We start from the raw sequence: 140,339 nt of genomic DNA, 5'->3' as shown, positions 1-140,339 counted from the left end.
CAAATTTTAATCCAAAGCTATTACTAAATATGGAATCCAAGCAAAGGGAAATAATTAGATGAGTTAGAAGTGTCTGTCACATAGTAAGGACTCAGTAAATCTTGGTTGTGAATGTTATTGTTAATAGCCAACCACACTGGGGCAGGGGGCGGGGTGGACCATGAATCTCCTAAATTTATGAAAATTTTTGTATGTGTACATATGTGCATTTTTCTGGGGGAGAGTCTATATCTTTTATTAAATTATCAAAGTGTTAGTGACCTACAGGAAAAGTCAAGAGCCATAAATTCTACATGAAATTCTACACAGAATCCTGAACATTTTGATGGAGCAAGTAAAATTTGAATTGGCTTGATATTCTCCCAGAGCTAAGGCTGTTATGCTATGTTGCAATTTATTTTAATCAAGTATAACCTCTTACATTATGAGTCACTTTTTAGGACTTTTTTCTCCCCATATTATCTTTCCTATATGATTTCTTAGCACTTTTGCCGATCTTATCATTTATTTCTCATTTAGTTCATTCAAAATCATCTCCCTTTGGAAACGACATTCTTTTTTTTTTAATTTATTTTATTTATTTTTATTTTTGGCTGTGTTGGGTCTTCGTTGCTGCGTGAGGGCTTTCTCTAGTTGTGGCAAGCGGGGGCTACTCATTGTTGTGGTGCGTGGGCTTCTCACTGCAGTGGCTTATCTTGTTGCAGAGCATGGGCTCTAGGTGCACGGGCTTCAGTAGTTGTGGCACGTGGGCTCAGTAGTTGTGGCACGTGGGCTCAGTAGTTGTGGCTCGTGGGTTCTAGAGTGCAGGCTCAGTAGCTGTGGCACACGGTCTTAGTTGCTCCGCGGCATGTGGGATCTTCCCGGACCAGGGCTCAAACCTGTGTTCCCTGCATTGGCAGGCGGATTCTTAACCACTGCCCCACCAGGGAAGTCCGGAAACGACATTCTTAACACTCAGGCTCTTCACCTGGAGTAATCAATGACAGGCAGTAGTACCTATTCTCTTTTGTGCATAGGGTACCACATTGGTAATAACAAACAATACTTTGTTAAGAAAAAAACATAGCCATACAGCTAAAACCTAGATTCCTGCTCTTCCTTAGATTATCTGTAAGGGGGTGGAGGTGGGGAGGATTACTTCAATTAGGGGGAAATCCTGTCTCCTTTTACATTTCCCTTTCTGTCAGAACACCCTTTAAAAGTTCCTTGAATTACAGCTTCTTTGAAGATATATCACAAATCTGTGTCTAAAAGGATCTAATTTGGAGGAAACCCAAATTTTCTTCTCTTCCCGTATCCATTCAACAAGAGTTATTGAGTGTCTTTTATATTATAGGTACTTTTCTAGGCACTGGAGTTACTAAAATGAATAAGGATTTAGAGTATAGTTGGGGAATGAGACCCATGAATTAAAAATTATAATGTAGTGTGCTTTAATAGAGTTATATACATAGTGATATGAGAGGACAGGGGAGGTAGCTCTACTCTGTTTCAGGGTATCAGGCATGGTTTTCAAGAAGGGATGACACTTGATGGGTGAGTAGGAGCTAAATGAGTAAACACAATAGGAAAGGGGCTTTTGCTTCAGAGATAACTGAGTTTATAAAGGCATTGAGGTATAAGAGGACTTGCTGAAATAAGAAAAAATAAAAGTTTGAGGAGGAAGAATGAGTACAGCTGTAGATAAGTACAGTGAGCCCTTCGTACCCATAGGTTCCACATCCATGAATTCAACCAACCTAGGATCAAAAATAATCAGAATAGGGCTCCCCTGGTGGCGCAGTGGTTGAGAGTCCGCCTGCCGACGCAGGGGACACGGGTTCGTGCCCCGGTCCGGGAAGATCCCACATGCCGCTGAGCGGCTGGGCCCGTGAGCCATGGCCGCTGAGCCTGCGCGTCCGGAGCCTGTGCTCCGCAGCGGGAGAGGCCACAACAGTGAGAGGCCCACGTACCACAAAAAAAAAATAAAATAAAAAAAAAAAATAATCAGAATAAAAAAATCCAGAAAGTTCTAAAAAGCAAAATTTGAATTTGCTGTGCTCTAGCAGCTATTTACATAGAACTTAAATTGTATTTACAACTATTTGTGTAGCATTTACATTGTATTAGGTATTATAAGTAATCTAGAGATGATTTAAATTATATGGGAGGACACAATATTGTAAATCAACTATACTCCAATAAAATTTTTTATTTTTTTCGGTACGCGGGCCTCATACTGCCGTGGCCTCTCCCGCTGCGGAGCACAGGCTCCGACGCGCAGGCCCAGCCGCTCCGCCGCACGCAGGACCCTCCCAGACCGGGGCACGAACCCGCGCCCCCTGCATCGGCAGGCGGACCCCCAACCACTGCGCCACCAGGGAAGCCCTAAAAAAATTTTTTTAATTAAAAAAATAAAGTATATGGGAGGATGTGTGTAGGTTACATGCAAATACCTCACCATTTTATATAAGGGACTTGAGCATTCGTGAATTTTGGTATCCATGGTTGGGAGGTGGGTTTTGGAATGGATCCCCCTGTGGATACCGAGGGAGGACTGTATGTAGGTAGCAGACAAAAAGAAGCAGAAGTTGAGGGACTGTCTTCCTGAGAGCACTCCTTTTCTTTGTGAAGAAGCAGGCAATGTCATCCGAAGTTAGGGAAAAGAACAGAAAAGAGCGCTTAAGGAGACTACTGAAAGTTTGGTAAAGGGGAGGTGAGGTTAACCATGCTCATATAGAAGAATTACTAGGCAGTATGGAGAGACCATCTGTGAGAAGCATTAACACAGCTGTTAAAACTTCTCTCTGACCATTTAGCGAACCCCGACTCTCCTTTCTTGTCTCCTCTTCATAGCAGTTTCTAACTGGTCTACCTGCTGTAGGGGCACCTATCTTTCTATTGCCCAATATTCTCCTTGGTATTTTTGTAACTTCTATGTCTTAAGCACAAAAAATATTTTTGAGCACCCACTGTGTGGCTGGTTGCTACAGAGCTGAATACAATGTCATGTGCCCTTAAGGAGCTTAGTGATAGGTAATAGGCGAGGAATTGAGGGGGAATAAATATGTAAATAATAATAGCACTAAAGGCAGGACATGAAAAATGCACTAAAGAAGCATAAATACAGTGTTTGCAAGTTCAGAGTTCACAGCCCAGCTGAGAATATCATCAGACCCTCAAGCAGCCCATCTATGTAGAACATAGGATTCTTTTAAGACCTTGAAGAACCACCTGTAATGGAGGGTAACCTGGAAGGTTTAGAGTTATTCCATTAAAAAGAGTGGCATTGATCTGTAAGCGTTATAGAGACAATTCATCTCTAGCTATTCCATCCAACTGAAAGGGCTTCATTGCTTTACTACCCTTTCAGCTGTCTGAGTAAAGCAACCTATCTTCTGACTTCTTAACTCCTGTCAGTCTCACCTGCCTGGATGCTACTCTCTTGATAGTGGTTCACTCCAAAACTAACTCTGTTCTTGTTCTCACGTTGGACCTGCTGAATCAATCAATCCTATCCAACCCCAGCCAGCTGGTCCTAACCTGTGAGCCATTTAATCAAGCAGCAGTTTATTTTTTATTTTTTTCAAGTGTTTGACTCCGCAAAACTCAGAAGGCACTAACGGACAGCCAACAAACCCATCCCCGTGGTGCCCTGAGTGAAGACAAGTCAGCTTAGATATATGATGGACTAAAATCCCACCACCTAAGACTCTAAGCAGTGAAATGAACAGCCAGCAAAAGGCAGCAGTTTGGGACTTCCCTGGAGGTCCAGTGGTTAAGACTCCGCACTCCCACACAGGAGGTGCGGTTTCGATCCCCAGTCAGGGAACTAAGATCCCATGTGCTGTGAGGAGTTGCCCAAATAAATAAAAAATAAAATAAAATAAAAGCAGCAGTTTATATTAGCAGACTCCTTTCCCAGAGAGCTTCATATCCCCATTAACCTACAATCTTTTTAGCCTCGTGTCAATCAGCCACATCGTCACTACACCAAGCCTCATGCTTACAGTAAACAGAATCCTGAACTTCATGGAGCAAGCAGAATTTGAATTGACTTGCAACTGAATTCTCCGAAAGCTGAGGCTATTATGCTATACCAAAATTTATTTTGATCAAGTGTAACCTGTTAGTTTAAGTTCAGTTCCATTTGTTGATGATTTTGAAGCCTAGATTTTCTTCTTCATCAAAGGAGATGATCTTGTGGTTTTCTCCTTCATTCTATTGATATGGTATATCACAATGATGATTTTCCTATGTTGAACCACTCTTGCATTCCTAGAATAAATACTACTTGGTCATGGTGTATAATCCTTTTGATATGTTGCTGGATTCGGTTTGCTAGTATTTTGCGGAGGCTTTTTGCACCTAGGCTTTTTTGAAGGGTGGGCTTACTATATTAGGTTTATTAAGAACCTTTCACTTCTTGCCAAGTGAGTGTTAGTCCCCTAGTGAGTATATCTCTCAAGAGTGTCAATATTTGTAACTACCTTGCAATTATAATATATTTTTGAATTGATAAAATCATAGTAAGAGCTTATCTTTTTTGTATCCTATTTTAGAAGAACAAACTTTAGACATCAGCAATAAAGATATTTCTGAGATTCTTCTCACCTTAAATTCATAACCAGTACAACACTGAAGGTTTCCAATGTACAGTTAATGAATAAGAAGGAGGTTCTCAATCTGCTGTCATTTATGTCATAGCATCATGAGGGAGGGTTGGATATTACTTATTCATTAGACTAGAATAGTGGTTGGCACACAGTAAGCCATTAATAAATACTTCTGATACATGAACGAATGAATAAATTCAATCTTTGTATTTTGTAAAGAAAAATTGCTTAACCCCAAGATTTATCCTAAAACAGTGAGTAGTGTTTTATTTGTTTTTTTATTTTTAAAAAATCAAACAAAACATGAACCATTTATCATAGGAATCTCAGAAGCCTGAACTGGATGGCAATGGGGTACATAGCAGCTCCAAACTCTAGCCCATTCCCTGGTTTATGAACAAGCCTCTGCTTGTTTAGAACGCAAACCTACTCTGTCCCCTGCCATACTCCACAGAAAAGTTGCCTTGTAATTGCAGGTAGTACTGTATATAGTCCATATGATGAAACCTGAAAAGGTGTTTTATTAATTCAGTTTTCAGGCAGACCCCAAAAAACCCATCGGGGGACACATTCTGGCTCATGCTTCAACAACAAGAATAAGCTTGCGAAAGGGAAGAGGAGAGCTGAGAATTGCCAAGATTTATGACAGGTAAATATTTCTTATCTTAATCAGATTCTTGCGCATATGATATTATATAGAATTGCCTCTCCTGAGAGGCTATAATTATTCCACTGGCAGACACTACATGTTTGAATTTCCTTCTCAAAAAGTATGCAATTCATTGAGAAGTCCCTACTATGTACTGGGTTCTAGGGATTTGGAGATCTTGTTGACAGATTGACTTGGTCTCTGACCTTCCCAATCTTACAGTGAAGCTAGAAAATGAAATGATTCCAATTGAAGTGAGGTAAATACAGGAAAAGTACAGCATGTGATAGGGATGTTCTTCTTTCTTTCTGCCAGTTTTTTTTTCAGGTTTCAGTTTAAACACTGCTTCCTCAAGGAACCTTTCCCTGACCCTTACATTCTAAGCTAATACTCTATATTACACCTTTTATTCTTTCACAGTACTTTACTTATTTAATTAACAGTTATAAGCTTAGATTTTACCAGCAACAAACCTAAAGCGATTTGAATTGGGGAGGCATTACCCACCCCTTCCTGAGCGTTGCTGCTGACCCTTCTCTGTGGACCTCCCCCATTTTTGCCCATCTGAGGGGTTGGCAGGGGAGGGTACCCCCACCTTCCCTGCAGCTGTTCCTCAGGATTCATGACTTTGACTGGGTCTAGAAAGGTTGAGCTGGAAGGGGTGGCCCCTGGTCACTTTCTGAGCACATGTCTCAGAGACCTGGGGCTGGTGGGAGTGCTGCTGGAGCTGGATTTCAACACATAGGGTGCTGCTGGGCCAGCTGGTAGGGTTGCTGGGCTCCAGGCCTCTAGCTCCAGCTCTTGCAGACCTAGGCCCCTCTCTGACCCGAGAAAGCTCCTCAGGCCCTTGAAGCTGATAAACCAAGAGAGTAAGGAAACATTCTTTAGAGTGAGAAAGCTAATGTTTCAGCCACTTAGAGATAAACTGCAAAACTAGAGCCTGGCATGGGGCTGGGGCTAAAGATTTTTCTCGAATTTTTCAAGATTTGCAAGTATGCAGCTTGGAAGGAGGCTGGTGGTTTTACTGTTAAAAAAGCAATAACGTGGCTTTTCCTGTAAGGCTTGCATAGTACTTCTTACCCCTCTCCTGTCTCCCCCTGCAAAGATGGTGCTGGAATGTTCTGGAAGGTCATGTCAACTTCAGCTTTCCTGTGGAAACTGAAGCCATTGGGGTTTTCTGTCCAAATTCAAAAGGAGTCATATGTGTGTGTGTGTGTGTGTGTGTGTGTGTGTGTGTATGCATATATGTAGATGTACATATATACACATACACTCATTTTATATACATGTATGTACATGCAAGTATTATAATATACATATATACGTATGCAAATATATGAATAAACTTTGACAACATAATTGATGTACATGGTAAAAAATAAATAAATAAAATCAAACAGTACAAAAAAAAGAGTTATAAGCTTAATAAGTTTTTACAGAGAAACCTATTACATATCAGCTGTTCTAGATTCTGGGGATAGAGCAGTGAACAAAACAAAAAGACAAGGCCCTGCCCTCATGGAGCTTACATTCCATTAGTAATGATTTATGTAACATATGTCATCCCCACTAGACAGTAAATACGCTGAGGACAGAAATACTATTCTCTTGCTTACCACTGTATTCTTAGTTCCTCGGACATAATAGATGTATTTGTGACTGACTGATTAGCCAATCCTGGCAACAAGGTAAAGATTTGTAATAACTCTTTACCCTGGGGAAGGAAAAATCAGCCAAAAAGGAACCAGATGAGCTCTGTATCTGGTTTTGACTATGAATCACAGTACTTACTATGTATTGTCATTGAAAAATATTAAATAATCAGTTCCCCCCTCTATCTGGTTTTTATTCAGACCATTTTGCTTTTCATCATCAGTCCCTGTAGAAGACTGTGATACACATATGCAAGTGCTATGCTTTGTAGAGCTTCAGCAATCTCTAGAAATTTGTTACAAATGTTCTTTGTTGAATTAAGTAGATAGTAGGATTGTTCCATAATTTTACTAAAATTTCTTGGTCTATATCTTGGACAGATTGCTGTGCTTAGAACTTTCTGAAACATTTTTCACTCTGAATTGTAATCATCTGATTACATGTACATCTCCCTCACTACAGGGACTGAGTCTGGTTCACTAATGTCCCCAGCACCTAGCATGGTCCTTGGCACATAGTAAGAGCTCAATAACTATTTGTTGAATTAATAAATGAATGAATTCCATCTACATGTTCAATCATTTGTATATTTAATCAAGTCCTCCAAACTTTTAGGAACAAATAACCTCTGCAGTTTTTACAGTCCTAAGAGAACACTAGGGTTCTGCAGTCTCAACAAAGGATAATTAAAATTATCGTAGAAGTTAGTCATGTCAACTTTTCATAAATCTGAATAAAAATAGCAAAACTAGATCAGAACTTAAAATGTGAAAACTTAATTTGCTGTGCATCTTGTACTGCCTTCTTTCTGGTCTCTAAAGATTTCTCACAAAGAATTCTCCTTGACTTTAGAAAAGATTTTTGGTAGAGAAGATCATGATGCTATAAATGATAGCTAACACTTACTGAGTGGCTACTATGTGCTAGGCCTGTGCCAAGTGCTTTATTTATTTACTTTTTCATTGTTTTTAAGGACAACCTTAAGAGATAGAGATTATTATCCCCATTTACACATGAGGAAACCAAGGCCCCAAGTAGTTAGGTAACCACTGCCCCTCTACAGTCTATTTTAAACACAGAAGCCAGAATGATCCTTTGTAACACCAAGTCAGAGCATATCTATCCTCTCTTTAAAACACTCCTATGGGGCTTCCCTGGTGGCGCAGTGGTTGAGAGTCCGCGTGCAGATGCAGGGGACACGGGTTCGTGCCCCGGTCCGGGAAGATCCCACATGCCGCAGAGCGGCTAGGCCCGTGAGCCATGGCCGCTGAGCCTGCGTGTCCGGAGCCTGTGCTCCGCAACGGGAGAGGCCATAACAGTGAGAGGCCCGCGTACCGCAAAACAAAACAAAACAAAACACTCCTATGACTCCCCATCTTAACTCAGAATAAAAGCCCATGTCTCTACACTGGTTTACAGAGCACTACATGAATGGCCCTATTCTTATTCCTCCTGTTTTCCCCCTTGCTCACCATGCTTCAACTTCAGTGGGCACCTTGATATTCCAGAAACATGCCAGTCACACTCCTCCCTTAGGGCCTCGCCTCTGTGATTATTGCTCTCCCTGCCTGGAATAAGCTTCCCCCACATAGCCCTCTCTCTGGCTCTCTCCCTCGGCTCCTTCAAGTCTTTGATCAAATGTTACCTTCTCAACAAAATGCCTATCTTGATCTCCCTATTTAAAATTGCAGCTAGCCTTGTCCCAGTTTCCATACTTCCAATCTCCCTTATCCAGCTCTATTTTTTTCTTTCCCTATAACACTTATTTTCTAACATATCACATATTTATTTATTTATTATGTCCATTATTTATTGTCTGTCTGTCCTTCCCCAAAATATAAGTTCCACAAGGCCAGAGATCTTTGTCTATTTTTTTCACATACGGATCTCAAGTGCCTACAACAGGGATATAGGAAGTGCTCAGTAAATTTTTTTTCTTTTTTCTTTTTTTTCAATTTTTGGCTGCATTGGGTCTTTGTTGCTGCACGCGGGCTTTATCTAGTTGTAGCAAGCAGGGGCTACTCTTCGTCGCGATGTGCATTGCAACGGCTTCATTGCGGTGGCTTCTCTTGTTGCAGAGCATGGGTTCTAGGCACACAAGCTTCAGTAGTTGCAGCACGTGGGCTCAGTATTTGTGGCACGCAGGTCCTAGAGTGCACGGGCTTCAGTAGTTGTGGCGTGCGGGCTCTAGAGCACAGCCTCAGTAGTTGGGGCGCACAGGCTTAGTTGCTCCTTGGCATGTGGGATCTTCCTGGACCAGGGTTCAAACACTCCCCTGCATTGGCAGGCAGAGTCTTAACCACTGCGCCACCAGGGAAGTCCCAGTAAATATTTTCTTAATGAGTAGGTGAATGGACTTGCCCCACATCACAAAACCAATAAGTAATGGAACCAGGATTAGAATCTATACTGTCTGAATCTAGGGTCTACACTTTTAACCACTACACTATTTCTTAGTTTATTAAGGATTATCTATTCAGGGTAGTAATAGCTAGTCTGCTATAGCTACTCCCATGGCTTCAACTACTACCTTATACAGACGTAAGAGAAAGACATTTCTTGTTAAAACAGAATTCCCCAAGAATTGAGCAGAAAAGGGTTCTCATAATTCCCAGGAATACAGGAGTGACTACAAAAGGGAACCTAGCCTTTTTCCTTGAATAGCCTATAGTTACTGCTTCTGTAAGTAACTATAACTGGCCCTCAAGTGTATATTTTCTCTCTTTAAAACTTTGAGTGAATAAAAACCCCATTTATTTTATTCTACTTAGCATATCTGAGATCAGTGAACATTAAAACTCTACTGAATTCAAAGGAAAATCAAATTTTAAACAATTACAAAAAATGAAAAGGCATACAAATGGTCAAGTTTCTAAAGTCATTGTTTTTTATTCTGTTTCAAAACCAAAACAAACAAACAAGCAAAAATCCCTGGTTCAACTTAGCAGATACTTTGCTTGGCTTCCCTCTTTCTCAACTCCTTGTCTTCCTGCCATTTTTAAGTGACTGACTATTTTCCATCAAAGTCAAAAAGTTATTTTCTAATTCCACTCACGCCTTCTTATTCTTCAACTCCAACTTCAGTCTAGCAAGACCTACTTTATCTATAGCTCATGTTCTATCCTCCAGGGAGATTCCTCTGCTCTTTCTTAAGGGAAGTAACCTTACCCATGGTGTGCTCAAAGTATACTAGCTAATCTGCACCCTCCAAACAAAACAAAACAACCAAACAAACAAAATGAAAAAACAAAAACCAATTTTGCTTGACAATATAGCCTACTGATTAAGATCATGAGCTTTGGAATCAAATACCTTAGTCTCTAATCCTGGCATCTTCAATTCCCAGCACTGTGACCTTGATCAAATTACTTCTCTGAACCTCAGTCTTCTCATCTATAAAATATGGATAATAATACATACCCAACAGAGTAATCGTAAAGTTTAAATGAAATAATAAAAGGGAGACTGACACATAATAGTAAATACTTAATAAATGGAAGCTATTAATATTACCGTACAGTCACCATAACCTGAATATAATAACAGCACAAAGTAGCAGTAGGCTCTTTCTCTCATGGTCAGTAATTTTCAAATTCCTATTTTTAGTCTAACATTTTATTCAAGTGTTAGATATTCATTTCCAACTACTTGCAGACCTCCTCTACATCAATGCCCCACAGGTATCTCAAGCTCAACATATCTAAACCTAACTTCTTATTCTTCCTCTCTTTCTTATACACAAAACAAGCTTCTCTATTCCTACCCTTTTGTTTGTGCTAGAAATGGAATACCCCCATTTCTGTCTCAAAGGCTTCTGTGAAGTCCTCTATTATCTATGAAATCTTTCCTGATCAACCTAGCCTGCATAACTTCTTTCCTTAGAGTTCTATAACATATACTGACTTTATGGAACTTAGCTTACTTTGCATATTTGTTATGTCATAGCTCACCTTTTAGGCTTCTTGAGAGTAAAGACTCTGTCTCATTTTTGTAAATTCTGTGGGGTCTAATACATGCTAAAGTATGATTTTCAAAGAGTTAAAAACATCACTTTCTGCAAATAAGCATAAAATGGACGTGTCAAAGATTTTATTCAACTCCTTAATTAATGAGGAAACCACTGATTCAAAGGATAATTTGAGGAACAGAGATTTATGTAGTTGGTCAAAGCAATGCTGAAATAAATTTGCTAATAGATACAAAACTGGTTAATATCCTACCAGGCAATAAATTGTAAAATTTGAAGCTGTCTTTTCTACTGGAGAGAAATCAATTGTTTCTCTACACAATGAAATTAATTTCCATTGCTGTAGACTGGCATCATAAGAATAATCTGCATTGTTATCAGTTTTCTACAAATTAATCTCTACTCCTATAGAGCTGTAGAATAAATTAAAAGGTAAAATTTAAAAGAGCATGAAATCATGACTCGTACAAGTATAAAATTTCAAAGATTTTATTTAACTCATTACCTCATGCAGGAACCAATAAGATTTTATAACCAGATCAAAGGAAAAATCAAATTACCACACATATGTAGTCAAACAAGTAATGCTGAAATGAATCACAAATTGATAAAAAATGGGTCAATATCCATAAGACAATAATCAATTGCATTCCTCCTCACACAATTTACATTTCTATGAACCAGGATAATTTGTATGACTCATAGTTTTCTACAGCTCATGGAGTTGTAAAACAGCTCAAAGACAATGAAAGCCACGGAGTCCTCATAGATTTGGATAACCTCGAAGGATGTGTTAGGCAACCTATTTTTTCGCTGAAGGTACTCAGTTATCTTTTAGTTCATTTCAAAGTCTTTCATGGTTTTTGCCTACATTAGTCTAGTCAATGGAAATGTGCACACCCATTTAAAAATTTTTATTGAGGTATTTGATTTACAATACCTGTGTCCCTTGCATTGGCAGGCAGATTCTTAACCACTGCGCCACTAGGGAAGTCCTATTTGTAGACTTTTTAATGATGGCCATTCTGACCAGTGTGAGTTAATACCTCATTGTAGTTTTGATTTGCATTTCTCTAATAATTAGCAATGATGAGCATCTTTTCATGTGCATATTGGCCATCTGTATGTCTTCTTTGAAGAAATGTCTATTTAGGTCTTCTGCCCATTTTTCGATTGGGTTGTTTTTTTGTTATTGAGTTGTATGAGGTACATACCCATTTAGAATCAGATAAGCCTCCAAGGGTCTGCTACATAATACCTGACAGTGCACTGTAAGAACACACAGTTATCCCTTTTTGCCTATTTCCAAGTGTGGGGTAGTTTTTCTTGATGTTTAGAACCTTACATATAGAAGTTGTTCAATAAATGTTTGTGATGGTTGATAATACTTGTAGGAAAATTCTGTAGTCCACATTTAGCTGTACCAACTCACATGTCTCTGGAGACTCAGACTAATAGGAATGTGATGCTGTGACATGAATATAGTATTTATAGAAATAGAGCTTTTTATAAACTTCTGTTCCTTTGTATTCTGTTAGCCCTGAGATGCCTGAAAATGAAGCCACCTTCGCAATAACTGCTGGAGGAATTGGGGATGCCAAGGAGTAGGTGGCGAATTGATGCAAATTGCTTCTTAGTGCTTATTAGGAGCTGAAGAAATGGAAAAGCAGTCTCAAATTTCAGATCTTGAAGAGTCTGTTTTTTTTCATGTGTTATTAAAGGAAAGTCAGCAAAAGAGAATTAAATCATATTTATCTTAAAGGTCTCTGATTTACAATAACTACACACTGTATGTCGGTTCAGGAATATAAATATGTACATGAATGAATAAACCTTTTGAAAAATAGTTTGGGAAGGGGTACCTCACTTTAGCTTCCCAAAGTGAGCCACTAAGCAGATGGCAAGTCTAAGAGCTCAGAAATGTCTCCTCCTCCTAACAGCTGCCCCCCAAACACTTACAGAAGTGAATACACTTACAAATGAGGGAGACATTTAAGGGAAGAATGTTTACAGGACACACAAAAGAGCTTTTTTATTTATGATATCAAACTATATATTCATATTTATAGCAACAGAAAAGAAACATTAAATTAAGCTAAATTTTAAATCATTTGACTTTTCGACAAGTTGAAATTACCTTTTAAAAATGTATTTCTGGGGCTTCCCTGGTGGCGCAGTGGTTGGGAGTCCGCCTGCTAATGCAGGGGACGCAAGTTCGTGCCCGGGTCTGGGAGAATCCCTGCATGCCGCGGAGCGGCTGGGCCCGTGAGCCATGGTCGCTGAGCCTGCGCGTCCGGAGCCTGTGCTCCGCGACGGGAGAGGCCACGGCAGTGACAGGCCCGCGTACCGCAAAAAAAAAAATTTTTTTAATTAAAAAATAAAATAAAAATATACTTCTGATACATACATATTTTACTGGGAAGATAAAAGGGAAGGTAATTAGGAACTTTATAATTTTGGGTGGTCAAGATAGCATGCCTTTTTGGGCCTCTCACTGCCGTGGCCTCTCCCTTTGCGAAGCACAGGCTCCGGACGCGCAGGCTCAGCGGCCATGGCTCACGGGCCCAGCCGCTCTGCGGCATGTGGGATCCTCCCGGACCAGGGCACAAACCCGCGTCCCCTGCATCGGCAGGCGGACTCTCAACCACTGCGCCACCAGGGAAGCGCAGCATGATTTTTATATTTTAAGTTTTGGGTAGAGAATTCAGACTCTACTTTAAAATATTAAAATTAATTTAAATGTAAAATTTCTGGATACTAATTTTATAAATGTATAAAAATATTGGTTTCTCTAATTAAAGGAAAATAAAATCTAGTTTTCAAAATGTATGTATGATAAAAATATTTATTAATTAAAACACTAATAATATAGTGACAATCTTTATAGGTCTCAGAAAGATTTAATATCTTATGTTGCATCCACTTGTATGAGAATTCAAGTATTAAAAGTACCATTTGTTACAAAAGGTATTTGACTATCCTTAAATCATTTACTCACCAATTGTATACTGAATGCTAAGTGCTAAAGAATCTACAAAAGAAGTATGGTTCCTGCCCTCAAAGAATGTGTATACTAGTTAAGAGAAAAGACTAATATTTACGAAAGGATGAGAGGACAAATGATTATAATTAATTTGGATTGTGTGATTCCAAAAATCAGAGAGGAAAGGTTAAGCTGTAGGACAGCATGTGCAAGTATAGAAGCTGGAATTTGGAAACAAAGAGACCAACCTGGCAAGCAGAAATTGTTCACAGTGTGGAGTTCTGGGAAATAAGAGCTTTTTAATTTTATAATTTTTAAAGCTCAGAAGCTGCTCCTCTGAATAAGCAGACGTTAAAGTCACTATGGAGCAGATTTTCTGTATTCTGCAAAGTCAGTTAAATGCCTTTTCTTAGTATGCAAATATAAATGCACACTTTTTCCTGGGGAAGGGAAGGTTTTGCTACTTGATAAAAACAGCATCTACTAGAGATTCCCTGGTATGCCAAGTCCTGGAGAAGGAATGGACTAATTTGTATAGAGCCCAGAGCTGTTTGATAGGAAAGGAAATAAAACTCCCAAGATTTGAATTTCAGAAAAATTTTCTAGGTTAAGCTGAGTACCCCCCTGACAAGGAGAATTTACCCATTGGTGTAGAGTTGGAAACCAGGGCTCAACACAGGGCCTACAGTTCTGTGGGGGAGGCTGGTTTCAATATGGCACGTGGCTAGGACTGGAAACCTCTCTGGATCCAGCCACTCTGATATGTCCTGCTTTGGAGAACAGTAGCTGAGCATGTGAATGTGAACTAAAAAGCTGTAAACTTGGGGCTCAACTTTGGGACAGCATAGTAGATTGTGCAGTGCCCACTGAACTTTTCTAGGTCAGGGTTCAATTTGCCACCAATGATCAAAGCATCAGGTCTTTCCAGTCCTCCCTCTCCATCTGACTGTACAAATAGCTTTGGCTTATTCCAAGCGGGAGAGAGAGACTCAAAAAAGAGATGTTATTGGTCAGGACTCTTTTAGTCACAAGCCACAGAAACTCAAACTAGCAAATGCAAGACATGAATTCATTGGCTCAAGAGAGTTTGAAAAGTCCAGAAGTAAAGCTGACTTTAGCCACAGCTGGAGCCAAGATCTCAAAGAGAATCATCAGGACTTTTCTCTCTGTCTCCATCTCCTGCTCGGCTCATTTCCATGCTGCTATTGTTCTTTGACACGCTTTCCCCACATAGTAAATAGCCAAGGTGCTGCTTGTATCCCAGCAAGTTAGAAAACACACTAGAAAAAGCATGCCTTTTTCTTCCACAGATTATTCATTCTGTGGAAATAAGCAAAAACCACCAAATGAGAACAGAGGCTATTTACTCAGAGTTTGCTACAGCAAGAGTCAGTGACCTTCATTTGCTTTTGGCAGAGACTCAAAGACAGGCAAAGGAATGGGAAAGCTTTATAGAGAAAAATAGGAAAGGCCTCAGGTATGCTCTGATTGGAGGTTGTTGGCATGGGAAGTTGGAGGATTAATTTGATAGAGATGCAGAAAATTGATAAAGGAAATCATACTGGCACCAGGGAGATAATTTAGGAACGGTTATGATAAATCAGTTGTGAAGTGATAAAGAATGTGACTAGGGGGACTTCTCTCGTGGCGCAGTGGTTAAGAATCCACCTGACAAGGCAGGGGACACGGGTTCGAGCCCTGGTCCGGGAAGATCCCACATGCCGCGGAGCAACTAAGCCCACGCGCCACAACTACTGAGCCTGCGCTCTAGAGCCTGCAAGCCACAACTACTAAAGCCCGCGTGCCTAGAGTCCATGCTCCGCAACAAGAGAAGTCACCGCAATGAGAAGCCCGCACTCCTTAATGAAGAGCAGCCCCCGCTGGCCGCAACTAGAGAAAGCCGGCGCACAGCAAAAACACCCAATGCAGCCAAAAATAAAATAAATAACTAAATAAACTTAAAAAAAAAAAAAGAATGGGACTGGGGTGATAGCAATGAAATGGACAGTTCAAAAAGGTATTTAAGATTTGGTGTGAGATTGAATATAAAAAGAGGAAGAGAAGGCAGAGTCACAGGTGACTTGACAAAGCTCTTTAACCTATGAGTGGAGATTATGTTTGTATCGTGAACACGAATGAAGAAGTGTAGAATAAAGATTAGGTATTTTACCTGGGAAGGTTAGCTTGTATTAGTTTGCTAGGGCTGCCATAATAAAGCACCACAAACTAGATGGCTTAAACAACAGAAATTATTGTCTCACAGTTCTGGAGGCCAGAAGTCCAAGATCAAGGTTGGTTCCTTCTGAGGGCTATGAGGAAGAATCTGTTCCATGCCCCTCCCCTAGCTTCTGGTGGTTTCCTGGTAATCTTCAGCATTCTCTGGCTTGTAGAAGAATCACCCTGATCTCTACCTTCATAGTCACATGGTTTTCTCCCTGTGCGCATGCCTTTGTGTCCAAATTTCCCCTTTTTATAAGGATACCAGTCATATTGGATTATAGGCCCACCCTACTCCAGTAAGACCTCAGCCTAACTAACTACATCTACAATGACCCTATTTCTAAGTAAGGTCACATTCTGATTAATTGGGAGTTAGAACTTCAACATATAAATTTTAAGGGGGACACAATTAAATAACAGTAAGAATCAGGTACAGTTAAGAGTCAGACACCAGAATGCACAAGATACCACTTGAACTCAATACCTGCTACAATCACAAACATGGAAGTCAAGATCTGGGGAAACCCAGTATCTATTCAGAAAATGAAGAGATTGAAATAGATGATCTCTTCCATCCTTTCTAACTTTCCTGTTCAATCATTCCTTAAAGAACAAAGAACAGGGGCTTCCCTGGTGGCACAGTGGATAAGACTCCACACTCCCAATGCAGGGGGCCCGGGTTCAATCCTTGCTCAGGGAACTAGATCCCACTTGCATGCCACAACTAAGAGTCCGAATGCCACAACTAAGGAGCCCTGGAGCCGTAACTAAGGAGCCCACCTGCCACAACTAAGGAGCCTGCCTACCACAACTAAGACCCAACTAAGACCCAGTGCAGCCAAATAAATAAATAAATAATTTTTTTTTTTTAAAAAAGAAAAGAACAGAGAACAAACAAGGACAGAAAGCCAGGAGATCAGAATAGGGTGGTCAAGCCAAAAATAGGGAATACAATAGACTAGACTCAGAGAAGGGATATCTTTCATGGAGAGGAGAGGGATTGGGACCTTAGACACCAAGTTACAGCCAGTCAAGTCTCCTTCACCTGACTCAGGGTTGTTGGATGTTTATCATTTTTTTTGGTTGCACAATTTCCATTTATCCATCATAATAACACCCTGGTTTTCTTTTAAAGAGTCACCTCTCCCCAGTTCATGTAGTCTATCCTGAGACACTGGATACTGAGCGACAGTCACAAGGATGAGAGCATGGGTTAGAGGCCACTAATACATGCAAGGACAGCAAGGGCTGTAGGGCCAGCAGCAGTGGCATTGACCTGAACAAGCTGTTCCTGCTGTTAGACTGCAGGTTTCTGACTCCTAAACTGCAGAGTTGCTTAGACTCCTGTCCATTCCTATGGTGGTTCTCCAGCCTCCTGCCAATTCAATGACTCCTAATGTCCTTCTGATAAATTTCTCTTTGCTTCAGTAGCCAGAGTTGGATTCTATTACTTGCAATCTAGAACTCCACCCAAGGTGACACCCAAATGCTGCTTCAGGGGACCAGAAAAAAGGAAGCCAGGAAGGGCTTACTTCACAGTCAGGTGGATGATTCCTTATTATTCGTATACTTTTCTATACCAGTCTTCAATATTTTATTTATTTTTTTATGTTTGTTTGTTTATTTATTTTTGGCCGCACTGGGTCTCTGCTGCTGCATGTGTACTTTCTCTACTTGCGGCGAGTGGGGGCTACTCTTCATTGCGGTGTGCAGCCTTCTCATTGTGGTGTCTTCTCGTTGCAGAGCATGGGCTATAGGGGTGCGGGCTTTAGTAGTTGTGGCGTGCGGGCTCAGTAGTTGTGGCTCACGGGCTCTAGAGTGCAGGCTCAGTAGTAGTTGTGGCGCACGGGCTTAGTTGCTCCTCTGCATGTGGGATTTTCCCAGACCAGGGCTCAAACCCATGTCCTCTGCATTGGCAGGAGGATTCTTAAGCACTGCGCCACCAGGGAAGTCCCTATCAGTCTTCAATATTTTAAAAGGAAAGTTGTTTAAGAGACTATTAGTCAGAATTTTTCTTGGCTGAACCCAAAATAATAGTGTCTTAAAATCGAGGTTTGTTTTTTCCTCATAGACAAGAAATCTGAAGCCAGGCAGTCCAGAGCTATTATAGTGGCTCTACTTTGTCATCAGGACTCCAGGCTTCTGTCTTTCTGCTTCCATCCTGCTCTTGGCTTCCATTCTCAAGGTCAGCTCATGGCCTAAGATGTTACTGGAACTATGGTCAGAGAAATCAAGTTGGGCGAATGAAGGTGAAAGGCAGAAGGGCAGAACAAAGTTCTTTCCAGCTGAGTCAGCTCCTATGAAGGCCCCCCCACCCAACACACACACACACACAAACACTTCTGCTTACAACTTATTGGCCTGAACTCAGTCATATGGCCATATCTATATAGAGAAAAGTAGTGAAATACTGTCTTTTGTTCTAGGCAGTGATATGCCCAGCTGAAATTCGTAGTTCTGTAATTAATGAGGAAAGGGAGATTGGCTGTTGGGTAAGCAACTAGCAGTTTCTACCACAAAATCTTCTTTTACTTTCTCAGCAATGACAAATTTCTTGAATGTCTATCACAGTAAGTCCCCTACATGTGAACCTTCAAAGATGCGAACGTGCATTCATATATCTAATCACGTTAGTTAGTTCATGTGTCTGGTGTACGTTGTCACATACGTGCATCCTCTACAAGTGGCTGTGCTTTTGTGTACTTTGTATAGAGTACAATAGTACAGTATCTTTATTCAAGCCCAGGATGTCTGGAAGCAAGTGTAAAAGCAGCGGTGACGTAGCTGGTACTGCTAAGAAGCGCCAGGAACTGGAGGCCCAGAGAAAGGATGAAGAGAGACAAGAGGAAGAAGAAGTAACTGCAGAACCAAAGAGATTCATGATGCAGGGAACAGCAAGGGGATTTTATTTGAGGAGGTTCTGTTAGTTTTTGAGGCACAGGATCTGAACATAGAATGGTACATGAAGGTTGCAGGAGTTGTTCAGAATACGATCCAGTGCTACCATGTCATCTATGATGAGAAAAAAAGAGCTACTACCCAGACATCACTGGATCATTTTTTCAAGAGGGTAGAAAGAACTGAATCCAGCAAAGAACCAGAACCTGCGCCATCAACGTCAGGCGTGAGTGAAATGGCAGCTTGCCCTCCATCTCCTATTGCTGACGATCCCTCAGCTCTACCATCTTTCACCTCCTCTCCCTCCTCCAGTCAGTAACTCTTCTTGCCTGTTCACTTGACGCCAGCCCCTGTATGCCAGCTGTTGTACTGTACTACTGTACTTTTCAAGGTACTGTACTATAAGATTAAAACTTTTCTTTATTTTTTGTGTTTGTTTGTTTTTAATGTATTATTTGTGTGAAAAGTATTATAAACCTATTACAGTGCAGTACTATATAGCTGATTGTGTTAGTTGGGTACCTAAGCTAACTTTGTTGGACTTATGAACAAGTTGGACCTATGAACACCCTCTCAGAACTGAACTCATTCGTATGTAGGGGACTTACTGTATATACTATGCAGAGCATTTCAGGAGTTTTGTACTTGTACCAGCAAAGTTGGTTGAGGAGTATATCAGTTAGAATGCCCTCAGCTGCAAGTAACAGAAAACCCAACTCAAAGCAACCTAAACAATGAGGAAATATGCCATCTCATATAATAAAAAGTCCAGGGACTTCCCTTGTGGTCCAGTGGTTAAGAATCAACCTTCCAATGCAGGGGATGTGAGTTCTATCCCTGGTAGGGGAACTAAGATCCCATATGCCACAGGGCAACTAAGCCTGTGCACTCTAGAGCCGGCACGCTACAACTAGAGAGAAGCCCGCGTGCCGTAACAGAGAGCCCACGCACCACAGTGAACGATTCCACACACCGCAACTAAGACCCAATGTGGCCAAAGTAAATAAATAAACAAAATTTTTTTAATTAAAAAAATAAAGTCCATAAGTCAACCAACTCCTTAGTTAATTCAGCAACTCTATAATATTATCAAGGGCCTGGGTTCTTTCTTTTCTCTCCACTTTCCCATCATCGTTGTGCTGGTTTGGGTCTCTAAAAGCTCCCCTTATGGTCAAAAGATGACTATAGCAGTTCTACTTTCACATCCTAACTTGATCACATCTAAAAGAAAGACAAGGCATTCTTTTAGGAGCAAGGAAACGGCTCACTCATACAGCTGCATTCAGTTCATTGGTTGACTGGAGGGTCTAAGATGGCCTCGCCCATATACCTAGGGTCTTGGTGGAGATAGTTGAAAAGGTGAGACTTCTCTCTGTCATCATTCAGTAGTCTAGCCTGAGCTTCTTTACGTGGCAGCTGGGTTCCAATAGGGCAAGTGCTTATCAAGCCTCTACTTGTATTATGCTTGTTAGTGTCTCACTGGCCAAAGCAAGTCACACAAGAAAGCCCAGAGTCTTTGTGGGATGGGACTACACCGGAGCTTGAATACCAGATGTGTTTTCTTGGAGGTCATCAGTATAACAGTTTTCTCCAAGGTACTGTGTTGCGCCCTTTGGGGTGGGGAGAGTTTGTGTTCAAGAGCTTACAATATGGTAAGGGACATGAGACACAAACTCTTGTAAAGTTAAATAGAAACACATGATTTAAATATTTAAATAACATTTTAAAGGCTATGTAAGTCTGAAGGCAGGCACAGTGAGGGGTTCAGCCTGCAAAAGCTAGTTGGATTTTTTTCCCAGGAGATTTCATATGGTGGTGAATGTTCCATGCCTCAGGGTCAGGCCTTCAACCTTCATCTTCAATATGTTAGTGCCCCAGTACTGGTTAATTTCTAGAGAGATGCCTCAGTCTGACTAAGCACGCAATCAGCCAGGGAGAGTATACCAGGATGCCAGTGACACTGAAGAATAGAATATAATGTCAAGCAGACCAGATGTGAAGATTGACCTGAACAACCAGCCCACTGCCTCAGTGAGCAAGTTCATGTGAAGCTAAAGGTGCATGATGAACACAGAATCAGAATAAGGCTGCTTGGATATAAAAGTTGAATTATTCATGGATTCTGGTGGCCCATCTTCATTCATTCATATGTGTATTCATTCATACGTGTATTTTAAATGTATTATGAAGTATTTAAGATAAAAAGGCATAAAAAGTAATACAATTAATATTCATAAAATAAAACATTATCAATATAATCAAAGACCCCTAAATATCCTATAGGATTGACTCTCTTTCCTCCCCCACAGAATTATTCACTTTTCTGAATTTGTTGTCAAATACCTTTATGCATTTTTTTATTCTTACCATATATATATATATATATATATATATATATATATATATATATATAGTAAGGGACATATATATATATATATGGTAAGGGATATACAGATATAGATATATATCCCTAAGTAATAAAACATATTGCCTTGCATTCAACCAATATTGAGACACCAGTTAGGTGCCAAGTACAACAGATATAGAAATGATTAATCAAGACGGTCCCTGAAACGTGGAGTTATGGGGAAAATCACCCAAATAACCACAAACATGGTTAAGTGCTGCAAAGCAAAAGTTCAGGAAGCTGTGAAAGTACCCACTGAGGGAGCCGCCTTTTCTGGGGTTAACCTGACCTGGTATGGGGCAGGTACGAAGGCCTGTCCGGCACCTTGGACATTCACATTGTCTTGATAGGCACCCTCTACCTTGGGTAGCTCTTGAATGGCTGCATTGCCAACCTCCCCTCTACTCCCTTTCCCAAGTAGTTTCACCCCTTCTTGGCAGAGAGCAAAAAGCCTGTGCTGAACATTACAGTCCCAATTCAATTCACAAGTACTACCAAGGGAGTCAGTTCCCTCATTTCCCAATCTGAGAACTGGTCTTTGCAGAGATTCCAATAGGTAGAGGAGGTAAAGCCATGTGAATCTGCTTACACTGACTTATTTACTCTGAGCAGGAGCCATTTTGAGGGGAAACAACAGGTCTGCATCAACCCCACAAATTCTCAAACATACGTGTCTAGAATTACATATGTATACAAAAGCAAAAGTCCCTTCTTTTGACTCCAGCCGATTTCCATCCAGTACCAATAGAAACACCTCCAGATCAGGTAGGGGTGTGTGTGTGTGTGTGTGTGTGTGTGTGTGTGTGTGTGTGTTAGGGCTTGGTGTCCTTGTTTGGCACAGTCCTTCATCAGAGATAACCCTAATGCTAGCTGGTTTTCCTCCAAGTGTGTGCAAACAATATTTTGCCTTTGTGATCAAAATTATGTAAATACCAGAGCTTCCCTTCTCATTATATAATATCTTAGAGATGCTAGTTGGTGTTTAACTAACCTATTGATGTTTTCACTGTCTTTGTCCTTATGTTCTAATTTTTGGTGCCAGTTTGCTTTTCTTCACACTATTAAGTCTACGTATTTCTAGAATACAATTGACTGTAACATAATTACATCCTTTGGGGTCACCTCTCCTCCTTTCCATTTTATTTCTTAGCAGGATGTTGCCAACTTTCCTCTCTGACTCTCAACTCAGCTCCATATCGGATCAACACGTCTATATCTGTCTGAGGAACACAGAGGAACCTATTAAAAAACATGAACACAGCTCTCTAACTCTTGCTCAGCTACTAAGGAGTTTGGTCTCTATTTTAGCATATACCTACTCCCTCCCCTCCAGCCTATGAGAACTGACTTCTGGGGCTGCCCAGTGTCCATTCTTCCATAACAAGGCACAAGATTTCCACTGAGGAACACCCTCGCTTCAGGGTGGTCTTGGTGGGATGTGAACCAGGTGTCAGTCTCCCCAGAGAAGCTGACACCATGTCCTATACAGTGGGGGCAGGCACTGGACCCTCTTCCAGGCTGAGTCCCCAGAGTCTCCAGCTAACCTGTATAGCTTCTACCAGAGGTCCCATGCCCTAGGGTTTGTATCCATGGCTTGTGCCCTTTCCAAACCAAGGAAATAAGTTCAGAGAGGCCCAGAGACCTACAGATGATGCACAGCCCCTGGGGAGCTCTGGGCACTCAATAAACCCTTTCCCTGGTCGCCCAATAGGGAGGGAGAGACAGCAGGACCTTTACTGCACACCCTCTGGGTCCTAAAACACAACCAGAGCAAATATCAGCCCTGCTCCTCCAGCGCTGTCTCCTGGGCCCTAAGGCTGTGGGTGAGTTTTAGTTAATGAGCTGGGCCAATTCCCTAATTCATACTAGGTAGTAGCTGACCCCTTCCTCCTGATGAGGACCACACCCCTCCTCCTTCCCCTGTATCTCTCTGCCTCCTTCTCAAGAAACGGCACTGTCAGGACTTCCCTGGTGGTCCAGTGGTTAAGACTCCGCACTCCCACTTCGGGGGCATGGGTTCGATCTCTGGTTGAGGAACTGGGATCCCGCATGCCATGTGGCAAAAAAAAAAAAAAAAACATGAATAAGCTCTTCAAGAGTTAAACATTTTATATGGTTCCTTTTTCTCTTTGAACTCTTATTTTCTTTCCAGAATTTTAACTTATATTTTTACATCAAATGTCTTATTCATCACTTAATTTTATTTCTCTGTGTATTAAAATTTCTTCTGGATTAAGTTATTGTAATTATTTGAACAAAATTAAGCAAAGCAATTTAAACATATTACAACTCTTAATAACTATTAAACAGAAAGTAAAATTTTTAATGGAAATGCATCTTTTAATAAGATAGAAAGAGACTAACGGGGGCATCCCTGGTGGCGCAGTGGTTAAGAATCCGCCTGCCAATGCAAGGGACGCGGGTTCGAGCCCTGGTTCTGGAAGATCCCACATGCCGCGGAGCAACTAAGCCCGTGCACCACAACTACTGAGCCTGCACTCTAGAGCCCACGAGCCACAACTACTGAGCCTGTGTGCCACAACTACTGAAGCCCGCGAGCCTAGAGCCCGTGCTCTCACTGCAATGAGAAGCCTGTGCATCACAACAAGGAGTAGCCCCCACTTGCCCCCACTCTCTGCAACCAGAGAAGAGCCGGTGTGCCACAACAAAGACCCAACGCAGCCGAAAAATAAATATAATAATTTTTTTTAAAAATAGAAAGAGACTAAGAAAAAGTAAATCCTGTATCCATAGAAAAATATTACTTTTGGCAATTTTTTTCTCCCTTTCTATAGCCATTAAGTGCTTAGAAACTTTGATCACATAATTTAGTAGGTGGGAATGGAAAGAGTTTTGTTATGGTAATATCCCTCAATTCTTTGATCTTCTTCCAAGTTATATGGCAAGAATCCAGTAATCTATCTTAAGAAGTTATTTTTAAGGATCTATCAGCTGAAAATTCCACGTGGTCGTCCTTCCATTTTGTTGAAAACCAAAACCAGAATTCTCCTGATTTGCAAAAGGATATGTTACCAAGTCATTAGAATCATTTACTTTTTTTACATCAATATTAGCATTTCTAATTGTCCTTCTATTTGTCGCCTCTGAGATTTTTACATCCATGACAAAGTCCATAGTAAGATTTTGAGTAGAAGAGAAATATTCTTTTCATTTGTAATGTGGGAGTGTGCAATTACGGACATATTTCTCAGTCATATCAATTTTAGAAAGGAATATATATGAAAGTTCAATCTGGAAATAGACTTCCTGTAAACTCTGTTCCATTGTGTCCCTTTTATATCATAGTTTGAAGGCAACTGCTTTAGGTGACCTTGTTGACTTAATGACCTCAAATATTCTCAACCTCTTGTATCTAAAGTACAATTGACCCTTGAACAACACAGGGGTTAGGGGTGTCCACGCAGTTGAAAAGAGGCCTATAATTTTACAGTTGCCCTTAAATCTGACGTTCCACATCCATGTATTCAACCAACCTCAGATCTTATAGTACTTATTTAGTGAAAGACATCGTGGTACAAGTGGACCTGGGCATTTCAAACCCCTGTTCTTCAAGAGTCAACTGTACAATAAGCCAAACTATCAAAGAACCAAGGTGGGTCATACCAAGATAGAAAGCAGAGGCATTGTATTTCACATGTGGGTAAGTTTAATGACTATGCAATCATAGAGTTGTGAACCACTCACAATAACTCCTTCAGGGCTTATACAGCCTAAATCATAGTAGGAATTTAATTGTTGGCCAATTCCTACAAAATTCATCCTTGACTCTTGTTTCTTTCATATCCCACTCATCAAGAAATCGTTGGCTAGATTTTCAATCAGACGATTTCTCCTTTACCCACTGCTATTAACCTCACCAAGCGCCATAATTTCTTGCCTGGATTACTGCACTAGCCTCTTAATTAATCTGCCTGCTTCTGTCCTAGCTCACTCTCAATTTATTCTCTAGACTGCAGTGATAGGGGTCCTTTTATTATGTCTCTGCTTAGAACCTTTTAGAGATTTCCATTTTACTGGAAGGAAAAGATAAAGTCCTTAAAGTGGCCTACAACTCCTTCAAACTCCTTCATAATCTAGCCCTCTCCTGTCTTTTCTCCTTGCTACTCCAGTTACATTCTGCCTCAGGGCCTTTGTACTTACTCTTTCCTCTGTGTTAGCAAGCCTAGCTCCCTCATTTTAGGTCTCTGCTCAAATGTCACTTGATCAGGAAGGTCTTCCTAGGACATCCTATGTAAAATACTATGTCACAAGTATACTCCCCTCCCCCACAGGCGCTACACTATCCCTTTTCTATGCTTTTAATTTTTATTTAAGTTAGCAACTGCCTGACATTTATTGTCTATCTCCCCACTAGAGTGTAAAATCCACAGGCGCAGGGACTCATTTGTTCATTGCTGTGCCGCAGTGCCTAGCACAGTGCTTGGACCATTAGGTCTTCAACACTTGTCCAATGAATCCATGATTGTCCATCTCGTCTATGGTCTAAGACATCTGCACGACCCGTCACGAAACTCCTTTCCTTATGCTACTTTTCTAATAACTTGGGAAGCACTCAGAACAGAGAAGGAGACATCACTCAGCCCCCACAATGAGGGACCTCAAATCTCCTCCCCCTTCACCCATCTGTAGAAATAAGAAAGACGTTCAGCCAGCTGCTCTGCAAGGGCCCTAGCAGCTGACAATTCTGCTATCTGGCCAAGCTTATGAGACTTTAAAGTGCAGCTAGAGAGAGAAGGAAGCAGCTAGGGAGAAGGAAGTCATCTTAGAAGGAATTGAGAGAGGAAGGCAGCCTAGCCTGGTTAAAAACATGTACTTATGCCTTCACCTTTTCAGGGTCTCAAGACCACCGCTTTTAAACGTTTTCGTCTCGGGAGGGCACTAGGGGCCTGTCACGGGCCTCCTGAGGCAGCGCCATTTAATGGCGGCCAAGGGGCCTCAGCGTCTACCTTAAGAAGGTCTCCACCCACATTTCGGTTCTTTGTTAGCTAAACGTGCTCAGCCGGGGACAGTGTAAATATTCTGTTCAGAAAATGCACTCCAGTGTGAACCAAGCGTAGCAGAGAGTGATCTAACTCAGCTGGGACGTCGGCGCCTGACCAACTCCCGTAAGAACCGACAAGGGACATCCATCATGGCCGCCGGCGACAGCACAGCGAGAGGCAACCGATAGGAAATGGCGCCGGGGCGCGCGGCCAGACCCGCAAGGCCCAGGGCGGCGGGGCCAGATGGCTGGTAGGACCATCTTGGGGAGCCAGCCAGGGACCCTGAAGACGCTTGTGGGCGTTTGGCACCTGGAGACCCTGAAACTTGACGCCTTCAATATGGAGGACAGTTATTGTTTCTGCAAGGCAACTTACACAAGCAGGCCAGTGTTCCGTCCCGTGTCGGAACCCGGCAAAATCCTCTATTCTCTAAACAGAATGCGTTACGCACACAGCGCATCTTCGCAATAGTGGGCCGGCTAACGACGCAAAGAATGTTACGTCGCTGTCCCCCTCCCCTCCCTACCCCTAGTTCTGGTTCAGGTGGTGCGAGAACTCTACGCCTGATCCGTACTTTGTTTTTTGGCTCCCGACCGCAAAGTGCGCCCGCCTCCGCAACTGCCGTAAAATGCTTCCAAGAATACCCGTAGTACTCTGCGAAGCCCGCGAGCTATTCCGCGACGCTGTTTACGTATCGTCTCCGGCGTACGTAGCGTTAAGCTGGAGCCGTCTCAGCATCGGCCGCCATTTTGTGCAGTCGCTGGGAAGGAAGGAGACGCCTAAACCGCGGCACTGCCGGGTTTGAGCGTAGCCAAACCTACCCACTGCTTCTGTAACCCCGATTCTCTGTGTTTTGCTCCCGTCTCCGACGAGAGAGGCGGCGACGGTGGCGTCTGCGACGGGAGACAGCGCGTCGGAGCGAGAAAGCGCCGCGCCTGCCGCCGCCCCAACAGCGGAGGCGCCGCCGCCATCGGTCGTCACTAGACCGGAGCCGCAGGCCCTCCCGAGCCCGGCCATCCGTGCCCCGCTCCCAGATCTCTATCCATTTGGGACCATGCGCGGAGGCGGCTTTGGGGACCGGGACCGGGATCGTGACCGTGGAGGGTAAGGGGGGAGGAGGAGAGGAAAGGCCTTGTGAGCCCGCGGGGCGGGGAGGAGGTTGCTTCCTGAGGAGACCGCAGTCTGCGGTCGAGCGGAAGACTTTAGAGCTGACTGCGAGCGTGGGAGCGACGCTCCTAACTGTGGGAGGCGAGGCGACCCGGGACGTAATACCGGTTTAGAGCGCGGGCCTCTGGGTGGGCCTGGGCCCCCGGGTCACTGGTGACCCGGCAGGGGGGGCGGCGGCTTGGCGACGCCCCAGCCCCTGCTTGCGGACGGTCGTCGTGGCGCGGCGCGGCCCGGCCTCAGCCCCGCGGGGAGCAGGAGGGGAGGCCTGGCCGCCGCCAACTCGGCCCGGGCCTCCTTCGTTTCCCGGCTTTCGAGCCCGGCCGATTTGAGCAAGTCATTTGATCTCTCCAGGCCTAGTGTTCATCCGTGAAACTCGGATGTTCTTGCTGAGAGAAGAGGATGAGGTCTCCGAGTTCAGCCTGGGAAAATCTTTTACGCGAAATGGCTTCCCTGTTCATGGAACTGGAAACCTGGCTTGAAACTAGAGACTAAGAGGCTGACTGGTAGTCTTTAAAATATTTAAAAATTACCTTTAGTCGTATTTTAAAATAATTCGATGGAAGCACATTGAAATGCAAAGCGATGGGATTACTTGCCCTCTAAATGGTCGTTTGGGGGGAGGGAGTTTTTGGTTTGGTCGTTATTACAGGGTTTTGGGTTTTTTTTTTAATGTTTCAGTCTTTTTTTTTTTTCCTTCTCTAATTGGACTGAAGCATTAACTTCTCGGCCTAGCTTGAAAATTTTTGATGTTGTAATGCCACGGTTATTGGGTTGGAAGTTAACAGGGTTAAACCTGGAGTCCTCCCAGATACTGAGATACAAGTCTTAATATGTCCCCCCCTACACCGTTAAAGGAAAAAGTTGCTTTAGAGATCCGTGTTGACTCATGCTGTTTACTTTTTTGTAATAAAAGTTTTATCTATGCATAAAAAGTTTATGTGACGCCACTTCTTAATATATATATGAGTGTGGGTGACATTGGGCAAGATCCTGAACCTTTGTGAGCCGATTTTCTCAGCTGAAGATGGGGATAGTAATTGCCTTTGCATTGTTCTCCAGAATTGAGATACTGTGTGTAATTGTCTCTCTGTAGTAGGCATTCTGTTAATGCTATTTTCTCAAACATTTTTGTCTTGTGGTTCAGATACACAAGTACCAGACCCTCTAGTCACAAGCTCTTCAATTATCTCTTAATTTACTAACTAAAAAGGATTGCTTTGACTTATACCTTGTTATGAAGGAAAATATTTGATTTTAGCGTTAAAGTCGGAGGGCTGTAAGTGGAAATGTTTGCTTAGTGTTTCACAGTATAGCTAAATTTAGAAGTGAATTTCAGTACAACCACTTAGGAAAAAGAACTTAATGTTACCTAGTAAAATGAAGATGACCCAGAATTCCTCTCTTAAGCTTTATACCCTAGACTCTTAGGCCTAGAGAAACCCTGTACACCTACCCCGGTATCCATGTTTATAACAGTGTTGTTCATGACAGTATTAGGAACAGCTCAAATGTCTGGATAAATTCATTAGCATAAACTAAAGTGCAATAAGACGGCAGTACAGCAGTGAAAAAGAAAAACTTGTATCAACATGGATGATTGGATGATTCACAAATATAATGTTAAGTAAAACAAGTTGTGCTAGAAGAATAACATATAAGGACACTAACAAATAGGACAAGACCAAAAAACAACGCAATGGTTAAAATTCGAGGTACTAGTTATGATGGGGATTGTAAACTTGAAATAGGCACATGGAGGCTACCAAGGTACTGATAATGGTGGGGTTTTTTTACCGTGGGTGTTTGGTTTAATATCTTACTGTATATATGCTTTAATAATAAAAGTTCATTATTTGAAAAGAGGAAAAAGTGAATTACTGATCCATTCTTAGTTTACCCCACCCATATTGACTCTTAAGTGTCAGATGACATTAAAAAAGACTTTAGAAATAATTCATTTCAAACAAAATGGCACTCTTTAATGTGGTCTGTGCCCTGATTCTACCTTTACTATGAAATTTCCTGTGTTATTTGAATTGCTGCTGTTTGTCCTGAACTGAACAGAGCTGAAATGGATTATTGTTTTGAAAGGGGAATGAGTGAGGTAGTGTACGTACACGGACAGTACAAATGTGCATTGTACATTTAAACTACCTTGATTTTGCATGTTAATGTACAAATCTTCAAAACTGGTATTTATTGCAAAGCCAAATTAAACTTAATACTCGGTAAAAACATTAAATGAGCAGCATGGTATGCAGGGGGTTAGGATATGTGCATCTTTAAATGGTGGCACAAATATACTCAAATTCTACAAGAGAAAAGGCTCTAAGTTCTGTTCTAGGTCGTTATTTTAAGGTCTGGGTAGCGCTGGAATGCAACAGCAGCAGCATTGAAATGGCATCTTCTAGGAATCACATAAATTTATATAATTAGGCAGCCAATCTCTGAAAACTGGTCTTGGGTCATTTTTATTCTTTGCAAGACTGACAATCTAATGACTTGGCTTTTTTATTTGTAGAGCACCTTATTTAAAATTATGTTAGTTGCTTCACTTGCAAGTGAGGGGGGAGGGGTCAACCCATGTAGTTTTAGGTCTGTTCAGTCTTAAGCCTGAGGGCATATTGAAGGTGTCATAGGTATTGATCAGCAGTAGTATAAATGGAATCAGCCAAGTTATGCCTTTTTTTTTTCTTTTTTTTTTGCGGTACGCGGGCCTCTCACTGCCGTGGCCTCTCCCGTTGCGGAGCACAGGCTCCAGACGCGCAGGCTCAGCGGCCGGCCGTGGCTCACGGGCCCAGCCGCTCCGCGGCAGTGGGATCTTCCCGGACCGGGGCACGAACCCGTGTCCCCTGCATCGGCAGGCGGACTCTCAACCACTGCGCCACCAGGGAAGCCCTGCCTGTTGATTATTAAGTGGAACCACTTGCAAGAGGATATGATTGACTTAGAGTGGAAAAAAATTAAATTCAGTGTATTTTCAGGAGTAAGGAAATGGGATAGAAAACATACTGTATATTATTTGTCCATCAGACAACGCCCTGCACCTTAATAGGTTGAAATACAGAAATGAAGACCATCTTAGTGTTGGGATTCTTCTCGGAAAAGTAGAATATGAAGTTCGGCTAATGGCCACATTTGTATTCCAGTTGAACTTGTATGTTGTGAAAGATAAAGCAAAAAGATTGATTTTTAAATAGAGATTTAAAGACCTTAAATAAGCCTTATTAATGGTTCTTTTAGCAAATTTATAGTTAATAGTACTATTTGCCTGTGAACAGAAAGGAGAAAGAAGATAAAGGTGGAGATAAAGTGGTAGGAAAGATTATAAATTTTTGCCCTGGCCATTCATTAGCATAAACTAAAGGTGAAGCCTAGCCGACCAGTCTTTTAGGGGTCCTAGTAGTTTTCCTTAGCAGATGAGCAGGCAAAAGGAGTGCTCATCACAGTATAAAGGGGTAAGGGGTTCAAGAAGCCGTTCCAAGTATGGAGCCACTTGAACTGTTTTTCTTCCTGTCCACAATTTTGCCCTAATTTAAATTTTTATGTCCTCACTTACCTACATTTCAGAATATTACATAAGAGTAGAGACGTCTATTGACTTTAATATCTCTAGCACCACTTAAAACAGTACCTGGTACATAGTTGGTACCCAGTAACTATTTGTTAAATGAATACAATTAGGCCAGCTTGTACTGAGTGTTTACTATGCCAGATACTGTTTTAAGCACTTTACAAGTAAATATTTTTTTGGAGGGGGCTGGTAGTATCTTAAGAGTCCCATCTTTTTTTTTTTTTTTTTTTTTTTTGCGGTACGTTGGCCTCTCACTGTTGTAGCCTCTCGCGTTGCGGAGCACAGGCTCCGGAGGCGCAGGCTCAGCGGCCGTGGCTCACGGGCCCAGCTGCTCCGCGACATGCGGGATCTTCCCGGACCGGGGCACGAACCCATGTCCCCTGCATCGGCAGGCGGACTCTCAACCACTGCGCCACCAGGGAAGCCCAAGAGTCCCATCTTTTTACGTGTTTTTGTGGCACCTAAGATATTTTGCTTTAAAAATACTAAACAGCTAAAAATGTTGGTGTTTCTAGGTTTGGAGCAAGAGGTGGTGGTGGCCTTCCCCCGAAGAAGTTTGGTAATCCTGGGGAGCGTTTACGTAAAAAGAAGTGGGATTTGAGTGAGCTCCCCAAGTTTGAGAAGAATTTTTATGTTGAACATCCAGAAGTGGCAAGGCTGACTCCGGTAAGTTTGGGGGGTTTTATTTATTTACTTTTTTTTCATATACAGTAATGAACCAGGTAGGTACGTTAGCCAGAGTATACTTATATACAGCCATTGCTGTTATATGTTTTTGTGTTTTGTTTTGTTTTTTGTTACATGTTTTAGTCTAGTGTGGTGGTACTTCCCTTGGTTCTTGTTAGGATTGCTGATAGAAGAGAAACCAGTAATACCTAATGTATTACTTGGTTCTCATTTGTTGGTTATATTTTCCAACCAATTTGTTATGTGATTTTAGCTGTATATGAGGTATCATGTCTTTTCATCTATGAAGTAAATTAAAAATTTAAAACATTGGCTTTTACTCGGGTTTGTATTTTTAACCTCATGATTATTTTGGACTTTACGCATGACATGGTAACTTGTTCAGAAGAAAGTGTAAGGAAAGAGCACTTGGTCCTAAGTTCCACATTTTCTCCCTCTTCCTACTTCTGGCCTTGGGCAGTTTACTAATCTTTCTGAGTAACTGTTTTCTCGTGGAAAATGGAACGGTTGCTAACCTGCCTCATTGACTCAGAGTTGGATGAAGCTGAACACATATGAAAGCACTATAAGAAGTGTTACACATATTTTCCAATGTAATTGTGGATTTGATGATAATTGTTCTGCTGTATTGGAACATAAAGTTTTGCATGTTTAGAATAACTTGTTTACTGATTTGTCTTACTTTGTTGTCTTACGTAGTATGAGGTTGATGAACTACGCCGAAAGAAAGAGATTACAGTGAGAGGAGGCGATGTTTGTCCTAAACCTGTGTTTGCCTTCCATCATGCTAACTTCCCACGTAAGTGTTTTTCGGTCCAGTATCTTAATTGTTAATTTAGCTTGAACAGTCAGTGTGGTCATAGGTTATTTAAAGGTTTTGACCCAGGCTCAGGATTTTGTTGAAAAGATAAGTAGAAACCTTTCACAAAGGTTTTTGGGGGTTTTTGTTTGTGTGTGTGTGTTTGTGGTTTTGGGTTTTTGTTTTGTTTTTATTATTTTTTTTGCGGTACGCGGCCTCTCACTGCAGTGGCCTCTCCCGTTGCGGAGCACAGGCTCTGGACGCGCAGGCTCAGCGGCCATGGCTCAGGGGCCCAGCCGCTCCACGGCATGGGGGATGTTCCCGGAGCGGGGCACAAACCTGCGTCCCCTGCATCGACAGGTGGACTCTCAACCACTGCGCCATCAGGGAAGCCTTGTTTTGTTTTATTTTTAATGCTCATGTGTTCTCTGCTTACAACTTTTTGGGTTTTTTGCTTTTTTCCCCCATCTTTCCCTGGGATTTTGCCTCTACTTTTTAGAAAACAGCAAAATGAAATTGCTTTCTAGCTGGTTAAAATTTGAATTAGATAAACAATAAGTGACTACCATGTACCATGGTAGTCATTACCATGTTAAATACTTCAGAGCAGTGGTTTTCAAGTTTTCGAGGGTAAGGGTAGATGGCTGTGGCAGTAGCCTTCTTGAGAAGTAGTAAGTAACAGGTCAAAGATTCAGTACTGAAGAAAAAAACAATACTTGGAGAGATGTAAAGCTGGGTAAATCCTCCCTTCAATGAGCTTAACAGTTTTTTAAATTTCTTTTGGCTGTGGGTCCTTAGTTTTACTTAAAGTAGTAATATCAATTTTCGTACAGAATACGTAATGGATGTGTTGATGGATCAGCACTTCACAGAACCAACTCCAATTCAGTGCCAGGGATTTCCCTTGGCTCTTAGTGGCCGGGATATGGTGGGCATTGCTCAGACTGGCTCTGGGAAGACATTGGCGGTATGTACCAGCAAGGGAAGATTTTTAATATTGTGGTAACTTATTTTGCTATTGTAAATACTCCATATGTTCTCAATTCTTGAAATTCTAATTCAGATAGGGATAATATTTCAGCTTTTTTAGCTATCTGAAATATGTGGAAGCATTTTGTGTTCAAATATACATTGCACATGTGTGTAACAGTTGTGAGTTCTGTTTTCCCTTTCCTAGTTACTTAGGCATTATCAATTACTGTGATAATTTAGAACAATTAATATAATGGCTTAGTTTTGGTATAACACTGTCCTTCTTTCCCCCCACCCCAGTATTTGCTGCCTGCTATTGTTCATATTAACCACCAGCCTTACTTGGAAAGAGGAGATGGCCCAATTGTAAGTGTGTTTCAGTTTGTTTACACTTCTAAGAATGACTACAACTTAATGATTATTGTGTTTCAGGCACTGTGCTTTACATATGTTCTCAGATTTCATTCTCAACCCTACCTTCTGTATCCGGAAGAGAGATTATGTCTATCTTACTGATAAATTTTAGACACAATGCAATTAAATGACTTGCCCAGGGTCATATAGGAATTAAATGGCTGAGCTTGAATTTGAACTACTCGTACTTTTACCAGTTATGCCCATTACCTTCATATAGAGGCATTTACTCTGCATTAAATTCAAGTGCAATTCTTAATTGCTCATTGATGCTATGAGGGATAAAAAAGTATGAAATGAGATCCTTGCCCTGTGGCTGAGTCGGGTTTCGGATGTGTATTCTCTATGGTTAAGTGATGCGTCTATAAATGTTTACAGAGCAGCATGATTTTCTTGTTTGATCATTTTCATTTATGCTATTTACTGTAAGATTTCAGTAGTGGTCTTCAAACATTTTGAATGTACATTCTTAACTTTTTTTTTTAATAGAGCTTGCACTCACTATATGTTTATGAATACATTATTATAGTATGTCTCAGTGTATTCACAACAAGAAATAATGCATTACCTTTCATTAACATAATATGTAATGTATTCCATATGGCTAATAGAGTTAGCTTTATTGTCATTAGTTAATGTCTAATGGATCAGTACACCGAGTGAGAGCCATTGTTAACAGTATATATGATACCTGTTTCAAAGTGTCTTAATTTTGTATTTTTTGGCCAACTTCTTGTCACGTTGTGTATAAGTCATCCTTGTTTTTGTCTAATGTGCCTGGCTAAGAGCTTAAACTTGATGTCAGAAAAGTGTCAGCTTTGCTCATTTCCTGTTCATCTGTTTCTTTTTTTTTTTCTTTAATTGGGATACAGTTGATTTACAATGCTGTGTTAGTTTCTGCTGTACAGCGAAGTGGAGTTCCCTGTGCTATACAGCAGGTTCTCATTAGTTATCTATTTCATACATATTAGTGTATATATGTCAATCCCAATCTCCCAGTTTGTTTCTAATATTTAATCCATGGTTTTGCAGGAATATTTTATAGCTACTTACTCATTTTGTGAGTTGTTTAGTTAAAACTAGGTAATACAGTCTGTAAATCTACTTACATAGCACACATAACGGTAATGAATCATGTGTCAAAAGTCAACCATCATACCACATGCCAAGTATTAGTTCTCATAATTTTTGCCACACTCCAGTGCACTGTCTTAGACCCCCTGCCTTCCCAACTCCTCACCCCATCACAAACTTGAAAGTACCAAATTAAACAATAGAGAATTAAATAACCTTTTTGTACTTTTCTTTTCCTCCTTAAACTTGAGATAGGTGTCTCAAGTGATTTGTTTGTTTGTTTGTTTTAGTGTCTAGTTCTGGCTCCTACCAGAGAGCTTGCCCAGCAGGTACAGCAGGTGGCTGATGACTATGGCAAATGTTCTAGATTGAAGAGCACTTGCATTTATGGAGGTGCTCCTAAAGGTCCCCAGATTCGAGACTTGGAGAGAGGTAATTTAAAAAATTAGTGTTTAAGAATTATTAGTTTCTCTCATTTTACCAATTTCTGTAAGTGAAATTGAAGAAGAAAACAGTGGATTCTGGTTGGTGGGGGGAGATGAGTATTTCAGCAGCTTAGCAATTCTCAAATATGGTTAAAATGCTATTTTAGGGAAGTTCAGTGTGACTAGACTTAAACTTTGTCGAGGTTCGGATGATTATACATAAATTTTTGTTACGTCATGCTTTTCCAGGCACTGTGTTAAAATCTAGTTAGTGCTCTGCAGCACTGGGTACAACCACCAGAGTTGGTGCTTCTTAGTTTGCTGAGGCTTGAACAGTGTGTAAAGAATTCTTAGTTGGATAGATCTTTGGATTTGTTTTACAGGTGTCGAGATCTGTATAGCTACTCCTGGCCGCCTGATAGATTTCCTGGAGTCAGGAAAGACAAATCTTCGCCGATGTACTTACCTTGTACTGGATGAGGCTGACAGAATGCTTGACATGGGCTTTGAACCCCAGATTCGTAAAATTGTTGACCAAATCAGGGTGTGTAAAGCTGATAATTCGTTGTCTTATACCCTTTGCCTGTAGTAGTTACTTAATCTAAAAGAAAGCCTTTCCATTCCTTTCCGGATAGCCTGATAGGCAGACATTAATGTGGAGTGCAACCTGGCCAAAAGAAGTAAGACAGCTTGCAGAGGATTTCCTTCGTGATTACACCCAGATCAACGTAGGCAATCTGGAGTTGAGTGCCAACCACAACATCCTCCAGATTGTGGATGTCTGCATGGAAAGTGAAAAAGACCACAAGTATGAAAGATTTCACTGTTTTGATGATGCTGATAAACCTTTCCTAATAATCCTCCAAAACTAAAGTGTTATAGACGCCAGTATTTTTTAGGCTTGAAAACATTAAAAGCATTGCTAGCTTTCCAACAATCCATTCTTTATATTATTCATCAGAGCTTGTGGTTAAAGGCAAGGATTCTGGATCCTTGGATTTGAATCCCAGTTCTGATAGTTACCAGCTATAGAGAAAGTAATTTGAAAAGAAAGTACTAAAGCTTTGGAGGGTTGATAATGCAAAGATAGCTTCTGCGTGATGTGTAGGGGGTCTTCTCTGGAAGACTGAATGGTTTGGTCTTGTTTTCAGGTTGATCCAACTCATGGAGGAAATAATGGCTGAAAAGGAAAATAAGACAATAATATTTGTAGAGACGAAAAGACGCTGTGATGACCTCACTCGAAGGATGCGCAGAGATGGGTGAGTGCAGCACTGAGGTAATTAATTTGCCTCAGATTTTATAGTTCAGTAGGAATTTCTAAATTGGTGTTGTGAATGTTGTATAATATTTCAGCAATGCCAAACATGTACTTTGCTCTTTTCTTCTGACAGTTGGCCAGCTATGTGTATCCATGGAGACAAGAGTCAACCAGAAAGAGATTGGGTACTTAATGGTGAGTTCAAAACTAAGCATTGTTCTTACACTCTGTTTCAGGGATTGGCACACTTTCTGTAAAGAGCCAGGTAGTAAATATTTTCGGCTTTGCAGACTGTATAGTGTTTTGTGTCACAACTGTTAAACTCTGCTGTTGTAGCACAAAAATGGCCATAGGCATTATGTAAAGAGATAGCCTGGCTGTGTTCCAGCAAAACTTTATTTGCAAAAATAGGCATTGTGCCAGATTTGACCCAAAGACCAGGGTTTGCCTAGCTCTGCTCTAGTTAATTGAATATTGGGGGCATTTTTGTCATCACCATACTTCAAGGTCATTAGTGCTGGCTCTTTACACCACTTTTTCACCACTTAGACCACCCTTTATCTAATGAGGTCTTGTCTTTATAGATATGTACACCAGCCTGAAAGCTCCCCACATCCCATACTTGTGGACTTTTAATAGAGGCTTCATCACGTTAACTCAGTCTCCCTCTCCTCTCCTCTCCTCTTCAGAGTGGGGCTCAAAGTTCCAAGCTTCTCTGATCATGGCTTGGTCTTTCTGGTGAACAGCATCCATCCAGGAGCTATTCTGGAGCCCATCAAGTGTCTTTTCACTAGAACAAAGATTCCTGTCTTGTTCTTGTTTAGGAACTCTTGTTCAGGGACCAGGGTCAAAGACTTAAGTATTAGAATAAAAGATTCTCCTAGCATCCCTGTTTTACAAGGGTTTTAGGAGCTCTGTGCCAGGAACTGAGGGCAGAGACCAGTATATATATTCTGTTATTTCACAGGGCAAAGTTAATGGTTTCTCCTTTCATTCCACATCTTTTTTTTTTTTTTGGCGGTACGCTGGCCTCTTACTGCTGTGGCCTCTCCCGTTGCGGAGCACAGGCTCCGGACGCGCAGGCTCAGCGGCCATGGCTTACGGGCCCAGCGGCTCCGCGGCACGTGGGATCCTCCCAGACCGGGGCACGAACCCATGTCCCCTGCATCGGCAGGCAGACTCTCAACCACTGTGCCACCAGGGAAGCCCCATTCCACATCTTTTAAACTTCCTCCCTTTTCATACCCCCTCCCCCACCCCCACTTTTGGTGTTGTTTTATTTGGGAGACAACTTTGCTATCATAATTTAAGGGAAGAAAATTTCCACCTCATGTTAATTCTGTTACACATTGCCACACCATTTTAATGGTATTTCATTAATAGAGGTAAAGTTTTTGATCTATTGCTCCTGTGCTAAAGGTGAGTATAATAAATATTTTCAAAATAATTACTATTATCTTTAAATTTAAAAGAGCTTGGTGTGTTCTTACACCATTACTTGAAGTTTTAATATGATAGGGTAAGAAGGCCAGATAGCTGGGAATGTTTATTTGGTCATTTTTTAAGATATATCACGGTGTAGCCTTAATTTTATAACTTGCTTTCATGGTACTATCCTTGTTTTGCAGAGTTCCGTTCTGGAAAGGCTCCCATTCTCATTGCCACAGATGTAGCCTCCCGTGGGCTAGGTTTGTATAGATAGGTGTCTCTGTCAATGGTATATGTATCTTTTGGTTAAAAGATTTGCTTGTCTTTTCACATTAGAGTTGCATATACGTGTGTTTAGATAAATATTTAAAAGAGAAGAATTACATACAAAGTACGTGATTCCCCTTCCCCCCATGATTTTTTTTAACCTTGGTGGGTTTTTTGTTTGTTTTGGGGGGTTTTTTTCCTTTTATTTTCAAAGTCTCTTCCTGCTCCTAACAAACAGGCTTTGGTCTGCAGCAAGGCCTAGGCATGACTGTTTAAACCGGTAGAGGGAGAGGAGACGTTCATTTGCACAGCTCAACTTCTTCCTGGTTTTATTCTATATTCTGGGTGAATAAAATGAGCCCAATTGAACCTAGCTATTAGAAGCTAGTTTCTTCAGTTATTTTTTTCCCCTTTACCAATCTATCTGCAGATGTCCAATTCCATAAGTGCCAATGTATTCTTGGGATTTAGTAAATCTATAGATATGATATCTTTCAGCAATTAAATCTGCATTGCCCAATTTAATTTACTGAAGTAAAACTATCATGAGCACTCAGTTATCCCCTCCTCCCACCCATACTCATATCATCGATGCGCTGTCTTCCGATTGAAGAACTTAATTTGAAGTTGATGTTCTGGAGTTTTCAACCCATTACGATTTAAGGTATTCAGAGATATTTTGTGGTACTTTAGCCCATTATTCTGAGAAAAACAGGTGTAACTCAAAACTTATTATATTTTTAAAAATGATAGAGTATTTCTGTCACAGAGATATTTTTAAATTATTGACAGATACTAATTTCTTGCCCAGGAAGGCGAGAAGCACCATATTCCCTTATGATATTCAACATAAAGAGAGCAAGTATTCAAACTGGAATACAAAAGTAATGAAGGCTTTTTAAACATTGCACTCATCATTCCCTCCTTCAGAGGTGGTGACTTGCAGCCATGACTGAAAAATTGTCTCTGCCCTCTGAGGTCATGTCTGGATCTGTGCGGTTAGAACTTGGACCTGTTGGGAGAAGAGGCTGAGGCCTGAAAGCAGTTTACATAAAAGCTTTCAGTGATGGTGGTTTTTAAACAGGCTTGCTATGTGCTGGTAGCTTCTTTGTGCATCTTGCCTAGACAATTTAAAATATTTGTTCCATGTCCCCCTGCATTTCTAAACCAAATCAATTGGCTGCCATTAGAATAACTTATAGACTCTTCGTCCCACCCCCACTCATCCAAGAGAGGGGAGAGGGAAGGTATCTGAGTCTGTTTCTTGTTACTCAGCATCAGTGCTTGTTTTGGGCCCCTTTGTTTGCTGCCTTGTAAAAAATCAAAAGGAAGGGGAAAACCCACCAAAATGGCAGAATGCTGACCAAGGTCCTACAAGATCCTGGAAAGTGAAGGCTTCTACCTCATTAGACAGGGGTGCAATTTTCAGCTGAGTCACCAGGCCTTTTTTCACTTCCTGTCGAGCGATGGCCTCTTAAATGTTCCCTTCAGGTAAGTTCTTCGATTCCCATAATTTTATAATAGTCATCCTCCGGAAACCACTGTTTATTCCCTTTCCAGTGGGATATTTTTTATTTTTCCTTTTTTTGTTTAAACTACACACTGTTAAACTAAAAGTATTGAATTGATTTTGTTTTGTTTTTTAACAGAAGCTTTGATAGCAGCTGCAGATCACTCAGTACATGGCCGAGGCAAATCTACATTGGCCCGAAGCAGCTCTAGATGAGCCTATTGACTAGTCTCAGCCCCTCCCAATTAGTGATTGGAGATTCAGGCCATGTCATAGGGCTTGTCAGACAAAAAGTTCTTACCCTGGGCAGCTGGCCAAAACATTAACTTTTTGATTTCTTACCCTGCAACAGCATCTTCCTCTAAAGACACCAAGGTAATATTGTGACAGTGCACAAATAACATCAGGGCAGGCTAGACTAGACTGGAGAGAAACAAATTCTGCGCTTGCTCTTATGTGCCCTCAGCCAGCTTTATCTGTGCACACGCAAGACACCTTTCTAGTATGAAGAACTTGCACTATGTCTGCCCACTATTGAACCCTTCCAGAAGTATTCCCAAGTGTTGATAGCTGAACTGTTGACTCCAGTCCCCAGTGCTTTCTGCTAGGAGAGCACACATCTGTGCATCCAGTGCAATAATTCAACCTGCTCTGCTGCCTGTGGTCATACACAGTGGGAGTGAGTAAGGAGCATTATCCTAGCCCTGAAGATGTGGTCATGGAGCATAATTCCCCATTCCCCCCGTCTCACATCCATCCTGGCCCTGTAAATTTTTGTTTTCCCTTTGTTACCTCAACGACCCTAGCCGGAGACTCACGCTGCCCCCTGTGATAAGTGCCTTCTCGTCTTTCTGGTGTGATTTCAGGACTTTAGGGGTCAGTAAAGACTGAGGAGCCTTTATTGTAATAAGAAACAGACATAATGCCCCTTTCTTCACAGGCCCTTTAACAACAGCTGAATTTTTTTTTTTTTTTAAATCATCTCCCCTTTCCCCCTGAAATTAATCCAGTCTGGGCAATAGATGCAGTCTGACCCTTTGGATGTAACTTACATTTTTTTTATTAATTATTTTTTTCTACAATCACCCCAATTATCCTTGGGGGAGGCGTTGGAGGACCTGAAATTTTTACCCGAACCCAGGTTCTCCGGCGCTTGGCAACCAAATGGGGCTACAGAGAAGCATCTAAGCCAGTTCACAGAGCGAGCGTGTGTGGGGACTTCTCACTGCCACGGACCCTTGATGCATGCTCCCCGCGCTCCAGTGGTCCCGTGTCAGAAGGCGGAGTTTTCGAAAGGAGGCCGCCAAAAATAAAAGGCAAAGAGACGGGATCGGCTGCAGCGGTTTCCCAAAGGAGGAGGGAGTGTGCATCGGTCTGGTAACAAACAGAGAATGTTTTTTAATTATTTATATCACAAAAATCTGTGTTTTATCTAGGATATTTTCTGAATATTCTTTGTAAAATGCAGATTTTTTCCACAAAACATTAGGATTCTTTGTTATATTCTTAAATTTGTTTGTTTAAGTAGGTAAAAATATACATTTAGCTGAAAGCATTACACTAACATTTACATACTTTAAGCTTTAGGAGGTTATTCAATCCAGTTCCCAGCAGTGGACAGAACATTAAACTTGTGTCTCAAGGTTTCATGGTTTTTCCCACACTCTTTGGCTGTTTAATTTTCCAGGTTACATAGACAATCTTTGATAATTGAAGCAAGGACTGAGTTGAAGTAACCTTGAGTTGAGAAAAAAACCTCATTTGGCAGAGCTGGGTTTGGTAGTACAGTGAAATTTTAGTGTAATGTGCTCTTGTGGTAATTGAAAGAGGAAAGGTAATTTGGATATTTCTGCAAAGGAAAATAAGTGTGTATTTAACTTTGGCTCTGATCAGTTTTGTTTTTTTTTTTAATATAAGCAAAAAATTTTTAATCTAAGTATCTTAAGTCTCCATGGAAATGTAGTAATAAAGTATATGAAGTTTTTGTTTTTGTTTTTGTTTTGTTTTCTTTTCATTTTGCTCTGTGACTGGTTTAAAGGTAAGTTTGTTATATTACTGGTAGATTTTGCCAGGCTTCTCCCAACAGAGTAGAAGTGATTTGGTCTTGTAGCTTAATGATGGTACCACTTTCTACATTCCAGTTTTGAAAAGGATGGAACTGGAATTTGGTACAACTCCTGTCAGTATATTGCTTAAGATACAGAAGAGGCAGGAGTTTGGATGGTTGAATGGGATTTCCTTAGGATTTTACAGCTGATAAAGATGCTGCTTCCTCTGCATGTCTCAAGCATCATTAATCCTCTTTTACTCTGTTGGGATGAGTCTTTTTTTGTTCCTGTTCAGAGTGGTTACTAACTTAATCTTCTCTCCTCTTGCTGTCATCTGCATTCGTGCTTCCCACCTGTTGTTGGCATGTCCTTTACCTTCTCTTTCCCTGCCACATCAACCTACACACTGACTCATCATTGGCTTTGAAGATGTGGAAGATGTCAAGTTTGTGATCAACTATGACTATCCAAACAGTTCAGAGGATTATGTGCACCGTATTGGCCGAACAGCCCGTAGCACCAACAAGGGCACCGCCTATACCTTCTTCACCCCAGGGAACCTAAAGCAGGCCAGAGAGTTGATCAAAGTGCTGGAAGAGGCTAATCAGGCTATCAATCCAAAACTGATGCAGCTGGTGGACCACAGAGGAGGCGGCGGAGGAGGGGGTAAGGGTAAGTCCTGGAGTTTTCCAGGTACTGCCAAGGTATCATTTTTGTGTGTTCATTGTGCCTTGTTTCTTTAAGCCAGTGAAGGTTAATGTATGTTGCTTAATAATTTTTCATAATCTCTTCTAAGTAAGACAATACGAAGTTTGGGAGCCTGTCATAGCCTTAGTAGCGTGTTAGGTTTTTGGTTTTCCATATGGAGAAATCAGTAATTTTATACCATTTCGTGGTAGTAGAGACAGGCATAGTTACTGGATCTGAATTGGACAGCTGCAAAATATAGTAGTATCTGGGTTTCCTGCCTACAAGTTTGATAGGTTTGATAGGATGTTTCCCCCCCACTTGCTGTATGTTGAAGCTTTACATCAGAATTCCCTTCGAGGTTTTTAAAATGCAGTTGTTGTTTTTTTTAAGTGGGTTTGGAATTGAACTAGAAACCTGAACTTTTCCCCTAAAACTTGTGAGATGATTCTGATGCAGTTAGGTGTGCGAAGCAACATTTGAGAACCAGTGTGCACTAGTAGAGGATCCCTTCGTGGTCGTATGAACTTAGCTGCATGCCTTTTTTTGTTTTTTAAACCGTCCTTACCATTTTTCTTACATTTTGAAGAGTCTGTTTCTTGGTAATCCTCAAAGAAAGGGCCTAAAAGGTGAGAAGTTGAATATCCTTTAATAATGTTTACCGTTCTTTTGAGTATAAAGTGCTTATTTGGAAGCTGGCCTAGCGCTTAATTAAAGATCAAGAAAGAATATTGAATACTTTTGTACTGAGTAGCATTTTTACATGGGGTTATGTTTGGATCATATATGTAGTATTGAAAATTCCTTGTGTCCTCATCAGGAGGTCGTTCTCGATACCGGACCACTTCTTCAGCCAACAATCCCAATCTGATGTATCAGGATGAGTGTGACCGGAGGCTTCGAGGGGTCAAAGATGGTGGCCGGAGAGACTCTGCAAGCTATCGGGATCGTGGTGAAACCGATAGAGCCGGTTATGCTAACGGTAGTGGCTATGGAAGTCCAAATTCTGCCTTTGGAGCACAAGCAGGCCAATACACCTATGGTCAAGGCACCTATGGGGCAGCTGCTTATGGCACAAGTGGTTACACAGCCCAAGAATATGGTGCTGGCACTTATGGGGCCAGTAGCACCACCTCAACTGGGAGAAGTTCACAGAGCTCTAGCCAGCAGTTTAGTGGGATGGGCCGGTCTGGGCAGCAGCCACAGCCACTGATGTCACAACAGTTTGCACAGCCTCCGGGAGCTACCAATATGATAGGTTACATGGGGCAGACTGCCTACCAGTACCCACCCCCTCCTCCTCCCCCTCCTCCTTCACGTAAATGAAGCCACTCAGGTGGTAGTGACTTGTGCAGACTTGACTACATTTAAAGGAACGCTATCTTTTCCTTTTTTTCTTCTTCCCTTTTTCTTTCTTTTTCTTTTTTAATTTTTTTTCCCAACCATTGTGATTTGTCTTTCATGCAGATTAGTTAGAATTCACTGCCAGGTTTTTTCTGCCTGCCAAAATGATCCAGTCTGTAATAACAGATTTTGTAAAAGTATATATATATGTATAGCCGACTGGAAGAGATTTTTCCCCCCAGCTTCTTGCATGTTGAGGATGTTTGAGCTATTTTTCATCTTTAAAAGAAGAAGTAAGGTGTTAGGCCCTTTTGTGGGAGCCCATTTTTTGTTGTCCTGAGTTACGGTCGGTGGGGGGGGAGGGTAGAGGGTTGAATTCTGCAGAAGAAGACGGCATCTGTGCTTTAAATTGCTCTCGTTACTGGAATAGAAAACCAAGAGGGAGTTCCCTGCACATTTTCTGTAATGCTTTTTAATGTTTTTTCAAGCTGGAACAGGGTTCCTCAGGCCTGATGAGTTTTTAAGACAGTGCTTTGCCATTGTCATTTTGGCTGATTGCTTGTTAAATGCATTTGACAGTTTTTTTAAAAATTCCTAATTGGCTTTGTCTCCCTTACACTCTGCCTTCCCCCTTCCCAATTACTGAAAAATAACCATTTTAATTGTCAGGTTAGAAATTAAATTGCTGAGTCTTGAGTTTTTTTAAGTGTATCCTTTAAATTAAAAATCCCAAATGTTTATTGTCATGGTTAAATGTAGCATCTCCGCATCTGGGTGGAAGCTGCCTATTTTTCTTCCCCATGTTACCAGGGACCATCTGTGAAATTCATTTTCCAACCAGACAGCTGCTGTGAGCAGAATGAACATAAATGCTCATTGGAAATTTATGAACCAGTTAAATATGCATTCACCTGCAGAGTGAGAACCACGTTTAATTATAAACAGTATAGTCCGTGGGCAGGTTTTCTTTTTAAACTCAGTATTTGTAGAGCTAGAGTAAAAGCAACCCTTTGCCAGCTACTCAGCCCTTTTGGCCAAGTTATCTTGAAGGGTCTTAGGGTTTATTAAGAACTCTTACTCTCTGCATACTCCCGTTCTCTGCAGTGCTTGTAACAGCTTTGGGTGCAGACTTTCCTCAGCATCCTTTTGCACTCAGCTTTTTACAGGTAGGTAGTGGACTAAAGTCCAAGTCCTTTTACTTTTCCTCCACCTGAAAGGTAGGTGAGATTGTCCCCTTCATAGTAATACCAACCGTTTTACTGAGACTTCATATAGCAGATGGGCCTGGAAAGAATTTTCTGCTCTTGTGTTCACTGTAACAGGACAGGGAGATCAGACAGCCTCAGAAATCTCTTCGTATCTAGTGTGGGACTTAATTTTTTAATACTGTTATTGATATTGTTCATTCACAGTGTAGTTAAAGGGGGGAGCCTCCACTGCATTCTTTGGCTTAGGCCTGAGATTGCTTGCTGGTTTGTAAGATCAAAATATCTAAATATTTGAGGTTTTTGTTTTCCTCTTAAAATTCTTCAGGGAGAGAGAAGGGATTGTTTCTGAGGGGTACTGAAAGTGTGGTTGAATGTGCGACATACAGGTAGGTTGTCAGCATAAGCTGAAATGTATGCATGTGAGAACTTTGATATCTCCCCCCACCCCCCCACTTTCTTCTTTCTTAACTTCTTTTTCTCTTCCTTATAGAAGTTGAGGCTGAGGGAGGACGGTAGGCACAGGAAAAACATGGCAACACCGCTCTGTGCTTTCAAACCAAAGTGTCCCCCCCCCCCAAAAAAAAAAGTTCGTCTAAGCACTGATTAGTCCATTATAGGCATTTTTTTTCTACACCAAAATTCTGATTTTTATTTTATTTTTTTTTAACACAAAGGTGCCACCACAGGGCGTGTCCTACTCTCTTGCAAGTCTTGAAAGCATCCCTTTGCGGGCAAGGTCTCTGGGCAAGCAAGCAGTATTTGGCCTGCTACTTGCTTTCCTTTTTCCACCGGGGATATTGTAATCATAAAGTCAAAATAACAGCATATCCCAAAATTCAAAAGCTATTGTGGCCTGAGCACAGCTGAAATCTAGTAGTTTTTCCTGTATAGCTCCAGAGTTAAGTCTTCTGCCTCTATGTCTGCCACTCATAATTCAGGTTCTGCCTTTGCTTCAGAATGTGAGCAGAAGAATCCTCATTTGATGCTAATTATTGTACTCACGATTGAAACTCATTTAGGGAAAGGATTTCTATATTAAGCTGTGGGGCTGCTTCTCCCCAGTCCCTCCCTAACAATTCATTGTGTGGACTTCTCTCACCTAAAAGGTTGGTGGCTTTTGCTTGGGATCAGTGCTCTCTATTTATGTCCTTGCTGGTTTCTGAACACATTCCTGTTGCGTTAAGACTTGAAAGATTTGTAGATGTATGATGTTCAGGCACAGGATGCTAAGAGCTTAAGAGCTTATGTTACTATTCTTAGTTTGTAAATTGTCCTTTTGATACCATCTTGTTTCTTTTGTAGGTATAAATAAAACACTTGACAATAAGGTGTGAGATTTTTATTGCTTAAAAAATTCTGACTACAGGCCAGTGACAGTCTCTTAAGAGTTTTTATTTGCTTCAAGACCATGTTGATTGACTAACACCTTAGCACCTAAAAATGTGAAAGGGGGGGTGGGATTAATTGTTCTTAGTGCGAAAATTTGGGAGCAACAAGACAGTACCTAGTAGGTAAAGCCTGGGGTATTCGTTTCCTCATAACATTTCCCACCTGTCATATCACCTCTGTATCTTGACTCCCTAAACTTGATGGTCTCCTACCTGGAAAGTGAAAATTAATCACAACAGTACACTCCTGATACTTAGGGCTGTCTTTGATCTTCATTTGGGGCTTTTGCCTTATACACAGCAGGGTATATTTCCGGATTGGGATTGGCTGTTCCTTAGCATGAGTCTCACACTAGGGCCTTAGAGAGCAACAGTTGACTTGATCCATTCATGGGTTAAACACCTAAGGTTTTTATGATGGTCCAGTTGACACTGTGAGGGTACCATACTTATGTAATTGGCCCAAGTTTTAATTACCTCTATAATTTAAGGGAGATACTGATGAGAAGGTCTTCTAGATAGAATGATCACGCTTTGCTGAATTCCACACTAAGCATTTTTCTGACTTCAGTTTTAACATTTGGTCTCAGTCATGTAAAAGTCACCAGGAGAACACTTCAAATAGTTTGCTTCGTGTCCATGTTAAGGTGTAGAACATCTCTGAGGACCTTCAAATTGGCATTGGAAGACTTAACTTCTTTCCTTTAAGGACTAGAAGAAAATGACTGAAATTAGTATCTATCGTGAAAGGACTCCTTTATAACTTTGTGCATAATCTTAGTATCTAATGCCTATTTCACAGTATGTATTCAGATGTTAAAGCCAAGGGGAAACATCTCTGCAGGTTTAACTACAGGTTCACTGACCCCATCTTGGACACTGATGCCACCACTCCCTCTTGGCAGGCCATGAATCTAGCAGTTGTCCTCAGTTTCTTTATTTCACATCTCACACCCAGTGCACTGACAGTTCCTATCAGCTCCACTCTCGAGAAATGTCCCTGTCTCTTTCCACTGATGACCACCTCCTGGCCAATTCCAGCTGCTCCAGAACATCTCCCTGCTTTGGCTGCTTTTTACCCTACACAGCAGCTGGTGGATTGGTTTTCACATGACCCCAGTTGTTGCCGTTTGTGGTTAGAATGCAATGTGAATGCCTTACCCTGACTTAACTGAGGCCCTAGGTGATTAATCTTGGTTGACCTGCCGTATCTAGGTTTACAGTTGACTGTACTAGCCTTTTTGTCCTTTATCATACCAAGCTGGTTCCTGCCTTGGGGCTTACACGTAAGCTGTTCTCTCTGGAATGTGTTTGTCCTATATTTTCCTAACCCAAGTATTTTGTCAAATGTTATCTCATAGCTGTCTTCCCTGTACACTGCATAGTACCTAAAATATCCTACTGGTCTGTATTTTTTCATGGCACAGAGTTTCCTGAAAACATTTGTCTTCCCATGTTAGAATGTAAGCACCATGAGGGGCACACAGACTTGCCTCTGTTCACTTCCATATCCCCTCGAACATTGAATGGATTGGTAGCTGAGACAGTGCCAGCAACACTGTTCTCGCAGCACCTACCTTTGGTCACATACAAGTAGAAGAAGTCACAGTAGAAGATGGTTTGTACTACCCCAGACACCACTGCAATTTGGTCATAGAAATTCTCAGTCTGGTACCGCCTGATCCAGTTAGCCAAGTAGAGGGCCCGGTATAGCCCAAGAAAGAACAGGTAATGAGTAGTAATGGTCTCAGCCTCTCCAGTCTTGCTGATCATGAAGAGCTGCGGCAGGATGGCCACTGATTCCAGGTAGATAGAGAAAGTCCAGAGGATCTGAGCCAAAGAGAGAAGTAGCCAGAGGAGGCTGGTCAAGAAGGGGCCATCTTTAGAATTTAGTTACTAAAATAATGTTTATTGGAGAGAATACAGTGAAGCAAAAGAGAATTTTTTTTAAGATGAACTAGTTCACCATTTATTCAGGTCTTATTTATTTGCCGCTCCGTGTGGCTTGCAGAACCTCAGTTCCCCAACCGGGGACTGAACCTGGGCCACGGCAGTGAAAGCCAGAATCCTAACCATTAGTCCACCAGGGAACTCCCAGAATCATGTTCTTGAAATTTTTAATTATTTTCATCAGTGTATCATTCCACCCCTTTCTTTGTACATAAAAAATATTTTTAAGAGATTCAAGCGTACTGCTTTTTTCACAAGCATGAACGTTGCTATAGAACATAATTTTTAATTGTTGAAGAATTCTGTCATACAAACTTGATTTAATTGAGGCTGTGGTTTCTCAAAATGGAATCGATGAACACCAGCATCAGAATCTCTTCAGATGCTTGTTGCCCCAAAGATTCTTGGGTCAGAGGCCAGACCGGAGCTGAAATCTGGGTCTGGACTGTGCTCTAATATCCACTAATCACCAGTTGGCCAGAGGGTCTTAGTCTTAAGTAGTGCTGTGATGCCTGCTTTGTTTATGAACACGACTATTTAGATGTGCCCATTTTCAAGAGGAGCACTGTCAATAGCTTATTGGCAATTTCTAAACTTATAACAACAATACAAGAGTAATGGCTATGGTTGTGGCAGAAAGGTAGCCCAGATGTTACCAAGGGTCCAGAGGTAAGGACTTTAGGGAGTGTGTTTACCTTTGGGAATTAGTACTCTGTCTGGGTCCCTTCCCTTACCTCCAGAGGAGTGAAACTGTAGTTTTCAAGGAAGGAGAGGCCAATGACTGGGACCAGAAGAAACTCCAGGCGGAATGTGTCATTCTCACTGTCAAATGTTTTCCGGAATTTCCCATAGATCATGTACACCGTGACATAGGCACAGAGGAGAAAAACCACCTAAAAAGGGAGAGAGACACATGGGAATCGATAAAGTCATTTCCCAACCTATTTGCTGGGCTTCAAAGCCACCCTGAGTTGGGACCTACCAAACCCAAGGGCTAGTGTTCTGCCTTAAGGTGGAAAAGGTGAAGTGTGCTTGCACATTTCTCTTGGGCCAATGAACCTAGAATCTGAAGCTAATGACCTTTTTGTTAAGTAACTCCATGCTTCTAACTGGAACTGATAGTGCTACCATGAAGACAAAGGTGCCCAGGCGTCCTCTCACTGTGGAATGTTAGGCCAAAAAAACCAGAATTGGTCTTTGTCGGGGGACTTAGTGGCATTCCATGGCTATTTATTTATCTTAAATTTATTTATTTTTGGCTGCATTGGGTCTTTGTTGCTGCGCGCGGGCTTTCTCTAATTGTGGCGAGTGGGGGCTTACTCCTCGTTGCGGTGCGCGGGCCTCTAATTGCAGTGGCTTCTCTTGTTGCGGAGCACAGGCTCTAGGTGTGCGGGCTTCAGGAGTTGTGGCTCGAGGGCTCTAGAGCGCAGGCTCAGTAGTTGTGGTGCACGGGCTTAGTTGCTCCGCGGCATGTGGGATCTTCCCGGACCAGGGCTCGAACCCGTGTCCCCTGCACTGGCAGGCGGATTCTTAACCGCTGCGCCACCAGGGAAGCCCCCAGGGCTCTTCTAAAGCCTCAACTTCCTGGATCTGCATCAGTGACTTGAGAGCATTCTTCCACAAAGACTTGAATCAGTTGACCATCAATCCTTCAGAAAAGTGCTCTTTTTCTAACTACAGTAGCTGTCCTCCAGCATATAATGGTTTTATGATCTGGCCTCTAACGTAGGCCAGAGGCTCTCAAACTTGAATGTGCATCAAAATCATGTAGATGGCTGTCCCTTCCCCTGCCCCCAGAGTTTCTGATTTAGTAGGTTTGAGCGAGCCTGAGAATTTTGCGTTTCTAGCAAGTTCGTATGTGATACTGCTCTGCTGGTCCAGGACACTAGCCTAGAAAACTAATGTTTGCACTTCAAAACTCAGGTTATTTCCTCAAAGTCTTTTCTCACCAGAACGAGGCACACATGCTCTGTGTCACCATACCCCCATATAAAAATACTCATTGCTGCTTGTGAGCACATGTTCTGTAAATGTCTGTGTACCAGTCTGTCTCCCCTAGGAGAGGAGATTCCATAAGCGGGTCCATGCCCTGTCCACCTCTGAATCTAACTCAGGGCCCAGCACAAAACAAATGCTGGAATGAGTGAATGAATCAATGAAATGGAGATCACTTCTTCATTTCACAAATTCGGAAACTGGCCTCTTTGAGGATCCGAGACCTCATTCAGCCATGGCAAGGGCTGGGTTTACAATCCCTGCCAGGACTGCCCAAGTCAGACCCTTGGGCAGAGAAATAAACTAAGCAGGTGGTGTTTGCTACTTCTGTGTTGGATTTAAGGAGACAGCGATTTCAGGACCTCAGACTGTAGTTCACACTGAGTTCAACAGTGCACAAGTAACAGCATCCTCCATTCCACCAATCCCAGGAACAATATGCCCAGAATCCCAAAGGGACATCCCTGATATAGAGAAAGAGAACTCACTTTCAGTTAAATATCTTCTGGGTGCTAGGTACATTACACAGATTATCTCATGTCATCTTCACAATAGCCCTGCAAGATAGGTAGGATTCCTCCCATGTAGCCTTTTTTCCTTAAAAACAGGACTCCTATTAGACAATGTGCCCAACTAAAAACTAATTTCCCAGCCTCCTTTGCACATAAGGATGGTCAGTGACATGTAGATGGAAGTCACTGGAAAGCTCTTTAAAAAGGGCTTACCCGGCTGACAGGCACCCTATTGCTCTTTCTCCCCTTCCTCCTCCTTCCCGTCCTGAATGTGATGTGATAGTAGGAGCTCTAGCACCTATTTTGTGACTCTGAGGCAAACCTGAGGATAGATATCACATTCAGGACTAGCTATATCATTTGCAGGGCTTCTTGTTAAAAAATAAGTATTTCAAAATGGCAACAGCAAAGCATTAAACCAAGCATGGGGCCCTTCTGAGCAACTGCACAGGTAACAAGCTCAAGTGCTGGTTACACTAAAGCTGGCAGAGCAGAAAGTTAAAAGGCGATGCCATCCCGGCCCTAGACTACGCACTTCCAGATTTTGTGTTATGAATGAGATAAAAATAAATCCTTACCTTATTAAAATAACTCAAGTCTCTGTTACCAGCATCCAAACCGTTACATCCCACTTTACTGACTCTGAAACCTGGGCTCCGTCCACTAAACTGTGTTGGATGGTTGGTTAAAATCTCAGAAAATGTCTCATCCCAACCAAACCTCACAGCTATGGCCCAGGGCTGAGAGATGCCGTTTCTCCGTCTATAAAACAGGACCAAGCTTCAAAGCAACAGCTTCCCATGGCAAAACCAAATCCAAACTGTTCACCTGGATCATCTGCCCTCACCCAGCCCTCTATCGGCACCCCTACCACCAGCAGGTAGCCCTCGCCTGCTGAGCTCCCAGCGTGCCTGCCTTCTGTCTGTCCTTTGAATACACCAAGCTTGTTCCTGTCTTGGGGGTCTTTGCATCAGCTATTCCATCTGCTTAGAATGCTCCTCCTCTGAGCTTAATCCTTGTGTCACTCAGATCTCAGCTTACACGTCACCACCAGGGAAGCCCCGATTTTTTGCTTATTTTTTAACCATTATAATAGCTAACCTTGATTGAGTTTTTAATATATGACAGCTATTGTGTATTTACATTTATTACCTCGTTTAACTTTCACAACAAAATCCTCTGAGGTAAGTACACCTATTCTTCATTTTGTAGAGGAGGAAACCAAGGTGCACAGAGGCCAGAAAACTTGCCCAAGCCCAGGTCCCACAGCTGCTAACAGCAAAGCCAGGATTCAAATGCAGGTCTGCCTGGCTCCACAGCCTGAGTCCCCAAGTATACTGTCTCACCGTCTGGGGGTTGCTTGGCAGCCCCCCACCATGGCTGCCCATCCCCCTTACCTTCATTACTGTGTTGTAGATGGAGATAAAGTTGGTGAACAGGTCCAGGTACCTGGTGGTGAAGACGAGAGCGAAAAGGATCTGGCTCTTCCCGGAGATACCTGTAGCCGGATGGGGACAGGAGACAATAAGAACACAGACGGCCAGGCTCACACACGCTCGAGAAGCCCAGAGCCTGAGCTGGAAAGGCCTCCAGAGTGTCCACTTCATAATGACACCCTGTCCAGGACACTGTCACCCTCAGAGGGCCAGGAAACACCCCTTCCCATTGGGTCACTTGAGTCTTTTACTCTCATTAGGCTGCAATCTGTCACCCAGTCTCCAAATCAAGACATGAACACCACGTTCCCAGGGCCCCTGTGCGTGCCTGCCTTGGTTCCTGCTCTGGGGAGGGCGTGGGGATGGGGGGAGTCAGGCTTGCAGGGGGTAAGTGTCAAGGCTCCTCTTTGCTCTACCCCCAGGGTTCCACTGACAATTCCCAGGGCTCCATCTTTTGGAGAACAACTCACCGACTCTACAAGGTGCTGATTCACCAGGGAGACCACAGCAGGTGGAGGAAGGCACAGGGCCAAGGGAACATTCTATTTTATTTTTCCAAATTTTAAAGATTAAAAAAGCTTTTTTTCTAGTTATAAAAGTTATGACTATTTTTACTCATTGTAAAACAAAAACCATAGAGATGTAATTTAAAAAGCAACAATCACCTGAATCCCAAAGTCTGAGTGTGCGATCTTCCAGATCTTTGTTGGCGCACAGATACACACAACACGTATGTGCACACATATGACGCATTTGGACGCATCAAGTTGACAAAACTGGGTTTGTACTTTCCATGCTATTTCCTCATCTGCTTTGGTCTCTTTAAACTTTTTATTTTGAAACAATTTTAGATTTACAGAAGAGTTGTAAAGACAGTACAGAGAGTCCTACCCTTCACCCAGCTTCCCCTAATGGTAACACCGTGCACAATCACGGAACATTTGCCAAAACTAAGAAACTGACATTGGTATAGCACTATTGACTGAACTCCAGACTTTTCACGTTTTCCCACTGATGCCCTGTTTCTGTTCCAGGATCTAATCCAGGAATCGAGGCTACATTTAGCCATCATGCTCCTTAGTCAACTTTTGCCCACTTTTGATACATCGTGGAGGCGGTTCCTGGGTAAAAGCAAGCAGCTGCCCTGCCTCCCATTTCTCTTGCCCCATTAAGCCCACAGCAGTCTGGATACTTCACCAAACCACTCCCATGGTCCCCGATGCCCACGTTACTGCATCCAAACGTCAACTCTATCTCACCCACCCAACTCCTCAAGAGCACTCCGTCTATCCCAACCACACCTTTCTCCAGGTTTCTGTGGCTGTCCACGCTGCCGGCTTCTCACCGCCTCTGGCCACTCCTGTCCTCCTCAACACCTAATCCTCAGAGGGCTACCTCTCTTCTCCCTCTGTCCCTTTGCCATCCCATCCGACACACAAGGGACCCTCTGGCTCCAGACTCTCCTTGGATCTCTGACCTATATATTCCTGCCTGACTAAATCCACCATCTCCCCTTGAACCCGCTCCTTCTCCTGTCTTCTGTCCTTCTTCTGCTACCATCATCCCCTTTGTGCTCAAGGTAGAAAACCAAGAGCCATCCTTGAGCCTCTCTCACCTTTGTCCCCTCACCCCTGGATTTTATTCTAACTATGATGGATCTACTGGGGAGTTTGACACCAAGAAGTGACATTACCGGATTCAGGGTTTGATTCCTTTGTACGCCTGATCTGTGCCTTTTCTAATTATTCCTCTGGTGAGGGACATTTTGGGGAGAGGGGACAATCCTAACGACTGAGGATGAACACCACTGAAGCCCCTAATATCCTGGAGAGGGCTGGGTCCACCTGCCAGCTTTCCTACCAGCATGGCAACCCTGAGCCTCAACTGTAAAATGGGGCAGGACTGACGTGAGGAATAGATAGGATTCAGTGAGGACCCGAGTGCCTCCCTGGGGGTCTGGCAGTGGGGCTGGCTGTGGGTGAAGGAGCCCCCTGGGGGAGGGGGTCGGAGTCCAGGAGGCAATACTGATCAGCTCGGAGCTATGCCTTTCGTGATGCCATATCCCTGAGCCCTCACTGAGGTCTGGCCAGGGGGGTCCTCAGCCCCATTCAGGAGGGTCCAGGCGGCTCTAGCGGGGGATGCTTGGCTACCCCCTCACTCGGCCTTTCCCCACTCCTCCCCTCTTTCCATCCCCAGCCTGCCAGGCCCCTGGGCTTCACTCACATTTTCTTAGCTCTTTGGGAGCCCTGGAGGTCTTGAGCACAATGTTTTTTTCACACTGTTTTGAAAGCAGTGAATAATTTCCACCAAAGCAAGCTGCACATGGAGACCCCAGGACACAGAGGAGAACAGGAGCCAGTACCTGGCCAGAGTCCCTCAGGGGACCCACTGGCCAGGTACAGACCTCCTGCCATTTGACAGATGGGAAAACTGAGGCCCAAGGTTACACAGTGAGTCCGTGGCAGAGCAAGAATGAAGCTCCAGTCTCCTGCCTTCGGGGCTGGGTCACAGGGGTGTCACACCAGGCCCTGCTCCTCGGGGCTGACGGGCTGGCATCCAGGAACCTCACCCCCTCCGTTCTCAACCAGGCCTGTGCTGATTCCTCTCCGCACACACACAGGCCCCACTGCTCACCCGCCCTTTCCTTTTCCAATAGCACTTCGCTTCCCTGACAAACCGTATCATTTACTTGGTTGCTACCACTGTAGCTGGTTGGCAGTCTCCCACTGATAGATTCAGCTCCACCAGGCCAGGATCTCTGCCTGTTGCCCGGTTATATCCCAGGTGCCCGGTACAATGCCTGGCAGAGTGGGATGGGGAACAGAGCCCCCTCCTGGTCACGGCTGCCCACCCCATCCAGGGCCCTCCAGTGGCAGGGACAGGTTCAACCTAGATTCTTCCTCTCACTGGAGCCCCTCTCAGGGCTCCTGACCCACTTCCCCTGAGTGGGAACCTGAGGGCCCGTGAGTGCCCATTTCCCTGGAGACCCCAAACCCGAATGGCCTCCAGGTCTGGAATCACTCCCTCTGCAATGACCCTCACACCGGCACCCACCTCTCCCCCCCACCAAGCCCCCTGGGCCAGCAGCCTCCACGACGCTCTCTGCTTCCTCTCTCAGCCTCCCCACACAGCTTCCAGGGTCCCCTCCGAGCCCCTCCCCTGCTCCCCAACTTTCCTTGGCTCCCAGTCCCAACTCCCTACTTGACAGACAAGGCCCTTTCACATATGACCACCCACCCCCCTGGACTCATCTCCCTCCCAGACCACCCCGAAATTGGGCTGCTCACCATTCCTGGGACATGCCCTGCCCTCTGTGACACAACACACCCTTCCTGGGTGACACCCTGCCTGTCTTCCAGGACCCAGCACAGAGCTGCTCCCTCCATGAAGCCTCAGGGGTCCACTCTGCCTCCTTGGCACCCACAAGGAGCCTGGGCACGTCTCTGTATCCCCTCACCCCAGTGCCAAGCACAGGGCAGGCGCCTCCAGGACACCAGTGGACAGAGACGGCTGCAGGCAGCTCAGCAGCCTCTTAATACACGGGGTCTGTTTGGCCACCACCAGTCCAGCCCTGAAACTTCTCCAAACCCCTAGCAGGGCGGTCAGACTGCTGGGCAAAAGGGGGACCCCCTCCCGCCCTCCCTGGGCTTCTGCTCATGGGCGGCTCCATGCCCACCTGGGCCTGGCTGGTGCCCCTCCTGCCACATCATAGCCGCCTGAGGCACAGGCTGGGGAGGAAAGAGGGCCCAACTTGGGGGGAGGGGGGAAGTCCGGGAGGGGGAGGGGAGAGTGGTGGGGGCAGGAAAAGAGAAGACCTTGAGGGTCTGGAGCCGCTTCCTGTGTGTGCACCTCCTTCTCCCCCGCGCCCCGGTCCCCACCCTGGGTGGGGGCAGAAAGAACAATGGGCCCCAAGGGATGCTGCTCCTGGGCAGCAAAGAGAGTGTCACCTCCTGCTTATTCCCCCTCCTCTTCCAACTAGCAGCGGCAATGCCAAGCAGGGGAGAGAGGGGGTCGGTCAATGGAGGCGCAAGCCCGTCTTCCCTCCGTAACTTCCGCGGGTCCCTTTTCTGTGATATGGTACAATTTTAAGTTTTCTTTGGAAGCTGAGCTACGCAAAAACAGTTTCAAGCACCCCCAAGCCGAAGTGCCCACCCTCAACAGACATTCAGGAGGCTCCCCGTAAGCCCTGCAGCAGGGGCGTGCGGCTGGCCCTCCGCCCCCGGGGCCCCACCTCCCGCCCGGAGCGCCCCTCACCCGTGCAGCACTTGGAGCGCCAGATCTTCCCCAGTAGCAAGATCATGGCCAGGAGGTGGCTCAGGTCGCCCAGGATACGAAACACGTTCATGGTCCGGCCCGCTCTCAGCCAACTCCTGGGAAACTTTCTGGCGGGCGAGGCGGCTGCCACGTCCCCGGCCCCGGCCTCTGGGTCCCGCGCCCCTGCCCGCGCCCCCGAGCTCCGCGCTCCCGTCCGGGCGCAGCCGCTCCGCCAGCGCGCTCTTGGCGAGGCGGTGACGTGGCCGAGCCTGCCGCCGTGCCAGGGAGCCAGGAAGCGCCGCCGCCCGAGATCCCGAGATCCCGCCTCCCGGCCCAGCCCAGCGCCGCGGCTCCCGGGGCGGGGCGGCTCCGCGGGCTGGGGGGCTTCCGGCCTGGGCCAGCCTCCCGCGGCCTGGGCCCGCCACCCGCCGCCGGGGCCGCTGTGCGTCTGCGAGGTGCCTGCCACGTCCCGCCCGCCCCACCCCCCATACCCGGAGAAGGGTCCGCCGGGAGTCCGGGACTCTGCCTCCTCTGCTCGGAACCCGGGGTCCTACCGCACGTGCTGGGGTGAAGTGGTGTCCCGCGTGCCACTGCTTGGCATGAGCTCAGCAGGTTGGAAGCCCCCCATAAACGGTGACCCACTGCTACTGTCATCATCAGCCTGGGGTTGGAACTCCTCCGGTGGGAAGAAGAGCTGGAGCTGGGTTCCCCACCCTCTCACCTGTTAATTTGAAGAGCCGCCTTGTCCTGACCTGACCTGTTGGACAATGGTAACCAAAGACTCTCTGGCTGGAAGTCAGGCTGACCTTGGTTCCAGCCTGGGTGCTGAGAGACTTCCTCTCTCTTGGCCTCAGTTTTTTCATCTGTAAAACGGGATCACTGTGAGCATGGAAGAGGTCAGGTCTCTCAGGGAGAACCAGGGTCCTCCCTAGTGTCTCCCTCTTCTTGGTGTGACAAAATGTTAAACAGGAGCACAGGCCAGAAGAGACTCCAGAGGGCTGGGGAACGTTGGCCAGCAAGTTGGGAGGGGTGAAGGGTGAAGGACCAACTGTGGGCAGGAGGCCTGTCAGGGCTGCCTGACCTGAGCAGGTCAGACACCCTCTCTGGGCCTTGGTCTCTGCATCTGTAGTAGTGGATCGCATGTGTTAAGGGCCCTTATCACCGCCGCCCTTTTGACCCCTGTAGCCCCTTCTCCCACTCAGGACCTTCATCTCTCCCTAAATTACTGGCTTCCTTTCTGTGGCCCCCCTCCCCATCACAGACAGCCAGAGAGGCTTTGCCATGATGAAGTCTGTCACTCCTCTACTTGTGACCCTTCCATGGCCCCCTCACCATGACTCCCAGGGCAAGGCAGTCTTTTGAGACTCAAAATGTGGTCCAAGGACCAGCAGCGTCTGTATTGCCTGCTGGGAATGCGGAATCTCGGGCCCTACCCCAGACCAACTGAATCAGAATCTGCAGTTAAGTTTAAGATCCCTGAGTGATTTGTGTGCACATGAAAGTGTGAGAAGCACTGATCTAAGCAAAACTAAGAGGGAGGTACTGTTATTATCCCCATTCTACCCTGGGGAAACTGAGGTACAGAGAGCTTAGTAATTTGCTTAAGGTCACACAGAAACTAAATAGTGGAGCCTGGATTCCACCACACAGTCTGACTTCAGGGTTCATGCAATTAAATCATGACATTACACTGTGGGTTGTCATGGGAGGTGATGAGCTCCCTGTCATATGAGGCAGGTGAGCAGGGGGGTGGGTGCCATTTGTCACGGATGCTGCAGCGGGGACTCCTGCCCTGGCTGGGATAGCCATCAAGTATTGGGCATCTACCGGGTGCCAAGCGTGAGTCAGGCACGTTAGACAGGTTCTCGCCATTCAGCCTCAACAGTCACCCTCAGAAGCAGGCTTTAAATCTCACTTTGCAGGAGAAGCCTATCGAGGCCCAGGGAAGTGAGATGCGTGGTCACAGTTCTTCTGGGAGGAAGAGCCAGGCACTCATCCCAGGGTTGTGACAGGTTCTGAATGGGCCGCTATGTTCCCTGCTCACCCCCCACCCCAGCCCTGCCCAGATACCTCCCCTCCAGTCAGTGCCCAGAGAAGGCGGTGGCTATTTAAATCCCTCAGGTGTGGCTACAGTTCTCTCTGCCCAACCAGCTGGCATCTCTTTCTCAGCGCCCACCTCCTCCCCAAGCCAGGGAAAAGCACGTGCATTTGCCATTTGGTAAAACATCTGTCCTCTTGAGAAGCAGCCCTAACTGCCAGCAGGGGATGGAACAAGGCTAGAATCCTCTTCCCTCTATTTCTCCAGGGGGACCACAGGGGAACTGGCCCAGGCCAGGGGAGGTCTGAGGAGTGACCCCCACGGTGGTGGAGGGGGAAGAACTCAAGATCTTGTCCTGGGCCTGCCACGGTGGCCTTGAGCCTGCCTTGTCTCCTCCTTGGGCCTCAGCTTTCCCATCTGTTCATGGGGATAATGAAGAGAGAAGTATTGCTGACTTGTTATTCGGTCCTCCTTACATCTAGTCTTCGCAGTCTCCCTATGAAACCGATACTCCTATGTCTCAGGACAGAAAACTCATCACCCCAATTTTGCAGATAAGGAATCTGAGGCTCAAACTTGTCTCTTGCTCCCACAGGTCACATAGACCTCCTCTCCCCAAGGTTCTACCACTCTGTCCTTAGTAATGAGCCCCGCCTTTTTCACACCTACTCCATCTTCAAGGTGGAGCGTTTTTCAAAGCTCACAACGAAGAGCGGGGGAAAATCCCCACTCATTTCATTCCCCTGGCTCTAGCGCAGGCCGGCACGCTGGCCACCTGCACTGTCGGACCTATCTTTCCCGGACGCTGGGTGGTTCCCGGCAAGTCCCTCACTACTCAGCCTCACTTTCCTGACACTCGAAATTTGTCTGCTGTAGGAATGCAATTGAGGGGAGGCCAAGGGGGAAGTTTCCTTCCGTTCAAAGGGCAAGGATTCTTTTTCCCTCATTAAGAAAGCAAACTGTATGTTCAAAGTCAGATTTATGGGAGAGTGAACGGGACAGTTGCTCAATTATAGGAAGAAAAAAGGTATGTGTAGTCTTTTTTTCCTACCTGGTCCTAGCCCTTTGTTATATTTCACTGCTCTTTTGAATATCCTGCTAACTGCCTCAAGTTCTGTGGGGAAGGAAAGTGTGGATATAAAGGGAAAATCACGATCCTGAGGACACCCCACCACTTAATCAGCTGCTTCTGGCCGGGCAGGGCCCTGGAAGGAGGTGGGAGCTATTGGCCCGGGCTCCCGGGACTCCCTTCGGGTTCCTGGGGGCCGCTATGGCTTTCTCTGGTCTCGGCAGCAAGTGGACGCTCCCCCCGTGGGAGGAATGAACTCTTCCCAGGAAGCCCCGAGCCCGAGGTCCAGCGCCCGCCCCACCCCGCCCCCGCAAGAGGTGTGGACGAGTCTATTCCCTAATAGAATGGGGGTGGGCTGAGGGCAACCTTCCTGTGGTTCCGCCTCAGGTGTTCTGGAAGCTTCCCCCTCCCCACTCCTGCTCAATACGTTTTGGGTGACACACGGCAGGGCCTAGTATGCGCCCCATTTTTACCCGGCGGGAAACCAAGGTTCCACAACCTCTCTTCCACTTTCAGTCCCAAGCACATTTATTGAAGAGCAGCTGTGTGCCAGGCGCCTTGCAGGTTGATTGTAGGTGCAGACTTAAGGAGCCCTTGGGGCACCGTGGGAGGCGGGTGCCTGTGCATGCATTGGATATGGCGCAGAGGAGAGAGTAATTACCCTGGGCTAGGGGGAGTCATGAGGGAGAACTGCAGTTAGGAAGGCTTCAGAGGATGCCAGAGCCGGGCATTGAAGGATGAGTAGGAGCCTGTCTCAAGGACAGAGCCTGGGGGAAGAGAACAGAGTCCCAAGTAGAAGGAACTACATGCGCAAAGGCGCAGAGATATGTATGATACCACTCCCTGGTCGGAGTCTCCCAGTGCTGCGCAGCCAAAACAAGAAAGGAAAAAAAAAAAATAGGAGAGGGGAGAAGGATGAACGTCAAGGTTAGAGAGACCTTTGTTCGAGGCTCAAGCTCCACCACGTACGAGCTGTCCGAATTCGCGCAATTTATTTAACCTCTCCAAGTCATAGTGTTCTCATCGGTAACTTGAGGGTAAACCAAGTACTGACTTCAGAGGGTAGCTATCAGGGTCCAAGTTAGGTTTCTAAAGCGCTTTGCAAGGAGTGAACCACGCAACAAATGCCAGTCCCTTGCTCCCCTTTACAGGACACTGAGGCCCAACGAGGCAAAGCAGAGCCGGGCAAAAACACGGAAATTCCGTGTCCTCAGAAGACAATCACTCCCTCGCCGGTTTATTCCAGGAGAAGCGCAAAAGAGACAATTTTTTGTAACCTCTCGGTCCGAGGAAGCCTTCTTGGGCGCTGCAAGTGTTCTGTATCTGGATCCGAGTGGTGATTACATGAGTTTTATACCTACGTAAAAACTCACTGAGCTGTACTCTTAAGGTGTATTACTGTTTGTTAGTTACACCTCAATTAAAAGAAAAAGAAACCAACCCTGTCCGCGATGCCCTGGCGACACATCGCCACTGGCGACAGCTGTCTTTCAGAGACTCCAAAGGCCAATCTCCCAGCGTCCGGCGCAGGCTCAGCGCCCTGCGCGGAGAATCGCGCACCTCGCGCAAGGGCCGGGGCGAGGTTACCAAGGCAACCGCGAGCCGCTAGCCGAGTCTCCGGAATGACGAGGCGCCACCGAAGACCCGGAGCCCGGATTGCTGAACCGGAGCCACGGAGCGAAGCTGGAGCGAGAGGGCGGCTGGCCAAGTGCGGAGGGGAGCGACTCCGCGCCCTTTGTCCTTGCGCTGGCATCCCGAGGGCATCTGGGAAACTCCACTCCCAGCCCTGACTGTGTCCATAAACTGCTGTTTGAATACACCCCTAGGGATTCACTCTCGGCTTTCCAGGTGGGGAGATGGAGGGCTTGGCTACTCCCCAGTACCATAGGGCAAATCAGGGGCAAAGCCGAGCTCTGCACCCTGGTGGCCTGCTTTCCAGCTTGTGTCTCGTCGTCAAGTGGGAGGCACATAGGGCTGTGTGCTGGCATCTCCTTGGGGTCTGGTTCCAGCTCTGCTAGTGCTCTGTGGTCTTCAAGTCCCCTCTCCTGTCTGGGTCTCAGGGATGGCGACAATACCACCAATATCTCAGAGTAGTTGTTACCGAGTATGTGAAACAACGAGTGTAAAAGTGGCTTATAAACTGTAAAGGGCTTTGCCCGTGTCAGGGACCACCACCATCGCTAACCTAATGCCTTCTGGTCCTCATCATAACCCCAGCCCCAAATGCATCCTTGGTGACAACAAGCTGCACAGGGAACCTGGGGCTCCGAACTCTCCATGCCGGGAGGTTTCCAGTCGGTAGGTGAGAGTTCCCTGCCCCCATTTTCTGCTTCCTAAGGAATGGGCTCAGGGCAGATCTCCCACAGGCACCAGGGACCCTTTGGTCCCCAGACCACCCAGTTAGAGGCGTTCACAGAGACCACCCTCCACCCACCCTCCTAATTTTCCACCCCCTGGCTGGATCATAGAAGGTCCCAGAACACATTCCCTGGACAGAGCCCAGGACACACTACTCAGTGCCCTTTGAATGCCACATGCTGGGCATGTTTGGACAGTTATGTCTTCATGTGCTGTGAGGCTATATATACATTGGTGTCTGTGTGTGTGTGTGTGTGTGTGTACACATGTGCCCGGCATGCATATGTTGGGGGTGTGTGTGTACTTGGGATGTGTATCTGAGTGTGTGTATGTAAATGTGTATATTTACGGCTGTGTGGTATGTGCTTGCAGGTGTGTGTTGTGTATTTGTGGCATATGTGTTTGCCCATGCATCTATTTGTGTCTTTGATGCTGTATATGCATATTTAGGTGGACATTTGTGAGTTTGTACTTGTGGTGTGCACAAGTGGGTGTGTAAAACTGTGAGGTCTGTGATTGTGCATGAGTGGGAGTGTGCTGGGGGTCCTGGGTGCAGGAACTCTTTTCTCTCCCGTCTCCCCTCATCTGGCTGACCTTCCCCTAGCTAAGGACTGTGGCCTCGGCCACAGACATGCTTCAGCTCACTCTTGCCCCCTCTGCAGACCTGTGGCTGCCCAGGTCTTTAGCCTGCCTGGGTCTTTGGCCAGTGTGGGCACCAGGGGCAAGGGTGGGTGGGTGAACCTGAGGCCAGGGCTCGTGTGCCACCCCCTCTCCGCCTGGCCTCTTCCCCTCCCCACAGCAGGAGCAGCAGCGGGAAAGGTTGGCGGAGGGGGGCTATTTTGGGAGCGTCTCCTTAGCAACAGCTGCCACGGCCGTCTGTGGCGGTTTTTCTATAGGTGCTAAAATATTCCACCCTGGTGACTACTGAGTGCTGGGGGGTGGGCGAGGGTGGGAGCGGAGGGCGGGAGAGACCCCTAGAGTCCTCTGTGCCCAGGGCCCAGCTTGCTAGGATGGGTCCTCTGGACCCCCAATTCCCCTTTCCCCACCTCCGGTCCTCACCCCTCAGGGCTGCTAGGACTTTAGAGCTCTGAGGCAGGCCAGCTGTGTCCTGGTGTGATTTCTAATCTAAGCAGCTGAGCTGTCTCAGTTTGCCCCATCTGTAGAATGGGCTTGTCTGACTTTAAGGAGCTCTCTGGGCCAGTAACCTCTGGACCCTGTGGCTCTGGCATTTTGTTTTGTTTTTTAATTTTAATTTTTTTAACATCTTTATTGGAGTATGATTGCTTTACAATGGTGTGTTAGTTTCTGCCGTATAACAAAGTGAATCAGCTATATGTACACATATAACCCCGTATCCCCTCCCTCTTGCATCTCCCTCCCACCCTCCCTATCCCACCCCCCTAGGTGGTCACAAAGCACCGAGCTGATCTCCCTGTGCTATGTGGCTGCTTCCCACTAGCTGTTTTACATTTGGTAGTGTATATATGTCCATGTCACTCTCTCACTTCATCCCAGCTTACCCTTCCCCCTCTCTGTGTCCACAAGTCCATTCTCTACTTTATTCCCGTCTTGCCCCTAGGTTCTTCAGAACCTTTTTTTTTTTTAGATTCCATATATACGTGTTACATACAGTATTTGTTTTTCTCTTTCGGCTCTGGCATTTTGAGGTGGACTTTTCCCTCCCCTCCCCAGCTGTCCCACCTGCCTGGCCCAAGTCCCCTTCCCCTCCAGCCCTCCCAGCCCTCTGCACAAGCTCTCCGGGCCCCTGTGGGACCAGGGAGGCCTGGCTGGGCTGCCAGAGTGAGCCAGTTAGTGGGTGCTCTGATGGCCTGGGATGACCTTTCCCCAGAAACTAGGAGCAGGTTCAAATCACGGCTCAGATACTTGCTTACTCCCTCAGTGACCCCAGGAAAGGGTCTTCCTCTCTCCAGGTTTCTTTGTTTGTTTGTTTGTCTTCCTCCAGGTTTCTTACCTGTGAAACTCAGCGAGTTGTTATGAGGGTCAAATGGGAGAATGGAGAACGGGCAGGAAGCTTTGGCGAAATGTACAGATGGACGAAGGTTTCTACTGTCATTTCCATCAAACTTCAGAGCAAGTCTCCCCTTGCAGAGAGTTTTTCCTCGCCACCCGGGCCATGCCACATGCCTCAGTTTCCCCATTGGTAGCAAGTGCGGTGTCATAGAGTTCTTGTGAGGATTAAATGAGACAATGCTCTTGAAGGTCTAGAGCAGTGCTGCCTGATGACAGTCACTAAGGAGATGCTTGTTCTCTGCCCTCCATCCCGGGGGGCTTCTGCGTTAGATGATGACAAAGGCTATTTGCCCTTTGGGGCCCTGGTCCAGACTATCCCATTACAGATGAGGCCTCTGAGGTCCAGTGAGGACAAGCAACTTGCCCAGGGTCACCCAGGTTCCGACACCCAAGTCTACCGCCCACACCCGTGCAGCCTCTGCACACCTGTCTCCCTGCCTCCCCACCCTCCTCCCCACCCCTGCCCCGCACACGGCTAGAAGCTACTTAAACAAAATTCTTCCTTTAGTCTTTAATCACCCTCAGAGGGCTTCCCTGGTGGCTCAGTGGTTAAGAATCCGCCTGCCATTGCAGGGGACACGGGTTCGAGCCCTGGTCCGGGAAGATCCCACATGCTGCGGAGCAACTAAGCCTGTGCGCCACAACTACTGAGCCTGCGCTCTAGAGCCCACAACTACTGAGCCCATGTGCCACAACTACTGAGCCTGTGCTCTAGAGCCCGTGCTCCGCAACAAGAGAAGCCACCGCAATGAGAAGCCAGCGCACTGCAACGATGAGTGGCCCCCGCTCGCCGCAACTAGAGAAAGCCTGCGCACAGCAACGAAGACCCAACACAGCCAAAAAGAAATAAATTTTTAAAAAAATCATCCTCAGAACATCCCCTTAAAGTGGATACTGTCCTCCCCACTTTACATATGAGGAAACTGAGGCCCAAAGAGGACAGATGAGCTGCCCAGAGTCACACAGGGGTGGATGGTAGAGAAGAGACTCTTTTTTCTGGGGTCCATGAAGCTCTCCCTGCCTGGAGCTGTCCTTTCTGCCTCTCCCCACTTCCTTCCAGTCCACCCTCAGCCTCCACAGGACTCTCCTTACAGGAGATGAGCAATGGGGGCTGCAGTCTGCAGCCCCAGGCCTAGCAAGGGGACCATCACCAGTTGCTTCCTCTCAACCCCTGTGTCGTCACAGCCACCAGGCCTCCTCCTCCTCTTTCCCTGAACTCACTGCTCCTGAGCCCCCATTCTTTCCTTAAACTGGTGCCCAGGGACCTAACATTGGGTTTGATCCCATGGGAAAAGATGCTCTAGGTCTAAAGACACCCTTGTCTCCATCTCCCCCTTCTTGCTGCCCCTCCTCCTTCCCCTGTACCCCACACTCCCAGGGCAGCCACCAGGCCAGGCCTCTGGCCAGGTGAAGAGACCACAGGCCATTTGCCTCACCTGCATCCTCCCACTTCCAATTCATGGAAAGGTATGATAGGTACCAGGCACACATGGCCGCTGACCCAGCGTTCAGATTGCTTGAGTTCCCCCACCCATTCACACACCAAAGACTCATTCCATGGAACATCAGTCCTGGTTGCCGCCCTGTGAGGACACAGCAGGGTAATGAGGAAGAGGGCATGGAATGGGATACGTGCTGTGCGGCTCTGCACAGCGTTGAAGGGAGGACCGAGAAGGGATGGTCACGTTTATTGAGCACCGACTATCAGCTGTGCATTCCTTGTGCATCCACCTCACTTGATCTGCACCTGTGAGGCGAGGGACAGTGAGGGTCCTCATTTTATAGACAGGTTAAATAGAAAATTTGCTCAAGGTCATGAAGCTCCATGTGCCGTTAAGCCCAGGTTGGCCTGACTCCCAAGCCTACTTAACAAGAACCAAACTTGTGCCCGGTGCTGGATGAGTGAATGAGTAGGTGAGGGCAGCAGGAGGGCTTCCTAGGGGAGGTGGCGTGGAGGCTGAACTGGGGAACAGCAGGAATTCTCAGAGCAGAGAAGGAGGAAGGGCATTTCAGGCAGGAAGAACAGCATGTGCAAAGGCAGAGGTGTGGAAGCATCTGGTGTGTTCTGGAATCTATAGGAATCAGGATGTATGTGTGGGTACATGGGGTGTGGGATAAGGTGGGACCTGACTGTACCTCACGCTGAGGGGTTGGGACTGGATCCTTTCAGGTGAGGGGGCTCTGCGGGGGTTGGACACCGTCATGGTGGTTCACGTGCTGTGGTTCCTGTGCCTGATGCAACTTCAGAGGATCAGCTTGAAGGCACAGCAGGAGATTTTATATTCAATAAATTCTCAATCCAGCTTTGGGATGCCTCAGTCTCCCTCTCTTAACTAGGACCAGTCAGAGATGGCCAGGCTCCCAGGTAAGTCCTTCTGGCTGTCTAACTGCAGGCATTCTCTCATCCTCCTACCCTGCATCCTCCAACCTCCCGCGTCCTCGGAGGGTTGGAGTGAGGTGCCAGGATCGCCACGGAAATGGCTGGCTCACCAGGGGCTGAGGCACGGGGTCCTCTCCCTGCAGTCCAGAGTGTGGGCCCAGACCTGAGCGCACTCAGGGCGAGAAGGAAAAGGGCGCGATCCTCCCTTATAAAGACACTTTGGGGTAATACGGACGCAGAGAGAGACTGGGATTTGACCCGCCTCTGCCACCTCTGGGTGACCTTGGGCAAGCCTGTGACCCTCTCTGGTACTCAGTCTCCCAGTCTGTAAAACGGGGCGGTGCTACCTAGCCGATTGTGAGGGTCATTCCAGCAGGTCCACACCTCCGTCTCCCGGAGCGGGGTGTGCAGGGTCCTTAACTGCCCGTTCTTCAGGAGGGAAAGGGGACCATAGAGGGGAGTGGCCCGGCGCTACCGAAGCCGGTAGCGACCCTCTCCCACCCACTCCCTTCCCAGCACGGAGGAACCCTCTCCACCTGCCCCTGGGGGGCGAGAAAACCCGGGAGCGCACCCTCGGAATGGGTTCTGGGAGGAGTGCTCCTGGGGGGAGGAGGAAAACCCGGGCAGGATCTCGGGCAGGAGCGGAGCACGCGGCCCCCAGCCCGTGCTCAGCCCGCGCGGCCGGCGGGTGGGAGGGGGTGTCATGCCTGGCTAGGCTGAGGAGAAGGGGCAGGGCCGGGCCCGGCGGGCCGCCCAGGGCTCCGGGGCTGGGGGTGGGGGCGCGCGGCCTCCGCAGTGGGGCGCGGGTCACGTGTGAGGAGGGGCGAAAGTCTCGCAAAGCCGGGCGGCGTGCCGCGAGTTGGGAGTTCTCGGCGCGCCGCGGGCGGCGGGAGCTCGGGCTCCCGGGCAAGCCGGGGACGCGGCAGAGGCGGGGGCCTGGGTCCGAGACCGCGGGGGCCGCACCGAGAGTGGGAGGGAGGGAGAGAGACAGAGGCAGGGACCGGAGCGAGACAGAGACGCGCAGGGGAGAGACAGGGCAGGGGTAGAGGAAGGCAGGGGACAGACTGGGAAGGCGACGGAGACGAAGACAGGGACCCGCAGGGAGAGACCGAGAGACCGACTGGGGCAGGAGAGACCGGGAGAAACAGAGAGCCGAGGGCGCGGCGGGGGAGGTGGCGGCAGAGCCGGGGCTGGCCGGCCGCGGGGGTCTCGGGGCCAGAGGCGAGCGCAGCGGGGCAGGGAGCGGAGCGCAGGGCGGGGGACAGCGCGGAGTGACAGCGAGAGAACAGTGGGGGCGGCGGAGGGAAGGAGCCTGCGGCGGGGGCGGGGGGCGCCAGCGCCATGGGTCCCCGGACCCTCGCGCTCTGAGCCCCGGCCCGGGGCCCGACGATGCTGAAGCCGAGGCGGCGCCGAGGGCGCGGCGCGGGGCAGCGCTGAAAGTTGGGCGGCCCGCGGGGAGCGGCGCGGGACGGCCCGGAGACCGCGAGACCCGGGGACCGACGGACAGACCCACAGGCAGCCGGGGAGGGGGGGCGGGGCCGGCCCACCGAGTTCGCGGGGAGTGGGCGCCGGGACACCCTTCTCCCCGCCCGGGACGCCGCCCGCCCGACTGCGCCTGGGATGTAGCGCCCGTTCGCCGCCTCCCGGAGACTCGTCGGACCCTGCGCCCCGCGGTAAGCCGGGCCCGCGCTCGCCGCTGGCGCTGTCCGTCGTCTGTCCGGCCGCGTGCGTGTCTGTGTGTCCCAGGGCCTGGCGGCTCGGTCCCCGCCCGCTCAGCACCTTATCCCTGACCCGGATTCCCGCGGCCAGGCGTGCGTTCAGCGCGGTCAGGCGACTCCCCGGGACCTGGTGAGCTCTGTCCTCTGTCCGTCGTCGTCGTCGTCGGGAGCGTTGAGATTGGGTTTCTGCCAGGAAGGGGGGTAGAGGTGAGTGAAAGGGGCCTTGACCTTCTGCCCCGGCCATGACCTTTCCCTGCCTCTACCCACCCTCAGCTGTCACACTGGGTTGGAGGAGTTTCAAGGCAGGTGACTTGTGTCTCCTTTCCACCTCCCCAACTGCGGCCTGTTTGCAAATGGCCCTGACAACAAAATCCCACTTCTCATGTTTTGAGCACCTGCTTTGGACCCCAATACCCTAGGGTTGGTGGACAGGTATCCAGAGAAGAAGGCAGTTCACATTTCACAGTGATGGAGACAGGCTGTGCAGAGAGGCAAGACTGCTTTTCCCTTCCCAGACGGAGAACCCCAGGGAAAGAGAGGTCTGAACGAGCCCTGGAGTAGGGAAACTTCCCTGCAACCGTGCCGGTGCGCAGTGTCCCCCAACCAGCATCTACATGACACTTTTGCCCCCAGAGCCTAGGCTCTGGGATGGGGAGAGGGTGGGGGAGGGGGAGAGACAGGTGGAGGGTGGCCTGGCTGAGTTGGCAGGTGAGGGCCTCAAGAGAAGTAGGATGTCAAGAAGCAGGTTGAGGGAACGGGGAGCTGAGGGAGGGAGGCCTAAGAGCCACGCATGCAAGGCCCAGAGAGGAGCCAGACCTGTGTGTGTGTGTGTGTGTGTGTGTGTGTGTGTGTGTGTGTGTGTGTAAAATGTCTGTTCTGCTTCTCCCCCACATCCAGTCTTGTGACCTCCAGGGCTTTGGGGCTTTTTGGAGCTGTTGGCAGGATTTGGGGGGCCTGAGAGCCAAACGGTGGTCCTGGCTCGGCCTGGGATGAGGGGAACAAAACGTCGAAGATGGTGGTAGGATACAGGCTGAGGTGCAGCGTGGCAGGAGCAAAGGCTGTTGGCTGTTGAGCTGACCCACAGCCGAATGGGAGTCTGGAGGGCTGAACCTAGAATATTCTACTCTGTTCTCCACTGGGAGGATGGGCTCTTTCTGGGGTTTTCCACGCTGGGCAGTGGGCCTTGTATATCCTCCATTTAGGCTTCTAGAAACCATCTCAGCTAGCTGAGGAACCAGCACGGTGGACAAGTCACTCTCCTCCCTGACCCTCAACTTCCATATCTGTGGAATGAGGACACTCTTCCCTGTCCCACTGACCTCCAAGGGGAGGAGGGGGCGCCTGCGCTCAGATGAGCTGAGGGCTGTTCAGGCTGGGGAAGCACTGAACACATGGGAGTAAGGACTCATCTTACCTTTGGAAAGATGCACAGCTAATGGAGAGAGGGGAATATGGCCTGAAATAAGGCTGACCAAGAACGGGAGTACCCAGAATTAGAGGGGGGAGCTGGGGCTCGGGAGCTATTCCTCAGGAACCTTTGGGTTACCCTTGAAAGAGAAGCTCCTCTCCCATAAAAAGTGGTGGGGTGACTGGGAGCAGACAAAGCTGGCCTTGAATTTCTGCTGGGTGACCTTGGGCAGCTGGCCTGACCTCTCTGAGCCTCAGTTTCTTCAGCTGCAGAGTGGGGATGCTGGTACTGACTTCATTGGGTTGCCAAGTGATTTACAGACCACGTGAGGTCTCTGGAAGCAGCTGACACAAGCCTGGAGCACAGTAGGTTCTTAACAGACATTTGCGGAGCAGAGAATAAAGTAGCTTTAGGAGGTGCCGTGAAAAAATTTCTTAGCTTAGGATCTAGGAGGGAAGGGGAGGAGGAACAGTGTAGGCTTACAGGGCGGGCTGGTTCTTAATGTGGATCTGGGGGAGGCGGGGGCGTGTGCTGAGGGGGGTGTGAGGAGGAGGGGGCCCCTCTGCGGGGACCACTGAGTCACGAGGACATGTAAGCGACATGACAACCAGCAACATGGTAACCAGGAGACTAGCGGCGGTGGGAAATGGAGCTGGAGCGGTGTGTCGGGGGGGCAGGACTGGCAGCACCAGGCCTGGAGGGTCCCAGCAGCAGCCAGGCCGGCCTTGCAGAGTGAGGAGGGGAGGCCCCGAGGCCAGGTGGGCTGGGGAGGAGGTGGGGGCCGGCATCGAAGGAGGGAGGCATTCTGGGGTCTGCTGGGCAGGGGGCCTTCTCCTGCGCCTCCCCAGGCTCCTCGCTCCTCTCCTCCACATCTCCACTTTTCATGCCTCTCCCCCTAGGATGCCAAATTTGGCTCACGCAATCTGTCGTCTCTCTTCTGAGATTGGCATCGGGACCAAAGCCGAGTGCATTACATCACCACCGCTCCCCTTGCACGAGGAGAGAAGGAGAGGGAGGGACAGAGGGCTGGGGGGCAAGCGGCCAACCCTCAACTTTCTTTCCTGTCTTCCTGCTCACTCTTCCCCCTCAGTCCCAGGTGTTGGGGGCTTCCGGGAGCAGCCAGGCAGGGCCTTGATGCAGAACAAGGGCTCTAATCTCGGAGATCCCAGGGCAGGGCAGGTCAGGCCGTGTTGCTGTCCCCCGGGCTAGGCGAGGCCTGGGAGGCGGGGAGCCTGGGTTCAGGACCCCGATCTGTCATTGCTCTGCTGTGTGACCTTGGGCAGCCCCCTTACCCTCACCCCGTGCAGAGTCTACATCTGTATCGAGAACTGTTGGCCATTCAAGATCTTGATGACTCTCCTGAAAAAAGATGCCCTTGAGTCCCGCCGCTGTCCTGGGCACAGGGGAGGAGGCCTGAATTTTGAGTGGCTCTCTGTGACCTTGAGCAAGTGACTTTACCTCCTTATGCCTCCATCTCCTCACCTGTAAAATGGGGTGATAGAACCCTCAAAAGCCCTAGATGTGAAAGAGGTACTAGACATGAAAGAGGGGGACGGGGGAAGAGACAGGGTCTCTGGCATGAAACCGGACACTGAGGGGCCCCGCGGCTCCCGGCACGCTGGGCTGGAGGTGGGGGGCAGGCTGACACAGCCATTGGCAGGAGAGCGTTTCAGTTCAGACAGAAGGCTTGGCACTTAAATCACTGGTCTGATGCCCTTATTTTACGAAAGTGGAAACCGAAGCCCAGGGAGGGAAGTGGACCCCCCACCCCCACCCCGCCAAGGTCACGCTGATGGTTTGGGGGTGGAAGAAGAAGAGCTGGGGCCTGAACCCAGGGCTCCTGGCTCCCAGCCCTGCCTGGAAGTAGACAGAGAGACAGGCAGATACACACACCTCCTGTGGAAGACTGTGGCCAGCCCGGACAGGACCCGGGAGTTTTGAGGGCCCAGTTCTCACTTTGGCCCCCTCCCTGTTCCCTTCCTGCTCCCTGGCTGCCCCATCCTCACCGTCCCTGGCCATTATTCCCATCCCTCACTTGGTCTATTTGAAGAGCTCTCTTTCAGGCTCATTTTCAAGCCAGTTTCAGGCAGTCCCAGTTAGGGACAGGCTGGATTTGGGGTTCAGATGGAAGATTATGGCCCCTTCCAGAAGGTTCCCAGAGCTGGAGGTGCATCTGTGGCTGTTTTGTCAAGTAGTGAGCTCCTTATTCCCAGAGCTATTCAAGCAGAGCCGACTGAGCGATCTGCCCTGGTGACTCCTGCTTTATGGGGGAGGTTGAATAGCATCCCCACCTTCAAAATCGCGAGAGTCTTCGATACCCCCAGGAGGAGCCGGGAAGCAGCGCCCATCACTTACCGGCTTCCCAGTAAGGAAACTCACGTCGTTGTGCCAGGCATTGGGCTCGGAGCTTTTGCAAATTCCTTCTCATTTAACCCTCCCAGCAACCCCACAATGTCGAACTGAGGTCCCCGTGTTACAGATGGGGGAGCCACGGCTCAGAGAGTCTCTGTGATTTGCCCAAGGTCGCACAGCAGGGAAGTGGAGGAACCTGGGTCTGAGTCCGGGCCTGAGTCTGATTCTCCGGGGCTGTCCCTGGGACTTCCTTGAGGAAAGAGTGGAAAACGTCGTCCCTCCCCTGGGATGGGGCTTGGCAGGAGGTGGTGCGTCGCCCCAGAGCATGACACCCCCTCAGAGATCCCATGGGGGCTCTGTTCTGAAGACATAGAAATAGACATGCGCCCAAGGGGAGAACTCGTTTTACAAAGGGGAAGACTGAGGCTCAGAGACAAAGAATGGCCTGCCCAAAGCTGACTGGAGAGTTAGATATGAGCCAGGGCTCTGTCCCCTGTGCCAGTGGGCAAGGAGGGGCCTTTGGGCTGATGGTGGAGTGAGGTCTGGGACTGGGAGTGCAGACTGCTGGCTGCTTTGGCAGAGGGCTGAGAGTGCTGGCTCTAGGCTAGGGCCGTGGGTAAGGGAGCCAGCCTTGGGAACAGGGAGGAGGAAGCAGGAAGAGAAACCAGCAGGGATAGCAGGTCCACCTCTGTCCTCCCTGGTCCTGCCCCAGGGCCATCCACAGATGTCAGTGTCATACAGCCTGTGAGGTCAGGAGGAACTGTAGATGGGACCTGTCTGGCAAGAGAGGGCCTTGGAGCCAGCAGCCTTGGGTGTGGCTCCCTGTGTGACCTTAGGTCAGTTCCTCACCCTCTCTGAGCTTAGTACGCCCATCTGCGTGGTCAAGAATCTGGACTAAATGATCTATTTCTACAAAGTGGCTGCTGTTGGGCTGTCTCTCAAAGCGCTCCTCCCATTCCCGTGAGGACCCTGGGCCCTGGGAGAAGGGCGGGCAGGAATCCTGGGGGTTGGCATAACCTTTAAGCCTCCTCAGCGACTCAGTCCTCCTTGGGGTGCGGGGGGATCTCCGAGCACAGCCCTTCTTCTCCTTTTCATCTTTATTTTTCTCCTGCTCCCTCTTCTCCTCGCTACGTGGGCTGATAGCTGCTCAAACTTTTAATTCAGATGGTAATTGAAATAATAATATGGGCTGAGGCCCCTCTGCTTGTGACGCTGCAGCTGGTGGAGCTCAGCTATGAATAGACCTTGAGTCACACACGCGCGCGCGCTCCTGCAGGCGCGCACACGGGCCTGACGGGGTGGTGGGTGGGGTGCAGCCGGGGGACAGGGGAGCTCACGCTCCAGCTTGCTCCGGGTCTCAGTCCCCCATTCCCAAAGGCCGGGGCCAGTTCTGCGCCTGCGGCCCGTCATCTGGTCCCTGTGTTGAACCTGACTTGGGGCATTGGTGGGTCCCTCTGTTCACAGAAGGGGAAACTGAGGTTCAGCGAGGGGGAGGGACCAGCTGGACACAAATGGAAAGTGACTGGACTCAATTTGAACTGATGGGTTTCACCTGGTTCTAAGACCCCTGTTCCTTTTCAGGACACACGGGCCAGGCAAATGGGTGGGAGGAATGCTGGGGTGCGGCCCCCGTGGCCCCCGGCGCATGCATCCCCCTGCCTCACCTCCTCCCAATACACACACCCCCTCCAGCTCGCACACTCTCTGGCCCACTATCACACACTCTTTCTCTCACACACTTGCACACACTCACATCCGCTCACTCACATCTCATACACGCGAACTGCTCGGATAGATGGTGCTATTGCTTGGCCGCTGGGGTGACAAAGGTTTTCCTAGAGGTCTAGCTGCAGGAAGAGGACAAGGTCCAATGTACCAGGCTTTACGCTGGACTTTATATTCATGACTTCACTTAAACCTCCCCGCCACCCTCTGAAGGCCGTCACTCCCACTTTTCAGGTGAGAAAACTGAGGCTCAATGAGAAGCAAGGGTTTGCCCCAGGTCCAACGGGTAGAAAGAGCCACATGTTGTTTGTCCCGCTGGGAATGCACCCAGTCCCAGTTCTAGCCATTCTGCGACCCTCCATTTGGCCTCTGAGGGAGGGAGGGGGCATCCCGTCCAGCCTGGGGCTCCCCTTCCTCACCCTGCGCCAGTTCCCCCAGTCCTGCCTGTGACTACCTGGTCAGTCGTTGACCAGCCCTACTGCCAGATGCCGGAACATCTGGCCTGTAAGCAGGGGGAGGTGCCCATGAGGAGCATTGGCAGGTCAAGGAGAGGGGCTACCAAGGAAGGTGGTCCTTGGTGGTCCAGACCCCAGCTGGTGCTGTGTAGGGAGTTGGCGTTGCCATGGTGACCTATCAGCCGGCAGCCTGGGTCTAGACCTGCTTGGGTGGGCCTTGGGGGGGGGGCTTCAGAAGGGCAGGGGGGAGATGCGGTGGGGCGTGGGTACAGCTGCACAGAAACAGCCCCTGGTCTTGGATGAAGGAGGCCACTCTCCCCACCTTTACCCTGCAGTGCTGGTCTGCTCCTGTGTCTGCTTTTTCTCCAGCACTCTGCTGGGAGATGGAGCAATGGAGCCCAGAGACCACAGTGATTTGCCCAAGGTCACACAGTGATGGTGACAGAGCTGGGGCTGGACCAGAGCTCGGGGCTCCTTCTGATTCCTTTGCCTCCCCTCTTCCAGGGCTGCCAACACCTCTGTCTCCCTCAGACACTCCTTGTATCTATGCAGGGGATGAGCTGATCTCCTGGGGAAACCCCTAGGTTGGAGAGAGGGGCAGGGGCAGCAGTCCCTTGTCACAGTGGGTGCAGCTGAGCGAGGAAGACAGGCCTGGGATTGGATCACTCACTTATCCCGAGTGACATTAACCAGGTCCCCATCCCCCTGGGAACCTCGCTTTGCTCCTCTGTGAAACAGGGGCTACCTGTGGTGATGGTGGGGGGGAAGTGTCTGGCTTCTTCCTTTTGCTGCCCCACCTGTTCTCGGAGCCCATCCCAGCTCCACCTGGGCAGCGAGGATGGGAGGGGACCTTAGCTAGGCCGGGGAGGAGGGGGTACATTCACAGTGAGGGGCTGGTCCCATTTTACTGATGGGGAGGTTGAGGCCTGGAGAGGGGAGTTTGCCCTCTGGGCAGAACCGGCACCAAGCTTTACTGGCCTCTGGGACACCCCACCACCGCCCTGCAGCTCCTCTCCGACCCCGACCCCAAACTCCCTGAAGGAGCCTACCCTCTCCCATTGTAGGCCTGAGAAGTCTAGCCCGCCACCTCCCCCGACCCCCGAAGAGTTAAGGTGCCACTCAGCCTGGGGACAGATGGAATAGGGGTCAGCAATGGGAGAACTCCACGAGGCCATACAGGGGAGGTGGCAGGCACAGAGCTAGAGGGGCCCTGGCTGTGGGTGACGTGAACCGGGGGCAGACGAGGCTGCAGTCACTCTGGCACATGGGCATCAGAGCCCCTCACACCCTTTTGAGGGGGAGCTCACCATCTCCTGGGGCAGCCCGCTTGTGTCTAGAGGGTTCTGCTAATTGAGACCTGCCCCCCACTTTGGCCTTGGCTCTGCACTCTGGGGTCTGAGGAATCTAGCCTGTCCCCTAAGGCTTCTTTCTTCTGGCCTCAGTAGTCCCCGCTGAGGCCTGTGGATGAGAAACAGAAAGTCTGGGTTCAAGTCCAACTCCACCCCTGAGTTGGCTGTGTGACCTTAGGCAGCCTTTGCACCTCTCTGAGCCTCCATCCCCTGACCCATAGGGTGGGCTTGTGCCTCTGCATCTGCGGGTTGCTGGGAAGATCTCTTGAGCCTGGCAGTATAACATGGCCTGTTGTAGACATGAGCTTCTTTGTGTCCTGACCCCTCAGTGGCCACTCTTGGCAGACTTCCAGGTCCCCGGTCATCACCTTCAGACACAGCTCCTCTGGCTGTGTTGAGTGTCAGCACCTGACCTCTGTGCTGAGCCCTCCAGACCTGCCTGGGTGGGGGCAGGCCTGGCTGAGCACCAGCGCCAGGCTGTGCAGCTGCAGATCCTGAGGCCACCTGACCTTGGAAAGAGCCTCTCTCTGGCTGGGCTCCAGGGCCACCCCCTAGCCATGGGGCAGGAGCCGGGCCACAGGGAGGAGAGGGAACCAAGTGGGGCAGAGAGCAGGCCATGGCCTCGTGCTGGAGCTGGCCCGGGTCCCTGAGATGACAGGCCAGGGGTCAGAGAGAACAGACAAGGCAGCCATGGGAAGGACTTAACAGTCACCAGCTGCATTAATCGCACGGCAGAGCCTCACTCCCCACACTCTAGGGAGCTGCCTGAGGAGGGGGTGAGCCCCCTGTCATGGGAGGTGGGCAAGCAACTGCTGAATGGCATCTGTTAGGGGGATAGCAGCGGGTTCTAATACAGGGCCAGGAAAGGGATTGGACCCAGAACCCAGAGTCCCTGTTGTTTGGACCGCAGTGCAGAGGTCCTGTGACCCTAAGGGTCTGTTCCACATACTCCCCCTTGACTTCCAACAACTCTCCCCACAGTTGTGTGCCCCCACAGCCCATGATCCAAGAATGGTCAGTTGCAGCTTCAAGATAAGCCCTAGATCCCATCTCAACCCATTCACAGCTCCTAAGCACCCCGAAGGTCAGTGCTTTTCAAACTGCATGCAGTTCCTGACCCATTAGTGGTTGTGAAATTGAGTTAGTTGAGTCCACTACTTACGCTTTTTTTTTTTTTTTATGAAATAAAAAAGAAAATTTCGGGCTTCCGTGGTGGCACAGTGGTTAAGAATCCGCCTGCCAATGCAGGAGACACAGGTTCGTTCCCTGGTCTGGGAAGATCCCACATGCCGCGGAGCAACTAAACCCGTGTGCCACAACTACTGAGCCCGTGCTCTAGAGCCCGCGAGCCACAACTACTGAGCCCGCATGCCACAGCTACTGAAACCAGTGCGCCTAGAGTCCGTGCTCCGCAACAAGAGAAGCCACAGCAATAAGCCCGCGCACCGCAATGAAGAGTAGCCCCCACTCGCTGCAACTAGAGAAAAGCCTGTGTGCAGCAACGAAGACCCAATGCAGCCACAAATAAATAAAATAAAATAAATTAATTTTTTAAAAAAGAAAATTTCAAGCACTTGTATGTAATGAGGGTATTATTTAGTGATGCTCTTGTTTCATCTCTTAAAATATATGGACTGTATTGTATGATGAGTAGCAATGTAAAATATGTTTTTTTAAATATATAGATTTATTTATTTATTTATTTATTCGTGGCTGCGTTGGGTCTTCATTGATGTGCGCGGGCTTTCCCTGGTTGCAGTGAGCGGGGGTTACTCTTCGTTGCAGTGCGCTGGCTTCTCATTGCGGTGGCCTCTCTTGTTGCGGAGCACGGGCTCTAGGTGCGTGGGCTTCAGTAGTTGTGGCACGCGGGCTCTAGAGCACAGGCTCAGTAGTTGTGGCTCACGGGTTTAGTTGCTCCGTGGCCTGTGGGATCTTCCCGGACCAGGGCTCAAACCCGTGTCCCCTGCACTGGTGGGCGGATTCTCAACCATTGCACCACCAGGGAAGTCCTACAGTATGTTTTTACTCTGGGTCTTGGTCAGAAAGTCTGAAATTTACTGCCTTGTATAGAAATCCTGGAGGCGACACTGAGAAGGCTTGAGCGTCCAGATTCCTTTTCTCCAGGGTGCTTGGTTCCTAAGAACATAAGTGCTGAGAATTGCAGGATACTGCTCTTCTGTCCTCAGACCTTCCTTCCTTTGCCCAGCAGCCCACTTAGCTCCAGGCCCCCGAGCCTCCTGGTCAACCACCCCACCCTGGGGCCTAGGTCCCGCTCTCTGCCCCCCCCAGCCCTGCTTTGTCTTTGAGCTCTCTGTTTGCCTCGTGTCTTTCTGGCCACCTCCTCTCCAAGCCCTCTGGCCGTGAGGATCCTTTCTGCCCTCCTCACATACTTACCTGCGGAGCTCAGCAAAGCAGGGTGGTGTCTGACTCATTTCTCTTCTCCCAGCACACAGCAGGTGCTCAGTTAGTGTTCACTCATTCCACAGTGACTTATGGAGTGCCCTCCGAGGGACGACCCTGGGCTGTGTTGGACACACACTAGGCAGGAGGGCAGCTGCCCGTCCAGCTCAGCGTGTTTTTAGGGTGATGAATGAATGAATGAGTGAATGGAGTCTGCGAGTCTCTGGCCTCAGGAGCCGGCTGGCAGATGGTCAGAGGTGACGGGTGCGCACGTAGCTCTTTCCCTGCGCGTAGTAGGCGTTCTGATAGCACCAGTCCTCACGGCTGCCGATGAGCAGGAGTGCTCCTGCCGCGGTCCGGCCCTTCCGAGGCCTGTCTGCTGCGCCCTCTCCTGCTGACCCCGCCCCGGCACTGCCTCCTCCTGTCCTTGGAGCTGCTTTTCTGGGCCTAGGACCCTGGGCGCCCCGCGGGGAGGACACCTGGGGACACCTGCCGAGAAGCCAGTGCTCCGTAGGCGTGTGAGGCCGAGGCCCGAGGCCCTGGACGTCCTGCCCCGCTCCAGCACCACAGAAGATCTCCTTCTGGTCTCCACTCAGAGGCCACCTCCACTGAGAGGTTCTCCCTAACTCCGGTGACAAAAATAGCTCCTCCCTGGTCCCGTTCTGTCACATCACCCTTGCTTAGGTCCTTCACGGGAATTATGACAGGCTGAAATTACCTCGTCTCTTTGACAGTCGTCGGATGTTTATTAAGTGTCTGCGTTGTGCCAGGCACTGGGGTTCAGGGGTGAAGCAGAGAGTTGAGGTCCCGGCACTTGCGGAGATTGTGGGTGAAATCAGTTTGGATTGGATAAATGCTGTGAGGAAGACCAGGACGCAGATGGAGAATACCTGGGGGGCCTCTCGGAGGCGGCAGCCTTTGAGTCAAGACCTGAATGGTGGGAAGGTGTGAGCAGTGGAGTCTTGGAGGATTTCATCCAGGAGGGGCAAGAAGAAAGGCCCGAGTGGTCGGGGGTCGGGGGTCGGGGTGGGAGTGGAGAGGGGAGACTGGAGGGCAGGACAGCACCGTGGGAAGCCGAGAGCTCCACGCTGAGGAGTGACGTGGGTCCTCAGCCTGTGTGGAGACGGACTGCATGGGGAGTGGAGGCAGGGAGGCTCAGGGAGGACCCCATGCAGTTGTCGGCAATGACGTGGCTTGCGGCAGGGAGGGCGCTGCAGGCTGGATGGACTGGGCATGGGGCCCACGTCCAGGTCCCATTCCTGCGGTTCACCTGCTTGGGGAAGCTCCTGAACTCCCGGTGGGGACGAAAATAACAGTGCCCACCTCCAGGGTGTCACGAGGGTCAAAGGAGTGGCCAGGGCTTGGCCCAGAGTAAACACTAAATGTTAGTTATCATACCATTATTATGACTCTTGGGTTCGGGGAGGGTTGAAGGATGATGCCCAGGTGTGATGCCTGAGCAGTGCCCCCAGGAGGTCACAGACAGAGATGGGGAAGGCAGGGGAGGGGCGATCCTTCCATCTTGGCTATGCTGGGTTTGTGATGCCTCTTAGACGCCCAGCAGACACTGGAGCAGGTGCCAAATCTGCTTGTCTCTGGAGGGCGATTGGGGCCGGGTGGTATTTTTAGTCAAGGCTGAGCCTGGACACTGCATGGGTTCTGAATAGAGAGGCTGGGAGAGGGGCAACCTGCAGAGGGGCCCTCAGGCCTGGAGGACTTGAGGAGGGAGGCAAGGGTGAGCCAGCAGCCTCCATCAGAACTGCTGGGAGGACCGTGGGCTCAGAGGTGCCCTGGAGGGGGCAGCGGAGAGGACTGGAGGGACGGTAAGTCATCCCCTTCACAAAGGGTTTTTGCATTTTGCAGTTTATAACCCCTTACCCTCCACTGTCACTGTTCGTCTTGGCAACATGCCTATGAAGTGGGTGTTGTTCCTCCCCTTTTTATGGATGCAATTCAGAGAGGTTAAGACATTTTTCCATGGCCACTCAGTACCAAAGTGAAGTGTTTGTTCTCAGGCTTTCTGGGGTCACAGTCCGTTTTGAGGATCTTATGAATGCTATGACCCTTCTCAGAAAATACACATAGGTACACACTAGTTTTAAAACTTTCTATGTGTCTTTTTTTTTTTTGTAGGTAATACATTCATATGGTTCTAAAATTAAAAAGACACAAACGGGAATACAGTGAGAATTCTTCCTCCCACCCCTCCCCCAGGCACCTGCTTCCCTTCCCCGGAGGCAGCCAGTGTCACCAGTTTCCTGGGTCTCCATCCATAGACAAGCACAGAAAAGCAAAGATGTGTATCTATAAATTTCTTTTCTCTCCTTTTTTATACAAATGGTAGATATGTATGGCTCATGATGGCTCAGTGTTCATCATGGTTACCTTCTTTCACTTAAAAACACATCTTGAAGGGCTTCCCTGGTGGCACAGTGGTTGGGAGTCCGCCTGCCGATGCAGGGGACACGGGTTCGTGCCCCGGTCCGGGAAGATCCCACATGCCGCGGAGCGGCTGGGCCCGTCAGCCATGGCCGCTGAGCCTGCGCGTCCAGAGCCTGTGCTCTGCAACGGGAGACGCCACAACAGTGAGAGGCCCGCGTAGCGCAAAAAAAAAAACAAAACAAAAAAAACACATCTTGAAGACCTACACCGGTTCCTACCGGGCTCCCCCTCGTTTTTTCACTGGCTTCGCGGCGTGCCATTGTGTTTGGGCTGCTTCCAGTCTGGGCTGGGCAAACCAGGCGCCTGGCTCCTTGAGTGCGTGAGTGTCTGCAGGCCCAGGAGCCCACACAAGTGTCACAGGCAATCGCACGGCTCTCCGAAGCTGCCCGGGGTGGCCTTGGCTGAATTCGCCCTGGCACTTGGCTCTGACCCCCCGACCCACTCCCCCTCCTCCCCACACCTCTTCTTAGGTTCGGCCTGTGAGCCCAGCAGAGAATTCAAGGAATCCTGTGTGAGTGAGGGGGCATCAGCCCCCACCCCCCAAACTCTGGGAGACCCTCTTCCCAGACCAGCAGCTCCAGCTCCTGGAGTCTTGTTTGCTGAGAAGCCCAGGATGAGGCAATGGGGGGGAGGGGCTGGCAGTGATCACGCCCACCCCTGGCTGTGGAGCTGGGATTGGAGGGCCGCTGTGGGCTGTGCGGAAGTCACCTCTGTTCCTGCCCACTGCCGCCCCCAACCCCGCGCAGCACCTTGCCTTTTCCTCTGCCCATGAGGAGTCTTCACCCTTTCTGGCCAGGGAGAGGGAGCACCCGAATGGGGAAAAGGAGGTGGCACCACTGGCCTAGGTGGTCTGGGCTGGTCAGGGCCACCTGGGCGACTCTGCTGAAACTCCCTCTTCTCCTGGCTTCAGGGGCGCCTCTGTCCTGCTGATCCTCTCCCTCTGCCCCTTGGCCTCCATCTGCAGAGGCAGGTTCTCCTCTGCGTGCCGGAGATGCTCGGGGCTGGGTCTGAGGCCCTCTTCTCTTCCCATCCAGCATCCCTGCCTGGGCGATCTCATCCACTCTTACAACTTACAGCCTCATCCAGGTGTGCACGATCGAATGAGTCTAGCTCTGTCCGGATCTTGGGGGCTGACATGCCGTGGACTTCCCGATGTGGACATTCCAAGGCCACTGCACACTAGGAACTGGTCCTCTTTCAGCATCTCACCATTACCTATTCCTGACACCCCTCTTCCCAACCCCCCACCCAGTCCATCGCCACACCTGGGGGCTCTCTGTCCGGAATGTGTCCCCAATCTCTTTACTTCTCATGAGCAACACTGCCACCACCCTGGCAGCTCCAGGCCACCGTCATCAGCTGCCTGGGCAGCAGCGGTAGCCCTGTCGCTGGCCTGCAGCTTCCACGGTGCCCCACAAAGCATCCTGACATCTCATTCCAGTGTGTGCCCCATGATCAGACAGCAGAGACCTCTGGGGCCAGACAAGGGCAGGGGTGCCACTGGGGCCATATTGAGGATGTTTTATTTTTGAAGCCTGGTGGTGAACACACAAGGGTTTATTATATTACAGCTTATTCCTATTTGTCTTAAAGATGTCACATGGTTTAAAAGATCAAACCAGGCAAAACCTCACCACCTGCCCGTTTCCCATAGCCATGAGGATGAATTCTGAAACCCTGCCCACCCCTCACCTCTGGGGCCTCATCCTGGGCGACCCTCCCTCTTGCTCACTTCAGTCCTGCTCTCTGGCCTTGCTGCAGATTCTCTTTCTGGAATGTTCTACACCCCTCTTCCACACAGATACACAATTCTCCCGATTGTCTTGGCTCCCACCTACTACTCAGGTCTCGGTTTAAATGTCATTTTCTGAAAGAGGCCTTCGGGGACCCCCATCGAACTACGGCCCCTTTTCTTCTCTCTCACGTCACACCATAATTTTCCTTCAAGCAGCTCACCACAGCTGATGGCTGTCACCTGTGCAAATGCTTGTTACGTGTATAGCATCTCTCCGCAACCGAGGCATAAGTTGCGTGAGTCCACAGCCTGTGCCTGACCCGCAGCAAGTGTGCAGTAGTAACTGAGTGAGCACCTGTGAGGAATGAGCACGCAGCAGAGCAGGTCCCTAGAAGCCACAGCAAGGCAGTGGGGGCTTGAATCCCACCACCAGCGAGGGAGCAGAGGTTGTTCTGGAAGAGAGAAGCCTTCGGGGATCCGCTTTTGCCTTCAAGTTCCTATAGGGAGAGGGCAAAGGTGTCTGGGGGGCCTCTTTGGTGGGACTGTCTGGCCAATAGAAGAGGCTCCTTTGGGAGCAGGGAGCCCTCCATCTATCAGGGCAGGGGCCAGGCGTCAGCAATGCAGCACAGGGCATACCTGCAGCTTGAGGCAGTGGCCCTTCTGTCCTCCAGCCACCAGCTCCTGCCATTTGGCCATGACTGGAAGGTCCGTCTGGACATTCTGGGGAATTTGCTTTCTAAACCTGTTCACTGGCTGGCTGCGTGGTTGGGAGGTGCGGTGGTTGTAGAGCTGGAGGAATGAGCCAGTTCACCCCACACTGCTCAGAGCCCCTCTGGAGCCCAGAGTCACCTGTGTGTCTAGGCTCTGTCTGGACCTCAAATCAGGGACCCAGTTCCTGGCTCCAACTTGCCCTATGACCCAGTTTCTCCTTTCCCAGTAGGACCTGCTGGACAGAACCTGGCACAAAGGAGGGCAGGCGTGATAAATGTTTACTAAGTGGAAGAAACTTTGATACAACCATGTTTCTCTGAGGCAGGAGAGCAGAGTGTCTAATGAATGTGCTCTGGCATCAAACTGCTTGGTTCCAAATCCTGACTTTACTACTTACAAGCTGTGTGACCTTCGGCAACTTGCCGAACCTCTCTGTGCCTTGGTTATCTTACTTCTAAAGTAGGGATGGGGCGTTCCCTGGCGGTCCAGTGGTTAGGACTCGTAATGCCACAGCAGGGGGCACAGGTTCAATCCCTGGTCAGGGAACTAAGATCCTGCAAGCCACGTGGTGCAGCCCAAAAAATTTAAAAAATAAATAAAGTAGGGATGAAAACGGAAACTTCCTCTGAGGTCAGAATGAGGATGGCAGGAATTGATCAGCGTAAAGCACTCAGAACAGTGCCCGCACAGAGCAAATGCACACTAAATGCTCCGTGTGGATTTCGCAGTGTCACACTGCTGGCCAGTGGGGGAGGGGCTACGCATGCAGTGGGATTTCGGGGTCAGAAGAAGGTGAGGGGGAGGAAGGGAGTCTGTTGAGCCCCCACGGTGTGGCCTGCACTTTTATGACGATTGACAATCTGCTTCTGGTCCTCACGACACCACCCCGCAAGGTAGGCATTACTGGGTTCCTTTGTAAATGAAGGCACTGAAGCTTAGAGGTCAAAGATCCTGCTGGAGCCAGACGGGACTGAGTCCACTTCCGGCCCAGCTCTGTGAGAGTCTGAGGCCACTGCTCTTACTCACCTGCTCCCTAGTGTTGGTGTTGGAAGAAAAGTTGGACGGGGCCGCGTGATGGGTGCAGGGTGGGCTCTGGGTCATGACATCTGAAATCCAGGGGAGGGGATCGAGGGAAGGACTGTTCAGCCTCTGAAGTGATTTGTACCACTTACCAACCACTTACTCTGTGCTGGGCACCTGTGCATGATCCCATTTACCTCTCAGAATAATCTTATGAGGTAAGGAATACTCTTAGAGCCACCTAAGGATGAGGCGTGCAGGGACCAGAGAGGTTAAGTAACTTGCCCAAAGTCACACAGTTGGAAAGTGGTACAGAGACTCCAGAGTCAGAGCCACTGCCCTGGGAGGGGGAAGATTTGGGCTCTGGAGATTCATCGAGAGAAGGTAGTCAGACCTCCCAGGGTCTGAGGAGCAGGACAGGGGCCTGCAGAGGACCGTGGGACAACCCCATGGCTAGAGCCATCCTTAGCCGCCTCTTACTCTTTGAGGAGCACAGCTGCCTGCACTTAAGTCCTCTCCCTCCTCCAAATCCCCGTGTGTGTGAGATGCAAGGACCCTCCCCGCCAAAGCAGGTAGTCCAGGCCTGAGAGGCCTCCGTCAGAGCTGGGGTTGGGGGCAGGCCCTGTGCTCCTCACAAGGCTGGGGCAGTCTTGTTAATTCCTTCCACTTCCTCCAGGGAAATCTTCTCTTCCCCCCACCCCCTGGCCCTGCACCGCCCCCATTTCCCCATGGGTGCGCCGTCTGCTAGAAGAGGCAGCCTCCCCTCAGGCCCAAGAGGGACTCAGGGATGAGTGGGACTCATCAGACTCAAGAACGCACACCAGATCACCCGCCTTATTGCAGACTCTGTGCTGGGCTCTTACTTCATTACATCTTCCCAGCTCTCTGGCCAGAGAGCAATTACGGTCCCCCATTTTGCAGATGGAGAGAAGGAGCCCCTGGCTGGAGCAGTTAGTGGTGGAGCCAGGACTTGAAGCCAGGTTTCCGGTCTCCCAGGCCAGTGTTCTTACACCGTCATCTTCATCATCATCATCATCTTCATCTCATCTCATTCACTGTGTTTTACCTGCAATGCCCTGTTGAACCCTCAGCTGATGTTTCTGTTACGTAGGTGAGGTAGGTACTGTTAGCATCGTCTCCATTTTGCAGGTGAGGAAACCGAGGTCCACAGAGGACACGCTAGGAGGTTGACAGAGCCGAGCCTGGGAGCCTAATGTGTTGGTTAAAGCCCCGAATGTGAGGCTTTAACCAGCACATTATTTTCATCAAGTTGAAAAGAAGCCGAGTGAGGGTCAAGGGGCTGTGAGGAAGCAGGGCTGGCGGCTGGCAGTGCAGCCGCGGAAGGCTTCAGAGAACAGAGGGGGCTTGGGCTGAGGCTGGAGAGCTGGGGAGAGGCGTGAGGGGGTCCGGGTTCAACAGGGCATCGTGGGAGGTAAAGGGAAGGCCAGAGGCTGGGGACCAGGGTGAGCCAGGACCTGGACCCACCCAGGCCTGAGTTGGAATCCCGGTTTTGCCACACCTGCTGTGTGACCCCATCCCCGTCCCTACTCCCCCACCCCCACCCCCAGCCTCTGATTCTTCAGCTGGGAAAAGAAATAATAACCCTGCTTGTTGCTGTGGTAGGTGCTTAATAAATGCTTGTTAAATTAACAAAGAGTTGTAGTGATGTTTCAGCAAGAGGGACCAGACAGCGCCTGGCATAGAGCTGGCGCTTCCAGAGTGTTCCCTCTCTGAGGGCGGCCACCGAGGGATGACGGGTTCAGCTGGGCCCCACTCTGAGCTGTGTGACCTCCGGCAGGTCCCTCCGCCTCCCCTGCTGTCCCACCCAACATCAGTGGGGTGCTTGAAGGCCTGCAGGCGGGCTAAGCACCCCCTACGTGTGTGCTTCTGCCCCCTCCCGCCCGCCGTCTAGGGGCCGAGTGCGGCCAGGCCAGCCCGCCTGGGCCTCGGGACACGCTGCTGCTGCTGTCTGGGGCCAGAGGGCCTGCGTGACGCACCTGCAGACGCCACCGTGACTCCCACAAGTGGCGGCGGGTGCTCGTGGGGAGATTCGCCTGCACAGCCTTCCCAGGCTGCAGGAAACTGCTGAGGCTGCTGCCACTTTATTGGCTTTTTTTCGGCAAAGGGAGCTGTGGGCAAGGAGGGGGCATTTGGTGTCATCATATCATAGGGAAAACCTAAGAGGACACAGGTGCGGGGTGGCCCTCCTGCCTCTCTGGACCCCCTGGCAGGCAGGGTCCAGCCCTCCCTAACTCCTCAGGAAGGAGCAGGATAGAGACGGTGCCAGTGAGCTGACAGCCCTGCTGGTCCCCTTCACTCTCTCCCTGAGGCTCAGGTGTCCATCGCCAGCCGCTGACTCATGTGCCACAGCCCTGCTTTCAGCCTCAGTTTCCCTAGTTGTCCAGGATCCAGATGTTCACAGCACAGCAAAATTAAGAACAAACAAAAAAAAGAGTTGGTAACTTGCACAGCATTGTCGATTCTTCACTTGGCTAAGAAAGGACATTACATTTCAAAACGCAGCCAGCATCGCCCATCCCCATTATTTCCCAAAAAGAAAGAACGTTCACCCTACAAGATGCTGCACTCTTAGAATAAAGGAGGGAGAGCCTGGCTGGGAAGGGGAGGGACGTGTTCCAGGTCACCCAGCAAGGCAGCCAGAGCGCCCGGCCCCCCGGGCCCCCACCATAGAAACCCTGTTCCCCAGTGTGTGCGCACAGGGCACTTTCGGTGCAAGCGGATTAGACCAGCTCCCTTTTTCCAGAAAAGTACACTTAGTTGTAGCCATGGTACAGGCACCTGAACAGCTAGGGCACCCTTGCTCTCTCTCTCTCTCTCTTTTAATAAAACATCTATATTCGGAGGAAGATGGTACCCAATCCTCAATGCCTGTCGCCTCTCTCCCATGATCTCTGTCCCTTTCTCTTTCACACTTTTCCCTTGGGTCCTTGTGCCTTCGCCAGGAAGCCCCGTGTGACAAACAAGGGACAGAAAAGCTGGCCGTCTCCTGGCAGCCGTGACCCGCGAGCACTGGCCGAGCTCCGTACCCCTCACTTTGTGTCATCCTCGTGCGGTGCCGGCAGCTGAACCGCCCGCTCTTGTGCAGGGGCTATGGTGATGGATGGAGTGGTGGTGTATCTGGGCAGGTGACTGAGGACGAGGGGCTGGGCCCTCACCAGCCCAGGGTCTTCAGGGGGACGCCCCACACATGGGCTGCCCATGGCGGAGTGTCGGACCTGGTGGCAGCACCTGTGCTCGCAGGCAGCTTTCCCAAAGGCCCAGGAGTGGACGTTTCTGAGCACCGCCTGAGCTAGCGGGCACAACGGTGGTGGTCCCGGGCCTGGCCCAGGGCAGGGGCTCGGGGAACGGTTGCTGTGACCGGGAGAGGAGGCGTGGGGCCGGGAGATGAGCTGTGCCCCCCCCGCCCCCCGGGCTACACGTGGGTGCTGGGGATGGGGAATTAGGGCGACGGAAGGGCAGGGGCTGGGGCGGTGTTGAAGTGGAGGGTGTGAGTGTAGGGGGTAGGGACGTACAGAGCCTCGTCCTGGGGCTTTGCTGAGACTCCTGGCACTTCCACTAAGGGATGGGAAACAGTGGGCAGTGCTGGTGAGGGGAGCCCCATGAAGAACCCTCTCCTGCAGCACCAGATGAACCCCCAAGGTCAGGACCAATTCCTTTGGGCAGAGATCGAGGGCCCCGCAGCACCCTGTCTGGCCTTGGACAGGGCCCTTACCCTCTCTGGGCCTCACGGTCTTCATCCACCAAAGGCGCAGGTTGCTACGCTCTGTCCCCTCTGCCTCTCTATCCTGCAGACCTGAGGCTGGTGGGTCCAGGGCCTGCCAGGGCTGGGCTGGTGCCCTCTCTTCCCTAGCCCCGAAGTCCTACCCCAACCCCCTCCAGAGAGGAAGCTCCTCTTCCCAGGAGCACCTCCTGGACCTTCCAGGAGTGGAAGTGAGGGGACTGCTCAGGGCTGGCGCACCTGCTCTGGGACCCTTAGCGAGTTCATTTCAGCTCTGAGCTTCCTTGGCCTCAGATGTAAAATGAGGGTCTTGAAATCAGTGATCTTGAAACCCTTCCTACGGGCTCTGGTTCCTTCTGTGGTGCTAATGGATGCATTCAAGATGGTGAGACAAAGCAGAGAGGGATGTATTGAGCGAAGGAAGACCTCTCTGAAAGCCATTTATAGCCTAGAAGGCGCCCCTGGCCCCCAGTGCCCTCAGGGCTACCCTGGGGCCCTGGCTGCTGGGACTCTAGGGGAGGCAGCAGAGAGGGTCTGGGAAGCCCAGTTAAAATCATGACCTCTTAAGGGCCAGCCCTGCACACCCGCATTACCTGTTAGGTCTTTTAGACTGAGGGGTCTCACTGGTCCCATTTTCCAGATGAGGAAACTGAGGTGCAGAGCAGTCACGTAACTTGCCCAAGTTACATGGTGGATCTGGGACTTCAATCCAGGACTGTGGGATCCAGGGAGCTCCTTTTAAGGGGGAAAGGGAGGAGAACCCAGAGTCAGGATAGGGTGACCGCAGGGGAGGGAGGAGATGGGGGCAGGGCTCACTCTCCCTGGGCTGAGAGAGGGAGTTTCTCCCAGGAAGAGGCAGGCTCTGAAGCTGTTGATCTCTAAATTACAGCGTTGGCGCGCACCGGTTGCTGCGGCAACCAAGTTGTCCTGAACCGGGGAAGTGTATAAACATTGCCACAGATGCACAATTAGATCAGGAAGAAGAATAGAACAGAAAATAGAAACTTCCAGCCTTATATAATTCTGGGCCAAAACGTTACTAGGAACCCGGGCCCGGGCCCAGCCCCGGCCCTGCCATCCGCTGGGGCCCTGGGCGGCACCATCTCTCTCCTGGGGCCCCAGCGGAGGGGAGGGTGAGGGGAAGGTCTGCCCTCCGTGGGCCCAGCTGGCACACCCGCCACCCGGCAGGGTGAGAGGCCACCTCCACCGAAACAGCTGGGGATGCTGACAGGCAAATCCTGCCTCTCACCTGCTCTAGGAAGCGGGAAAGAAGGCAGGAGGGCAACTGGCTTTAACTGAGCACCTACTGTCTCCTCGGGTCCTGTGAGGTAGGGTTTTGATCCCCGTTTTACAACTGAGGAAACTGAGGCTCAGAGAGGTGAAATGAGTTGCCTGAGTTTACATAGCTAGGTAGTGGTGTGTCTGCCTCCGCCACCCCAGGTCTTCACACCGCGAACTCAGCAATACTGACAGCACCTGGGGGCTGAAGAGTTAGACACACCTGGACTTGGACTCACTTACCAGCTGTGCGGCCTTAGACAGGCCAGTTCCCCTCTCTGAGCCCCCGTTTCCTCACCTGTGATATGGAAATAGGGATGCCTACACGGGAGCCAAAAATCAGGCCTCCCCTTATGTCCGTCCTGACCACCACACTGGAGTCTTCACCCACCACTGCTCCCAACAAGTTTGGGGACAGGACAGGAACTGACGTTGGGCTGTGGGTCCCGGCACTGCCCAGTAGAACTTTCTGCAATGATGGAAATGTCCTGCATCTGCTCTGTCCAGTATGGTGGCCATTAGCCACATGTGGCTACGGAGCCCTTGAAATGTGGCAAGTGCAGCCGGGGAACTGAAGCTAACGTTTTATTTAATTTTAATTAAATGTAAGAGCCACAGGTGGCCAGTGGCTGCCGAACTGGACCGCACAGGAGAATGTCAGACCCCCGAGAGACCCAGAAGGGCAGAGGCTGAGCCCAGGGAGGTGAGCGGGGCCCAGAGCATTCACCTCTTCCTCTGCTCAGGGCACGTGGGACAAACAGTGTGAGGGCGGTGCCGAGATGGGCATCAGGAAGCCCCCGGAAGAGCAGGCACAGGAGGTTTCGGTGGGGGAGGAGGGGCAGCGGGAGGGGCTGGGACTAGGGCCTGGATCCCGGTGGCCTCAGCTTCTGGTCTGGCAGACCCCGATCCCGGAGCTGGGCCAGCCACGGAGGCACTCCCTCCCTGTTGTCAGAACCACCTTAACATTCTGCCCACGTGGTGGAGGAAGCCTTGGGTCCCAGTCCAGGCTCTGCCCCTTCTGAGCATCATTGGGTGGGGTCCCTGCAGCCCTGGAACCCGGACTCCGGGGGGCCCTTGGAGAGCTGCTCCCACGGCAGCCACTCGCTCCCCAGCGTCTCACGTGTCTGCTTCTCCCCCGCAGGCCCTGCGTCTTCCCAGGTGACCACGCCGGCTTCAGGACATGCACGGGCACAGCCGCAACGGGCAGGCCCACGTGCCCCGGCGGAAACGCCGCAACCGCTTCGTCAAGAAGAACGGCCAATGCAACGTCTACTTCGCCAACCTGAGCAACAAGTCGCAGCGCTACATGGCGGACATCTTCACCACCTGCGTGGACACACGCTGGCGCTACATGCTGATGATCTTTTCCGCGGCCTTCCTTGTCTCCTGGCTCTTTTTCGGCCTCCTCTTCTGGTGCATCGCCTTCTTCCACGGTGACCTGGAGGCCGGCCCGGCGGGGGCCGCGGCGGGGGCCCCGGTGGCGGGAGGCGGCGGGGCGGCCCCGGCGGCCGCCAAGCCCTGCATCATGCATGTGAACGGCTTCCTGGGTGCCTTCCTGTTCTCCGTGGAGACGCAGACTACCATCGGCTATGGGTTCCGATGCGTGACGGAGGAGTGCCCGCTGGCGGTCATCGCCGTGGTGGTCCAGTCCATCGTGGGCTGCGTCATCGACTCCTTCATGATCGGCACCATCATGGCCAAGATGGCCCGGCCCAAGAAGCGGGCGCAGACGCTGCTGTTCAGCCACCACGCGGTCATCTCGGTGCGCGACGGCAAGCTCTGCCTGATGTGGCGCGTGGGCAACCTGCGCAAGAGCCACATCGTGGAGGCCCACGTGCGGGCCCAGCTCATCAAGCCCTACATGACCCAGGAGGGCGAGTACCTGCCGCTGGACCAGCGGGACCTCAACGTGGGCTACGACATCGGCCTGGACCGCATCTTCCTGGTGTCGCCCATCATCATCGTCCACGAGATCGACGAGGACAGCCCGCTCTACGGCATGGGCAAGGAGGAGCTGGAGTCGGAGGACTTTGAGATCGTGGTCATCCTGGAGGGCATGGTGGAGGCCACGGCCATGACCACCCAGGCCCGCAGCTCCTACCTGGCCAGCGAGATCCTATGGGGTCACCGCTTCGAGCCCGTGGTCTTTGAGGAGAAGAGCCACTACAAGGTGGACTACTCGCGCTTCCACAAGACCTACGAGGTGGCCGGCACGCCCTGCTGCTCCGCCCGGGAGCTGCAGGAGAGTAAGATCACCGTGCTGCCCGCCCCACCGCCCCCGCCCAGTGCCTTCTGCTATGAGAATGAGCTGGCCCTCATGAGCCAGGAGGAAGAGGAGATGGAGGAGGAGGCTGCGGCCGCTGCCGCCGTGGCCGCGGGCCTGGGCCTGGAGGCAGGCTCCAAGGAGGAGGCGGGCATCATCCGGATGCTGGAGTTTGGCAGCCACCTGGATCTGGAGCGCATGCAAGCCACCCTCCCGCTGGACAACATCTCCTACCGCAGGGAGTCCGCCATCTGACCTCCAGGCCCGCCCTCTCGCTTCCCACCAGAGCCTCTTCCGGGGGTGGGCTGCCAGGACACCTCCACCGCACTCAGGACACAGTGGCTCACCCTGGCTCCATGGACCTTCTGGAGAGAGCTGGGGGCTTCAGAGACTGGGAGGCCCCTTCCTACTGACTCCAGAACCCAGGCCTGGGAAAGGGCCAGGAGACCCTCGGTCTGGTCAGCCTGGGTTCTCCAGCACCTACCCACTGGCGGCTCAGGAACCCCAGACCCACCACCCTTTCCCCACCGACCCTTCAAGGACATTCCCCCTTTGCTCTCAGAACCTTGGGGAAGGCGGCTGGACTGTCGGGGGGTGGGCATCTGGGGGTTCCGGGGTGGGCCGGTGGTTAGTTTGAGGGGGTGGGAGGGGTGTGCGTTTCTTTTGCATGACTGTGGTCTGTTGCTCATGACTTTCTTTCGTAAATATCTATAAATGGAGAGATGGAGGTACCACGTCCACCTTCTGCCATTTGTACCTGCAGGGCGAGGAGGTGCACCCTCGCACTCCGCACCCCTCAAGCCCAACCTCCCCCTGCCCAGCTGGCTGGTCCCTTGAGACCCTCAGAGCCAGCTCTCTTGGCCCGTGGATAGTACTGGGTTTGGGTGCGGAAGTGGGACCTCAAGGAGCAGGGTAAGGGCCATCCCTCCCTGTGGGCCCTCTGGGCCTGCAGGCCCAGCCCGGGTTGACAATGGAGTTTGTAACTATATATTTTTAATAAAGTATATGGTCCATTAGCGGTAGGCTGATTGAAGATGGAGGGTTGGGAAGGAGAGATAGAGGGAAACGGAGAGAGAGAGAGAGAGACCAACACGATGCGTGTCTGTGTGTGGTACGTATGTGTGTATTGTGTGTATGGGATGTGTTTGTGTTGGGGGGGGTAGGTTTGTGTGTATTGTGTATGTGTCTGTGCCCCTGAGAGACTGACCCTTGGAGGGAACTTCATCACCTGCTGGTCTCCTTCCTGGGAGCCAGTGGGAAGGATCCTAAGTGGCCCTAAGAGGTTTGAGTGGGTTTGAGTCAGAGCTTTGCTATTAACAAGCTATGTGGCTGTCAGCAAGTTGCCCATCAGCTCTTGGGCTCAGCTTCACTATCTTTAGAATGGGATGAACCATATCTTCTTCCTAAGTGATGATGGGCAGGGGAAGCCTGTGTGGACGGCAGCCAACCCTTTATGACTCAGGGAGAAGTGGGAAGAGCCTGCTCGGTTTGCACCCCACATAGCCACCCCCACCAGGCTGTGCTGGTTAACTGGGCTGCAGGACACTGTGGTGGGAAGGGCTCTAGGGGGCAGCGGGGAAACCTGGTCATAGTCAGACCTGGTCTCTGCCTCACTGTGGGACCTTGGGTGAGTCCCTTCCCCGCCCCGGGCTTCAGTTAGCCTGTGCTGTGTAACAGGCCACCCTCAACTTAGACAACAACGGTTTATTCTTTCTGCGGTGCTGTAGCAGGGCTGGTTTCCCTGGGCTCACTCTAGCAGCCCTGCTCAGCGGGGAGATCAGCCTGGCTGTAAGATCCATGAGGGCCTCACTCATGGGTTGGGCGGTAGGTCTCACTGTTGGCCCGGGGGTGGGGGTGGGGGGCACGGGGGGCCCCGGTTCTCCTCCAGTGGCCTCTCTTCCTCCAGTTGGCTCTACCAGATCCCTTCCTGGTGCCTAAGAGGGTCAAGGCAGAAGCTGCAAAGTCTCTGGAGCCCAGCCCTGAACTTGTATAACATCACTTCCATTGCATTTTATTGGCTAATCCCGGTCACGATTCAAGGGGCGGGAAATTGACTCCACTCCCCGGGAGCATGGTCACGTCCCATTGCAAAGGGTGTGCACACCCGGTGGAACTGTGGCCATGATCACTCACCTAGCACAGAACTTTCGAGTTTGAGGGTTCCTTCCAGCTCTAAGTCTATTTTACAGGCCAACTGTGTACCCAGCATTTGGAGTATGAGGAAGCAGAGGGCACCCTCCCTGCTCCCAGGAATCTTCTAGCAAAGGTGCCAGCTCTCTCAGGAAACACAGGGAACCAGGAGGCAGGCTCACCTGCTGTGAAGCGCTGTTGGCTGCTTGTGAACGACCACATTTCATCAGGCAACATTTGGCCATTTGGGTAAATCACGGTGCATTCCACATGCCTTAACAGTTTAATAGGAGAAGCTGAGGCCTCTTTCCTGGAGAAAGGGGTCCAAGTCCCCAACAACTCATTACAATGTCTCTTATTTGCATAACACCTTTCAAGGTAGGTGGGACAAGGGTTTGGTCTCAGAGAGGAAACCGAGGCCCAGAGAACAAAGGGGTTGGCCTGAACCAAGGTGAAGACTGTCAGAAGCCCAGGGGCTGGCTTCCCCTTGGCCTCCCGTCCTCCCTGAGGCAGGGGCTAAGAGAGGGGGGAGGGGCTGCCTCTTTTCCTCCTTTGCCCCCACCCAGATATCCCAGAGTGCACCTGTGACCTTTGGGGGCCTCGAAGGGCCTACAGGGGCCACTCAGCAAGACAAAAGTGCAGCCACTCACCTGCCCATGCTCTCAGAAGAGCGCCAGGTGGGAGCACCCCAGGGTCTCTCCCCCCACCCCATCCAGCCCTGCAGACCCCTGGGAGGACCTCGTCTATCTCATCCTCTCCTGCCTGCTTCATCTCAGTGATGCCCTGGTGCCCTGGGCTGCCAGCGGTAGCTAAAGAAGACCTCAGACTCAGGCACCCTTGGACACAGCACCTTCAACCGGGAGCACATCTTAGAGGCCGCCCCGCCCTCCATCCATAAGGACAAGAGAGGAAGGGGTGTGGCCCCCCTTAGAGGGCCTCCCGCCCAGAGTGATGTGGAAGCACTTCAAGGTCCCTCCCGAACACCTTCCTTGTCACCAGTTTGCCACTTTGCTCAGACACTTGTGACAGTGGGCATGGGGGAGCGGGGGCCACAGGGGTGCGAGCCCAGAGCCCAGAGGCGAGCACGCAGCTGCAGGGAGGCTCCAAGGCTGCAAAGCCCTGCTGTTCCGCTCTGCGCTGACTCACCTTCCTTCTCCCACCTGCTCCCCTTCACAGCCCTCCCACCTCCCTTCCCCTCCCCTGCTCCCTGGCAGGCAGCTCCTCTGATCTCTCACTTCACTCCCGGCTCCTGGCGGCACCGAGATAGGGGGGATCGCTGAATCTGGGGGTGTAAGAACCTTAGATATATATCACTAGCTTGGAGTCACGAAAGGGGCCTTGAAGGAGTCGCCGAGCCCTTCCTGGCTCCAACCCATCTCCCCTGAGGGGCCAGGAAGCGGAGGCCCTGCCCTGTCCCCTCTCTACCCTCCTTCAGTCACAGCCCCGGGACATCTGGTGGGAGAAAGGGAGAGAGAGGTGAGGGCTCACCCAGCTGACAGCCTGCCCTCATCCCATCTAAAACCCCACCACTCGGGTCTAATTCTTCTAGGCTCATCTTTGCTTCCTCCTCCCCAGCTTCTGAAAAAACGCATTTTCCTTAACGAACGCAAATTGCGTAAGGCAAAATAGAAAAGAACCTAGAAGGCGTTCAACTCAGCTGTTTCACCTCGTGGAATTCTCGCCTTATCTTTGTTAGGCTTTAGTGAGATCCCGTGGCTATGATCCCAGCCCCTTCTTCCTGGATCTGGTTTTTCTCACTGTAGCTTTTTCTGAGTACTGATTTTCTTTTGGTATTGATGGGTTCTACACATTTTCCATGTTTTATTTTTATTTGTATAAAGGGTCCTGTGGCCCAGCACTGCTGAGCAAAACCCTGGTGGGGGGAGGGGGGTAGCTGAGGATACTGGCTGCTTTATTTATCTGTTTTTTTGGGCCATGCTGCGTGCGTGCAGGATCTCAGTTCCTTAACCAGGGATTGAACCCACGCTCTCGGCAGTGGAAGTGCAGAGGCCTAACCTCATTTTCCATTTTTAATGACAGTATAATGTTCATAATGTTCAATATAATGTTCATAAAATCATAGAGGTCAGCGGGCCAACCCCTCGTTTACAGGTGGGGAAACTGAGGCCCAGAGGGGAATAACCTTGAACCCCATTCTCCTGGACCCCAGCCCCGTGCCCTTCTCACCGCACCAATGACACACTTTGCAGGGTCCACTGCAAAGTGAAAATGTGTGTCCGTTGTTCACAAGTCGGGAACACTGTGCCATTAAAGGCACTAAAAATCAAACTTTTTCCTTTCTTCAGATTACCTCCTCTGCTCATGTGCGTGCCACATCATCCCACTGGACTTCACTCATAAAACTTACAAGGTCAAAGATAAAATGAAGAATTTCAAGACAGAGACCACAGAGCACTGAACCGAGCTTGGGTCCCTCCCATGAAGCCAGCCCTCTGATGAGCCCTGTGGGCTTAATCCTTCCCCTCCTGTATCCAGATGAACGTCAGCATTTCTCCAAGATACACAGCGCTGTGATCAACATCTTCGTGCCTTTTGTTTTTTTTTTTAAACTTTTTCTTCTTGTGGCTGTCTGCTCAGGCTAACTACTAACAGAATTCCGGACTGTGTTTGTCAGACCCTCTAAAAATGCAACCGCCAGCATCTGAACCTTTGCACAAGGACGGTGTAGAGCTGGGTTCCCAGGATTAGAAAATGGAGAAGTTTCAAAACCAAGCTCCCCCTCCACAGCTCCTCCAGGGGCTCCCTGTGGAGAGGGTGAGCGCAGATAAGAACACCGGCCGGCAACGGGCACAGCGCTGGTGCCAGGGCACAGAGCCAAGAGCAACAGCATTTATGTCAATATTTGCAGAGGAAAGATCATGAGTATGAGAGCCAGGGGGTCCTGCCACTACCAGTTAGTAGCTTTGTGACTTTGGGCAAGTTGATTTATGTCTAGGAACCTGCTTCCTCATCTGTTAGGAAGGGCCATTCATATCTGTGTCACACGCTTGTTGTTTGGGTTAAATGAGATCTCATACGTGACCAGGCACAGCATGGTCTTGGGCATATTACTGGATCCAGATAAGTGTGAGGACTTCCCTGGTGGTGCAGTGGTTAAGAATCCGCCTGCCAATTCAGGGGACACGGGTTCGAGCCCTGGTCTGGGAAGATCCCACATGCCGCGGCGCAACTAAGCCCGTGAGCCACAACTACTGAGCCTGCGTGCCACAACTACTGAAGCCCGTGCACCTAGAGCCTGTGCTCCACAACGAGAGAAGCCACCGCAGTGAGAAGCCCGCGCACCACAAGGAAGAGCAGCTCCCGCTTTCTGCAACTAGAGAAAGCCCGCGCGCAGCAACAAAGACCCAACACAGCCAAAAATAAATAAATAAACTAATTTAAATAAATAAATAATTTTTAAAAATAATAATAAATGTGAGTTGTCTTCCAGTCAGGATTTTGATGGGTTTACCATATGAGACACAGTTTGAAAACTGACCCCTGAGGTTCCTGGCAGCCATGCAAAAAGGGAAAACCGATAGGTCACTCAGCTCACAGGATATGAGTACTGGGAGGCTAGAGAAGGAGTTTGGGGTCTGAGTTACTATGTGATCCTGGATAATCTCTTCAGTTTTCTGAAACTCATTTCCTTCATCTTCAAAGTTAGACACTGGACTTAATGACCTCCAGGGACCTGGCACCTATGTTCCTGTGTCTTTCAGAACATCTGAAGGTCTCAGGGAGACCGTGGGGAAAGACAGAATTGGCAATTGGCAAAATTGGGTCAACGCCCAAGCCTATCTTTGCCCCCTCCCGCAATCACTGGCAACCTCCAGGGCCCCCCACTTACTCTGTTCACTGCCTCAAACCTGGTATAGAATCCCTACACAAGCCCTTTGGGATCCCAGCCAGAGGCATTTGCCCAGGTCCTGGCCATCAGCTCACACATCAGCCCCGCCCATTACAGATTTCAAAGGCCTTCTGTGTCATTCATTCATTCCTTCACGGAGCAAATATTTGTTGAGCACCTACTACGAGCAAGGAGGAGCCTGGTCTAGCAGAGGGGATTCAGCACTGAACCAAACAGGCAAAGATGTAGCTGGGGCCTGGGCCCACAGCCGTTCAACCTTAGGCTGTGGTGTTGGGAGAGAGCTGGGAGGCCTGAGCCCTCTGGCCTCAGCCCTGCTGCCAGTGCCAAATGGGACCACGGGCAATTCCAACACTCCATGCTCAGGCTTGGGACAGCAGCCAGGGCTCCTTGGTTACAGTCGCCATAGCTGTCCACTGCGCTACAGGTACCATGGCAACAGGGCAGGTAGGCCAGAGCCCCTGCTGGCTGGTGTCAGCTCTCACAGTGCCCACAGTGGGAAGGAGGCCAAGAGGGGACTCCTGGTACCCATGGATGGGGGCCCAGGGAGGGGGTTTGAGATGTCATACAAAGAGGCAGGTGCAGAGCTCAATCCAGAATGAGGCTCCTGACCCCCGACCTGTCACTAGGATTACCTCCTTCTGGGATGTGGCCCCTTGGAGTGAGGGTCTGGAGGACAGCACCTGTGCCTCCTGCTTCTGGAACCTTCCCTGCCAGGCAGAGCCAAGGCTCAGCTTGCTGTCCTCTCCTGCTCAGCTCCTTCCAGGCCTGTCTAAGCTCCTCCTTCCTCTCCCCCTCCTGGGCCTCCCTGCCAACACCTGGACCGGGGGGCTCAGGGTGGGTCCGTGGAGGTAGGAGAGGGTTCAGGGCATGGGGACGGAATGGAGTGTCTATTATTATCCCCATTTTACAGATGAGGAGGCTCAGAGAGGCCACGTGAATTACCCAAGGTCATAGAGCTACTCAGGGCTCTGCCAGGGCTTTCTGGTCTTACGGTTGTTGGTGTTTTAGTCCCTGAGCCACAGCGGAGGTTGGCTGATAGGAGAGTGAGGTCGGGGAGGCGGGCGCGTGTCGCGGGGAGGACAGCTACTCTTGGGGGGCTGGGCCAGGTGAGCAGGTGAGTCCGGCAGACTGAGGAGCCTTTTCCTGCACGCAGTGGGGAGACCTGGGTGGTCTTGGCGCAGAGGGGCGAGTGATGGGAGAGGCCTTCGGGAAGCTGCATATGGTGGCCAGTGGGCTGGAGTGGCCGGCAGGTCGGCAGCCCTGATGGGGTCCGGCCTCCATGAAGCCTTTACGCTGCTTCCGGGGCCTCTGAAAGAAGCTGGATGGGGCAGCAGGAACAGATGGGGCAGTTTTCTGGGCTCAGCCACGAGACAGGCGGAAGCGGGGATGCTGCCAGCGGAGCCTCAGCAGGGGGGCGTGGCGGGACGGATTACTGACGGGAAGTGGGCGGGGCAGATGGTTCCTGTCTTCTCCCTGACAGGTGCGAGGAGGGAGGACGCGCACAGGTGAGCATGGCGAGCGGGCGAGGTGGGAACCGAGGCGAGGATGGACGGGGCTATTTCTAGTCCAGTCTCTACAGGGAAGGCGTGGGTGACGAGGGGACCCACAAATGGCCTTGCCGCCCCGTGGCGGCCCAGAACATAGGCTGGGGGCTGGGAGCCTTCGGCTGAGGAAGGCCCTGGCTCTTGGTGGCGTCAGGAAGGACACAGCAGAAAGGGAAGGGCTAGGAGCCCACAGCCTTGGCGAGGGGCCGGTGGCGCCCCTTCCTCTCTGGGTTGTCCTGAGCGATTTGCTTCCCCTCTCTGGGCTTCCGCTGTAAGAACGACCCAAAAACAACTGTGCAACCTCCACAGGGGCCACAGCGTGTGGACTAGATGGCATCGTGCATGTGGATCCCGCCACACAGCGTCAGGCCTGGCCTGGGCTCAGGAAATGCAAATCCCTTCTCTTCCCTTGGAGGTAGGTGGGTCTGACTTGAAGATCTGGAAAATGAGTTTGCAGGAAGCAGCGGGCAGGGGAAGGTAGGCTTGAAAAACTCCCTCTGTCATCCTGGCCACCTCCCCGCCGCCAGCTCTCTGTCAGCCTCCCTGGGAGACACGTCACAGACCTGAGCCCACCTCCTCGAATTACAGATGGGGAGACTGAGGCCAGCGAAGAGAAGGGATCTGCCCGTGGCCGTGCAGTAACTCAGATGCCCAGCTGAGGCCAGGGCATCCCAAGCCTGACCCTTCTCCTCAGGCCTGTCTGTGAAATGGGGGCGATGATGGCTTCCTGCCAGGGCGCGGCTTGGGCTCACTGAGCTAGTGTGTGAGAGGGGCCGGCACACAGTAGGTGCTCAGGAAACGGCTTCGCCTTCTGCTTATCGAGGTCACGCTCAGGTACGCCGCTGTGGTTAGCACACAGGCTAGGGCGTCACCCAGGCCCCGGCTGAACCCTGGCTTTGCCACTTGCTGCTGAGTGAGCTTGCACAAGCGACTTGGCCTCTCTGAACCTGTCTGTTCTTCTGTGAGATGGGGAAAGCCCCAGCTCGCCCTCCCAGGGCAGCTGGGCGGACAGAGGCAGATGACGAATGCGCTATCAAGCCCCAGAGCAGCGCCGTCCTCTCCCTCTTCCCAGCCCGTGCCCCACTGTCAAGGCCCACACCTTGCCACTCCTGCAGGGCGGAGAGCCTGGCCTCGAAGAGACTGAGGCAACCTCTCCCATCTGGCAGGGAAGTGACTCCAGCTCGCCTCAGGCCCCCAAAATAGCCCTATTTCAGCTTCCAGCTCCTCCGTAGAGAGGCCCAGAGCTCCGTGCGAGGGTGTTTGGCCGCTGAGGGCCTGCAGCAAACCCCCTCCCCGCTCCCCCATCCTGCCAGGCATTGCCAAGCTGTGACCTTGGGCCTCTCCTGCCTCTGGGACACTATTTCTCCCAGAGGGCCATCATGCGAATCAGGACCCCCCAGTTCTCCACTGTATTATTCAAATGAGGTCCCCGGAGCCTTCAAGCCAGTCCCTGTTTCTGAAGCCCTATCCCAGGGAGAGCAGAAGTTCCCAAGGGGGCAGAGGAGGGAGACAGGATGCTAGCAGCAGTGCAGCCATACAGCTTACTCATTCAGCCCCGCAGAACCTTCTCCCCAGTGCTACACAGTTTCCTACCTCAGGGCCTTTACATCTGTGGATCCCTTTCCCTTCTCCTCATCTGCAGATGGGATTGGAAGCCAGACTGCCTGGGCCCAGAGTCCATGCTTTTAACCACTCTATGGTCACTCTGGAAGGAATCTAAGTAGAGGGAGGGCATGAGCAAAGCATGGTCCCATGAAAGAAGGGACTGCCACCAATGGGCAGAATGCTTGGGGTTTCTGGAGACACAAGGGGACTTCAGTCTTTCCCTTGTTTTACAGATAAGAAACAAGCACAGAGAAGTGCAATAATTTGCCCAAGATCACTATTGAGTGAGGAAGCTGGAATTTGAGCCCGGGGTGGGGTGTGGGGGGCGTCTGTCTCCAGAGCCACACCCCACACCCTCATAGCTGGCCTCTGGGCAGGGGTTCAAGAGGTTTGCTGGGTGTGGAATGGAATGAATACCTTGATGGGATTCTAGCCGGTGGGCCCACTGCCCGCCAGCTGTGCATCTTTGGGCCAACCTCCTTGCTTGGCACACCTGCCTCACCTGTCAGCGTGGCGCTGAGAACTTTCCCGGTGGAAGTAGGGGGTTGAGGGACCCACATCTCGGGGCCCTTCGACTCTCAGATTCTAGGTCTGGTGAGTCGGTGGTGGGAAAGGGGTGGAGATGGGTGGGAGGTGGGGGCAGGGTGGGGCAGGCGGAAGACTGGAGGTGCTTCAGCTGCATCCCAGTGCGTGAGCCCACAGGTCAGTCAGCTCCTCTGGGTTAAAAGTGAAGTCACATTTCCAGAAGCCCAGGCTCACAAATGCTCAGCTTCTAAGCAGGCAAAAGGAGACAGGCCCTCTTCCAACAGTTCCAACCCTCCCAGAATCCATTGGCCAGGCTTGAGGCACATGCCCTGAGCCCACCACTGTGGCCAGGGGCATGGACCACTCTGAGTGGCAGGCATGAGTCGTAGGCATGGAGAGGCTCCTTGTTTTAATGGGGAGACTGGCAACCTGGGGGGAGATGGAGTGGGAGGCCAGAGAGGCTGAGAAGGAAGGAAGTAGAAGGGAGGAAGGAAACCAGGAACCAGAGATGAAAGACAACGGCTGGGCAAGAAGAGTCCCACCCTCTCCAGCCTCAGCCAACACGTGGTCAGACGTGAGCACAGAACCTGGGAGTTGCGGACAGGCTCTGCTGGGCTATGTGACCTCAGGCAAACCGCACCACGTCGCTGAGACTCAGTTTTCTCATCTGGAACATGGGTGCAGTTGTAGCACCGACCTCATGGGCTGTTATGAGAGTGTAAAGGAGATTAATCGCTTAGCTCACGGCAGTTGTTGTTTGTATCCTCATCCTTCAAAGTTCACCTTTCAATCCCTGTGCAGGTGTTGACCCTGGCTCCACACCAGACGGTTGGTAAAGCCCCTTTCTAGCCATCATCTGCTGTGGTCCTGCTCCTGCCCTGGGAGGTACTGGTATCCCCGTTTTACAGGTGTGAAAAACAGCCTGGGAGCTTGAATGGCCTACGAGTCAAGGTTCCTCCGCTGGTCAGAGCCGCGACCTCACCCAGACTCTGAAGCCTGAGTTCCTTCCATCACATCAGCTGTTGGTTGAATTTTTTAAAGTGACGGGGGAAACAGTTCCTCGCCTCAGTTTCCCCTCCTGTCGCAGAGGGAACCAGAATGATCCAATCCTCCCCTCCCCGGGGAAGTCCAAGCCAGGCAAGTGGTTACTAAAAGTTCTCAGGCCGCATGCCAGCCCCGGGGGTCCCTGCGCGATCCCCGGGGTCCCTTCCCACAGCGCCGCCCCGTGGTGGCCTCGGGGGCTGCAGGCTGAGTGCACCCGGCGGACGTGTCCCCTCATTCCGGTTCCTGCGGTGTTGGGAAGCCCCGGCTTGAGCCCTGCTCTGCCCTCTCTCGGTATCCAAACCTCTCCGCATCCTTCACGCCTCCTTGCCACCAACACGCAGAGGGCGCCTCACACCGTCTCATTAGATGCTCCTCCACTACCTCGAGGCAGGACAATTCGCCCGTTCTAGGCGCGGAGATTCGAGCTCTGGAGGTGAAGCCACTTCCAAGGAAAGGGCAGAAGGTTGGAGGCGGGATTGGGGCCCAGGTGTCTTTGTCCCCGTATTTTGTTTGGGACACCAGAATCTGCTAAGTGCTCTTCACAGACATTATCCAGTCCAGCGTTGCTCCTGCTGTGGCCCCCCGGGGAATCCAGACCAGGTCACCGGCTGCGCTGTCAGGTATAGTAGCCATGACCCACAGGGAGCCCTTGACTCGTGGCTGGTCGGAGTTGAAAAGTGCTGTAAATGTAAAACACACAACCGATTTCGAGGTCTTAGTACTTAAAAAAAGAATACAAAATATCTCATTTATAATTTTTTATGATTGATTACATGTTAAAATTATACTTCAGATAAATTGGGTTAAATAAAATATTATATAAATATTTATTATAAATAAATATATATTTATTATTTATATAATTATTTAAATTATATTTATATTTAAATATAAATATTATTATTATATTTATTATTATTTATAATATTTATATATAAATATTATAAATATTATAAATATATATAATAAAATATATTATTAGTATTATTATATTTAAATATAAATATTATTATATTTATATTTATTAATATTATAAATAAATATTAATATAAATATTAAAATATTTTATTTATATATTAAATTTTATTTTATGTATTAAAATATATAATTAAAATTTTCTGTAAGAGACTTTTCACCTGTTTCTTTTCACCTTGTTATGTAATTAGTACTAGAAAATCGAAATTGGCAAATGTGGCTTGTATTTGTGGCTCAGATTTCCACAGGACAGCACTTGACCAAAGATGCCCATTCCTGTTTCCCACCCAAGACCCCTGACAGCCTGTCTGGGATGGGACCCTGGGACCTGCATTTTAACAGGGTCTCTTCAGGGATTCTGCAGACCACCAAAGTTTGAGATGAAGCTCCAGAAATATTTTTGGCTTGTTCACTATTATATTTTTCAGGATCTGGCATAGGGCCTGACACATAGTAGGTGCTCATTAAATGTTTGTTGAGTGAATTAGCACATCCAATGCTCATAGTAGGTAAGTAGAAGAGATAAGACATTAAAAAAAAAAAAGTAACTGTGGGACTTCCCTGGTGGTACAGTGGTGAAGAATCCGCCTGCCAATGCAGGGGACACGGGTTTGAGCCCTGGTCCAGGAAATTCCCACATGCCGTGGAGCAACTAAGCCTGTGCACCACAACTACTGAGCCTGCCTGCTGCAACTACTGAAGGCTGCGTGCCTAGAGCCTGTGCTCCGCAACAAGAGAGGCCACCGCAATGAGAAGCCTGTGCACTGCAACGAAGAGTAGCCCCCGCTCGCCACAACTAGAGAAAGCCTGTGCACAGCAACGAAGACCTAACGCAGCCATAAATAAATAAATACATTTATTTTTTTAAAAAGTCTTGCTGCTAAAATACGTCTAATTAAGAAAAAAAAACTATGGAGTTTTCAGAACTATGGAGTTCTGAATACCAGCTAAAAACCCAAAATTAACTTATATGTTCTGAGAGGAAATATGGCCAATATATATTGCTAAAGAACATTATCTACATAATCCCATCAAACAAAATATTTTTATATAAAGGACAAATGGTCTGGTTTCTTCAACAAACAAATTGCAAGGAAAATAAAAGAGTTAGGGTAGGAACCTATAGATTGAATGAGATGTAGGAGACATTGACCAACTACATGCTTTCACAGGCCTTATTTAGATCCTGAATGAAACAAACGAATAAAAAAAATGATATTTGATGATGTTAGGAAATTATTGTTACAGGATGATAATGGGACTTGGGTTTTTTTTTTAAGTCCTTTCCTCTTAGAGATACATATTCAAATATTTAAGGAATAATTTATATGACATATGGGATTTGCTTTAAAATAATATGGGATGGGGGAGCTGGTGGGTATAAATATGTTGATTTGGTATATGTCTAAGCTGGTTGATGGTTACATGGGAGGTCATTTATACAATTCTGTACTTTTGTATATGTTGAAAGGTTTCCATAATACAAATATTTTCAAAATAAGAAGTCAAGTCACTTCTCACTAAGACCAACTGGTAGTTCAGAAGTGATTTGACCCAGATAAGAAGAATAGTCCTTCTTTACCTGGGAAAAGATCAAAATCAAAAGATTTATCATTATTTAAACAGACAAACCAAGCTTCAAGACAAAAGCATTATTAGAAACAAGGAATATGTAACTCCAGGAAGATATAACAATTCTAAACTCTTATGCACCTGATAACACAACTTCAAAACATACAAAGCAAAACAAGGAGACATAAACAAATCCATTATCCTAATCAGAGATTTTATCACAACTCTTTCAATTGCCGATATATCAAGAGGATAAAAGAATTGCTAAGGATATGGAAGACATAAACAAGAAGATATTAAATATCATTAGTAAACAGGAAAAGTAAATTAAAGCCACAATGAGTTGGAATTTTACTCCCACTAGCTTGGTAAAAATTACAAAGTTGAACAGTTCCACATTTGGCAAGGATGTGGCTCAGTGGGGACTCTCCTTCCCTCTGGGTGGGAGTAAAAATTGGTTCAATCTCCTTGGAAAATAGTTTAGCCTTGCCTAATAGAGTTGAACATGTTGCACACACAATAATTCAACAGTTCTCCTCCTAAATTTGTTATTTAAGAGTACATATATGTGACCAACCTATAAGGAAAGTCAGAAGAGGAAGGAGGGTGCAGCTGTGGAGGGGCACAAAGGTGTGCTTCTAAGATGCTGGCAAGTTTTATGAATGTTGAGGACATGGATGTCTGCACTGTTTTCCTTTGAATTGTATATTTTTTGCATGTACATGTTAACAATAAAAATGCTATGCCTATATATTTGCCTATATCACGTCTGTATGAAAATGCATAAGAGGTTGGAAGGAGACCCCAGACTGTTCACAGCAGCTCTTCCTAGAGAGTGTCATGCTGGGGGGGGAGGGGCAATTCATATTTTATTCCAATATTTCTTGATTGTTTGCATGATTTTACAGTAAATGTGTATGACCCAGGTAATTTTTTTTTTTTTTTTTTTTTTTTTTGCGGTACACGGGCCTCTCACTGTTGTGGCCTCTCCCGTTGCGGAGCACAGGCTCCGGATGCACAGGCTCAGCGGACTCTCAACCACTGCGCCACCAGGGAAGCCCTGACCCAGGAAATTTTAAAGACCCAATTAGAGCAACGGAAGCAAGACAAAACCCAAATGCAATTAACATGAGAAGAGTGAATATGCCGAAAGGGCATTTTAGGAGGCAGGTCTGTGGAATGGAAAGAGCTGTCACTTTCTGGTAAGTCATGTGATTTCCCTAAGGCTCAGTTTTCTTATCTGTAAAATGGGCCTAATGGGGTCTGGTCTCATGGGGGTCTCTGGAGGACTGGGTGGGATGAGATGAGTGAAGGGCCTGGCTCAGCCCTGGGCCCACCGTGAGTGTTCAGTGCACAGAGATGCACATGAGAGAGGTTCAAGTATTTTGGAGTTCAGAGGAGCGGGTAGAGAGTGTGAGATGGGGAGCAGACTCAGCTGACTCAGCTGGGGGAGGTGACATGTGTGTGCCAGCCTTGGGGAACTGGGAGAATGTGGAGATGGGGTAAAAGAGTGACATATTTAGCTGGTAGATAGGGGGTGAGGAGGAAGGGGCTTGTCCAGGCTGGCCAGGTCTGGGGATGGGGGCAGGGATGGGGGACGAGGTGGGGAGGGAAGAGGCTTCCCTCAGGATAAAGGCTGACACAGGCTTCATTTGGAAACAGAGACATCATGCAAATATATGCAAAAGACCATGCAAATTAACCCAGCTGGTGGCCAGTGGGAAGAGGACCCAGCTGGTGATTTTGTTTCTGTAGTGTGGCCCAGGGCCACCTGTAACAGAATCACCTGGGGAACTTATTCTAGTCCCCTGCCACCCCCAAACCCACTGCTTCCACCCTCTGGAGCTGCAGCCCAGGAGTCTGTATGTTTAAGGAGCTCCCCAGGTGATTATTTACTTCTGAACTCATTTATTAAACATGCACGTAATGTGTTATAATTATAATACATTATGATATATGCACGTTATTATATATAAGATAAACATTCAGACAGAAAAGTAAATCTCCTTCTCTCCTCATTCTCCACCCGCATGCCCAGAGGCAACCACCGGTACCAGTCCCTTTGTGTCGTTCTGGAAGTGACTCTGCACATTCCCAGGTGACTCTCTCTGACCTTTTAGATCCACAGCGTCTTGGAGTCCCAGGGTGATGTCTCTGGATCATTCACAGACCAAACTGTCATTCATTCATGCCTTTGTTCATTCACTCAAAATTCACTAAGAGCCTGCGGGACTCATGCCAGGCACAGCCCTGCCCCCAGGAGCTCACACAAGAGGGGGAGCCATTCGCAAAGGCAGCACTGCCCAGTGGCTAGCTCCCAGCTCTGCAGTCAAGATGCCCTTTTCAGCAAGACCCTCACTCCCTGAGCCTCCAGATCCCCAACTGTATCAGGTAGTAATGGTACCTGGCTCTCAGGGCAGTGATGCGTGGGTCAAGAGAAATGATGAGAGCAGAGCAGGCTCTTCAATAAATGCTTGTTTCCTTCCAGAAGACAAGCCTTGCCTGGAGCAGAGACAATGAGAACAGGGAGATTTTTCCAACATAGGCTGGCTTGGCTCGGGGCCAAAAGGAATGAATTGAGGGTGGGAAGGGGCTTTGTTATCTCTCCCCTCTCTCAGGAAGAGATCTCTCCAGGGTGGAGTTTTGGGTGCTCTGGGGCCTGGGAGAGCAGCTGTGACTACAGCATCCCTTGGCCTGGTGCACAGGGACCCCAGGTGATAGAGGAGCCAAGCAGCTCACTCTGGATCTCTCTGAATCAGCCCTTACCTTCAAGGCCTGCCTCCTTCAGGTAGCCTTCCTGACTGTTCCAGCCAGAAAGGGAAAGGGAAGGAGTGTTTATTACCTGCCAGGCTTACTAGGTGCTTGTCACTGGGCCTGGCGCTTTCATACTTCTTAAAATCTAACTTAATCTTCCCAACCCCTCCTGGAGGGAGATAGTTCATACCATTGCACAGGTGAGGCAGCTGAGGCTTGGGGAGGTGAAGGGACTTACTCAAGGCCACACAGGGAATCAGTGGCTGGGTATTTGTCTCCATGGGGGCTCTGAGCCTCTCCTGTCCTCTCCTTGGGACTCCTCCCCTGAGGGCCTGAATCTCCCAACAGTAAAGTCCCAGGGCCTGTGGAGGAACTGGGATCGCTGAGTTCCTGTAGCTCAGACACTCAGAACTCAGTGACCCTGGCTGATCTGGCCTCTTTCCTCCTCTAAGCCTCGATGACCTCATCTGTCAAATGGGTAGATTACCTCACCTGTCATAGGGAAGGTGTCTGTGAGAACATCTACACACACAGTCCGTCCTCAGCTCCTCCCCCTGCCCTCTCCAGCTCCTCCAGCTCAGAAGGCCCCAACAAGCTCAGCACCCCCCCAGGCACCATCCAGTTCCACGGCCCCCATCTCCTGGGCCAGAATCCTGAGCTCTGCCTTGAAGTCGCCCCTTCCTTGCCCCCCACACACAGTCACTGAGTCCTGTAGCTTCTCCCAGCAAAGACCTCAGCAGGCTTCTGCTCCCACAAAGATACAAGCTCCTCCCGGGGTGGGCCCAAGCCAGGGTCTTAGTTTGAGCCGCTGAGCTCTAGGAAGCCCCTCTGTCAGGTTCCAAAGCCTCACTGTTTTCGGGCCAGCACATAATTCAGCTGTGGCCTGGACCCCTCCAAGGCAGAGCGATCACCAACACTCAGGGCCACCTGTTCAAGTGACATAGCCTCCCAGAATCATCCCAAGTTTCCCAATTGTAAGTGAACGCATTCAGGGCACTTCTAGGGGTCGCAGTCTCAGTCCTGAGAGTTTTGGGTAGTCAGGGCCCGTCTTCTCTCTGCCGGTGTCCCTCGCGTCGGCCCCGGGCTTGGCACCAAGGAGCACCCCCGCCCCGCGTGACCCGGACCCGGCCTGCAGCGCCCTCAGCGGCCACGTGGGGGCAGCAGGCGCGCGCCCTCCGCGCCGCCCGCCGTCAGAGTTCTAGCCCTGGGAGGCAGGCCAGGACGTTGCGGGAGGAAAAGCATCCGGGAAACGCGGGGGACCTGGGCCTGGGGCTGGCCGGGCGTTGACTCCCCGCTAGGGCCCCAGGCGGGTCGCCTCACCCCCGCAGCCTCACTTTCCCCGTCTATCAAGTGGACACGGCAGTCTGCGAGGGCCTTTTTGACCCTGGCAATCCGGAAGCAAGATTTAGTAACAAACGGAGGGGCTTTTGTGCCAGGTGTCCCTGCTCACAAAGCAGGGTCCTGCCTTGGTCTGACCGAAACCTCTCCTACCCAGGTGGGGAAAAGGAGCCAGGAGAAGGAGGTGAGTCCCCTGAGGCCACACCTGACTCCAAGCCCAGCTCCCTGCCCGTGGAGATCCCCATCTGCAGACGGGGGAACCCGAGTCCCCAAAGGGGAGGGGATTTGCCGGTGCTCTCACGCGAGGACAGGACAACGCTGAGCCTCTGTCTCTGCCCAGTGCGCCCTCCACTGCCTCCCTGGAGGTTTAAGGACTTAGCAATCCCACCTCCACCCCTTACCTTGACTTGGAAAATTAAACAGAACAGGAATTGGCAGCTCACTCTGCAGGCAGCGGGAGGAGGGAGAGGCTCCACAGGCCCCATGGGAGGTCCTGGACTCAGGGAATAGCCCCCTTCACAACCTCCGGAGTGTCTGCCATGTGGGCCCTGGCAGACCCTGAGGGCCAGGACCTGCTTCCCACTTGGCCCTCTTCCCACGTTGCCTCAGGGCCAGCCTAACACAGCCCCTTCCATCTCCCTCATGGAGAACCAAAGCTGGGGGTGGCCTTCACAGCCCCTGTGCGTGGCCTGTCACACGTGCACAACACAGCAGCTAGGAGAGGCAGATGAAGATACTGACGTTCAGAGTGGGTCAGAGGTGGGGCCAGGACTTGAACCTCCCTCTCTCCAGGCTGTCTATACCACTGAGCTGCCCACTACATACCTCAGAACAGGAAAGGAGGGCAGAGGGGATATTTGCTGAGGCTCTGCCTTGAGCCTGGCCTGGACCTGGCATGCTTGCCTCACGCAGAGCTCCAGCTGCTCTGAGAAGCAGCCCCATCATGTATTCCACTTACAGATGAGGACTGAGCCGTGGCCACCAGAAGGAGTGAGCAGACTGGGATTTGAAGCCAGGTCAGGTGGCTCCCACACCTTGGCACAGAGCCCAGGGTCTGACCTATCTCCTGCACAGGGGCCTGCAGGCTGCTTCCCCGTGTGGTCCCAGAGCCCAGAGACCAGCAAGGGGAGCAGGTTTCTAGGGTGGCTTGGGCAAGTCAGGGCACCTCCCTGTGCCTTGGTTTCCCCAGCCCTACCCACTCATAGCACAAAAAAGTACTAAGGATGGGAATTCCCTGGCAGTCCAGTGGTTAGGACCCTGTGCTTCCATTGCAGGGGGCACGGGTTTAATCCCTGCTCAGGGAACTAAGATACCACAATCTGCGCGGTGTGGCCCAAAAAAAAGAAGAAAGAAAAAAATGTACTAAGGAGAGCCTTCCAGCCAACTGGGCTAGCGTGTTCCAGTCAGTGCCAGTGGTGGGGGAGAGCATCATGGGCCAGGCTTCCAGGACACCCCCGCCCAGGTTAAGGAGAGAGGGAAAGGCACAGCCAAGGGCAACCAGTGTCAGCATCATGGGCCATGGTGGGAGTGGCAGGGCCAGAGGATGAGGGGCTGATGTCACGATGGTGACAGAGTTGCGGTCCTCCCCTGCCACCCAGTGCTCAGATCCAGGCAGTGCCCAGCCTTGGCACAGGGTGGTAGTAGACACACTCTTGGCCTCCAGGACTGCCCTGGTCAGAGAAATATGTCAGCAGAAGGGCCAGAGATTGCCCACCCTCTTCATCGTGGTTGTCATCCTCATCAGCATCACCACCACCACAGTCATCAACGACTCCAAAGAAGTTCAGAGAATTTCCTCCTGACCCGAGTGAAGCCCACTGCATGGAAGCAGGAGGCTGGGTAAGAAGCCCTCTGGAGGCCTCCCCTGCTGGGGTAGGGAGAGCGGGCAGAGGCTTGAAGCCTATCGCATGAATTCTCTGCCTGGGAGTCCGGGAGACTTCTCAGAGGAGGTGGCCTGTCCTCTGAGCTTTAAGAGACAGGTTTACGGCTCCACTCGTATGCGGTACCTGAAGGAGTCAGGTTCACAGAGACAGAAAGTAGACTGGAGGTTGCCCCCAGCTGGGGGAGGGGGAGTGGGAGTTAGTGTTTAGTGGGCACCACGTTTCAATTTGGGAAGATGATGGTGGTGATGGTTACACGACAATGTGAATGTACTTAATGACACAGAACTGTGCTCTTAAAAAATGGCTAAAATGGTAACTTTAAGACATATATATTTACCACAATTTAAAACACACACAATTTTCATTAAAAAGTTTTTCTTTTTTTTTTTTTTTTTTTTTTGGCCACACGTCCTGCAGGATCTTAGTTCCCTGACCAGGGATCGAACTGGTTCCCCCTGCAATGGAAGCGTGGAGTCTGGACCACCAGGTAATTCCTTAAAATTTCTCACTGAAAAAAATTTTTTGATTGAAAAAAACTTCCAAGAAAAAAAATGAAATTTACATTTTATTTAAAAAACAAGAACTGAGCTGGAATTGGGCAAGCAGAGCAGGGGAAAGGGGAGTCCTGCAAAGCTGTAGAAGAGGAAAGAGAGTGTGTCCTCAAAAGGCAAAGGCACTGAAGTAGGAGCACAGAATGAAAAAGAGGAAGGAGGTGGGGCAGTGCTGGGGGCGGGGGGCGGGGTGAAGGCAGGCCCCGCCCCCGCCTGGGACCCCAACCTTCCCCACACAGACTCACACTGAACGAGACATTCCAGGCTCCCAAGACCTCTCGGTCATCATAACTCAGGGAGTCTTAGTGTCCTATGGTCCTCCCACCCCTACCCCAGCTGTCACACACAGACCAGCCCTCTGAGAAGACCCTCAGGTCTGTCCTCTGCTGAAAACCTCCTGGGACCCCCGCAGTCTACAGGATAGGATCCAGAGGCTTTGGCCTGGCACTCAAGGCTCCTGGCCCCAGGTGACCTCTGCCATCACTCCTCGGGGGGTTGCACCAGACCCTGCACCCGCCCTCTGGGCACCAGCGCCACTTCAAGGAGTGGCCCTGTAGGAGGCTCTGCTCCTGGGGTCCTCGCCCTGCCCGCCCCCTCCCTCACCGGTGCCTTCGCTCTCCCTCCCTCTGGGAATGCCTTCTCCCGTGTCCTCCGGCGGCGTTGACCTTGCTTCCTCTTCTGAGTGCCTCCTGTACGTCGCGTCTCCACAGACTCCAGGTCCTTCCTGGTGGCAGCGCACAGTAGGAGCTCAGGCGGCATCTGCTGAAGCACTGGTTTAAAGCAACTTTCCCGTCCACCCTCTTAACTCAGTGGGTGCAGGTGGAGCTGGTAGAGAGTCAGGTGTCAGGAGCCCTGGGTTCCTGCCCTGTTGAGATTTGCTGTGTGACCTCAGGCAAGGGTTTCCCCTCTCTAGACTTTGCTTACAACCTTCTAGGAAGTGTGGCCTCCTGGGAAGTCAATCCCGAGGACGTGCTCCATCAGAGAGCAGTAAAGGTGGGGCAGAGGGAGTCATCAAGTTCCATGACCTGAGGGCAGGGCACCCTCATTGACAGGGCCAAGGCCATAAGCCCACAGTGGAGTTTTCTGGGTGCTCACACTCCCACACCCCCAGAACTCTGCCCAGCACTTAGCTGAACCCGCCCTGGCCTGCCGGAATGCCAGGGAGAGGCCAGAGTTCCATCACCAGCGCCACTACCGCTGTCTTGCTCCATGTCACCGCCGTCATCCTCATCCCCACCATCATCAAGAAGCTAGAGGGCCCGCCTCTGGCCTGCTCTCTGTACACCCCGTGGGCTGGACAAGAAGGTCTTTCTAGGCCCCTGGGAGGGGGCTGGAGGGAAGCCCCCGTGATTCTGTCCCCGACCTTCTCAGGAGTGCAAGGGAGGGAAGGGACCCCACTTGACTGAGCACCTGCAGTGTGCCAGGTACAGGGCTCTATTCTCCATCAACTGCAAGGCGGGATTTTTTCCCCATCTGAAGCAGTGGCTCAGAGAAGTCAGGGTTGCACAGTTGTGGGTGCACAAGGGGGGGCTTCAACCCAAGTCATCTCACCTTCAGTTTGCTCATCCCCCTGCCCGGTGACCCCGTGCGCTGTGGGGAGGTGCAGTGTAGTTAGCAGCCAGGCTTGGGAGCCTTCCCGCCGGGGTTCGAGGTCAGTTCTGCCTCTTACCAGCCACATGATCTTGGGCAAGCCACTGCCCTGAACACCAGAGTTCAGCTGTTAACCGGGGATGCTAATAGCACCGGCTGCCAGGTTGGCCCGAGGGCCGGGTCAGCCTGTGGAGAGCACGTGGAACAGAGCCAGGCACACGGTGGGCGGTGGGCGGTGCATAGGCCTGGGCCAGCAGGATTAACATTTCCCTGCCAGGTAAACTCCTCCTCCTTTAGTACCTTCCTGGCTACCCTCCCACGCCCAGCTGCCCTTCCTCCTCGGGAGCGTTTCTCACCCTTCGAGGTGAGGGCCAGTGACACCCCTGCGCCCCGTGCCCCTCCTGAGAGCGGGCGGGCCTGAGTGTCCTGCCAGCCCCTCCCTGCATCTGGGGCCCAGCCCAGGGCTAGCCTCAGCTGATAACTGAATGGGTGAATCCGCATCCGTTTCCTCTTCCCACTACTGCCAGCCACCTCACCTCCCAGAACTTCGTGGAATCTCCCCTGACCTTCTGCTGCCCCATCTCACAGCTCAGGCCACAGGCTCTGTGGTCCTCCCCAGCCCTCATCTCTCCACTCCACCCTTCAAGTACAGGAGGGGGCTGTCCCTACAATCTCTCCACTGCCCTGCACAACTCCTGGCCTCAGTCCTGCCTTCCAGGAGCCTGGAGTCCTGACATTCCCCTACCCACTGGCTGTGTGATATTAAGCAAGGCCCTGCCCCTCTCTGAGCCCCAGGGATGTCAGCTGTAAAGGGAGGAGAAGAACCCACTTCTCAGTGCATTGCTCTGAGATTAAAGAGAGGAGGTGGGGAACTCTTTGTAAACTGTAAAGGGTGGTGCACTTTAGAGATCTGTATTAGTGGGTGCTACATGCTGGCTGGAATGGGAGTGGAGTGGTGGGAGCTTCAGGATATAACCCCAACACGAGCTGGGTTAGAAATCCCCTCCTTTCTCTCAGAAGAACTAAGTGGGAGGAGGCTTGTGTCCTGTGGCCTTGGAGTCAGAAGACTTGGGATCAGTTCAGTTGAATTCATTCCTGCCTGGCCTGAGTTCCTGCTTTGGGCCAAGACCTGTGCCAAGCACTGGGACCAGGTGAATCCACGGTCTCTGTCCCCAAAGGGCTGAGAGCCTGACGGGGAAACAGTTCTGGAAACCCTTTACCATCAACAGCGTGAAACAGGGAGCCAAACGAGGAAGCGTGACTGCTGTGAAGTGGGGGAGCTGGCGGGTCCTAGAGGGGTTCCCAGAGGAAGCAGATGCTGCACAGAGTGAACTGGAAGTGGTCAGAGTCTCCGTCTCCCCCAGAACTCCCTGGAAAGGTCTCGAAAAGCTGCAGAGAGGAGGCAAATTCCGTCTTGAAAGAAACTGGCGTAATTCAATCATAAAAATAATCCCATTAATTTAGTCAAAGAACCACTTAATTGAATTTCTTTCCAAACCCAGGCCTATTCAAAAAGCCAATGAATCCAAATGCTACTGAATTTAAAGTAAACTCCCAAATAATTTAGTGAACGGGCCAGTCCAGTCAAGTCCCTGATAAATCTAGCCTGAGTCATCCCAGTCCCATGACTGCTCATTCAATCAGCTTATCCTTTTTTTAAAAAAAATAAAGTGTAATTCAGGCAAACAATAGTCCACTTTGGTCAAATAACCAGAAAGTTCAGGATGAAGAGTTAACTGAGAAATCCATCACGCCTGCTGGCCAGCTGGGGTGGCATCACGTGGTGATGGCCAACGGGAGGGCCAGGAGCCATGGATGTGAACTGGATGTTGGCTGCCCCCTGCACCCCAGCCTTGTGCCTTCAGGGAGTCATTCTCCAGCTCTGAGCCTCAGTATCAACATCTGAAAAATGGGGAGGTGGCTGCGAGAATTAAAACAGGAAAGCAAGGAGAGGGCACCCTCCTTCCCTCGTGCCCTCCTTTACCCGGGGTGTTGTAGGAGAGGAACCTGCAAACTCTGTCGACCCGCGAGTTTCCCTTTCTGTAAGATGGGCTCTTAAACTTTTAATTTAATGTCGTTTTTGGAATGGAAAATATTTTCACATGGATCAAAATTCAAAAGTTACCAAGATGAAAAAAAAAAAAAAAGTTACCAAGATGGTACAGTAAAAGTCTCCCTCCCATGACTTTCCCTCAGCCACCCATTTCTTCTCCTGGAGAAGACCCCAAATCATCAGCCTCTTATATTGCCGGTCAGAGATATTCATAATATAGATAGAGGGACTTCCCTGGTGGTCCAGTGGTTAAGACTCCACGCTCCCAATGCAGGGGGCAAGGGTTTGATCCCTGGTCGGGGAAGTAAGATCCTGCGTGCCACGTGGCGTGGTCAAAAAAGATAGATAGATAGTTTTTTTTCACTGAGCAATACTTCATGTAGATCTTTCCCCATTTGTACATAAAGTGCTTCCTCCTTCATTTCTATGACTTCATTAAGGTCCATTGGATGAATGTTCTATTCTATCAGCTCCTTATTGATGGACATGATTCCAACACATAACACACACACTGCTATGAACAGCCCTTTTCATAAGCCAGTTCCCTCCTGTGCATTGATACCTGTAAGACAAATACCTGGATTTGGACTGAGGTCAAAGGAAACGTGCAGTTCTCATTTTTTTTTTTATTTTAATATCTTTATTGGAATATAATTGCTTTACAATGGTATATTAGTTTCAGCTTCACAACAAAATGAATCAGTTAGCAGTTCTCATTTTGATGGGTATCGTCATTGCTCTCCTCCGGGGCTGTACACATTTACTCTCCCTGGGATGAAGGGGCCTGTTTCCCCAGAGCCTTGCCATCAGTGTGTTACCCAAATTCTGTATCTTTCCCAAGCTGATGGGTGAGAATGGAATCTTGGTGTAGCTGTCATTTGCATTTTTCTTCGTTTGAATGAGGCTGCCATCTTTTTTTCTTTTTAATATTTATTTATTTATTTATTTATTTATATTTGGCTGCATTGGGTCTTCGTTGCTGTGTGCAGGCTTTTCTCTAGTTGTGTCGAGTGGGGGCTACTCTTCGTTGCAGTGCGCGGGCTTCTCATTGCTGTGGCTTCTCTTGTTGCAGAGTATGGGCTCTAGGCGCATGGGCTTCAGTAGTTGTGGCACGTGGGCTCAGTAGTTGTGGCTCGAGGGCTCTAGAGCACAGGCTCAGTAGCTGTGGCCCACGGGTTATCACTAACCCTGTGATTTGGGCAAACCACTTCTCTTCTCTTGGCATCAGTTTCCTTATCTGTAAACTGTAGGATAAAATAGCAGACCTAGTCCATGATCATCAGTGGATGCTAAGATCCCTGGGTAAAAGTTTGATGGGGAACTTTATAACAGAAGGATGCGGTCAACACCACCTAAAGCCACTGGTCAATCTCAGCATTGCTACATGGTGGAACAACCCAGTACTCTATGGCTCCTGCTCTGATGCACTGGGAGGGGCACAGCATCACCCGTGAAATATCCTTGAGAAAATCATTGAATCCAAATCACATCAAGCCTCCAGCCTTTAGAATCGACATCTAATTACCAGTTTATAGGAAATACGGGGGATAGTGGAGCATGTTAAGAGACACCACAGGGATGCAGTCAACCAATTCTAGACTGTGGGAAACTCGATCTGGAATACTATTCAGCCAGAAAAAGTACTGCATCCCTGAAGTACTGATACATGTGACCACATGGTGGAACCTTGACAGCAAGATGCCAAGTGAAGCCACTTGCAAAAGGTTGCACATCATGTGATCCATTTATATGAAATAACTAGAATAGGCAAAAGACAAAAGTAAATTACTGGTCACCAGGCACTGGAGGAGGGCGGAAATGGGGAGTGACTGCTGGTGGGTATGGGGTTTCTTTTTCTGGGTGATCAAAATGTTAGGGAGTTAGATAGAGGGAATGGTTGCAGAACCCTGTGAATCTACTAAAAGCCACCAAGTTGTATACTTTTTTTTTTTTTTGTATACTTTTTTAAACGGTGAATTTTATGTTACGTGAATTATATCTCAATGAAAGAGAGAGAGAGAGATTTAAAAGATATATCAACCCTATATAGGGTTGGAGGGAAGTTCAGAGAGTGGGGTATGAATTGAAGAAAACACTCGAGGAATCAGAGGCTCCCCCTGTCCCTCCGGAGATCATTCCTCACCCCAGGTGATTTGAACCTGGAATTCGAGGACCCAACTGTTCTGTGTAAGCGGGGGAGGGGGGTGGATGTGGGGTGGTGGGAATCCCAGCTCCTTCTCGGTTTCTCAAGGGGTCCCTCACTCTGGAAGAGTGGAACCTCCCCTCTCAGTCCGCCCACCCCCGGGGGTCGCACTTGGAGGCACAGCTGACGGCTGGGGGCCCGGTCCGAATGAGGCGTACGTGTCGGGGGAAGTGTCCCCATCACCTCACCCCGCAAGCAGGAGAACCACGAATCCCCGCGGGGCTGGAAGCCGGGGCGGGGCCGGGAAGCCGGGGGCGGGGCTGAAGCGGTGACGTCACAGCCCTGCCCCAGGCAGGCTACCTCCTTCCTGCGCGCTGCGCCCTAGCTGAATCCTCACCTGGAGAGACAGGTGTGCGCATCTCCCATCTCGGAGGCCAACACGCGAGTGTCAGGTAAGCGTCAGCAGGAGTTCCGACTGGGGGCTGGGAGGAGGGTCCGTGGTGAGACTCCTCACTGGACGCAGAGGAGAGCCTGGTCAAAGAACGGAGCGGGTCCTGGGTCTGTGAAGGTACTGGTTGCTCCCCAAACTCCTACCATATCTCTCGGTTATAGTCACGTTGTACAGAAAACGTAGGCTTTGGAGGGATCTGAAGGAGAGGAAGCTGAAGAGGAAACAGCAGGTTTCCAAATATTTCGACCACAAATTATTTTTTTACATGATATCTCTGCTTTGTTGTAAAAGTAATGTGCACTGATTGACTCTTTGGCAACCGGACAAAAATAGGAAGGAAATTACCCATGGTACTAACACATAAGCAAAACAACTGTGGATATTTTGATATATTTCCTTTCAATCTTTTTTCTATCCACAATCATTTTAATGTAATTTTATACTGTATTTACAATTTTTGTGTCTTGCTTTTCTCCTCTTAACATTGTGTCACAAGCATTTTCTCATGTTGTTATTAGTCATTCGTGTATGTGTAATCATTATTTTTAATGGCTGCATGATGTTGCATCTGAAGGATGGGCCATAGTTGGGTACCATTTTGAACCCTTGGAGGAAGGATTTGCGGGGGAGACAGGGAGGTGTAAGAGAAAAAACATGGGCTCCAGGTCAGGCAGGCCAAGACCTCTGCCTCCAACAGTGGGATCTTGGGAAAGATCTTTGCTCTCCCTAAGCATCAGTTTCCACATCTGGAAAATGGCTACATAAAGCTATTTCCCCAGAGTACTGTGAGGATTAAGTGAGCTAATTTATGTAGAAAATCCCCCCCCCACCCCACCGCATGGTTCTGACAGAAAAAGTTTCCACGTGTTAGTGAGTTTGGCGGAGGGATTTGGACCAGCGGAAGCTGCTGAGGGAGTGGAGTAGGGGAAGAGCTGGGGAGAGGGGGATGGGTTCTTGGGAAAAACCCCAGAGTGGAGAGGTCTCTGGGTCTGGGGCAGATGGGCATGAACCAGCATCCACTCTGTGTCGGCCAGGCACAGACAGGGCCCCTAAGGCAGGGCTGGTGACCTCCAGGCCCTCAAAGGCTTCAATTCCTTGGGACAAGCTTCTGGAACGAGTTCAGAGTGAGGGGAGTGGACAAAAAGCAGAAACTGAGGCTCCGAGGACAGGTGATTTGTTCAGAATCCACACAGGCAGCAGTAACAGAGTACGTGTGGACTCCAGGGCTCCTAACTTCCCCAGGGGTCTCCGCACCAGAGACTACTCAAGGTAGGGGGAGGAAGAGATCAGGGCTGAGTCACCAGCTGCACTTAGACCAGGCCAAGTTGTGCTTAGAGAAAACAGAAGTCTCTGTTCTTTGAGCCTCCATTTTCTCATCTGTGAAATGGGGATAATAACTCTCCACCTACCTACTTAGTACCCACTGCCAGGCCTGTCCATCCACAGGTAGCCAGGGCCTCCTCCACTTTTAGGGGCCCATTCAGTCATATACCCTCACCCTGAACTCCTCATCTTCTTGATCCCCTGGCCATCTTCAGAGGGGGTCTGGGAACCTGTCAGCTGAACCAGGCAGGTACCTGTGGCCACACCTCAGTTAGGGTGGGAAATCCACGCTCCCCTGAGCCATCTGTTTCTGGACCTGGGAGGTTTTGTTCTGTGTTTCTTTCTTTTTTTAAAACAATTTATTTATTTTTAGTTTTGGCTGCGTTGGGTCTTCATTGCTGCACGCAGGCTTTCCCTAGTCGCAGCGAGAGGGGGCTACTCTTCATTGCGGTGCGCAGGCTTCTCATTGCGGTGGCTTCTCTTGTTGCGGAGCATGGGCTCTAGGCATGCAGGCTTCAGTAGTGGTGGCACGTGGGCTCAGTAGTTGTGGCTCACGGACTCTAGAGCGCAGGTTCAGTAGTTGTGGTGCATGGGCTTAGTTGCTTCGCTGCATGTGGGATCTTCCCAGACGAGGGCTTGAACCTCTGTCCCCTGCATTGGCAGGCAGATTCTTAACCACTGCACCACCAGGGAAGTCCCCTGTTCTGTGTTTCTAATTTGGCTCTCCTGTAACGTGCCCCTCTAGCCTGCTCCCGCTGGATGAGAAAGGGCTCTGAGCCCTGGTGGGAACTCCTGAGTATTAAGAAAATCTTGTAGTGAGTGTCTACAGTCCTCTGAGGCTATCTCTTTCTGCCTGGACTGTCACTCCAGGACAGTAATGAGGGTGTCAGGTGCCCCTAGCAATTGGGTATCTGGGGTCTCTGATGTTCTGAAGCAGAATTGGGGAGGTCACTTTCCAATTCACGGAAAATTGGAGGTAGCCCGTTGCATGGTCACAGTTTTTAAGTCATTTAGAGTGACAGTCAGTCCCAGGACCAGAACCAAGTCCCTGCCTTGGGCCTGGGAAATGATACTTTCCGAAACATCCACACCTCTGTTGCCCCTAAGAACCAAATAACGAATACTTACTGAGAGCCTCATTTACCAGCCTCTTGTTCTAAGTGCTTTAGAGCAATACCATGAAACAGACACATTATTGTCCCTGTTTTACAGATGGTGAAACTGAGGCACAGAGAGGTTAAATAAGTTGCCCACGTGGAGCCAGGATTCAACCCCAGGCATGCTGACTCGAGCGTGCATTCCCATGACTGCTGCCTCTTTAGCCTAAGATGGTGTCTGATTTGACACACGTCTGTTTTTCCAAATACACCCCTTTGTTGTCATCTTCTGCGTGGACCATCAGGGCTTTCTGGGATTCCTCACACTCCGCTGGTGTCTGTTGATGTCTTGACCTATGTCTTAACCCTGGTCATACTGATTTCTAATGACTCATTCTGGGTCCTGGATCTCCCACAACAGACACACTCCACCAGAGCAGGGCCCACCCCAGGGCCCAGATGAGGTTTGGCCCTGCTTCCCGTAACTGAATTGGTAATTACTGCATCTGACACGCAGGTGTCAAGCTCCGGGCTACAGACTTTTTGTCCATCACCTCTTTTAATCCACCTGAGGTGAGTACTACTGCCACTCCCATTTCCGAGAGGAGGAAATGAGGCTTAGGAAGGTTCTGTAAACTCACCCAGCCACATAGCCCGGAAGTAAATGAGGACTTGAATCCAGCTGGTTGAAGCAGGGTCTCTACCACCAATGCCTCTCAAGTGAGAACTCATTGCAGGGGTCCTAAACACTCATGCAAACTTTGGCTGCACACCCAGTCTGTACAAATACTTTTGAACATGACTTTTGTTTTTAAATGTATGTATGTTACAACTTAGGTATATATATATATATATATATATTCTCTGTGCTAATGTGTGTATTACAGCACAAACATTAGGGACTTCCCTGGCGGTCCAGTGGTTAAGACTCCACGCTTCCACTGCAGGGGGCACGTGTTCGATCCCTGGTCGGGGAACTGAGATCCTGCATGCCGTGCTGCACAGACAAACAAACATTAAAATAGAATATTTGGAAGACTAAGATGAAATAAGAATACAAATTCTGACTTCTTTCCTTCCCACACCCCAGTGGATCACTGCATGAACTTTCTGGGGGTCTACAGGCATCTACTTTGGAGATAGCTACCTTAGTGGACAAGAGAATCCCCCGGATGTTTCCAGAGCAGGTGAGCAGACTCATTCAGCGGAGGCCTCAGATACACAGGCAGGTCTGCGTTGGCATGCACCGAGGGAGACAAAGGCAGATTGGGGCACAGTCCCTGAGGCAGGGTGAAGCTCCAGGGTGGGTCTGGGAGGGTAAATGGAGTCTTTCATAACCTTTATGAACATTAGGTCAGATTCTCCTCAACTCTCTCAGCCTCGGGCTTCTAGCTGTAAAAGAGGTGGGGCGATCTCCAACTCACGGGATTGTTGTAGAATTAAACAAGATTCAACCATAAGTGTCTAGTGCAGCGCGTGGCACACTGTCTGTCCAATAAGCTAGTTCAACTTCTCCCTCTTCTTCTCATCTGTGCGTAAAACTCGAAGCTGCTCTGAGCAAAACGAGTGGATAAATCCCATGTTTAGCTGTTTGGAATTGGAGACCCTGCCAACTTCCACCTTCCTTTTCAACCTTCTCCCCAGAGGAAGAGGGATCCCCGGTGCCATTGGACTGGTCTCCCCACAGTGGCTCCCGCCCCCAAATATCTGAGGTTCCCTCCATAGAACATTCACTTGGACTGTTCTTCCTTATCCTCTGTTTCCGCTCCACCCTCCAAATCCCACCCATCTTCAAGTCCCCCCTCCCCCACCCTCCCCCACGGCAACTCCTGAATCACTGAAGGGGCTTGGGGGCAGTCTGGTCAGAAGGGGGCTCAGGGACTTGTCTGGATGCTGTATTTGTGTAGCATTTCACATGAAGTCAAGAAAACCCAGGTCGTGTATCTTATGGAATGCCCCAGTGGAGGGTGAGGGGGCAGCTCACCACACTTTGGTGCCTCCGCTGATCCCAGGTCCCGTGGATCTGTCCTCCTGCACTCACTGCTGGCATGTTCTCTCCAGCATTGGTTTTTTTTTTTTCCCCACGCAGCATGCAGGATCTTAGTTCCCCAACCAGCGATCGAACACGTGCCCCCTGCAGTGGAAGCGTGGAGTCTTAACCACTGGACCGCCAGGGAAGTCCCTCTCCGGCACTGTTAGTCCGTCTTTTTCCTGGGTATACCCAGCCTCCCCAGGCAGATTGTCACCTCTCGGCGAACAGGGTCCAGTGTGGCTCTCTCAGGCCCTGCAAGGAGTTGGCATCAGGAAATGTTTGTGGACAGACATGTGACATGCTGAGGAGACGATGAGTCGCAGCAACTATGCTGAGTTGAGAAGTGTTGTTGTGGGAATTGGGATTATTAGCCGTGGCAATCATCGTAGTTCCCGCAGCCCGGCTAATGAGTGGTTGTGTGTCCCGGGGTTGGGATTCCTTGGATTCCCAAAGGATGGAAGGAGCAAGTTTTGGAGAGAATCGACAGCAGTGCGAATGAGGGAGATTGTGCCGGGCAGAGAGGTCAGGTGAGCCCAGAGGGGCAGCCAGGTGACAGGCTGAGTTGAAGGAAGGAGGTGGATGGAGACATTGGGGGTGGGGGGGTGGGCTGGAGGCAGGCTGATGTGATCCTTCGGTGATGCTGGGTTATTGTTAGTGTTCACTGTGCCTTTGGACACGTGGCAGGCATTCCTAACTCCACTGGGAGCTGATTTCCCTTAAGAAGACAGCAGCCCAGGGATTGCTGAGAGAGGCTGTGTGCAACTGAGGGGGCGGGCCAACAGCCCACCACAAGAAGGCCAAGAAGGCTGGGAGGGGGTGGGGAGAAACCACAGGCCTGTCCCTGAGGGAAGGCTGTCAGGCAACATCTGACCCAGGGATGGGAAGTGCCAGGCCCTGCCTCCACCCCAGGGACCACATACCCGTGGCAGAGTTCGTGGCAGAGTTCGCTCATTGCACAAGTATTTATGGGGCACCCATTACCAGCTGAGCACCCACGGAGCAGCTATAGAAGGGCTTCTTTCTCTCGGAGCTTATGTTCACGGGCATTAAAAATAAACAAGCTAACGTTTTCAGCCTCTAGTAAGTTCCATAAAGACAATAAGTCAGGGTGATCCAGCAAAGAGGGACGGAAGACAAGGGGGACCACTTCAGATTGTGTGGTCAAGGAAGACCCCTGTGAGGAGGTAACTTCTGAGTTGCCGTTTGAATCATGAGATGGAGGCAGCCATTGACGACCTGGGGAGATCATTCTAGGCAGAAGGAATGGTCAGTGCAAAGGCCCTGAGATGTGACAAAATGAAAGACCAAGGGGAGAAAGGTTCAAGGTGAGATCTGAAAGGCAGTTTGGGGCCAGATCATAGCAGACCTGGAAGAGAGCATGGATTTCACGCCGACAGAAGGGACCATTAGTGTATTTTCAGTAGCAGAGGGACATGATCTCACCATTAACAGACCAGTGTGGCATCCAAGTAATCCAGCTGGGTTCAGCACGTAGTTGGGAGACAGAGCTGACGGGAAGTGCATGTGTTTTGAATACGGGGGTGATGGTGGGAAGAGAACCCTTTCCACTGAGCCCAGATGTGTGGGACCTCAGGAGCTCTCTCCACAGAGTGCCGGATGTGGAGCGTGTAGGCCGTTCCTCATCTGGTGCAGCCTTAAGTTTACAGACAGGGAGACTGAAGAAAGAGCCTTAGAAGTCTCTTGTCCAGCCTCCTGGGGGCTGTGAATTCTCCAAGGTCCCCCTGAAACTCAGTGGCTGAGCTGGCACTCGAACCCGGGCCTCCTGGGCCCTGGTCCAGGCCTGTTGCTAGCCCGCCCTGCTGCCTCTCAGCTGAAGATGGCAGAGGAGGGAGGAATCACTGCCGGGAATGACCTGACTAGTCACGACGATGTGGTGAGGTCACCCAGGAGAAGTGTCGAAAAGCAGTGGAGACTGGAGAGGGCAGGCCGAGGTGTCAGGACACTGCCGTGGAAGCAGCCAAAGGTTGGGGGAGGGCACCCTGGAAGGCTCTGGGGGCAAGGAGCCCAGGTGAATGGAGCAAGGCAGCATTTTCAGGCTGGCATGCCTGAGGAGGACCTCTTAGAGCAGAGCCTGTGTGGGCCACTGACCCTTGAGGGTCTTGGGAGAGACCCAAGTAGGAAGACCCCAGAGAAACTTCTTGCAGGGGCTTCCTAGAACCAAGACCACAGGTACAGACAGAGAGTGGGCAAGGCCAGTGGCTCACTGGGCCCAGCTAGGACTGCATACCTCCAACCCACGCCCACCTCGAAGGGGCTGGTGGCGGACCCTCCAGGGGGAGGTGAGGCGAGGAAAGAAGCTGGAGATGTAGCCTGCACCGCTGGAGGGAATCCGAGACAGGCAGCTGCATTCGCTCCCTGTCCACTCCTTACAGCAGTAACAGGATCAACATCTTCCTCGTACTCGGGGCTTCTCTGGACCAGGGTGTTTCTGCGCGTGATCATCTGCGTTAGCTCCATTTTACAAATGAGACTCAGAGAGTTTAAGGAGCTTCCTAGGGTCCCATAGTTAAAAGGTGGCAGAGTCAGCATCTGAAGGCCGCTTCTTAACCACGGTGGGCTGCTGTCTTGGATTCCCTCTGTGACCCTGAGCAAGGCTCCCTGAGTCTCTGCCTGTGAAATGATGGAGTTGGCATAAATGACCCCCACTAGCCCTGTGGCTCTCAACTGGGGCCCAGAGTTGCTTCTCTAGTAAAGGAGCTCAGGGGTCTGATGGAGGGAGCCAGGGCCCTGTCCCGGAGCTGTGTTCTCCACCAGCCTGGGCGAGGTGGTTAAGAGAGTGGGCTCTGCCAGGCCACTATCTCTGCTGAGGATAGATGTGAGGACCGAATGCAGGTATCGGGTCTCAGAGAGGGCCTGGCACACAGTAGGTGCTCAATAAGTGATAGCTCTTCATGTGTCCTCAGAGAGAGTGGAGGCTGTCCCTTTACCATCCAACCATTCACTCATTCAGCAAATATTTGTTAAATCCCTCCAGTGCGCCAGACACCAGTCTTGATACTGGTGACGCAGTGATGCCCCCAAAGATCTGTAACTCCCTGCTTTCATGCAACTGATATTCCAGTGGGGGAAGCAGACCAAGAAAAACAAAAGTCAAATAAGTACTATACAGAATAAGTTAGGTAGTGGTTAAGTGCCAGGAAAAGAAATGAAGCAGAGAAGGAGAGGCAGATCTTAAATCAGAATTGGAAGGCCTCCCTGTGAAAGGGACTCGAGAGTCCTGACCTGAGGGTGGTGAGGTGCACAGCTGAGGGAAAAGTGCCCCAGGCAGCGGGAGAGCCAGGTCTGAGGTCAGCCTCAGGGCACAGATTGTGTAGGGTCATTTTGGGGACCCTCCCCTGCTGCCTGGTAAATCCATGGTGACCTCCTCCTCCCCACACCCCACCCCCAAGACTCAGGTTGCAGGTCCCTTGGGGGTGGTGCTGAAATCTTTCTCGCCATCACTGGGCACCGCAAGGTCCCCAGTCCCGTGCTCTGGGGTGCCGGGGAAATAGGAACAAACCGTCTGGAATGGCTCCCCTGACCAGTGCAGAGTAGCTAAAACCCAGGGTGGGACCCAGTGATCAGCTCTTCACTGACACCTGTCCCAGGCCCAACTGCATCTTCTGGGTGGGTGGGTGGAGATGTACAGAGGGGGGCTAGGGGAACTCCAGCCAGACACACCCTTGGGCTTTAGAGTTGAGAGTTAAGTCCCAGGAGGAGTCATTGAGAATCCAGTCTGGAGAGAGAAGTCAGGCCCAGAGGCTGCTAGAACTCTGTTGTAAGTTTTCTTTCCCTTTGGAACTGCCTCCCCTCCTTGGCTAGGTTTTGTGTCCCCTCAGTTTCTCCTGAGAGTTGAGCTGCAAAGTGCTTCAGAAGGACCCATGGGTGGTCTCAGAGCGGAGTAGGGAGGAGGAGAACTTGGGTCCACAGAACAGCTAATCAGGGAGGGGGTGTGGGGAGCATTCTTCCAAGGCAGAGACTGGGGGGCGATGGGATGGGGGGTGTGTGTGTGTGTGGAGAGGCCGGGCGCAGGCCTTCAGGGGAAGAGTGGGTCTCAAGACTGGTTGACCAGGATCTTCAATAGTGGTGCAGAGGGGGGTCAGTTACAAGTTCTGGAATGGGAGGGGACATGTGACAAGATTGGGAGGGGAAGCTGGGACATCTGACTGTTAATGTGTACCTGAGGCAAAGGTGAGGAGCCTCAGATTCCTCTCTGAACCTGGGGAAAGGACAGAGTAGGATTTCATCTGTTGTTGAGAGGATTACATGAGATAACACCTTTCCCAGTGCCAGGTACTTAGTAGATGCTGGAGGAGTATCAGTCCCTTCCTGGAGAGGGAGGGCCGGGAAGCAGGGCCAGGTTGGAAGGTTGGGGTGGTGAAGACAGAGGACACGGTGGTGTATCCACCCTGCTCAGTAGTGCTGGGGGGCCCTCTGCCTGGGACCCTAGGCCTGGCACCTTGTCTCATGTAGGAGAACCTGCAGGCACAGGGAGGGCCGGCTTCCCTGGACACTGGAAGCAGGATTCAGGGTCGGTGAGACTGGGATGGAAACAGATGGCGAAGGGAAGGGCATTGGTAGCCGAGCCTGGTGGCTGGCCTCTAGGACAGGTCACATTTGGAGACCTCCAGGAGATGAGGGAGTCATAAAAATGGGTAAAACAAGTGGGGGCCCTTGGGCTTTGATAAATGTGGGTGGCTGCCGCCCAGGCCTGCTGAGTATGGTCAGGGCCCAGGGTGCGTTTGGGCCCAGAGTGGCAGTTCTCCCAGTGCTTCGAGAGAAGTAGGGAATACAGACCTGTCATATGAAATCTTCCCATCTTAAAACACTGGGAATCAGTTAACAGAACAAAAGAAATAACGAAAAACACCATGCAAGCCAAGCAAAGCCCACCACTTTTGCTGGTGACCCTCTTCTCAGCAAAAGTGGCTTTGAGGGCAGATCCCCAGCTGACTGCCCCAGGCCTCTCCTGGGAGGCTTGTCCTCACTCTCCTGCTTTTGGAAGTGAGATCATGATAGACTCATTTTCCCAGGGACCTATGAGAGAACAGAGCCATCTCGTGCTGTGTGGTCCCAGGCCAACCCCTTCCCGTCTCTGGTCTGCAGTTTCCTGGGCTCTGAAAGAAGAAACCAGTCTGTGGGGCTCCTGACAGTTTGGAGAGTGTGTGTGACTAAGTCCCTCAGGCTCGAAGGAAGGTGTGATTGTTCTTGAAGTGACTCTTCCCAGGAACCTTGCTTCTGGGACGGGATGCTGTGCACGCCAGCATTTTGTGTGTCCACAGCCACAGTTGTGTGCGTGAATGGATGTGTGTCATAATTTGGAGCTTTGCATGGTACGGTGTAAATATCATTTTAATAACTCTGCCCTGGAATCTTTCATCGCCTGCTCTGGAAGCCAGTAGGAAGCCTTAATTAATTCTCGGTGACCTGGGGAGGGACGGGTGCTCCCTCCCGATTTGCAGATAAGGAAACCCCAGCCCAGAGCTGGGCGGGGACTTGGCTGCATGTGCACCACTTGGGGGACCCTGGCTCAAGTGTTGGCTCCATGGCAGTGTGTGGGGTCTCTCATTAAACGAGTGAGGACAGGATTGGGTTGGAGGTCAGCTCTGTACCCATCAGTTTGAGCTGCCGGAAGAGGAAGAAGGGTGAAGAAAAAGGTCTTTGCATTTGTTTTTTCCATGGGGGCAGAGCGCAGCATAGCCCCAGCTACCTCTCTGGGCCGTTTGTCAATATCCTTCCGTCTCTTGCTGTCCGGTCAAATCGCTGGCCCCTGAGTCAACCTGGCCTGTGTGCTCTGCAGCACTCAGAGTCCCGAGGCGGAGTGTCCCCCAACACTGTAAACATTCTCCTTTTGCAAACACCGGCCTTCAGAGGGGCCCACTACTAGGGTGTGAGAGGAGAGAGAACCAGGCAGAGGGGAGAGGAGTGTTTGGGTCTAGAAGAACCCAGCTTTTTGTGCGCCCTCCTCCTCCCCACCCCCTCCCAGGTTTTTTCCACCTGTGCCCCCACTGGATCAGGGTGTCAGTGTCTGTGTGCGCTCCTCGGCCCCACACGTAAGGCCCCGTTCCTGCAAGGTGCTCCTCGCGAGGCTGGGGGGCCGTGTTTCCTGGCTGCGGGGCCGCCCAGCGTCCCCGGGAGCGGAGGGCGCGGGCCCTTTAAATCCTCCAGGGCGGCGGCGGCGGGCCCGGGATGACATCAGCGGGCGGGCCCGGGGCTCAATGGGAGCCGGCGGGCGCGCGCCAGGCGGGAGCGCGCGAGCCGGCGGCGGGGGCGGTCGGGCAGAAGGGCCGGGAGGAGGGAGGCGGCGTCGGCTGCGCTGAGATCCCAGAGCCTGAGCCCGGCCGGGACGAGCGGAGCGGAGCGCGGCGGCGGCGGCGGTGGCGGCGGCTGGGCCAGGAGAGGCTGGCGCGCCCGGCGGCTCTGCGAATCCTCCGGCATCCGCCCAGGCGGGCCGCCCCCGCCCGCGGCAGCTCCCCGAGCAGCGGCCCGGCACCGGCGCCTTCCCGGCGGGGTAAATATTGGGGGGCCGCGGGCCCGCGGAGGGGCGCAAACCTGGGGGGAAACGGGGCTCCCTCCGCCTCTTTGTTTTTGCGCGAGAGGGAGGGGAGGAGAGGGCGGACACACGCGCGTTCGCACTCGGGTATGGGGGGGCTGCCCGGGCGCCGCCCGCTCGGCCCGGCGAGGACAAAGGCGCGACTGGGGACGAGGAGGAGGAGGGTGACTATTATTTTGCAGACTTGCCCGGGGGAGGCCCCCCCAGTCCGGCCCGCCTCCCCCTCCCCCAGCTGGACCGTTCAAGGCCCCAGCCAGCCGGGGCGGCCACCCCAGGCTGCGATTTGGGGACGCTGAGGGAGGGGGTCCGGGACTGGGGTGCTGGGGTGCACCCGATACTGTTGATTCGGAATTCTCTCCCAAACCCTGGGGCTTCGGTAGGGTTCACCAGAGCATTAGCAGAGCCCCCAACCCCTTCGCTCCTGGCCTGGGTGCTCCAGACCTGGGGGTCAGCAAGGCTGCTCTCCCGCATGTTGGCTGGGGGCGCTTGGGGGGCCCTGGGGTGATGGGGTGTGTGGTCACCCAGCCACCGATTCTGTTTTCCTTTGTGGAGAGAAAGAAAGGGGTGGGGGTTATTTATCAGATCGGATTCTCCCGTTTCTGCGTGTGAGAAATCCATGTTTTGCAAGTCCCTGTGGAACGTGAAACTATGTTTGTGCCCGGGTGTCCTTAGAGAGAGGATTCCCAAGCTCTTCACGCCCAAACTCAAAGTGGGGTGAGCCCCCTCCCCAACTTTTTCCCTTAGTTTTCTTGCATATTTTCTTTTTGGATCAGCCTTCGTCAGGGAGATAGATTTGGGAACAGGGGAAGGGGATCCTGAGTGTCTAAGTTGCACCCAATAAATGCCTGTTTGGGGCTCCTTTGCCTGGGTGTCTGGGATGTTCCTCCACTTTTTATTTTAATGGTCCAGGGACAAGGGCCCTGGCTGGGGAGGGGGGTGGGCAGGGAGTAAGAAAACTGCCCATGTGCCGTTCTGCTCGGTAGTTTGTCTAATTTTTTTTAACCAGTTGAAACTCCGGAATCTTCATGTCCGCCTTTTTTTTTTTTTTCTTCGTTTATTCCAACGCCAACCCCCCACCCCGCCCCCCAAAGGAGAGAAGCAGCAAAGAACTGGAAAGCCTCTTCCATTCTTGACTCAAGCCTCTCTCCTCTCCTCTGGGAGGCTTTTGGGGAGACAGTGCTGGGACAGTCTAGGCTCTCCTTGGGGCCCTGGCCCCCCGGGTGTAGGAGGGACGCTGGCGGGTCTGGGTGGTAGCCCAGAAAAGTGGTGGTTGCCTGCAGGGCTGATCGTTTGCTCCCTCTCTTCTCTGCCCTTCTCTGCCGACAGCCCGGTGAGTGGGGAGGGGTTGGGGGGTCATGTGCAGTGTATTTATGTAAGGCACCCAGACGGAGGGCACGGGTATTTATATAACCCGGCGTGGGTATTTATGTAATATAGGATGCGGGTGTATTTATGTTCCTTTCCTAACCTGCGGCTTTCCCGGCTGCCATGTGTGGTCTCTGAATTGGCCTTGGCGGAAGACGGACGGGGCCGGGGAGGGAGGGGGGTTGTTTGTGTGTGTACACACCCGCCCGCCCCCCACCCCCTTCCCCAAGCAGGGCTCACAGTGTATGTCTGCGTTTCTTTCTTCCTTTGGAGTGTACACACGGGACGATGTGTATGTGAGGTGTGTGGCATGTGAGTTTCCCGCATATGTGGAGTGTGTTCTGCTGGCAGCCCTGGCACCTCAGCTGGGACTGGCCAGGCGTGTGGGCAGAGGCCCTTGGTGGAGAGCCCGGAGTTTGGCTGGCGCTGGGTGGAGCTCCTTCCTTGTGACCATTGGTGAAGGGCTAGTGGCAGCTCCCTGGGAACTAGTGCTGGGGCTGGGTGTCTCTCCTGGGCAGGAGCTATTGGCTCCTTGCCTCCGCTGGGGTGGAGAGCTCCAGCCTGACCAACTGTGGAATAAAGCCCTCCCGTCTCCCCTCCTGGGTGGGTCTGGCTTTTGGGGTAGTACTTGGCATGGGGAAGGGGCAGAGCCTCTGTGCCGCACACAGCTGCTTTTCCACCTTCCTGTTTTGTTTGCCTCCTGGCCCTGGCATGAAATAAGTCCTGTTTGAGAGGGTGGAGGCTGCCAGGTAGGGCAGCAGGAACCCTGTCTGGGTCTTAGGGGAGGAAACTGTCACTAACTTGCTGCTGGGGTGGGGTGGGGAGCAGGTGGCGTGTCCTCCCTGGGCCTCAGTTCCCTGTCTGCAGGGAGCGGCACCTCTTTATAGTTTTCTGCACTTGCCCTCTCGTAGACCCTCTGAGATCTTAGGGATCCCCCATCCCTCTCCTTATTTCATAGGCCAACCCTCCCCATCCCCCAGAGCAAAAACCACCTCCTCCTGGCCTTTTGAGTTTCCTCCTCTGCTGCCCAGACCTTTGCCCCAGGCCAGAGCAGAGGCATCCCTACCAGGGTGGCCCCTGATGTTCCCTGAGCTTGGACACCCAGGGTGGGGCACAGGAAGGAGGGAGGTGCTCAGGTCAGTGCTTTCCCCCCAGACCTCCTCCCACACCACAGAAGCTGGTCCTTCAGCTCAAAACCTGGCTTTGGTCCCCTTAGTTGCTCTGCAGGGCCCTCTTAGGAGACCCTCCTAATCTGGAAGAAAACCAGCCCCAAACTGTTCATCCAAAGAGATCCTTGCAGAGAGTCCTTTGTGAGGTTCTTGGTGTTGTGAGGTCGAGAGAGGGAGAGGACCAGAAGGTGGATGTTCTGGGGCCCCTTTCTTGCCTTCCCTGTGAGTTGGGGAGGAGACCTCTCTGGCAGGGCACACTGCAGACTGGCAAGGTCTGCCTCTGGGAAGACCAGCCCAGGCTGTGAAGACCTGGCCTCCAATTCTTGGTGCTGGAAGCTGGAGGCCTGGGGTAAGGATGGGGGCACGGGGATCCTGTCAGTCCTGATGGGGCTGAGGAACCCCTTCGGTGACAGTTCAAGCTGCCCTCCTGTCCCTGGAGGCTGGAATTTGCTGGTGGTTGCCATGGCCGCACCCCCAGGGCGACGGGCCCGCGTCCCGCCTCCCCATCGCGCGCTTTGCCCTTGATTTTCCTATCAGAGCCTTTGCCCGTTGTGACTGGCCTGCCTCTGAGAGGCTCCTGTCGGAGGGTCCCCGAACGAGTAACCCCCGAGGAGATGCTTGCTTTGCTCTTTTCCTCCTGGGCCTTGTCTCTGGTCCCCATTCTGCCTGGCTACACTGACACCTGTTCTAATAGCCTCAGCACAGGTGGAGGCTATTGGGCTACCTGACGCCTGGTTGCTCTTAGGCAAAGCAAGGCCAAATCCCTTCCTGGACGGTGGGAGGGAGGATGGTGGTGTCCTAAGTTTCTCGTGGCTTTTCCTGACCTTTGGTGGGGGAAGAGTGGGCTCCGGGGTCTAGGCCCCCTTCCAGCTTCCCTCTTCTCTGACCCTGTGTCTCTCCTTACTTTTGCAGCAAGAGTGAACCATGGAGCTACGTGTGGGGAACAAGTACCGCCTGGGCCGGAAGATCGGGAGCGGGTCCTTCGGAGATATCTACCTAGGTGAGTGTTTCTGGCTCCAGCTCAGTGACTCTGGAGGCCCTGGGACAGCCCTGGGCACTAGGAGGAAAGATGCCAACATTTCATGCTTTGAAGTCAGAACGTGGCTCTGGTGGCATGTTTTGGTCATTTTGTCCCCAGAACCATCCCAGGTGGGGAGGGAAGCAGCAGGCTGGGGGTGAGGCAGGCCGAGGGGCTCCTCAGTCAGGGCAGGATGGGGTTCCCACTTGCTGCAGTCTGGGCAGAGGAGTGTATTTTTAACTCTGGTTTCTAGCTGCAGATGAGCTGGGTCTCCAGCTGGGCGTGGGAAAACGCAAGCTGGGTTAGCACCCCTGTCTCTTGTCTCCTGGGGGAAGGATGCTGGTGGACAGAAGAGGCTTGAGCAAGCTGATTGCTCCCAGCTAGGCCCCCTCCCTGTGGTCCAGCCTCTTGGAATTCAGCCCAGGAAGCCTTCGGAATGACGTAGGCTCCCCCCGTAACCTCAGGGCTAACCTCAGGGCTGGGGCGGGGTTCGGTCTTAGCTTTTAGGATCTCTCTCCCTGGATGTGCTTCCTGTTGAAAGTCTGAGTTTGCTCTCTTGTTGATTAAACAAATCACTGACATCTCACCCCGTCCTTGACCCAGGAGAATGCCCCTTTCTCAGCTGCCCTGGGGGTGCGGGGGCACAGTCAGGGGGCGCGGCCCTTCCTTGGCAGTCGTTGGTCTGGAGGGGAGAGACTGTGATGGTAATCGTGAATTGGAGTTGTTAGAGCAAGGTGGCAGCCCCTGGGGTTTCTCCCCATTCCTGTCCCTGTGCCCTTGGAAGCATCTGTGCCTCTGTTTCCCTCCTGGGAAAAGAACAATAAGTCAGTTCTGTCCTGGGCAGAGGAAACTGACAGGTCAGTGTGCCGTGCTTGTTGCTTCAGAACTCGGGGCGTTTCTCTTACTCAGTGATCTGGGTCCCTGCCCTCTTAGGGTATGAAATCTGCTTCTCAGTCAGCTGCCCCTTCGCCATCAGAGGGGAGGGGGACACGTATGCCCACACTCTCTGGACAGTACTCAGGCTGGGCTGGGCCCTGTTTGAATGCCGTCTTCCCTCACAGCAGCCTCTAGAGATGGTGCCGAGCTGTCCCTGCTTCACACATTGAGACGGGGGCGGCACAATCAAGTTGGCCACCGAGGCTTCTCTCCAAAACTAGAAAAGACAGGGAATTCCCTGGTGGTCCAGTGGTTAGGACTCCGCACTTTCACTGCCAAGGGTGCGGGTTTGATCCCTGGTCGGAGAAGTAAGATCCCGCAAGCCGTGTGGCGTGGCCAAAAAAGAAAAGAAAACAAACAAACAAACTAGAAAAGGCAAACTTCCTACCCACAGCCCTCCACGGGAGTGAGAGTGTAGAGGACAAAACGTGGGAGAGAGCCGTCAGACCTGGCTTTGTGCGGTTGGTGAAGGTTGTGTGATACTGCTGCCTGGCCCACGAAGGACTTTCATGAGGCACAAGTGAAATGGGCGCGTGGGAACGCATCTTGTAAACTGTAAAGTGCCAGCCAGATGTGCAGGTCATTGTCAGACACCTAGTAGATCACCCTCCTGTAAGCACTGCAGAGCTCAGAACAGAGGGAAGGAACAGTGCAGGCTGGAGCTGTTTGAAAGGTTTGCTCTGTGACTCTGAGCTCCTCTGGGGGGAGGCGGGGAGGCGTTGGGTTGTGTCCACCTTCTCGCCCCAGCGCCCAGCACGTGGGGGCTCAGTGAAGGCCCTTCACATGAATGAATGAGGAAATGGGGGCTGTGACGTGCAGAGGCCTGTGAAGCGGCTTCACTTACGGCAGGAGAGAAGAAGGTGGGGATGTGGGGGCAAGTTCAGGTCCCCAGTCGATCTCTCATGTGCTGTGTGACCTGGGATCTGAGCCTCAGCCTCTCTCCCTGAGCCTCAGCATTCTCATCTGTGAAGGGGGTGCCCATCTCCTTACTGTTTGTGAAATTGGGGTGGGTATAAAGGACCCTCTCATCATGGAGGCTTTGGGCTCAGGACTGAAGCCTGGAGCCACTGGCTTGAGGGCAAAGGGCAGGGAGAGGCAGCTTTGGGCTGGTGCATACCTGCTGCTAGACAACACCCAGCCCCAGGCCTTCTCTTTGCAGAAGGGAAACTGAGGCCCATAGATGGAGGGGCAACCCAAGGTCATTCAGAAAGTCAGTGTCCCTGGTCCCTGTGGTGGGACCTTGCTGGGGACAGTACTTCCTGTTTATCCAGTAATCATCTAGTTCATTTTTTAAAAAATATATTTATTTATTTATTTTTGGTTGCATTGGGTCTTAGTTGCTGCGCACGGGCTTTCTCTAGTTGCGGCGAGTGGGGGCTACTCCTCGTTGCGGTGAGTGGGCTTCTCATTGCGGTGGCTTCTCTTGTTGCGGAGCATGGGCTCTAGGCGCGCGGGCTTCAGTAGTTGTGGCACGAGGGCTCAGTAGTTGTGGCACGAGGGCTCAGTAGTTGTGGCACGCGGGCTCTAGAGCGCAGGCTTAGTAGCTGTGGCGCACGGGCTTAGTTGGTCTGCGGCATGTGGGATCTTCCCGGACCAGGGCTCGAACCCATGTCCCTTACGTTGGCAGGCGGATTCTTAACCACTGCGCCACCAGAGAAGCCCCCATCTAGTTCATTTTAAAAACTAGGTCCGGGTTTACTCCCCTTTGTACAGGCTTTGGAGTAAATTCTACCGGGGTTTAGGTACTGGCGTTTCTTTTCCTCACTGTATGCCCTTGAGCAAGTGATGACCTCTGCCAGCCTTGGCTTCCGCATCTGTAAAATGGAGTTGCGAGGCCTCCAGGGTGGTGAGAAGTAGTGAGATCACAGCATGCAAAAACTGCACATGCTTGGCCCTGCAGTGGTGATTTTATGTTGTGTCTGTCCCCCAACCCTCAGTCTTGGTTAGGATTTGCTACTGTCAGGAACTGGGTCCTTTTGGGCCTGAGCTGGGGGGTAGGGAGCTGGTTCTCTGCTGGCTGCACAGGCCTCGGGGACCCTGGCCTGATGCAGTGTCCTGCCAGCTCCTTCCCGGGCCCCTCTCGCTGGTGTGGGGATGGTAGTGATTGTAGGGCCTCCCCGGCTGGCCTCACTGGCTCCCTTTGTTCAAAGCTCTGGCCACATTCTTGTCACTGGTGCCAGTGCCAGGGCCTGACTCCAGATGGCCTCTGCAGGTGGGGCTGGGCGCGGCCTGCAGGCCCTGCTTTCCAGGATCGACTGAAGGCGAGCACATTTGTGGATGTGGCCGCAAGGCCTATACTCCTCTTCCAGCGCCTCCTCCCTCTCCCCTCGGCATCGTGCGGGGCCAGCTCTGGTAGGGCCTCACCTTGGCTGCATGGGGTCCGGCAGTGGCCGAGCCTGTGCCACCCACTCTACCAGCCGCTGGCCATGTGCCTCAGGAGCTCTCTAGACCTCTTAGTCTCTGGTCCTCAGTTGCAGATGGGGTGATGGTGTGGGTACTGCCCACCTGCAGTCCCGCCCGGCCCCCGATTGTACCGTCTGTGAGTGAGCCCCCGCCTCAGCTTGATCCTCCCCCTCCCCACCTAGAACTTGCCGAGCTCCCAGACCCTCTAGGGCTGGCCAGGTCTGAGCCCTTCTCTACGTCCAAGTTTGTTTTCCACACTGGCTCGTCCCCCGACAGGGCTGCTCGTTCTCCGAGGGGCCACCTCTGCCGCCTTTGCCTGGCACTTTTCACTTAATCAAAGTTATTCTTTGTTGTTCCCACGGAAGGTGAGCTGAGCTCCTCCAGGGCAGGGCTGCCTCAGGTGGCCCAGGGCTCGGTATGCGTCTGGTGATTGAATGAATGAGATGCTAGGGAATTGGAGTAGAGAAAAAAGCAGGGGTTCTAGAGACTAAGTTTCAGATCCTGGCTCTGCCCCAGCCAGTTCTGTGTGACCTCAGGCCAGTTACATATCCTCTCTGAGCCTCAGGTCAGTGGTTGTGAGAAGTGAGGGAGGTCAGAGAGGACTGGCAGCTTCCTGGTAGAGTTCAGAGGCAGTGCAGGGGTCTGGTGGTGGTGGGACCCGTAGGCAGCTGTGACAGCTTTCCAGCAGTTGCTTGGGGTCAGAAGCCTTTGCCTAACAGCTTAGGTCCCTGTTCAGGGAAGTTGTGTGGCATTCGGTCATTGACCTTTGGTGTCTCCGTTTCCTCGTATGATACAAACAGTAGTACTGGCAGGATGGTGTAAGAGCTCAAGGGGACAAAGGGCTCTTCCCCTCCACCTCCCCATTTCGGGAAGGGGCGTTCTCCGGGCACCTCTGCTCCCTGCGCAATCTGCTGAGTCATAAGTGCTGAAGGCCCTGCATCATCCAGTGTCTCTTGGTCTCTTCCCCCTGCCTGGGCGGGGCCGCCATCGACCGGACAATTGCAGCAGCCTCCTTCCGGGTCCCACCCCCCACACACCTCAAGTCCTCTCCAGTCCTTTCGAATACACCAGTGGGTCTCAACAAGGGGAGGGAGGCCAGATTTTGTCTCACAGGGGATGTTCGGCAAGGTCTGGAGACATTGCTGGTTGTCTCACCTCAGCGTGGGGGTGTGCTGCTGGCAGCGAGTGGGTAGAGTCGGGGATGCTGGTAAACACCCTGCGGTGCACAGGACTGCCCCAGAGCAGAGCGTCTGCAGTGCCTCTGGAGTCTCAGGCTCATGGCCAGGATCGTAGCTTGGCATCTGAGCCCCTTCCCATCTCCCCCTGACTCACCTCTTCCACTGTCTTCTTCAGCCACCTCGAGCTCCAGCTGCACCAGACCACCAAGCGTTCACTGCACCCGCTCCTGTCGGGCCTTTGCACGTGCTGTGGCCACAGTCTGGGATGGTCCTGCTCACACAGCAGGAGCCCTTGCAGCCTTTCCTCCCACTGCATGGCCAGTGGACTGCAGTGAGCCCCAGCTCCCCCCCACCCCCATCCTCACTGTCGCCTGGAAACGTGTGAGGCTCTCCCCAGTGATGAGTTTTGACGTGTCAAAAGCACTTTACAGTTTGCAAAGCACTTTCTCTCCCATGGCTCACTGGATTTGGGAATCCACTTTTTTTTTTATTTTTAAGTGGTTCAGAAATGAAAACACAAAACCAAAAACCAAAACACAAAAACATGCTAAGTGAAAGAAGCCAGTCACAAAAGATCACATATTCTATGATTCTCTTTATATGAAATATCAGGAGTAGGCACGTCCATAGAGACAGAAAGTGGATTAGTGGTTGCCTAGAGCTGGGGCGTTGGGGGAGATGGGGAGCGACCACTAAGAGATGCAGGTGTTTTAGGGATGGTGAAAGTGTTCTAAAATTGATTGTGGTGTTGGTTACATGACCTTGTGAATATACTGAAAACCACTGAATTGTACACTTTAAAGAAGTGACTGTGTAGAATGTGAATTATGTCTCAACAAAGGTGTTGAAAAAAATGACAAGACGTAACATGGTATCAGAGAAGTGTCCTTTTCCCCTCCTGTCCTCATCCAACCCTGCCCCGTCTTGACTGGTTTCTCATGTTCCTTTTGAGTGTTTCTTTATGTTGATACAAACAAACACAGATACCTATGGTTTCCGCACTTTTTTCTTTAACCACTGAAAGGAGAGCATATAATACATACTGTTCTGTACTTTGCTTTTTCACTTCCTGTATCTTTGAGATCTTTCCACTTCTGCACCGAGAGAGCTTCCTCTTTTCTTTCTCCACTGTGTTCCGTTTTATGCGTGGGCCTTTCTTTATTTAACCAGTCCCCACTGCTGGACATTTGGGTTGTTTCCAAGCTTTTACTGTTGCAAACAGCCTAAGTGGACAGCCTCGTCCAGGCCTTATTTTGCGCTGTGCGAGGGTATCGAGTAAAGTCCCCAGAGTGGGAGCTGGAGGGAGCCGAGAGGCCTTGCGGCCAGGCTTCCCCGGTTCACACGGCGACCGCGGGGGAGGAGTGACCCCTCCCACCGAGAGCGCAGACCAGCTCGGGTGGACGTGGTCTTTTAATATTTATTTGTTCATTTATTGTGGCTGCTCTGGGTCTTGGTTGCGGTCCTCGGGGTCCTTAGTTGCAGCATGCCTGCAGTACCTAGTTCCCCGACCAGGATCGAAACCGGGCCGTCTGCATTGGGAACTCGGAGTCTCACCCGCTAGACAACCAGGGAAGTCCCTGAGTAAGCCATTTTTATACTAATGATTTCTTTCTTTCTCTGTGAAGTGTGTGTTTGAATCCTTTACCCTGTTTCCTATGGAGTCATTGGTCCTTTTCCTACTGCTTTGTGGGTGCTCACTGTATATTAGTGTGATGTTAGCTCTTTGCTATTGATAAGCATGTGCACTATTTCTTAGGACTTTGTTTCTGGTGTTTTTGCCGTGGAGAGGGATTCCTTTTTTTGGAGGAGGGAAGGGAGCCTTTTTTTTTTTTTCTTTAATGGCTTCTGGATTTTAAGTCAGGATAAAAAGCCTTGCCTACTCCCAAATTAAAAGGCAGTGCTCCTTTCTTCTAACATCTCGTTGTTTTACTTTTTTATTAAATGTATAAAACATGTCCATGGTATAAGGCATCCTTCCCAACACCCAGTTGGAGGGGGACATACCTGTCACCTTGAAGGCCCCTGGTACCCCACCCCACCCCGTCCCGCCCTCTGCTTCCCCCACACAGAGGTAAGCACTATCTTGACATTTTAAGGTATTCTCTTCTGTTAGTTTTATTGCATGTTTATATCCCTAAACTATATATATTTCAGTGTTGTGTGTTTTGAAATTGAGACAATTAGAACTGTGCTTGCATCCTTCTGTCTCTTCCTTCCTCTTTTTTTTTTCCTTAAATTGAGGTGAAATTCACACAACATAAAATTAACCATTTTAAAAGTACACAAGTTAGTGGTATTTAGTACAGCCCCAGTGTTGTGCGACCGCCATCCCTACCTAGTTCCAAGACGTTTTCATCACCCAGAAGAAAACCCTGCACCTATTAAGCAGGCCCATCCTATCTCCCCCTGCCCCCAGCCTGCGGCAACCACCAGTCCACTCTTTGTCTCCATGGATTCATCTGTTCTGGGCATTTCATACAATGGAATCAGACAGTATTTCTTTGCCCTTCGGTGTGTGACTTATTCACTGAGCGTAGTGTTTTTAAGGTTCACTGATGTCACAGCATGTGTCAGTGCGCCGTTCCTTCTCAGGGACAGGCAGAGTCTGCTGTCCACGCCTCTTTTGATGGACGTTCAGGTGTCTCCACCTTCTGGCTCTTGTGAACGGTGCTGCTTCTTGCTGTCTGCACTCAGGGTTCAGATGCTGAGAGCCACCCGCTTAGCCATCGTGTATGCCTTCCACTGCCTGTGGCATCCCCGGGGCGCTTGCACCACCCTGTAGCCATCCTTCTGGTGCTGGACTTTGTGGTCTTTGTTGCTGTGCAGGTCCTTCGTGTCCTCCCGGTGCTCACGGTTCTGAAGGGCACACACTTGGGAGTGGACTGGCTTGGCCAAGGGTTTGTGTGTGTTCAGCTTTACCAGGTAGAGGCCAACCTGGTTTCCGAAGTGGCTGAGCCAACTTACACTCCGATTTTTTCCCCCCGTACTATATTTTGCTCCACTTCGGACTTCCGCTGCGTGCTGTGAGCTGGGCTGTCTTTCCTCAGATGCCAGTTATTCCAAGGACGTTTGTTGCGTAGCCCCATCTCGTCCCCTGATTCGAGGTGCCGGCGTTATCCTGCCTGTCCTCAGTTCTTCCAGTCGTTGTGCCCTCCTCCGGACTTCCTCTGTTGTCTGTGTGCTAAGACTACACCGTTCAGTTGTGGCAGCTCAGTCCCGCTTGGCCCCAAGAAGGAGCCGGCCTCTCAGCCTAGCCCCCAGCCCTCCAAGTCAGCCCACCCCTTACTGTAGCTGGGGAGACTGAGGCCAGGTGCGGCGGGGATTTGGGTCTTTCTTGAGACAGCCTTGCCCCCCTCCCTTCTCTCCTCCTCATCCCCACACCCCAGTGACCTTACCTGTCTTCAGCTCGGGAGTCCTCAGCAGCTCCCACGCTCCAGGATGAAGTTCCCCTTACTGGTCTGTGAGCGTTTTTCGGCTGTGCCCTGACCCCCCTTGCATCCAGCCTTCCTGCTGCCCCAGCCTCCAGTTCTCTGAATGGTCCATAGCCCTCACCTCCTTCCCCTGGCATGAGCTGCAGCTCTGGCTCTCCCCTCCCACCCAGGCTGGGTCGGGTGCCTGCTCTGTGTCCCACAGTCCCTCCGCTTCCCTTGGATACAGTGCCGGGCCCTCTGCACAGCCTCCCCCAAGGGGCGCTGAGCTGCTTGGGGGCAGACACTTAGTTGGTCCTGGTCTGGTGCTGCCTGCCCAGCTGAGTGTGACCCCGGTCCCTTGCCCCTGGCAGGTGCCAACATCGCCTCTGGTGAAGAAGTTGCCATCAAGCTCGAGTGTGTGAAAACGAAGCACCCCCAGCTGCACATCGAGAGCAAGTTCTACAAGATGATGCAGGGGGGAGGTGAGGGCTGGAGGGGGCTGGAGGGGGCGGGGCCTGAGGAGCTCTGTGCCTGTGCGCACGTGGGAGGGGCCCTGGGGCTGGGCGGGGTGGGGAGTGAC

At 50.4% G+C, this 140,339-nt stretch overlaps 5 protein-coding genes and 1 non-coding gene across 15 annotated transcripts in view; 4 read left to right on the top strand and 2 right to left on the bottom strand.

Annotated features, from left to right (window-relative positions):
* The window catches only part of DMC1 (DNA meiotic recombinase 1), a 39,831-nt gene extending 27,217 nt beyond the window's left edge, over positions 1 to 12,614 (top strand). For both annotated transcript variants that reach the window (XM_027107663.1, XM_027107662.1), the window contains 2 exons: positions 5,128 to 5,244; positions 12,403 to 12,614. In XM_027107663.1, the coding sequence (XP_026963464.1) occupies positions 5,128 to 5,195 (68 nt within the window). In that variant the 3' untranslated portion in view covers positions 5,196 to 5,244; positions 12,403 to 12,614. The remainder of the gene's footprint in view (positions 1 to 5,127; positions 5,245 to 12,402) is intronic.
* Positions 3,568 to 3,719, bottom strand: LOC113621356 (small nucleolar RNA SNORA79). Its single transcript, XR_003433144.1, has one exon. It is a non-coding gene; the product is annotated as a small nucleolar RNA SNORA79 (small nucleolar RNA).
* A 14,494-nt stretch (positions 12,615 to 27,108) lies between the features above and the next one.
* Positions 27,109 to 46,567, top strand: DDX17 (DEAD-box helicase 17). 4 transcript variants are annotated; one of them, XM_027107659.1, is made up of 14 exons: positions 27,382 to 27,479; positions 27,894 to 28,045; positions 31,632 to 31,782; positions 32,503 to 32,602; positions 33,436 to 33,569; positions 33,875 to 33,940; positions 35,353 to 35,494; positions 35,871 to 36,031; positions 36,123 to 36,295; positions 36,639 to 36,749; positions 36,882 to 36,943; positions 38,377 to 38,436; positions 42,431 to 42,673; positions 43,509 to 44,123. In XM_027107659.1, exons 5-14 carry the CDS (start codon positions 33,444 to 33,446, stop codon positions 44,012 to 44,014), a joined length of 1,650 nt encoding a protein of 549 aa, XP_026963460.1. In that variant the 5' UTR covers positions 27,382 to 27,479; positions 27,894 to 28,045; positions 31,632 to 31,782; positions 32,503 to 32,602; positions 33,436 to 33,443; the 3' UTR covers positions 44,015 to 44,123. The 4 variants fall into 4 exon arrangements, with proteins under 4 accessions (XP_026963459.1, XP_026963458.1, XP_026963461.1 ...); XM_027107658.1 differs by lacking the exon at positions 27,894 to 28,045 and having other exon boundaries at positions 27,109 to 27,479; positions 42,431 to 42,667; positions 43,509 to 46,567; XM_027107657.1 differs by lacking the exon at positions 27,894 to 28,045 and having other exon boundaries at positions 27,109 to 27,479; positions 43,509 to 46,174.
* A 44-nt stretch (positions 46,568 to 46,611) lies between these two features.
* On the bottom strand, positions 46,612 to 57,029 carry KDELR3 (KDEL endoplasmic reticulum protein retention receptor 3). The gene is made up of 5 exons (XM_027107661.1): positions 56,776 to 57,029; positions 52,483 to 52,583; positions 49,313 to 49,471; positions 48,206 to 48,458; positions 46,612 to 47,339 (listed from the first exon to the last, which is right to left on the bottom strand). Exons 1-5 carry the CDS (start codon positions 56,864 to 56,866, stop codon positions 47,299 to 47,301), a joined length of 645 nt encoding a protein of 214 aa, XP_026963462.1. The 5' UTR covers positions 56,867 to 57,029; the 3' UTR covers positions 46,612 to 47,298.
* An 11,024-nt stretch (positions 57,030 to 68,053) lies between these two features.
* Positions 68,054 to 91,980, top strand: KCNJ4 (potassium inwardly rectifying channel subfamily J member 4). Its single transcript, XM_027108259.1, has 2 exons — positions 68,054 to 68,324; positions 90,125 to 91,980. The coding sequence occupies exon 2, from the start codon at positions 90,164 to 90,166 to the stop codon at positions 91,499 to 91,501; it is 1,338 nt and encodes a 445-aa protein (XP_026964060.1). The 5' UTR covers positions 68,054 to 68,324; positions 90,125 to 90,163; the 3' UTR covers positions 91,502 to 91,980.
* Positions 91,981 to 127,989: 36,009 nt separating this feature from the next.
* CSNK1E (casein kinase 1 epsilon) overlaps positions 127,990 to 140,339 on the top strand; it is a 24,051-nt gene continuing 11,701 nt past the window's right edge. For 3 of the 6 annotated variants that reach the window (XM_027107652.1, XM_027107650.1, XM_027107655.1), the window contains exons 1-3: positions 127,993 to 128,238; positions 131,727 to 131,814; positions 140,131 to 140,241. In XM_027107652.1, the coding sequence (XP_026963453.1) occupies positions 131,739 to 131,814; positions 140,131 to 140,241 (187 nt within the window). In that variant the 5' untranslated portion in view covers positions 127,993 to 128,238; positions 131,727 to 131,738. Of the gene's footprint in view, positions 128,239 to 129,870; positions 131,164 to 131,726; positions 131,815 to 137,554; positions 137,931 to 140,130; positions 140,242 to 140,339 lie in introns of those variants that run through there. The other 3 variants (XM_027107653.1, XM_027107651.1, XM_027107654.1) reach the window with 3 other exon arrangements.

Source organism: Aethalodelphis obliquidens, unplaced genomic scaffold (assembly GCF_003676395.1).
Source record: "Aethalodelphis obliquidens isolate GAN/ISIS:26980383/991018 unplaced genomic scaffold, ASM367639v1 scaffold8, whole genome shotgun sequence".
In the NCBI taxonomy this organism is placed as follows: Eukaryota; Metazoa; Chordata; class Mammalia; order Artiodactyla; family Delphinidae; genus Aethalodelphis; species Aethalodelphis obliquidens.
This window is presented reverse-complemented; position numbering and strand designations above follow the sequence as displayed.

What these genes read in the sequence shown, in the direction of transcription:
- KCNJ4 (XM_027108259.1), top strand. Translation starts at nt 90,164, where the DNA reads ATGCACGGGCACAGCCGCAACGGGCAGGCCCACGTGCCCCGGCGGAAA.
- DDX17 (XM_027107657.1), top strand. Translation starts at nt 27,430, where the DNA reads ATGCGCGGAGGCGGCTTTGGGGACCGGGACCGGGATCGTGACCGTGGA. An exon ending in CCATCATGCTAACTTCCCAC is followed by an intron (nt 32,603 to 33,435) that starts GTAAGTGTTTTT and finishes ATTTTCGTACAG; the next exon opens with AATACGTAATGGATGTGTTG. An exon ending in GAAAGTGAAAAAGACCACAA is followed by an intron (nt 36,296 to 36,638) that starts GTATGAAAGATT and finishes TCTTGTTTTCAG; the next exon opens with GTTGATCCAACTCATGGAGG.
- KDELR3 (XM_027107661.1), bottom strand. Translation starts at nt 56,866, where the DNA reads ATGAACGTGTTTCGTATCCTGGGCGACCTGAGCCACCTCCTGGCCATG. An exon ending in TCTACAACACAGTAATGAAG is followed by an intron (nt 49,472 to 52,482) that starts GTAAGGGGGATG and finishes CTCCCTTTTTAG; the next exon opens with GTGGTTTTTCTCCTCTGTGC. An exon ending in CTACTTGTATGTGACCAAAG is followed by an intron (nt 47,340 to 48,205) that starts GTAGGTGCTGCG and finishes ATTTTCTTCTAG; the next exon opens with TCCTTAAAGGAAAGAAGTTA.